Source organism: Gobio gobio, assembly GCF_949357685.1.
Source record: "Gobio gobio genome assembly, chromosome: 3".
Lineage (NCBI taxonomy): Eukaryota > Metazoa > Chordata > Actinopteri > Cypriniformes > Gobionidae > Gobio > Gobio gobio.
This window is the reverse complement of record NC_137099.1, coordinates 10176128-10290757: the sequence shown is the minus strand read 5'-3', so window position 1 is coordinate 10290757 and position 114630 is coordinate 10176128. Positions and strand designations below refer to the sequence as shown.

General features: G+C 38.0%; 2 protein-coding genes across 4 annotated transcripts in view; one reads left to right on the top strand and one right to left on the bottom strand.

Moving 5' to 3' along the window:
* Positions 1-27941, top strand: part of klf7a (Kruppel like factor 7a) — a gene marked incomplete at its 3' end in the record, with an annotated part of 49579 nt that extends 21638 nt beyond the window's left edge. Inside the window, exons 2-4 of the mRNA XM_079811284.1 lie at positions 15246-15855; positions 23229-23352; positions 27890-27941. Coding sequence (XP_079667410.1) covers positions 15246-15855; positions 23229-23352; positions 27890-27941 — 786 coding nt within the window. The remainder of the gene's footprint in view (positions 1-15245; positions 15856-23228; positions 23353-27889) is intronic.
* A 35789-nt stretch (positions 27942-63730) lies between these two features.
* Positions 63731-113485, bottom strand: hecw2b (HECT, C2 and WW domain containing E3 ubiquitin protein ligase 2b). Of its 3 annotated transcripts, XM_079813596.1 has the most exons (29): positions 113006-113485; positions 102809-102916; positions 98959-99053; positions 95519-95594; positions 94350-94519; positions 92499-92641; positions 92112-92212; positions 90352-91037; positions 89388-89718; positions 88453-88554; positions 88137-88287; positions 86511-86611; positions 86244-86368; positions 82998-83183; positions 81947-82081; positions 78336-78435; positions 78080-78176; positions 77915-77998; positions 76996-77105; positions 74405-74525; positions 74212-74325; positions 73585-73737; positions 73334-73432; positions 72089-72218; positions 71871-72017; positions 68866-68980; positions 68552-68637; positions 68357-68469; positions 63731-67014 (listed from the first exon to the last, which is right to left on the bottom strand). In XM_079813596.1, the coding sequence occupies exons 1-29, from the start codon at positions 113337-113339 to the stop codon at positions 66903-66905; spliced, it is 4425 nt and encodes a 1474-aa protein (XP_079669722.1). In that variant the 5' UTR covers positions 113340-113485; the 3' UTR covers positions 63731-66902. The 3 variants fall into 3 exon arrangements, with proteins under 3 accessions (XP_079669722.1, XP_079669723.1, XP_079669724.1); XM_079813597.1 differs by lacking the exons at positions 98959-99053; positions 102809-102916; positions 113006-113485 and adding an exon at positions 96252-96275; XM_079813598.1 differs by lacking the exons at positions 95519-95594; positions 98959-99053; positions 102809-102916; positions 113006-113485 and having other exon boundaries at positions 94223-94355.
* Positions 113486-114630: the final 1145 nt, after the last annotated feature.

The following is a 114630-nucleotide window of genomic DNA, read 5'->3' as shown; positions in this document are numbered from 1 at the left end:
CATCACTTCCCCAGGTAAATGGCGCACAACGTCTATTGGCTTGGACGGGATGGCCTTCGCTGCCCTCGTGCATCAATGAGCCTTGCGCGCCCAACACCCTGTCGCCGGTTTGTCCCTCCACGAACCACTGTTGGTAAAGTATCACCACAGCTGACCGGGAGCAACCCACAAGCCTTGACGTTTCAGAGATGCTCTGACTCAGTCGCCTTGCCATAACAATTTGGCCCTTGTCAAAGTCACTCAGATCTGTATTCCTGCCCATTTCTCCTGCATCCAACACTTTGATTAAGAGAACTGGTTGTTTGCTTCTAATCTACTCGGACCTTAATATGTGGCATTGTTAGGAGATGATAAACGATATTCACTTCACCTGTGACTGGTCATAATGTTTTGGCTCATCAGTGAGTATATATTCTACCTCAAACAGTAGCAACTCGAAGGTCATCGGTTCAATTCCCAGGGAATGCAAGGACTGATAGAAATATGTGCATATACCTTGAATAAAGTGTAAGTTGCTTTGGATAAAATGATTTGCCAAAATGCCTCCATATAAATTATGTAAAATGTAAAATATTATAAAACCCCAATAACCAGACTGATCTCATGAAATGGCGTATGTATGACACGGCAATTTGCTATGGCATTTTGGTGTGCTATCAAGATGCATAATCGCTTTTTAGCGTGTTTATCAACGCCGTTTCATTCTATCCCCATACACTGCCCCTACCCCTAAACCTACCCATCACACACACACACACACACACTGCCCCTGCCCCTAAACCTACCCATCACAAGAAACATTCTGCATTTTTACATTTTCAAAAAAACATAATTTAGTATGTTTATAAATCAATTTACATTCACGCGGAATCACACGGCGTAGACATACACGCGGAGATGATGGTTAGTTTTGGCGTACACATACACGCGGAATCACACGGCGTAGACATACACGCGGAGATGATGGTTAGTTTCGGCGTACACATACACGTGGAATCACACGGCGTAGACATACACGCGGAGATGGCGGTTAGTTTCGGCATACACATACACGCGGAATCACACGGCGTAGACATACACGCGGAGATGACGGTTAGTTTCGGCGTACACATGCACGCGGAATCACACGGCGTAGACATACACGCGGAGATGATGGTTAGTTTCGGCGTACACATACACGTGGAATCACACGGCGTAGACATACACGCGGAGATGACGGTTAGTTTCGGCGTACACATACACGCGGAATCACACGGCGTAGACATACACGCGGAGATGACGGTTAGTTTCGGCGTACACATACACGCGGAATCACACGGCGTAGACATACACGCGGAGATGACGGTTAGTTTCGGCGTACACATACACGCGGAATCACACGGCGTAGACATACACGCGGAGATGACGGTTAGTTTCGGCGTACACATACACGTGGAATCACACGGCGTAGACATACACGCGGAGATGCCGGTTAGTTTCGGCGTACACATACACGCGGAATCACACGGCGTAGACATACACGCGGAGATGACGGTTAGTTTCGGCGTACACATACACGCGGAATCACACGGCGTAGACATACACGCGGAGATGACGGTTAGTTTCGGCGTACACATACACGTGGAATCACACGGCGTAGACATACACGCGGAGATGCCGGTTAGTTTCGGCGTACACATACACGCGGAATCACACGGCGTAGACATACACGCGGAGATGCCGGTTAGTTTCGGCGTACACATACACGCGGAATCACACGGCGTAGACATACATGCGGAGATGACGGTTAGTTTCGGCGTACACATACACGTGGAATCACACGGCGTAGACATACACGCGGAGATGGCGGTTAGTTTCGGCGTACACATACACGCGGAATCACACGGCGTAGACATACACACGGAGATGCCGGTTAGTTTCGGCGTACACATACACTCGGAATCACACGGCGTAGACATACACGCGGAGATGGCGGTTAGTTTCGGCGTACACATACACGCGGAATCACACGGCGTAGACATACATGCGGAGATGACGGTTAGTTTCGGCGTACACATACACGTGGAATCACACGGCGTAGACATACACGCGGAGATGGCGGTTAGTTTCGCCGTACACATACACGCGGAATCACACGGCGTAGACATACACGCGGAGATGCCGGTTAGTTTCGGCGTACACATACATGCGGAATCACACGCCGTAGACATACACGTGGATAGCACAAAATGCGTACAGATAACACGCCATTTAGCTTTAGAAAGTGGCGTGTATGTTTACGCAAAGTCATGATGTCATGTTGCAATAACAATGAATTTGAGTTTGTTTCATGCATTAATCTGTTCATATTTAGTAATACGGTCATGTAAACGCTTTTAACCCACAATAAAGTCTTGAGCCTAAAGTCGTCTGGCTCTTGCATCTCGTCGGTTGTGTATGCCCGAGACTGTGTGAACGTGTGTGTGTCTGCAATCTTCCTGCAGATGAGATGTAGGTTATTTTTAGGCGCCGCCTGGCGAGACTGTAAATGGGAGGCAGGGCGAGTTTTGAGGGCCACTGTTGATGAGATCACACATGGCCCCATCATTCCCCCCGTCCTATCGATCGGCCGCGGCCTGAAGGGGGATTGTGTCTCAGGGTGCCGCCAGCTGGCCAGTCCCTTCCTGAATCAAAGCACTGGCAGGTGGTCATTTGTGGTCCCCTCTCCCCTTAGCCCAAGTCTTACATTACAGATCAATGACTGATCAGAGAACAGGCTGGATGAGTTTCACTTCTAAGCCCATCCGTCAGGGGGGTGTCATTGGCGTAAGTGGATAGCTGCAGTCGGTGTATATCTATCAGTGGCTGGTCTTTTAAAAAGCCTTTTGGAAGGGTTTCTTTGTTATGTCAGTTGCCAGTGGTACATCAGACAGTTGGTGTGGTCAGAATGGCAACAAATACTATTTGCATTACACATTTAGCATTTACAGTGAGGAATGATGTATCCATTTGGAATAATTAATGCTTTTGGAAAAAAAGAATGTTCACCAAGGCTGCATTTATTTGATGAAAAGTACAGGAATATTGTGAAATACAGTATTACAATTTAAAATAATTTTCTATTGTAATATATTTTAATATATAATGATAAAAGATCAATTTTCAGCATCATTTCTCCAGTCTGCAGTGTCACATGATCCTTCAGAAATCATTCTAATAAATTCAACCATGACACACTACCATTCAAAAGTTTTTGGGTAAGTGGTCAAAAAAAGAGGTTAAATTTTTTATTCAGCTAGGCTCATTAAATTGTTTAAAAGCGACAGTAAGGACATTTATAATGTTAAAAAAGATGCATTTTTCAAATAAAAAAGTTATATATATATATATAAATAAATTTAAAAAAAAAAAAAATATATATATATATATATATATATATAAAAAATATCAAGCAACAAAGAACAATTATTAATAATAGTGTTACAGTTTTTACTGTATTTTTGATCAAATAAAAGCATGATAAAATAAAAGGCTATTTTTGAATTAATAGTTTGAGTAAACGACTTGTATTTACTCATAAAAAGTCATGTGTCGCCACCTACTGGTTTAACCTTCATAAAGATATTCATTGAATAGAGTGGTGCAGGTATGATGTCAGAACCCGAAATAATAATTTGCTGCTGGTTCCTTAGAATTTTTTTATTGATTTTTTTCCCCCGATTTATGTGTAAAATAAAGCCTGTGGTAAATATAAATTGACTATACTTTGATGTTTTGTTCTACAACGTAAATTACAAACAGTTATGTTCATTTTTGAAAACGTAAATTTTTGAATAAGCAACTAGATGACAGCTTGGGATGTGAGTGTGTGCAACATGTGCCTGGATCAACATCTTTCCTTAACCTGGAACAACATTCCAATCAACCAATCAGATTTGAGCGATAAGTTTACAGTTTATGTCAAGTTTAGGCTTACAAGCAGGTCTAGGCACTTCTACATCAGTGTTATTAATTTCCTTCTAATTTTAGGGATAAGTTATAAGTAGGGTTAGGTTTAGGAGTAAGGATATAGTTAGGATTCAATTTTCGGACAGGAATGTTGTTCCAGGATCAACAAAATATGTTGACCCAGGAACACGTCTAAGGGGATCATATACCCGGCGCAATGCAAGTGTTTTGTGCTATTTTCAGCCAGACGCAGTTATCATTTTCACGTCCAGCTCCACTTAAATAGCAAATGCATTTGTGCCCATGAAAACGAGGTGTGTTCAGGCACATTGTTGGCACGTTGCTATTTTGAGGCAACTGAAAACGACTGCACCATTGACCAACTGAAATTTGGTCTAAAGTCAATGGGTCAGTATTTTTTGTGTTATTTAAAGCGATAGTTCACCCAAAACTGAAAATTAGCCCATAATTTACTCACCCTCAAGTTATCATAGGAGTATATGACATTCTTCTTTCAGACGAATAAAATCGGAGTTATATTACAAAAGTCCAGGCTAATCCAAGCATTAGAATTTGATTAATAGTTGCTCTGTTTTTGAAGTCCATAAAAAGTGCATCTGTCTGTCAAATAACTGCTTCACGCGACTCCGGGGTGTTAATAAAGGCCTTCTGAAGCGAATCGATGCGTTTGTGTAAGAAAAATATCCATACTCAAAACTTTACCAAGTAAACTTTCGGCCGACCGCCTTCCGTGGAAAAGTGTGGATATTTTTCTTACACAAACGCATCGATTCGCTTCAGAAGGCCTTTATTAACACCCCAGAGCCACGTGGAGCAGTTATATGATGGGCAGATGCACTTTTTATGGACTTAAAAAACAGAGCAACTATTAATCAAATTCTAATGCTTGGATTAGCCTGGACTTTTGTAATATAACTCATATACATATATAATGTCATATACACCTAGGATGACTTGAGGGTGAGTAAATTATGGGCTAATTTTCATTTTTGGGTGAATTATCCCTTTAAAGAGCGCTTTAGTCATATGCACCTATAGGCGCATCCACAACGCATCTACACTTTGCTTATTACACACACAGGGACACGCAGCAGCACACAAACATTTTTAAATATTAAAAATAAAAGGATTCTTCTCTGGAGAAGCGTTCAGTCTTTCCGCTTGCAAATTCCGCCATGTAAATAACGAACACGCCATGGTGCAAGCGCAACTGGCTTTTAAAGGGAATGGGAGATGAGACTCTGATTGGTTTATGTTATGCCCAAAAAACACCCATTACCGCGCCGGCCATTGTTCCTGTCGTTAAACTAGCAAAAGTGGATTTGGACATGCCCTAAGTGCGCTTTAGACCATTAGCTTGGATTGTTAAAAAAGGGCCCTAACTCTGCAAAATCAGGACATGCATAAAACCCCATAGGCATAAAATCCCATAGGAAAAACTCATGGGAACCAGCGGCGAATTGGACGTCCGGGATCTGAAGTCACACCTGTACCACTCTATAGGCACTTTGCATTCAATACTGTATCCCATTAGAAAGTGACTTGACCAATATCAAGTGCTTTTTTTTTTTTTTTATTAGACCGTCAAAAAATTGATGTGACAATGTCGCATTCTACAGTCGGAAACATCGCTCTTGGTGTGTTTAAGTGCACATGCTCTTGGATGGAGGCTGATATGGAAACATCACATATCCGGAGCAGCAAACGATTCTTCCCTTCTTGAAATTGGAAATGCAGTTACCAGCTGCAAGGAATCCATTATTCTCTGCAAGCACGCTTTCCCCTTTCAGACCTTTTGACAAAATGTAATAGGACAGCGTTCAACAACCTGACCTGACAAATAACCCCAGTTCCCCTGTTTTCAGAGAGCCGGGTTGCCTCTCCGCCGCCGACGGCCTTTAGCTTGGGACAGCTGATGCTAAATCATCTCCCAAAAATTAATAGAGCATTTCTCCGTCAACTTGCTTAACAGCTGTTTGCATTTGGTCTGGATATCGGTTGTGCTACTCTTCCACGGGTTCCCCATTCATTTTTATAAGCAGCTTGTTTTATTAGCTTTGGCTGCTTGAGGGAGGCAGTGCTTGGACGTTAATTGGCGCGCCGCATGACGGTATCCCCGCCGAGCGTCATGGTGCGAGGGGAAGATTGCATGAGGGTATCTCCGAGTCCTTCTCAAATCAGATTATCCTATATTAAACTTAATATAGTGCAAGCGATAGCCGGTCTTATATTGCGCTCACCCATTGCTCCGTTTATGCCAGATGTACGGTGGCGTTGTGATGCTTTCGGTGGCTAGAGGGTGTGCCGAGATGCAAGAGGAAGTGACATGTTGTCACAGGTGCACAGATGCAGAAAAGATAATTGCACAGCGGGTTCGACTATGAGAGACAGACGTGTCAACATTGCTGCCATAACACCCGATCGCGAGCCAGGTTCGTCACTTTACAGATGATAGATCGCCGCCAAACCCGCGGCGAGGAACAGGTCACAAATCGCCTCCGATGGACAGGCTTCCAAAAAAAGGCATCTATGTGACTGACAGTGAAGGGCCTTGTGTTTCTCGCTCTCATATTCTCAGCTGCGCTCGCTGCGGGGCACGTCACAGATGACTCACTTTATCAGTTCCAACCTCTCGACGTTTGACAGTCGCTCCTTCCACGACGCGGTGCTGCGAGATGCCGGCAGGAGGTCTTCGCTCGCTCGGTTTCTGCACCCAGTGACATTAGATACTGTTAGATACGCGCACACTTTATAAGGTGGAGTTGAGATGCAAATGGGTTTTGTTTATTTGAATTGCGTGTACTATTTGTGTACTCCATCCTAACCAGGCACAGCAGGTTTTCGTCGAAAGCTGCCGCTGCACAGCTTTACAAATCACAGCTGATCAAAAGATATTTGGAGCAGATTTCTTAGGAAGAAACATCATGGCTAGTTAGGAGGATACGGTTTTAGATGATTGTGTGTGTGTGTGTGTTTGTCATTAGTAGTGGTTGTCACGAGGGATGTTCATTTTGACTGCTTCAATACTCAAAATCAATCAGCCGAGGGTAGAATGATAGAGTTCTGTCTGCGCTATTTTTAAATTGCCTGTCAATGTACATAGGCATCAGAACAACATGTTTTACCATTGCATCACATCTTGCCATTTTTATAAGCATCTCATGCCTTGAATGTTGCATTTTTAAGACAGCATGTCAAGTGGAAATAGAACTCAGGCGTCTGAGACATGTTTATAACGGTCAAGTTTTTTTTTTTTTTTTCAAAGAATGTGTGGTGCAATTCTAACCAAATGGGCCACCATATTAAAAATGAAAAGTTTGTGACCTTTCAAAATGTGTTAATGATCAATCATTGCTCTGGGCTGCATTTCCCAAAAGCATCCTTGAGTTGATTGTAGAGAACAATGGCGGCAATGATCTTCACTATCAACTTGGGCACATAGTGCTTTTGGGAAAAGCAGCCCTGGTACAAATTACCATCTTTAGTTGTGAGAAAGCAAAACCTTACTCAAGGCTGTGATATTTTTTGTAATATTGTTTTTTTTAAAAACCATGGTCAAGAGATATTGACGCATATTTCATCTGTTTCACAAATGTTTTTAATGGAGATATATTGTACACATTGCATCACCATTTCCCAGCCTCTAACTTCATTTCTATTATTTATTTGTTTGTTTGTTTTGAATTATTAGTAAGGTTTTTTGTTTTGCTTTATTATTTCTATATATTCACAAAATGTTTGTTTGTTTGTTTGTTGGAATTGAATTATTAGGGCGTTTTTTTTTTTTTCAAGTATTGCATGACCATTTACCAGCTTCCAGATTTTTCTAAAATATATATATATTTTATTATTTTATATTATATTTGAGCTTCCAACATATTTTTTTTCTAATATTCACAATTGTTTTATTATTATTGTATTTTTTCCAATATTCCAAAAAATTGCATTTTTATTACTATATTATTATTATTACTACTATTTATGTATTTATTATTATATTTTATAATTATGTACTAATAATAATAATATATTAAAAATATCCATAATGTTAATATGTATAATACTAGTTAATATTATTGTTATTTTTAATTAATTATTATTATTATTATTATTATTATTATTATTATTATTATTATTATTATTATTATTATTATTATTATTATTATTATTATTATTATTAAATGAATAATATACTACTACTAGGCATGTGCCGGTATACAATTTTCATGTTGCGATTAATTGCTGAAGCTTTTATCACGGTATACGGTATTATCACAATATTTAAAAAAAAGTTGCAAAAAAAGTGTTGTCATACTATAACAGGTTTAAAAAATTTCTTATAACAAAAGAACCAAACATTTAAATACAATAAAGCAATACACAAAAATGTATAAAGTAAACAAATATTTAAAACAGATTAAAGTGCTTAAGAATTATAAAGAACAATAGGTAACACTTTACAATAATGTCTCGCCAGTTAATGCATTAACATTAACAAAGAGCGAATAGCTACATTTTTACAGAAGTTATTCTTCTTTGATAATGGTAGTTTAAAAAAGCAACTGTTAGTGTAAGCTCAGGTCCATTGAATAATACAGTTACAACTTTTTATTTTAATAATGTGTTATTAAATGCTGAAATGTACATTTAACTAAGATTAATACATGCTTTAGAAGTATTTTTCATTGTCAGTTTGTTAATGAATGAACTAATGTTAAATAATGGAGCCATATTGTAAAGTGTGTGATTGAACAACAGTCAGAACATATTCAAACAATATCTAGGGCATGTAATTTAAAACTCAAAAAAAAAAAATTTAAGTTTGAAAATGACTAAGTCTTTAAGTATTAGGTTATGTGATGATGAGCACCGGATTGTGGTTACTGGGGAAACGGCTGTATTTCTGCTGTTCCATCAGCGCCCTCTGCTGTCTGAAAGTGAATGTGCACTTCAGTGCGTCTTCACGCCTTCCGCCATGTGCTCGGTCTGTTTACATCAGTGCGCGTTCCTCTTTGACGCGTTGTTCATTTTAAACGGTTGATGGGTAAAGTATTCTTAAAATACATTCTAAAAATCTGAATAATTCGTAATAAATAATTATTCACGGTATTTTGAAGTGCCCATGATAACAATATTGTGCATGTTCATTATTGCGGTATATCGTATTACCGTTTACCGGCACATGTCTAACTACTACTAACATTTTATTAATAATTTTCATATGTATAATATTCATATGTATAATATTATTATTATTGTTATTATTAAAGGAATAATGTACTACTACTAATATTAATAATAATAATAATAATATTTGATGTAGTATTAGTACATTATTCTAATAATAATAATACTTTATTATTATTATTATTATTATATGAATAATATATTATGAATATTAATAAAATAGTGCATTAATTATATAATAATAATATGTATTATTATTATTATTATTATTATTATTATTATTATTATTATTATTATTATATGAATAATGTACTATTGTATTATTAATAATATTAATCATGAAATTAATATTTATATTTATTATTATTATTATTATTATTATTATTATTATTATTATTATTATTATTATTATTATTTCATTAATGATAATATTATTTATTATTGTTATTATTTCATTAATGTTTTATTATTATTATTATTGAATCATTTGTGATTAATAATAGTAATATAATTAGCGCAAAAAACCCTTCTTCAGGTAATGTAGTTTTAACTGTTGGCTGTTTAAAATGAGCAGGTTGTGTTTGTCTCAGGATGTGTAGATCTGCTTCGAATGAGTCTCATCCTGTTCAGACAAAACACAGTTTTTAGAAAGTTTATGTAATGGTGTTTCATCGAATTGGTTTTTACAGATGAAAACTGCGGCTGGCGCTCTATCTGTTCATACTAATTCATACATATCAGCTTCATGAATATCAAATAGCTTGGCTTTCTGACTGGAATGAAATGCCAGGAGGTCGACGACTGACCTTGACTTGGGACTTGAGGTTTGTTTTATGTCACAGTCTCTCACAGATCATGTGTGACCCACACGGGGACTGCAACACAAAATTCAAGCCATCTGTTATCCAACTGAGCAACGCTCTGCCTTTTTATTGCCTATTTTATGACAAAACTGGGCGTCGAGTTGCGATCAGTTTTGATTAAACATCCAAATTGTCGGAGATTCGCAAATCCACCGGGTAGCTTTTACGGCGTCGCTTTCGACCCGATTGGCATCCAGTCTGCCGCACCACTAAATCACACGGCCCAAAGCGACCCAGGCGGCACTGGACGCATTGAATTTGCTGCCATTTTAAGTAACAATATCCCCTGAATGTCACTTCCTCAGGGCCTGCGGGAGGAGGGGCGAGGAGAAGAGTGGCGAGACGGAGAAAAGCGAAAGAGCGATAAGGAAAAGCATGCTCTCCTCGATTCCCAAACGCCTCACCTTCAAAATGTTTCTCTTTTTCCCCGACACACACATGCACACGTCTGGCCTTTCTCAGGCGAACTCCCCTCGAAGCCAGCCTGCCCGTGTTCCTGTCATACGTGTGACGGTTCAACAGCGTGCAGGCATGACACGCCAGCCCTATAGCCCGTTAGAAAATCAATCCCTCCCGTGTCGCCGTGCGTCCAAAGGGCCCGTACGGCGCGCACCGCTGCCGGCGTGCTGAGTTGAGGCTTTTAAATGTCATTGGTTGAGCTTGGAAACATGCACAGAGATGCACGCACCCATCAGCGCTTTCACTGAATGGAGAGTACATCTTTACTGCTTCATTTAAGTGACTAATTACCCATCAGTTCAGGGCGCAGCGAAAGAGAAAACAACAGATTTTTAGAAATGCAAATATTTGCTTTGAAAGAGTCTAGCGAAATGGTTCCTTCTCCATATTGCTCTGAGACGGTTATGTGATGATCTGTGTCTTTCTAACTATAGCCGTTTCTGTCATGTTTAGATACGCCGGGTGACGTCCCGGGTGATGTCAGTTCAGCTATGCTCTGTTTACCTGACTTCTGAAACCTTCGAGTTCAGCGCAGACATTAAAATGCTTTTAACGCTGAGGAAAAAAAACCGGCAGACGCTCCTTTCATAAAATGACAAGCAAACAATATCGCCTAGCAACAGAGGCTGCGCTGAGCCACCGTCATGTTTGGAGCCGGAGATTCAAGCGAGACATTTATAGCTGGAGGCCAGTTTGTCTGAGATGATAGGTTACTGTTCTTTATCATTTTGTAAAAGGTTTGGGTCATGTTATGAGAAACATTTCAGAAAATAAAAGCTTGACACTGTTGCTCCTACTCAAACAACTGGGTAAAAAAATTATTTTTGGCCCAGAAATACTATATTCTTTGTAGCATTTAATTTTTTTCAATATAAAAATATGTGTTTTGTTTATTTATTTTTATTTGTTTACAAAATATTATTATTTATTTATTTATTTACAACGTATTATAATTATCATTATTATTTGTAACTTAGTATTGCATGACCATTTTCCAGCCTCCAAATTGGTTTCTAAAATAAAAAAATATTAATTTAATTATTTACAAAGTATTATTATTATTAGTAGTAGTAGTAGTAGTAGTGGTAGTATTAGTGTTGTTGTTGTTGTTGTAATTTCATTAGGCACTTTATTTCCACATTTAGAACATTTTCTTAATTTTTATTGAAAGTAAATGCACTTCTGGTGTGATTTGTGATGAGAAAAGAGATAAGAACAAACTCTGTAAAAGGCGGATTCGAACCCAGTCAATCGAGTCAAAATCAAGATCCATTATCCATACACTTCACTGAAGACGTTGAAATCCAAGCGCTTTTTTAAATCTTGTTTGTCCCGACCAGGCATTGTTGGGCGGAGCTAGTGCGAATAGCACTTGCCAACAAGGCACGCTATTTGAAAAGACACGCCGTTTTTTTTTTTTTTTTTTTTTTTGGGTTGGATTTAAATTTTTTGTATTCTTTGTATTATTTTTTTTTAGTTCACCCAAAAATGAAAAGTAGCTCACCCTCAAGTCATCCTAGGTGTATATGACTTTCTTCTTTCAGAAGAATAAAATCAGAGTTATATTAAAAATGTTCCAAGCTTTATAATGGCAGTCAATTGTTGCTTCGTTTTTTAAGTCCATAAAAGTGCATCTATCCATCATATAACTGCTCCACACGGCTCCGGGGGGTTAATAAAGGCCTTCTGAAGCGAAGTGATGCGTTTGTGTAAGAAAAATATCCATATTTAAAACTTTATAAAGTAAAATATCTAGCTTCCGCCAGATCCCATGTTGAGCAGTTATATGATGGATAGATGCACTTTTGTGGGCTTCAAAAACGACACAACCATTCACTGCCACTATAATGCTTGCTGATTTTATTCGTCTGAAAGAAGAATGTCATATACACCTAGGATGACTTGAGGGTGAGTAAATCATGGGCTAATTTTCTTTTTTTGGGTGAACTAACCCTTTAAGTATTGTATGACCATTTTCCAGCATCCAACTGTTTTTGCTAAGATACCTTTAAAACATATACATTGCTAAATATAATACCCATGCCCAAGGTTTCTTCGTCATTTACTATAGCGTTGTCTGAAATGGGCCAATTTCAACATTGTCAGTTGTGAACAAAGTGTTGCTATATATATATAATATATATATATATATATATATATATATATATATATATATATATATATATATATATATATATATATATATATATATATATATATATATATATATATATATATATATATATATATATATATATATATATATATATATATATATATATATATATATATATATAAATATAAATGACTGTATGCTAGTTGATGATGCACAGTCTGAGGTGGGCTTTACTCGATATGTAAATTGTCATATCATATTTGTGGTGTTTAATTTCAAAACAAAAGGGAAAAAAAATTGTCCATCATGTGGCCCCTTGAAGCATCTTAAGAGAGTAGTAGTGGTTTAAAAGTTGCCTTTGAATCATATTGTGTTGACGTTGCTTTTCTGCGCACAATTCTTTAGTCTGAAGTATAAAACCCATCCAAAATGAACGAATCCAAGTCTGATGGCTTTTTCTCTCGCTCTCTCTCTCCCCTTCTGTTTGAAGAGCCATTTTGCTCCACATAAAGCGCTCTAACAAGCAATTCAGGCCAGGTCTGTTTCTTCAGCTCCAGAGAGCTCCAGTCTAGCCTGTGTAATCAATCACAGTGTAACCATCTATTCCTGAAGACCTGCTGAAGCAAATGATATGCAGTAGCAGTCTCAGTGCCCAGTTAACGGTCCAGAAAGGGTCTAGTCTGAGTCTGAAAGAAAAAAAAACACATTACTTTACATGCAGCGCTAATGAGGTAGATTAACCTGGATGATTTTATCTTTCATTTACTTGCTTAAGTTGATTAATAGGTACAACAAAGCGAAGAAGAAAGAAGAATTGGACTTCTTTGTCAAGTAGCAATTGCATTGTTGATGTGTCTCAGTAAGATATAACGCTTTCAGTATTGAGCCATATTACTAGTGTCCTAAAGCATGTGAAATAAATGTTATGACTATGATAAAGAAGCCTAATTTGCATGCATTCTTATGTAATCTAACGTTTTTACAAATTATTCATGTAAAAAGTTCTTTTTTTTAGATTAGAAAACAATGGTTTTATTAGTGAAAAAATGCTTTTACTGAAAATTGTTTGCATTTTTGCCGACAATTTATGCCGTTTTAAAAAGGATTAATATAAGATTGATGCTACAAACGATTTACACTTACATTAAGGTTTTGCAAATAAATTGTCAATTTACAAAACAAAAAAAAAATGTATGGTTTTTACATACAATTATCATAATGATGTACAAATGTACATAAAGTTTTAAAGAAAATAAAGTCTCAGTTTACAACAAAAAAAAACGCTTGTCAAGAATGGGTTTACAAAGACTGAAGTTTTTATGAATAAATTCTGCAATTTATGTGTCAATTTACAAAGAAATTATGTAAGAATGGGTTTACATCAAAATTGTTGCTATTTTGTGTCAAGATCATAGACTGTAAAAAAATATGAATGTAGTGTCTGTGACGTCACCCATAGGATTCTGAAGAGCAGTTTTGAAGCGTAAAGTAGTGCATCTTGGATAACAAAAAATGGCAAATAGGCGGGACGTGGGTGGAGCTGAGGTGACGCGATGACTAACAGACAGCAGATAAATGGCTATCCACCTGTCACTCAAAGTAGCCACGCCCTTAGTTATGCAGCACTTTAAGGCTTTATATAATGTAAACGAACCAGCAGCCATATCACCCTGTAGCCCAAGACTGGTTTCCTATTGAAGCTAAGCAGGGCTGAGCCTGGTCAGTACCTGGATGGGAGACCAACTGGGAAAACTAGGTTGCTGCTGATAGAGGTGTTAGTGAGGCCAGCAGGGGGCGCTCATCCTGTGGTCTGTGTGGGTCCTAATGCGCCAGTATAGTGATGGGGACACTATACTGTAACGAGCACCGTTCTTCGGATCATAAAGAGATCATCTTCGATAAAGAGTAGGGGTGTAACCCCGGCATCCTGGCCAAATTTGCCCATTGGCCCCTATCCATCATGGTCTCCTAATCATCCTTATATATAATATATATACACATGATTGGCTTCATCACTCTGTCTCCTCTCCACCAATCAGCTGGTGTGTGGTGGGCGTTCTGGCGCAAAATGGCTGCCGTCGCATCATCCAGGTGGTGCTGCACATTGGTGGTGGTTGAGGAGATTCCCCCTTTCTATGTAAAGCACTTTGAGTGCCTAGAAAAGCGCTATATAAATGTAACAAATTATTAGTTATTGTAAAAATCACCCCCCTCACAGTTTTGACCAAAACCACAATTTGTACCAGGCTGTAAACATGTTTTTTTCTACTGTAAGGTTGGGCGTTTTAACATGGGGCTCCCTTCTGGAGCCTTAGCGGTCAGTCGATGAACTGCAGTTTAAGTCACTTCCATATTGGCTTCAAGAGAAACTGGGGGAAGTTGCAGATTGGTCAAGATACAGAATAAATTCTCTGAGAATGGCTTACACATGATTTACAACAAAAAGCTTCACACATATAGTTTGCTTGTTTTTTTATGAATAAGATCACAGTGTCCACATTTTATAATTTATTTTATTAGGAATAGTACAAACTATAAAATCTAAGTTAATATCTAAGCAGTGTCCACTCTTATGCTGATTTGATGTGTAGGTGTTTTTTCATTGTGTGTACAAGAAAGGAAAATCACTTGAAGTGTCCAGGTCAATAAAACGGCTAAATCTTTTTCCACAGACATGCTTGGAGTTGGAACGCTATTTGCAGACGGAACCCAAACGGCTGTCTGACCTTTTCGACGAAGAATTGGACGGCCTTCTCACCCCCTCCTTCATGAAGGAAGACGGCGATGAAGACCTGTTAGACCCCCTCCTTCCCAGTCTAAACAACCCCCTTAGTCCTCCTCCTCACCTCACCCCACGCAAAGAAACCGTCTCCTCCGCTTCCTCTACTGTGACCTCTCCAGACATCACCTTAGGGGTCAACGCAGCCCAACTGAATGCCGTCACCTCCCTAACACCTCCCTCATCCCCAGAACTGGGCCGTCACTTAGTCAAACCCACCCACACACTTAGTGCCTCGCCTGACGGGACTCTCACGCTCAAGCTAGTGGCCCGAAAGGTGGGCTTGAGCTCTGCCAAGCTCGTGGCGGCTCACCCGGTGCCGCTTTCTCCCCAGCATGGCAGCAGCGGCGGACAGAGCGACGGGGAACAGGGTGGCACCTTCACCATAGGCACTGGTGAGATGGCAGAGAACAAGAAGAGGGTCCATCGCTGCCAGTTCAACGGATGTCGGAAAGTCTACACCAAGAGTTCACATCTGAAGGCACATCAGAGGACACATACAGGTAAGCATGTATATTCAATTTATTTGCCATTTTCCAGTGACTCTTTTTGCAGTAGGTGGTGACAAGGCATTCACTCAACTGATTCATTCAAAAACACTGATTCATTCAGGAATGATACAAGTTACTGTATATATCAAGGGTCGGTATGCTATGGCACGTGTGCCAACATTGGCATGCGGAGGAATAATCACTGTCACGTGACGAGCTTAAAAGGTGTATGCATTTTATCTAAATAAAGCCACTCAAACTTGCATATGGATGTACATTTTGTATCATTCCTCATAGTCACACAGCCTGTTTTATTAAGTTAGGTGCTATATAGTCTCAGCCTCAGATGTCACGCCCACGGACAGTTGGCTTAACATCTGATGCATATGGCAGACTGTTCTGGAAACACTTCAGGAGCTTTGAAGTCGTCATCTGATTGGTTGAATTCTACAGGATGTCTGCGAGACGTGTGTGTTGCGTAATTTAACGGTCCGCCTGGAAACAAAAGCCATGACGCCGAACTCCCTTGTGGAAGAAGAACGCAATTGTGTTTACAACTGTGACAATGAGCGTTTACCAGGATCGACTAAACGCTGGAAGTTCGCAGCTCCATTGTTGCAGTAAACTTGAACGTTCTTGAATGAATAATTTATAGATGCACGGCGGTCTGTTATTGCAGGGACATCGACTTTACATTTTCACGCCTCTAAACATGACGCAGAACAAAACGAACTGGGATTGGTTGCGTTACATGTCGGTCAAACGTCCTCTTGGGCGGTCCTTGACCAATGAAAGCTAGAGTCCAGACCTTCTGCCATCAGTCTGAATGTCTAGCTACACAAGACTAGGTGCTATAAATACTATTAAAGTGTGAGATCCGACAATCCATTCACCCGACCCGAGATGCGCTCTTCTGTGATTATCCCTCCCGCTTGCCATAAGGTTGCTGACCGCTGGTATATATGAATCATTGAATCATTCATTCAACCGATTTGTTCAGAAACACTTGCTGCATCCCAATCGCATACTATCTGTCCTAAATAGTATCCGAAATTAGAATTAGTGTGTTCCAAATCGTAGTATGATGAAATGTTCCAGTTAGAATCCAAAGTGCAAATCCGTGCCCACAACCCATTGCACATTGGATGAGGATTTGATTAGAACTACAAATATGAATACTTAAAAAACTACAAACATGGCGTATGAGTCCAATGGCTAGTGGTGTGTTCAAGTCATGTCGTAAAGATCGTGTTTACGAGTTGAAAGCACATGAACGCCACCACGAAGTCGTGAATACCAGTGGGAAGTTTGGGATTTTCTTTAAGCCCCAATCTGTACGAGTTGGGGCGTGTCAGTGAGAAACATGGCGGAATCAATGGATGCAACGTCTGTATATGAATATAACGGTTATTTAGCAGTGACACAGGCTTTGTCATTTACAACAAAGTAAGCTAGCATTGTAATATAACAATTAGCCTAATATATAACGATACAGCTTACAGTGGCTTCATAGATTAATTAAAAACGTAAAAGATTAAAACTCAGCTGATGCGCATTCTTTGTTTTTCATTTTCTATAAGCAGAGTTAACAAACCTTACTGTATTTTCGTGAAATTCATTAAAAGAAGGTACACCGCCATCTTGCTCCGACCAAAGAGACTTGAACGCACATGATGTCGCAAACACGACTTCTCACCTCAGAAATATGAACATCCCAGGAGGACTTGAACTCACCATAAATAGAGAGGTTTAAATATAGGGGTTTGAGTGATTTAATAATCAGCATCGAACCTGACGAAAATATATTTATTCAATGTTAACCACATTATGTTTCATTTGCAATTGCAAACTTTTGTAATTAAATGTTTGGTCATTTAACTCTTAAATGCATTATGCAAATTGCAAACACACGAAGAGGGTCTCTGCATGAAAGACCCATGACTGGCAGATCAACAAGCTACTACATTTCTCTCCGAAATGAAATTGAATGTGGATGATTTTAACTGTGACAAGATCATTGACAGGGCAGTTTAAACGGTGACAGGATGCACATAACTAAGCGACAGAGCTGTCCATTAAATGACGAAGTTGTATGTCCCAAAGCTTGCCTACTCTTCTGCTACATACTCAAAAGTATGTACTTTTTCTTCACAAAAGAGTACATACTTTTAGGGCATAGTATAAGTAGGAACTGGGACGCAGCTACTGTATCATTGAATCATCATTGTTTGAATTGATTCATTCAGGGACAATTCAAGTGACTATTTATGAGTCATTGAATCATTCATTCTACCAATATTATATTCCTTTGGTATTTTCAACTACAAAGCCTCCTTAACATAATAATAATAATTATAATTTATATTATGTTGAATTATTTTGTATTCATAATTATAGTTGTGATAAGGACTTCATATCATAGCAACCACATAGCAACACGCTGGCATCATGGCAGTGTCATGGTATCATTTTTTTCATATAGTGGGTATCATTTGTTTCATATAGTGGTTAATTTAATTAAGTGTTAAGATTATTTGCTGTCGAAAGTAAACACTCAACTGCTTTTACAGCTGTGGCATGCTATATATTTCAAATTATTCAGTCAGTTCCACCACATTTATTATTAATTTTCATATTTTGCACAATCAATCTTATTTTACACAATAAGCGACAGGCTGATGTAATTAATGGAGCTTCGTCGTCGCCATGGCAGCGTGCCTGTCCGGCCCCCTCGGCTGCAAACATTTTCTCAAGGTTGCGACAGTACTTCCTCAGCAGATTCGAATGGTGCAGGAAACGGCCCATAATTCTCTGTCTCTTCGATCTCAATCCAAAAGCACTCAGACTGCTGTCCCAAAGCTGTCCGCGGAGTGAATAACTGCCTCATGATGGATGGACCGGGTGGAATGAGACGTACTCGCCTGTATATTTCCCTACGTCTGCTGCACGCCTGTTAACACACCAGGGCAAATCCCTAAGTCTTGAGACCAGAGCATGCCACATGTTAATGGCTCCCTTCTGATGTATTAGAAAGTATTTTAGATGTGCACATTAAGACATGAGGATTGACAGTAAAGAATGTGCAAGAATACCAGGATGCCTTGTCAAGGACCAAAAAGGACAAAAGTATTTCATGTGTACTTTCCAAGTTTCTGAATTCATACAGTAGCTCTAAACGTAGGGTAGGTAAGATTTGGTTAAAAAACTTTTTTTAAACTTTCTTTATATATCAATACATAATTAAAATGTAAGTACTCTGAAAAAGAAAGTATACAAATTGAGTGTCTGTAGACCTCTCACGACTATTTTAAAGACAGCTCATTATTTCCATTCACTCCACCTTCTCCCTTCTGGGCTCTTTCCAAAGCCACGCCCTCAAAACACATGAACGCGCTACGCCGACCGCGATCAGCTCAGCTGAAAGACGCATTATTTACCTGAGGCGAGCGGAGAAGAAGTGCATGTAGTGACATCATGTCAGAATCACATGTAATAAAAAATCTAACTTTATCATTATGCATATAAACAAATAAGATGTCTTTTAGTACTCACTATCAAGCTAGAATAACAATACTGGTAAAGTTTAAAATACACACACAACACCGTGTCTACGACACACACAGATACAAGATAAAAACATCAGTAAACATAGGTAGAGAATATAAAAACAAACCAAGGGCCGAAATAAACGTGCAGGTAAAGTTCCCGGTGAACATGGTAAAAGAGTTTAGACAGAGGGTAGTAGCTAAAGCTAACTTAGTTCTAAAAAATGAAGTTCCTGGATGCGGTGTACTAGCTTTTACACATGCATTTTGTTATCTAAAGTTACATTTTGCGAAATTCAACACGACAGCGATCAACTTGAGCTAAGCATATTGAGTATTTATCATCTCTACTAATGGCTCGCTAAGTGTATAACATTTTAACTTTATGCTAAGTGGGCAGATCCTGTAGCAAAAGCAGTGGTAGCCATGGTAGCGAGAGAGAGTGACAGTCGCCAAAGCCAATCACTTGTTTTGTCCCGGACGAAAATAATGAGCGGTGTTTATTGCAGATTAAAAAGTCTAGAGTCACTACATTTTTATACTCTCTTTTTCAGAGTACTTACATTTTAATTATGTATTGACATATAAAGAAAGTTTAAAAAAAGTGTTTTAGATCATTCTTACCTACCCTACCTTTAAGCAACTATTCCATTGTCCTTCACTGTAGCTCTTAAAGGGATAGTTCACACAAAAATGACAATTTGGTAATTTACTCACCATCAAGTTGTTCCAAACCTGTATGAATTTCTTGCTTCTGCTCAACACAAAAGAAAATATTCTGTAACCAAACAGTTGATGGACTACCCTGACAAGCCAGACCCACATCAAGGGTCTTTCAAATTCCCTCTGCACGCAATAGGATAGCGCTACAACCAACCAGAGCAACGAAGAAGGTGAAGCGGAGCTAGTTGATAGATTAAACTTTTGCCGTATCCGGTCGGCAAAACTCAAAAAATATATTTGCTGCTGCTAGGGTGGGTCTAGATTTCTAGGCTATTGATGGACCCCATCGACTTCCGTAGTATTTTTACCCCCCATATTATGGAAGTCAATGGGGTCCATCAACCGTTTGGTTACCCATCTTCAAAATATCTTCTTTTGTGTTCAGCAGAAGACAGAAATTCATACAGGTTTTGAACAAATTGAGGGTTACTAAATGATGACAGAATTGTCATTTTTGGGTGAACTATCCCTTTAATTACTCACCCTGATATCGTTTCAATCCCGTAAGACTTTCGTTCATCTTCAGAACACAAATGAAGATATTTTTGATGACATCTGAGAGCTTTCTGTACTCCATAGACAGCTATGCAACTGCCACACTGACACTGCAAAAAGTTCATAAAGAGATTGTAAAACGATTCCATATGAATTGAGCGGTTAAAATTATAATTTTTGTTCCGAAGACAGATGAAAGACTGAACAACGATTTACAGGTTTGGAACGACATGAGGGTGAGTAATTAATGACAGAATTTTCATTTTTGGGTCAACTATCCCTTTAAATCCAATTTGTTCATAGTTAAGCTTGACGTGTCACAGCAGGTTTCGTGTGAATAATCAAAAAAACGTCACTCGCTCTTGTGTGTCTCATAACCAAAAGCAACATGCTATAAATATGCTGGAACACAAATAATATTTGAGAGCTATGGCAGAGGGGGACATTTAATAAAATCTGCTGATGGATAATATAATATATTGGTGTGTAGATGCTTTTATTAAAAAACAAGATATAAAGATACTGATTTATCGTATTCTTTCCAAGCAATTTCTGTATTGCATTTGTCCGAAAAAAAAGAAAAAAAAAAGAAGCCAAATCTGATTTTTTTTTCTCCAGAAAAATCTATGTATAAACTGTCCTGTTGATTACTATACCAGAAGAATGCAAATTTGAATCCCTCTGTTAACTAAAATTGCATTATTCATTAGCTGTAATCTTTCTGAGCTCTTTCTGCGTTGCATTTGTCCAAAAAATACAAAGAAGTATATGAGCTGTGTTAAAATCAGATGCCAAAACAATTTGTCAACTCATTTGCAATTAGCGAAATCCTATTTCGGAGGCATTATTACTTGGACAAATTCTGTGATTGAGATTTGTGCAGAAACGAAGGCGGCGTGAATGGAAATGACATTGCCCTCTGGAGCATTTTATGAATGGCTTTTGGGAACAAGATAAGACCGGGCAGGGAGACACGGAGGGGTGAAGAGAGGAACGTGACTGCACTTGTTTCCACTTTGTCTCTGCGTTCCATTATAACTATAACAAAGTCGGAAAAAAGTTGGAAGAGCGTTGAAGGACAGAAAATGTCTGTGCTTGGTGCCACAGTGAGCTCCACAGATCATAATGAGTATTTCTGTCTCCAGTTTAACTTCGCAAATGTAATTAAGCAAGACTCCGGCACCTGTAAGGGTGCTCGGGGAGAGAAAAAGTGTGTGTGAGAGAGGAAAGGTTGTGCGATGGGGGTAGGGAGTTGCCAGGCAACTGGTGTGTCTCTGAACGGGACTCTATAATTGGGAACGATTCTCGGGTCTCTGCGTTGGTTTCAGCTTACACCGCTAGCCTCGTCCGTGCACTCCCATTCCCACGAGCATGCATGCACACGCTCACGCACACGCACCTATATCCTCTTGTACATGCATGTATCATGTAACATTCCGGTTGCCAGGCAACTGCTTCCTCCCCTGCCAGTATGAGCCGTAATTGGCTGGTGGCACAGAGGGACAGACGATGCCAGATCGAGCCGGCTCCACTGCTGCCTCCTACGTTACGCTCCTGACCGGTTGCTAAGCGACAAACTCGAGCATCCATGCCTCCCTGACTTCTAATTGGCTGGTGCTGCGGTCGTAGCGAGCACAGGTCTAAACCTGTCCTGCTTAATGTGGCTAGCTTGTGAATGTGTGTAGAAGGGAATGCAGTTTAGCGCTCAAATTCTGATCTAAATATAACTTGTTGTTGTTTTTACAGCTCAGAATGAAAGTGTGGCTGTCATGGAAGTTTTTTCTTGCTTAAAAACAAGTCGAAATGGCATTCACAGCCCATTTTACTTGTGGGTAGTGGGATCTATTTCAGAGTAGAACTTTATCCATCAAAAAATATGTTTATCCATGTGAAAATTGGACAGTCAATACCATAAGTTTAACCAATTCTCTCAAATTAGCAGGTAAAGTTATTCATTAGCATTCATAATGGCAGTTGCTTGCCCAAAAAAAAAATCAATTGACTGACTGGATTTTAAAATAAATAAATATGCTGTAAAAAAAAAAAAAAAAAAATTCGTCAAGCTATTGATATGAATTCAGTCTTGTTTCAGAAGATTTGTGGATATGGCAAACAGTGGAGACAGGGCCAGCTGGTTGACAGTAAATATGAGGTTCCTCCCCATTACCCATCATTACTACTCCAATTATCACCTCTCCCAGAGATCCAAATAAACTCTGCCTGCCCCCCATTTCATACATTACGTTCAGCAGCGCTAATGAACAAGCTTCAAGACCCCATACGAACCGCAGCGCTCCTGCAAGGCGGCTGCCATCCACAAGCGAAAAACATACAACATCAAAAATGGGAACACAGTCTCCCACATCTGTTAAACGCAGCAAAGATCCCATTGGAAACTCTTAGACTGCGAGTTCATTTGGCCCGACAGCTGTGCGCCCTAATGACGATCATGTATTTCATAAACTCCAATTGTGTCAACACTCTTCCGATAGGCTAATCAACTTAAAACAAATGAATTAGACGGCTGGCTGGACCGAGTCGTTGAATTCAAGGCCCCTTGAGGAAGAAAGTGTTTTTTTAATCAGGTGTGTGTGCGTCTGTCTGTTTGTGTGTCCGTACCAGGGGAGAAGCCGTACAAGTGCTCATGGGAAGGCTGCGAATGGCGGTTCGCGAGAAGCGACGAGTTGACGAGGCACTACCGCAAACACACCGGCGCCAAGCCGTTCAAGTGCAATCACTGCGACAGGTGAGACTCAAAACACCAGATAACATGTCACACTGTTGGTTGACATGTCAAGCGGTAATACACTTCATTTTATTTATTTCTATTTTTAACCTTTTACATTCTTGTATATTTATCATTATTATACTATACTGTACTATTATACTGTATATTAATGCAAATTTATTTTGAAATACACACATGACAATAAATACATCAATTATAAAATACAATTAATAAAAACAAATGAATCTCATTTAATTCTTTCTAAGCCTCATTAAGTTCTTGCACCTTGTTGGGATTTTGGGAATTCTTGGTCAGCATTTTTTGTAACCTGGTATATTTTTTTTAATGGCAAAATCTAACACAGGTGTCCTGGGTATAAAATTGTGATGAATAGCCTGAAATATTTTCATTTTCAAATATCTATCCAAGATGCTCCACCTGTCACCTGTGCTGGTAGATGCAGCTTTATGATAAAAAACATCTGCTATTCAGACAATGGTTTCTCTATATCCACCGGATCTCAGAAATAAGCTTTCAAATTGAACATGGTGAGTGACAAATAGAGGCGTCTGCCCCATTTTCCCCCAATTACATGTACTCACATTAGTCTTGGGGAAGCTACTTTAAAACTTGCATTGTAACTGCCAAGCTACAAGCTAAACACACTCTCCTAAAACGTTTTCTTTCTTTTATTCTTTCTTTATTATGTAGCATTGGGAAGTCCAATTCATCACCGGTTTGAATGTTCAAGTAAGCAAACTGGTTCAAACAAAGAGTCACAGATTCATCTTGTACACAGGATGTCATTTGGGTTTAACCATCTATCCATCATTCTATCTATCTGTTTGTCTGTTCGTCTGTCCATCTATCTGTTCATCTGTCTATCAATCCATCCATCCATAGTTCAATCCATTCATCCATAGTTCAATCCATCCATCCATAGTTCAATCCATCCTTCCATAGTTCAATCCTTCCATAGTTCAGTCCATCCACCCATCCATCCCTCCATCCATCCCATCCCATCCCATCCCATCCAATTCATCCACCCCCAAATTAGAGGTAATTAAAAGATTATTATTAATACAAATTATTAATTGATTATTGTAAGATCAGTATTTTTATGTGTGTGTGTGGGGCCTGGTAAACCCTACGTTATGGGGACAAAATGTCCCCTCAAAGATGGCAATATCCGAAATCCTTGTCCTTGTGGGGACATTTTTTTGAGGAAAACATGAGGAAAACATCTTATAAATCAGACATTTTTTTTACATTTTTGAAAATGTAAAAATGCTGAATGTTTCCTGTGATGGGTAGGTTTAGGGGTAGTGTAGGGGGATAAAATATACCGTTTATCCAGTATAAAAACCATTATGTCTATGGAAAGTCCCCATAAAACATGAAAACCCAACGTGTGTGTAAAATAAAACTGTAAAAAAAAATCCTAAGTCTTAAATGTAGTCATGAACAGCAATACTTCAATATTTTGCTACAAAAAATGCTGTGCTTGGTCTTTGTTTATATGAACCATTCAAACAAACCGATTCACTAGAATAAATCAGACTTCCCAATGCCACAGGAGAAAGAAAAAAGACTTCTGAATTAAAGCCGTCTCAGACAGCTTAACCAGTTGTGATTTTTGGGCCGTGCTAGCTTAGTTCTAGCAATAACAGTACTGGTTAAGACATTACTAAACTGAAAGATTCGGGATACTTCACAAAAAAAGCTGTAATTCATGCAAATGCATGCTGGTACACTATAAATGTTCCAACATACTTTACATGGAAGGAGTTTTAGTTCGTAAAACATCAAATATGCATTTCCATTTGGGTACAAAGCTAAGCACATAGATCTGTGCTTTCTTTCAGAACATTTTCAATTTGGGCGCAGTGCCTGCGAGACATTTGCCTCCTGGTATTGACCAAGAGCTTCCACCTCTGAAGTGAATCTTAACTCGTCTTCGCTTTGATGTATAAATAGGTTCTTCATGCTTGTTAGACTTGCGTATCTCACTTTGAGCTCAGCTCCGCCCTCTCTTGTCATCCTGGCTGCTTGTACACCTTGGGGAATCCATTCTGCCGTTGTCAAGGGAGCCCCGGATTACCATTATAAAGATGGAATTGACAGGAACAGTGGAGAGCAGCATGCGGAGGAGCTCCCTGTCTTGTCTGAACAGTAAATACAGTAGAGCGAGACGCTAGACCTGTAGCCGTGGCCCTCAGGCCCCTTCTTAATCCGTCCTGACCGTGTCCGGACCCCCTGTCAGGAAAGTAGGGTGGGGGTGTGTAAGAGGGTGGAGGTACACCAGCTGGTTTGGTGCCTCCTGGCAGTGGCTTGATCTGCCATCTGTCCGACCCTGCCAAAAACACACCCATTGATTTCCCAATTCGTGTTCCTCCCCTTGCCCGTTCCAGGACAGGTGAGACTTAGCATGAAAGCATATGTCTTAGGGATGGGTCAAGATGCTCCAACAATCAACTAGTTCAGGGGCTTTCAAACTGGGGTCCAGGGACCCCCAGGGGTCCTCCAGAAGGTTTTAAAGGGTCCACAGAAAATTTCAGAGAATAAAAAGTCAAAGCAAAAAACGGATAAAGTCTCCCGAACATTCTAACGGTTTCTTTTCTAAATGTTTCTCTCCTTTCTTGCTGTATACATACTTTCCAGAATTGTAGAATATGTTTGCTTTGTATCGTTCTAGTGAGTTTTAGTCACTATAGTCCCCTTTATCTGCTTATATACATTTATTGGGAAAGTTGCTTATACAAATCATTTTAATTGAAAATGTTCTTCTTCGGGTTTATACATCCAACATTAAGCCTAGCCGATTTAAGTTTGGAAACAATATGTTGTATTTATAATGTCACACTTACTACGCATCTAACAGTTTAAATGTTTTTTTCATACATAAAAATATATAGATGGATTTTAGGAAGGGGGTCCCTCATAAAAGGTTAATCATATTTGGGGGTCCTTGGCATCATAAAGTTTGAAAACCCCTGAACTAGTTCAATCTATCTAGATTTACTTTTGGACATGGAAATTGTCAAACAACACTAAAATCATTCTAACAATGTCTAGACACAACCCAGAACACCCTGGAACTGCCTAGACTGAAAAAAAAAACAATAAGAAAATGTACTTTAACAAGTTTAGTAAAATTAACAAAGAAAATAAGTAAAAGTATACTGTAAAAAAGTGATCAGTTGACTGGACTTGAAAAAGTGAGGAAACCTGTTGCCTTATTATTAAGTAAATAAACTTAATGCGTAATTAATTGAAAAAATTAAGCTATGTGAAATTGTCAAATTGAAATTGTTTTTTCCCTTTTTTTTCCAATACGCATGAAGTTTATTTACTTAATAATTTTAAGGCAATGGGTTTCCTCACTTTTTTTTAAGTTGTCAACTGATCACTTTTTACTATGTAACTTTAACTTGGCCAGTTAAAATTTGTTGAGTAATTTCTACTTCTTTCTACTTAGCAATACTCTCTTTTAAGTACATTTTACTCAATATAACACCAAAGTAAACCATTCTTTTAAAGTGTATGCTTTACTTAGAAGATCTAAGTAAATAAAACCGTAGACATTGTGTAGGCATATCTACATAATAGAAGTAATGTTGTGAAATACGCAATAACGGTAACATTCATCAGATCATTTTTGAGTTTGAATGTGTCATTTTGAGTTGAAAATTACCTCCAGATGTCACAAAACAACAAGTTAATAAACCTAACAACAAAAGCAACCATAACTATTCATGCCCCATGCCCTTTTTTTATTCTTGCCTGAACTAAGTTATTCAGGTAGAAATTGCATTTGTTTTTTCTGTAGTATTTGCTTCACCACAGAATAATTTTTATCAGTGATTTTGCCATAGCAAGCACCACTCACATTTTCTTCGAAAAATTTACATATCTAGTTATTATTATTATTTAAACATAAAATTGGACATTAGGCACACTTATTCATACAGTGTTATAAATAAATTACATATTATTCACAAGAATATTGGGAGGGATTAGGGTCAAATTCTCACTATTAACGACTTTTGCCTAAATAAACTCCTAAATACTGTGTATTAATAGCTAGTAAGTTTTTTTGTGTATGATTAAGGGATGTAGAATATGATCATGCAGGCATTAATGTGCTTTATAAGTACTAATAAAAAGCTAATATCTTAGTAATATGCATGCTAATAAGCAACTAATTAATAGTGTGAATTGGGTCCTACACTAAATTGTTACTGTTATTTTAAAACATTTATTATTGGGGCAACCACATTTTGAATATATTTCAACTGCAAAAATGTCTAAAAAGTAATAAAAGACTATTTAAAAAGTTAAAATTTCTTTAAAAGCTACACTAAGGGACAAAAAAGTTCTTGGTTTTCCCACCCATTTGTTTTATATGCGCCAGCAGATAACATTGAGACAGTGCCAATACAATCAAACCCACATTGTGTTTCGGGCCAAATGGAATATTGATAGAAGATCCAAGAAGATCAGATTTCCAGTCACACAGGTTTGCTAATAGGTTTTTTTTTTTCTTTCCCTTTAGGTGTTTCTCTCGATCCGATCACTTGGCACTGCACATGAAGAGGCACATCTGAGGAGGAGGAGGAGGAGGAGGAGGAGGAGGTGGCAAAATGGCGAGGTGGAGGAAGAGACTGAGAGAAGGTAGAGGGAGAGAAAGAGAGGGATTATGGGAAGGAGCCGGATAGCACTCAAGCCATTCGCTCATCCCACCAGAGGGAGGCCCCCCCCCGGGAGGGACCGATAGAGGGCCATAATCGATCGATTAGACCAGCTCTTGAGTTTTGGTCGGCGAGATGCGATTCACTTTTGAAAGCGACGTAAAGTCAGAGGTCTACAGATCTGAAGAGGTGGTACGACAGCTTATGTCACTCAAAGACAACGTGCTTCAGTAGGTATTTGCGTAATACTCAAAAAATCAATGACTCGATTTACAGTAGTTACTGCTATTATTGCGTTCCTTCATCTCCGAGATCCATTTAGTGTTTTAGTCAATGTTACTTAAAGTACGTCTTGCGCATATTGTCACGAACTGACAAAAGCTACCATTGCACCTGATTTGATTTACTGCACTGTGTGCGGGACGTGTCCTGAATGCATCTCCTCGAGAACCTTTGGAGGATATCATAGCGATAGGACGTCAATCCAAAGAGATGGATTTTTTTTTTTTTTTTTTTTTAATTCTGAGCAAGGATTATCTTTCTGCTTTGATCCCGCCGAGCTACAGCCAAGATCTAAAGTGGAACGTCCATCCGGAGAAATCTGGATTTCAAAGGTGAGAGGCGACCAAGTGGAATCGGCCATTGCTCAAATGGGGGCAGTGGAGGAAACTCTCTTACCTTCTTCGTAGACGGACAAAACTCTCTCTTTCACGTCCCTTCCTGCCAACCAACAGCTGCGCAGCGACACTTTGAGACTTTTTATAAAAGGAAAAAAAAAAAATTACGGAAGAGATCTTTTTGAATGATGACTATGTTATATAATTCAGAAGACTTCTTTTTTTGCTTTTCTCCTGTGGATGTGTACAAAATAGAAAAATAAATAAAAATGGACCAAAAAAACTGCCATATGCACAAGAGTAGTGGATTCTGCACTTGCACAGACCGCATCTGAGGTGGACTTCATTTCTATAGAAAACAAACTTTTAGTGGCGAAAAAAGAAGAGCAATGTTGTTGTTGCACACGTTTTGAGCATTCCTCAACATTATTTATGACCCATGAAACGTTACCCCATAAACTTGGGTTCCTTCGGGATTTCTAGGACTAGCATGAAATGAGAAAAGCACCATGGTTTATCTGCGGACTTCACAACAGAATAATGACTTCCATCATTCAAGGCAGAGATTTGCAATCACAAAGTTTAGGTTTTGTAAATGCATCACGGTATATGTCCTGAAAAACGGTCCAGACAGACATTTCCTATTATTTATTTTAGTTTGGATGGATAAAAGCATCATAAGAAAAAATGGATGTTGTGCGTTTCGCTGGTCCTGCAGGTGACATCTACATGTTTAAACTTTGTGATGGGTTTTTCTCCCTAACATTACAAATCTGTCTGCCTTGCGTTCCTGCTAAAAATGGCTGTACAGTGTGAAAAACGTATAGTTAAAGTGAGGTTTAAATTACAACGTACAATCAAGTGTGGGATGGAAAGTGTTCTTGAATGTAAGGTTGTTTGATTGTGGATGGCCCTGCACTTATGCAATCATTCAGACCCCTGAAAGGCCTGATTTGCTGAAGATAGATCCCACTGAGGCTTGTTGATGAAAGAATATAACTAGCATAAAATGAAAAAAAAATCTGTTTACTCACCCCTGTATCTTTTCAAACCTGTATGACTTTCTTTCTTCAATGGGTTGCAAACGATATTTTGAAGAATGTCCATAGTGCACTTTTTCCTACAGTAAAAAACAAGAATGGTGAGCTGTCAAAAAAAAAAAAAAAAAAACAATTGTCAATGTGACTATATTTCAAGACTTCAATGCCTAAAACAGACCAAAATGTAGCTCTTAATGGGCCACTAAAGTGTCTTGAAACGCGCAGCATTATTCAATGTGTTGACGTAATTTCCCCTGAAACAGGAAAACGGGGCGGGACATATCAAACAGCTCCTCCCTTTAAAAAAAAAAAAAAAAAGCCAATAGCATTTCGTTTGTATCACAGCTTGACTAAAGCCTTTCAGCTTGGTAAACTGCAGTTTCCTCCTAATCTCTAACCGTTTGTCCTCCTAATCTCTTCCATATCACTTTTAAATGCAGAATTCAAATGGGTCCGATACGTTTTGTGGTTTCCGCCAACTCGGATTGTATATTCCGCTCTGTGCTCTCCTGTCTATATTTTGCAAACTGTGTTCGCGCTGCTGTAGTTTGCGTGAAACTTACGAGAAACCAGACTTAATTCGACACAACAGCATATTTACACCGTCTGAATCATTCCCTATATAGTGCACCATGTGCAATTCACCATCTATAAAATAGTAAACGTGTGAACAAATGACCGATTTCAGCCGCAGCTTCAGCGTCTATTTCGGGGGCGGGATGCTTCAGATTCTAGAGAGCATTTGATTGGACCGAAAATCTGATGAGAAGCTGAAGTGTAGTGATGTCTTCAAAATCGTTGCTCTGTATTGGCAGAAGTGAGAGACTGTAGGTTTTTAATTCTTATATCTTCTAAATGCGAATTGTGTCATTGTTGTGGAGCACACTAGCTTATAGATAACAGTAAGACTAACATATTCATACTAAAAGCCACAAAAACTTCAGGGGGACTTTAAATTTTGCTCTTAAATCTCATGCTCACATCCACATATTCAAGCAAGACATGCAAAAACCACAGGCTTTGAGGAATCATTGACTTCAAAACGGTTGCAATGTCTTTTTATACATCTTCATGCATAAAGTTTGCATGAAATCTCTTAAAGCTATTTCAGATTTTACTTGGAATATACTGTAAGTTGTATGGTATGAAACCCCACACATCACATGCGGACAAAAAATAGGCTATATATCGTGCTCACGAATTAGGAATTTGTTTTCTCGTTTTAGTTAAATCATGGCCACATGTTAAGAATTCATTCCCTTCATTTTAGTAAATTGTGGCTTTGTTGAACAAATTCGTTCAATCGTTTTGATTTAACTAAAACAAGTGAACTAATTATGGTAGCACTTTACAATAAGGTTTAATTAGTTAACATTAGTAACTAATGTTAACTAATGAACCTTATTGTAAAGTGTTACCCAAACTATTCTATTGTGCGCACGATTTACTTAAACCAAGGGAGCGAATTAGTAAAACAAATAGTTTTCCCTGCATGCCATGTGTGGGGATTCGTTACGGACTACCTTTGGTCTTTTTTTGAGGGGGGGAGCAGCATAATTAACATTAATAATTCATATTTAACATTCTGCTAAAAGAAAGTCATACAGGTTTAGACCCAACATGAGGGTGAGTGAATGATGACTATTTTCATTTTTGTGTGAACTATCTTGTCTGGCTATCACCAGACCAAGCTCAATGTTTTAAGACTGAACATTGGTCTGGAGAGTCTGCTCTGTATTTTCTACTACACAAGAGGTGTGATCAACGGGCATAGTTCAAATGACTGTACGAAATTGGATAGTCCTTCAACCAATCAGACCACAAGAGGCGTGATCAATGGTCATAGTTCAAATGACTCTGTTCGCAATTGGATAGTCCTTCAATCAGACCAACGATCCATCGCTTCTCTATCATTGTGTTAAACCCACCAATAGCGCGCCAGGTGGATAAGCCGGTTTGTGATTGGTCCCTGCAAATTCGTAACAGAAGCAGGATAAAAATATGTACAGGTTTCCAGACTGAGCTGCTGGGCGAAATCAAAACGCCGGCAGATCGGGCTGGGTTTACCCAGTCTATGAACTATCCCTTTTTTCCCCCAAATCCTGTTATAGTGGTTTTGTGCGCGTTGTGGTGTAAACCACATTTGTATGATCAAACTCAGAGGCCCAGATCTGAAGATGTATAAAATGAGCGCAACAAACCTAGATTTTATTTATTTTTAACTTGTGCTGTATATAAACATCAAGATGCTCATATTGATGCTTTGGCTTGTTCGAAGATTTCTAAACCCTAAACAGAATCAATTTAATTTTAGACAGTTAAACATTTGCATAGTCATTTTTGTCTTACATAAGACCATATCTATAGACTAAAACAAAACACCATCTGGTTCATTTCACCCAAAAAATAGGTGATGGACAAGGATATTTATGTCTTGTTCAAGCCGTCTGGTCACCTGTCAGTTCCTTCTTCTCGCTCACTTGTCTAACACAGACCAACAGGGAGGCACGTGTGACAGAACGGCAGTGTGGGTAATGAGAAAGGAATTGGGCTCTCCCGGCAGCGGCCAGCGCTGGTCACCCCCTCAATGGGGCGGAACAGAGTAGGACCGCACTGGGGGTCACACGCCACACTTATGCTGACCGGGAGATCTTATCGCAACCGCCCGACACAGTCAATTTCACCATGTAGCTGGGTGTCAGCTTACCTCCTCCCTGGCCACATTAGCTCCATGAAAAATAACAAAGACACAAGGTCACTGGATTCCAGAGCAGAGCCGCTCGCATCCTATGTCCTCAAGAGACCGTCGCACAGGACGAGTTTCTTGCTAAAATTACTTTTCATAGAGGGTTTAAGACCGCAATCTGAAACGTTACCATATATCTTCTAAATTTGTAATTCAGAAAATTCATGATTATGGGCTATGCAGACTAGGAAGTAAAGCATTGTTTCCTCACATTTTTCAAATGGAGTTTGTGGCGAGAAGGATAAACGCATATGGGAAATAATATGTATGAGTGGATATCTCAAAAACCTGTCAAGAACATGCTTGGATCATATTTCACCTCAAAAACCAAAAGAAATAAGAAATTGTTAAACCAATCACTCCATTGAGATACACTGCATGAGTACATGAGCATAATTCTGAATTTTTTATGAACTCATAAGTTTTTAAAATAATACAAAATAATATATTATCACAGTCTAAAATAACGGTTCTATTTTAAAATGTCATTTATTTCTGTTAATTTTCAGCATTGTTACTCAAGTCTTCAGGGTCACATGACCTTCAGAACTAATTATAATAATTGTACATTTTTTCATTGTAAAAATATTACACAATATTACTATTTTAAAGTATTTTCATTCAAATAAATGCAGCCTTGGTGAGCATAAGACACTACTTTCTTCATTATTCCTAACTTTTTATATTTCCCTTAAATAATAGTAGTTATCCATCATGTTAATATTTTGTTCATGAGTAGTTGGATATAAAATGTGTTTAATTATCATGAAAAGTCACCATTTTAAATAATCAGTTGTTTTGGGTGCAATATGACCTGGGCATTTCTTTTCATGTTTCGTGAGGATTCACATGGACAGTTCACCCGAAAATGAAAATTCTGTCATTATTTACTCACCGCCAAACTTGTGAGTTTCTTTCTTCTGTTGAACACAAAAGAAGACGTTTGAAAGAATGTTGGTAACCAGACAGTTGATGATAGCCATTGACTTCCATAGTATTTTTTTTCCGGACCCACTTTATATAAGGTGCCCCTAACTACTACACTCTAAAAAATGCTGGGTTAAAAACAACCCAAGTTGGATTGAAAATGGACTAACCCAGCAATTGGGTTGTATTAACCCAGTGAATGGGTTGTTTTAACCCCGCAATTGGGTTGTTTTAACCCAGTGAATGGGTCGTTTTAACCCAGCGGTTGGGTTAAATGTTTGCCTAAAACAACCCAATTGCTGTGTTAGTCCATATTTTTTAACCCAGCATTTTTTAGAGTGTATGTACCAACATTGAAACTAATCATTAGTCACAATGCACTTATTGTGTACATACATGTTTGTACATTGTACTTAATTTTTTTTTTTTAAATACCTGCATGTAATTACGTCTGTAATTAATTTCTGTAGTTACATGTATAATTACACTGTTACAACTCTACCCTTAAACTTACCCATACCACCACACCTGTCCATAACTTTACCCGTATCCCACCTCAATATCAGCAAAAGTGTTTTGCAATACAATATGAACACAATAAGTACATTGTACTTCTTTTTTGATGCAAGTACATAGTAGTTAAGCCAACCTAATATAAAGTGGGACCTTTTTCCCTACTATGGAAGTCAATGGATTTGATTACCAACATTCTTCACAACATCATCTTATCGGTTCAATAGAAGAAAGAAAGTAATTCAGGTTTGGAACAACTTGAGGGTGAGTAAGTGATGACAAAATGTAAATTTTAGGGTGAACTGTCCCTTTAATACCTGCTGATGGATAGAAACAGTGTTCTGTCACAAGTCTTGTGCTAAACTTCTCATTGAGCTTGTCAAGTTATTGCATTCTGTGAATCAAGACATATGATGTTTACTAGTGGTTTTCCGTGTGGACTTCTGACCATTTGTTCACTTTAAGTGCACCTTTCCCCTAAAATCCTTATTTAACACCCTCCAGCAGGACCAATTAGGGATGTTACCTTGGCAAAAGCTAGCTAATGAGTTTGTCTTAATGGTCCCGAGAAGCCCCACAGAGAAGCTCGTTGTCTGCTTTTTGGGGGCTTGTTTTATGTGCACCGTCGTTTCTCAAGTGTGTATAAACCTTGTATGTTACAGCTTTTAAATCGCACAGACAACAACTTACCGACCTTTTTGCTGTGGGATAATGCAATTATTTGTAATTACCGATGCACACTTACAGGTACACTTTTACATTCTACAATGTAAAATCCTAAGGTTCTGGCACGAGCTGAGACACTACTAAACATGCAGGGAACACTAAATTAGGAGTTTGAATGCATTTCATATCTCGTGATACTATGACTAGTCTGTTTTAGAGGTCTGTACATTGTTTTTGGATTGTCTGTATGTTCATGTTAGCCGCTGGTCTCCATTCGCTCACTAGCCATCTAACGCATTGTTTTTTCGTACCCTTCTATTGCTCAAAACGCTGTGCTAAAAGCTTCCAAATGGATTGTATGAAGCTGATGGAGTGATTTTCCAATGTTTGTTGCACTCGTAGAGTAGTTTTCCGGTTAAAGGCTTTTTTCCACACTTCCTGCTGTAAATTAAATCCGTTCCGATCCCTCTGCTTTTTGCAGGCATTTCATGCTTTCCACTTTGCTCCTATATTTATGCCGTTTTTTAATTTTTTTGTTTTATTTGCTGTAAAAAGTGTTTGCATATATTATTTGTATTATATGATGTTAGTATGACAATGTTCTTTATTAAGGAAAAAGGAAAAGAGTTTATTTTTGTTACTGGTTTGTTTCATAATTCTTTTTTAAATTGGTATTGTAATATATCTATGCAAGAACTGTTAAGTGAAGCATTTTTATTTAAGAATGTCTTTATGTGTAATAAATGGTAGAATCTTATTAATATTGTAGTCTCCTTTTTGTTTTTAACCCTTTCTAAATTCCACTAAGAATCAAATAAAATCCTGCTGGCTGCAGTCCTATTTTCAGGTCCAGAATTGTACTACAAATTAGGATTTGTTCCAAATTATATCTACATTTTAGGCCTTAGTGTTGTATTCCTAACTTGGAAGTCCACATGGAGATGCACCTGAGGAGATTAATGTACACAATTAATGATAAATATTCAAGTTTAAACAATACAATGGCATCAATGACTCAGTTACTGCATTGCGCGATTCACTTGTTTAGCATACATTGGTCGAGACGTGCACTTAAAACAATAAATGACCTTGATGATAAATGTTGTGATGGTATTTCCATCAAGAGGTGCATCAATTATTGGTCCATATCTTGTATTGACAATGCAAGAGTCCAGCACTCTGTAAAGTCTCCTCCAGCACATCCCAAAGACTTTCAATGAATTTAAGCTCTGGACTCTGGAGAGGTGCCAATTCATGTGTGAAAATGATTCTTCATGCTCCCTCTCAACCATTCTTTCACAGTCTGAGCCGGATGAATCTTGACATTGTCATCCTGGAATATGACCATGATGTGTCTTCCTACATGGTTGTTTAAGAGATGAAAAGCTACACACTCCATCAGTTAGGGTTAGAAGAACTGTTGCCAAACATATAACATGCTAGAAACACAAGAATCACTGCAATAATGATCCAATCATTGACTCTTAAGCATTTGCCTGTTTAAATCCAAACAGCAACTTTTTTTTGGCTGGGCATATGGTTTTTTGGATTCTGTTTCAACTCAATCCACATCCACAATTCACAGTACAATGGTTGAATTCCTTGAAATCATTTGCAAAACAATTCCCCAGATTGTTGTGCATCAGCAGAGAGAAAGAAAAGCAAAAATCTTCAGAGTTACTTGCGCAGTCTCTTACACTTACTAAACTAATGGCTTCCTTGTAGCTATTTGATTCTTAATTACAACCCGAAGATGCTCATGAATATATGTATGCATCTTTCTCTCGGTCTCTCCATCTATGCCTCACTATCTCTCTCCATCTGTCTCCATCCTTTTCTGCTACTGTCTCTCTCTCTTCCCTCGCTCTGTGTGTTGCAAATTTGGAGCGTTGATAACCAAGTTGATGATTTCTCTCCCATTTATTAAGCCTTTGCCCATGACAAACAGATAAAAGGGTAATTCAATAACTAATGGATAATTAGGGTGCAATTACGTACAAGAAAATGGCCTCGCACAGTGTATTAATTCTGCAAATGTATTCGGTATGGGTTATTCCCAAAAGGTTCCTCATCTATAACTAATGTACATAATTGAAACGGGCACCCTCATCTTACGATTCATTCACTTGTATCTGTCTGACTTATTGCCTATCATTTTACAATTATACTGACATGATGGCTCGTGTCTAGAGTGCTTTGGGGACTGGGAATCCATTTGCAATGGAGAAAAATCTCTGAATATGACGTTCCTTTCACTTAAAGGGTGAATCACACATAGATCAGGTCAAATTTCACCCCAAAATCAAGAGAAAGGGAATGAGAATAATACTTTTTTTTTTTTGTTAGGACCATTACAGCATTAGATTCTCATTACCATAGAGCAAAACAATCTCAATCTCATTACTATAATAAATAAACTGGACATAAAAAATTTAAAGTCGGCATGAAACAAAGGTTGCGATAGTCTTTTCTTCACTACTGAGGTTTATATCCGAGTGAAACGGCTTCTCGAACAAGGAAAAAAAAATCGTTTTTTGTCTATCGGGAATTGATTGGATGGCTGTGGTTTGCTACTGGTCAATCTCATGTGAGTGACAGGTTGCCCCGCCTTCATGCCAGCAAACACGTCATCAGAGAAAAGAGATGTCACTGCATGTTTCATACAATATATATGATAAATTATGGTAATGAGAATTTTACACTTACTAAACTAGTGGCTTCCTTGTAGCTATTTGATTCTTAATTGCAACCTGAAGATGCTCATGAATATATGTATGTCTCTTTTTCTCTGTCTCTCCATTTATGCCTCACTATCTCTCTCCATCTGTCTCCATCTTTTTCTGCTACTGTTATGTAGTCTTTCTCCATCTCTCTCTCTCACTCTCTGCATTTTCCCTCACTCTCTGTGTTGCACATTTGGAGAGTTGATAACCAAGTGCATGATTTCTCTATGCATGCATGTCGCTGCATGTTGTATACAATTAATATATAGAATAAATCATGGTAATTTGATGGAGAAATGCGCTTTATTTTCATGAAATCATGCCACAAAATGTAACAAGATTGCATATAAAATGCACTGCCCAGCCAAAAAAAAAATAAGTTGCTGTTTGGATTTAAACAGGCAAATGTTTAAGAGTTTATGATTGGTTCATTATTGCAGTGATTCTTGTGTTTCTAGCATGTTATATGTTTGGCAACAGTTCTTTTAACCCCAATTGATGGAGTGTGTAGCTTTTCATCTCTTAAACAACCATGTAAGAAGACACATCATGGCCATATTCCAGGATGTCAAGATTCATCCGGCTTAGACTGTGAAAGAATGGTTGTGAGGGAGCATGAAGAATCATTTTCACACATGAATTGGCACCTCTGAGTTCAGTCCTTAAATTCATTGAAAGTTTTTGGGATGTGCTGGAGGAGACTTTACAGAGTGCTGGACTCTTGCATTGTCAATACAAGATCTGGACCAAAATGTATGCACCTCTTTATGGAAACAACATTTCCATCAAGAGTTGCATCATTTTTTTTTTGAGCTGGGTAGTGTATTTGTTTATGTATAACTAGGTGAATAATAATCTTCTATTCTTGTTTTCAAATAGCAGCATTAGTTTGATGTAAAAGATTTACTCAGCATTGCCTTGGCTTAGTCAGCTCTTGGCCCCAGAACCAGGAACACAGTGCATGTATATGAATGGAAGCGCTCACATTCTGCTTTTGGCTTGGATTCTGCCTATTTGCTTTAAACAAAGACAGTCCCCGGAGAAATATTTCCTGGAAGCAGGGAGAGAGGGGGTTGGAGGATGTGTGAGGGGAGAAAATGACAGAGGAGAGAGCAGCTCTGGGGCTTTACTGGGGGATGCGCTGATCAAAGACACTGACTGGAGAGATAACATGAGACAACCCAGTTTGGAGTTTGCCTTAATTGTAATCTTAAGATGTTTGCTTTGGGACTTTTTATTTAATTCGTGTCTTGTAATGTACACTCAAAAATATTTGGTGTAGAAACAATTTTAACTAGGAAATTGCTCGTAGATTTCACAATTAATTATAAAGAAACATTGAATAAAATGTGAAATTTTGAAGTAGAAACACCTGATTTTTTTTGTTTTTTTTGTTTTTTGTAAAACATAAACCAATCATCTTTATTTACAACAACAACAAACAAACAAACAAACAAGAAGTCTTGTATGCTTTGATAAGAACATATAATTTAAAATTAAGACATGTTTCATAAATAATAGGTGAATGTCACACGCCATAACATTTACAGTCATATTTCACAACTAAATATATTTCTGCACTGTGAAATAATTGTTTAAAACAATTGTATAAATTGTATTATAATTTTAAATAAATTCCAAACTTAAAGGTCCCATGGCATGGCATTTTTCTATTATTTTATAATGTTTCCTGAGGTGTACTTATATTGTTAGTATGACTTTTACATCATAAAATGTCATAATTTAGAAATAAAAGGCATTCTTTCTATACTGCTGTTTGCCCTGTGGCTGAATGCCCTGCTTCAAGAGGCGTGTCTGCTGTGAGACTTCAGTAAAAACGCCCACTGTTGTGATTGGCTGACATCTTTGCATTTTAAATGAGCGGAGGGGGCGTGGTTTAACGAGGTCTACGAGGCAGGAGCAGGCACGAGCTGCTGCCAGAGAGACGGATGGACCTGAGTTCCCTTCACATCAGTTCTCAGCATGTCTGAACTGTTGTAGTTACAGCATATACTTCAGGTTATTAGTCTATTTCTAGTCGGAGGGACTGTCACTCATGTCAGAAAGTTAGTAACTTTAGTAAATTATGGATCAGCGCTGACTGGAGACGCGAAACGTTTAGAACGATTCAGTACGATTTGGTGAACTGATTCGGTTCACAAAAAAGAACCGGTTCAAAAGAAAGATCGTTCGCGAACCGGACATCACTAACGTACCAGAGACTGAGCTCAGCGATTGCTAACAAAGTTATTTATAGTACCTACTGAGTTATGAGAGCGCTGTCAGTCAGCTTAAGTTTATTGTGTTTGTATCTGAGAGTTCTGAATAAACACGAGTCCCAGTCACGCCGAGTCCGTCTTCATCATTATTACCAACTTTGTAACACATGCAAAGTACCATTACAGCTGTCGAGATGAACGAGTTAAAAGTAAGTGTTGATAATAGCATTATTTTTAAAATAAAATAAAAGCGTCAGTGACGCGCGTTGAGTACACAGCGCAAACAAAGACACAACAGCAGTAATCGAATGTAATCCAGTTTATTGTGGGGCTAGGCTGGCTAGCCCTGATATGCTCACGCTTACCCCCCTTCTGCTTAATCTCATGCCGCGTTTGGTGCCTCCGCTGTGGGCCAGATGCAGTACTGGGGGTCGGGGATGTTGAAGGCCACCGGCCAGTGCAGCCCGAGCTTCGGCGTGTGTGAAGTTTATCTCTAAAGATCTGACTCTGCCGATGTTGAGCAGAAACTCATGACTGTATGCACATTTTAGAACCGATAGACGCGACGAGAACGTACAAAAACACTGACTCACAAGATAGAAAACACCGTTCTGTCTGGAGAGAGAGAGAGCTGCGTGTGCACGAATAATAAATAATTAGCTACACATCAGAAATCACTGATCACAGATCAGAAGGAACTGAAAAAAGACTTCTGTTTTCATTTGTACATCCAAACACTGAGAAACTGCCAGCGTTCACAAGCAATGATCTCTATTCTCTCGAGCGTTTGCATGGGCTTGCCAGATGCTCTGGGCAGAGGAAAGGGAGGTAACCGTTCCTGCTTGGACGTCAAAACAGGAGACTTCAGGATTGGCTCGTCTGGCCTGTCATTTTCTCAAAGGCAGAGAAAGACAGCCAGAACTCGGTTTTACACCGATCAACATTTCTATCCACTTGGGGACAATATTCAGGCTAGGGGAACTCATATTAATGTTGAAAAACCTCATAAAATGAAAATTTAATGCCATGGGACCTTTAAGCTTAAGATGAGATGTGTAAAAAAATGTGTTATAAAAAGTGTTTAAAGGACAAAAACATGGCAAATGTCTTGTATTAAGACATCTGAACAATATATTGAGGTGTAGTAACCATAGCAGAATAACTGACGGTCTGCATAATGCATAATGGCGGCATTACTACCTCGGGTGTGCATTATTTTTTGAAAATTCAATGAAAAATTATTATTTAAATATAGTTTGTAGACCATTATAAAATATAAATATTACAACATGAATAAAGTAAATATATATTGTTTGATGTCTGGATGTATTTTAGTAATGAGAACTAAGAGAACTAAGAATTGTCATGACAATGAATGGTCTATTGGTTTTAATTTAAAAAAGCTTAATTTTCCATTACCGGTTGAAATATAACCTTGACAGGTTTTCTTCAGATTCACCCAACTTGTAGGCACTTTAATGCAAGTGTGAATGTTCATTCTTATCAACTGATGGGCCAATTACACTACACCGGTTTCAACTAAAAATGGAAAAAAAATTATTCATTTTGGCCATTCATTTACACGACAGACCTGAAAACGCAAACTTTTGAAAACGGGATTTAAAGTGCACTGTTTTTGTCTCCTTGTTAACTACAAAATCACATATTTGTGAAAACGGTGACGTCATGTGCATGTATATTACATGTTCAGTCTATAGGCACATGGTGTTTGTTTACGAAGTGACATTGCCATATACTGGCCTGGCAGCAGAATACAGCGTTTTTAGTCGTTTTCGTGGATCCGTGTGAACAAGGATTGTTTTAACAATGTTGTCATCTGTACGCGAAAAATGCGAAGGAAATCTTTTTCCGTTTTTAGTACATCGTTGACCTGTAAACATATCCTTAGTCTAAAACTAAGACATAAGTATGCAAGCATCTTTTGACTGAATAGAAAGCTATATTTACAGTGTGGAAATTCCACGTTAATTATTTCTTACTGAATGCTTACAATATGATGCCAGCAGCTGGAGGTTCACTGGCCTGGCCGAGAGGGGGTGGGGTTTCATAACCACTGCTTTGATCATCATACATACATAAAATCATACCCCACACTGACTGCATAGGCTAAACACACTGCCCTTCAACCCCAAGGTCTTTTGATCCCTCTCTGTGATTCAGTCCGGTCCTGCACATACATATAAAGCACCAATACCTCCCACCGTCTTCATGAACTGCCCTAGACTGTCACAACCCCTTGATCCTGCTTTAAAATTCATCACGATCAAATGTCGGCACCCACACACGCACAGAGAAATACACACATTGCCCTATATCTGCACTGACCTGTTCTCCGATTTCACATCTCATCATATCACACATATACAGGGGTGGCGCAATGCTTTTCTAGCACAGAGGAAATCTGACCTCACATCCCTGAATGCACTGCATGTTCAGGGCACCAACCTATGACAAAAAAAAGATCAATAATTCAAATAAACTTAATTTAAAGAAACTTTGATGTGTGCACTGATGTTTCCTTAATGCAACAAAAAACACAGCATGAGCCATGATGTCCGATCCGCGAACAAATGACGTCACGAGATTCACAAAACGCGCACGTGAGTTGGCCATTATATGCTTGTTTGCGCCATGTCATTATTACCATGGTCTCGAGATGACAACTCGTGACTTTCTATTCGGAGCGGTTCATGTCCCCTGGGAATTATGCATTTCTAGAGGCTTGTTCGACTTAATGCAGCGCTGCGCAGACTGATCAGTGGCTGACTTGAAGCAGTGCATGCCGGTTAGAAATTTTGTCCAACTTGAGACAGCGCCGACTGTGACATTTGCATCAAAGTACCGCAAGAGTGATTCAAGAGCAGCCGGCTGGTGTATTTTGCGTAGCTTCTCCAGAGCGGCTGCATGAGCTCTGATGACAACACAGTTGCTCACGATTGGCCGGATTCACCGCATTACAGCAGTCGTGTGTTTTGTGTCTATACTGACACCTTCAGTTCGACTAATGCTCACAAACATTTTTTTTTTTTATATGATAAATGTCTCCGAAACGTCTGTGTATTTGACAAATATTGCATTTATTTCACTTCAGCAGTGATCAAGTATGCAAACACAGTCACCGTTTGCAGCTCCTCCCCGACTGTACGCAGCAACCCTCGCCGATCAGCTGATGCCAAACACACCTGAAGACACCACTTTGTTGAAATTCTGAAGCATCAACTTGGAACTATTTTATTCAAAATACAACTAGAAATTCTAGTATGTAGGCATATATAAGCCTGTTAATAATATTTATACAGGTATGCCTATGTCTGAAATTAAAGGGGTAGTTCACTCAAAAATGAAAACACAAATCGGAACACAAATGAAGATCTTTTTAATGACATCTGAGAGATTTTAACCACCACTTGAAAACTTCATAAAGAGATCGTAAAACTGATCCATATGAATTGAGCAGTTTACTCAGATTGAATTTAGACTTTTGTTCACGTATAAACATTGATTAGTTAACATTTAACAAAAGCTCAACTGAACCTGCTTGACGCACGAGAACAAACCTCTTGAGGAAGCTCAAACGTGCTGCGTAACACAGGAATGAACCTCATTGGTTCTTGCGGAAGCTCAAACGTGCTGCGTAACACAAGAATGAACCTCATTGGTTCTTGCGGAAGCTCAAATGTCCTACATAACACAAGAATGAACCTCATTGGTTCTTGCGGAAGCTCAAACGTGCTGTGTAACACAAGAATGAACCTCATTGGTTCTTGCGGAAGCTCAAATGTCCTACATAACATGACAATGAACCTCATTGGTTCTTGCGGAAGCTCAAACGTCCTGCGTAACACAATAATGAACCCCATTGGTTCTTGCGGAAGCTCAAACGTGCTGCGTAACACGAGAATGAACCCCATTGGTTCTTGTGGAAGCTCAAACGTGCTGCGTAACACAAGAATGAACCTCATTGGTTCTTGCGGAAGCTCAAATGTCCTGCGTATCACAAGAATGAACCTCATTGGTTCTTGCGGAAGCTCAAATGTGCTGTGTAACACAAGAATGAACCTCATTGGTTCTTGTGGAAGCTCAAACGTCCTGCGTAACACAAGAATGAACCTCATTGGTTCTTGCGGAAGCTCAAACGTCCTGCGTAACACAAGAATGAACCTCATTGGTTCTTGCGGAAGCTCAAACGTACTGCGTAAAACGAGAATGAATCTCATTGGTTCTTGCGGAAGCTCAAATGTCCTACATAACATGAGAATGAACCTCATTGGTTCTTGTGGAAGCTCAAACGTGCTGCGTAACACAAGAATGAACCTCATTGGTTCTTGTGGAAGCTCAAACGTGCTGCGTAACACAAGAATGAACCTCATTGGTTCTTGCGGAAGCTCAAACGTGCTGCGTAACACGAGAATGAACCTCATTGGTTCTTGCGGAAGCTCAAATGTGCTGCGTAACACGAGAATGAACCTCATTGGTTCTTGCGGAAGCTCAAACGTGCTGCGTAACACGAGAATGAACCTCATTGGTTCTTGCGGAAGCTCAAACGTGCTGCGTAACACGAGAATGAACCTCATTTGTTCTTGCGGAAGCTCAAACGTGCTGCGTAACACGAGAATGAACCTCATTGGTTCTTGCGGAAGCTCAAACGTGCTGCGTAACACGAGAATGAACCTCATTGGTTCTTGCGGAAGCTCAAACGTGCTGCGTAACACGAGAATGAACCTCATTGGTTCTTGCGGAAGCTCAAACGTGCTGCGTAACACGAGAATGAACCTCATTGGTTCTTGCGGAAGCTCAAACGTGCTGCGTAACATGAGAATGAACCTCATTGGTTCTTGCGGAAGCTCAAACGTCCTGCGTAACACAAGAATGAACCTCATTGGTTCTTGCGGAAGCTCAAATGTGCTGTGTAACACAAGAATGAACCTCATTGGTTCTTGTGGAAGCTCAAACGTCCTGCGTAACACAAGAATGAACCTCATTGGTTCTTGCGGAAGCTCAAACGTGCTGCGTAAAACGAGAATGAATCTCATTGGTTCTTGCGGAAGCTCAAACGTGCTGCGTAAAACGAGAATGAACCTCGTTGGTTCTTGCACGCCAAGCGAATATGCTCTGATGTGTGAGTTGGTGAATGTTTATGTGAATAAAAGCCTAAATTCAATCTTTTCATCATATAAGGAGATCGTGTCTGGACTCAATTTGAACTAAACTGCTCAATTCATATGGATTGATCTCTTTATGAACTTTTTGAAGTGGTAGTTGCGTAGCTGTCAATGGAGGGACAGAAATCTCTCAGATTTGATCAAAAAGTTCTTCCATTTGTGCTCTGAAGATGAACGAAAGTCTTACGGCTCTGGAACAACATGAGGGTGAGTAATTAATGACAGGATTTAAATTTTTGGGTGAACTATCCCTTTAAATACTACTAATAACATGTCCCTTCATTTCAGCACATGCTCAGCAGTGACAGTTTTACCTAAAGAGCTTTGCAACAAACTAAAAAAGCTTCTAAATACTTCATTTTAGCAACCAATTGTTTCTTGTCTGGTGCAAACCTTAAAATGAATCGAAAGAGCTAAATTTGTCACACATTGTCCTCATCACAATGTATTTTTAACATTTGCTATAGGTTTTGTCATCTAGATTGGGTTTATTGTCATCTTTTATAATCTATAGTGTGTAAATAGTCTCCAAAATGTATTTTCTGTTCCTTTTCGGTTGCTATTTTACTAAAATGTAGGTCTAACCTCAAAAAGGATTTGGGGTAGGCAAATTTGTCATACAGCCCTCATCTCTTTCATCATTTCATATTTTGAAAGCTGCGTGAATAGGAGCGAGGTGATGTCGGATGAAAGAGCGCCATCAATCAAACAGTAAAGTGAAGTCTCTCGCTCTCTCATGTAAAAACCCGACATGTTTGACCTTCACTTTCGCTGGCTGTGTTTGCCGCACGCTGACAGCATATAATCAGTGGAGCGTTTGTGTCCTGGCAGTCGTATGAGTACAGTCAATGTTTAATTTATACCAACAGCCTGAATAACGTTGGCACTAGTATAGCTTTGCGCCACAGCTCTCAGCTCTTACTCCCTCTCTTTTTTTGTCAGATGGCTGTTTTCTAATGGGGTCTGACAGTCTGTATCAAGTCTGTTTAAACCTTAATTCACCCAGGCACCAAGACAAAGGGTTGAATTCTTCTCCAGCCTAATTGAATTAGTCCTTTAACTGAGAAGCTCAGTGTGATTGGAATGAAATGTAGGCCTATTCTTCAAATACATCACATTTTTCAGGTGTCAACTACTAGCGTACGTATGTAGAGTTTGACTATTTGGTTTCCCATTCATTCTTTGAAGCAATAAATGGCAAGAATTCATGATTATGAGGCAACAAACTCTGAGAAACTTCCCTACGCTGTGAGATTTAGCTCTTGCCGCTTGGTAATACCAAAACAAGCTCCTTTGGAAACGCTTGGATGTCGTCAGTTGGGAGCTAAGGGTGCGTTTTTAAAGCGGGAGAAGAATCTAGAAGCTTCAGAGCTCTTAATGCAGCGGGACAGCCCTTACAAACCCTATTGGCAGAGAAACAGCAGAATCATTGAGAGCTGTCAGGTATCTGGCAGGCGGCTGGCAGCGGTTACGGGACATTATTGTCACATTTGGCAGTGTTTACAAGCCTGCCAAGTTAGAAATAGAGTTCAGCGTCTCCGCTTATCTTGCTCCTCACTACAGCTTTATTATAAACAAGCCTGGCGTGGTTGAGAGGGTTTACTACGGTACTCCGCTTTAGACTCGAATTTACCACCCTCAACAAATTCATACCTCATTCATTCGATTCACTCACACAAGAGCATAATTCAATCGTGTTGTTGCATTACTGTAACATGATTACTGAAGGAGCCCTTTGACTATAACTGAAGCGTTATATTAGTGTTTTTTTGCATGGTGACCAATTTAACTGTGGTATATTTGTAGTCAGACCACAGATAGAATAGACAGAAATGACTCCACATTACCATGGTTAGCTACATAGAAAAATGTTACTTGTTTTGAAAACCATTATTAATATTTTTTACCCATGCTGGCTAAGTGAATTGCAATGAGCAAATCTGTTCTCTCTGTTAAAAAGCTGTATGTTTTCAAAATGATGTATGTTTTGTTTGAACCAAAAATGACTGAGCTACACCTGTTTGAAGTCAATAGAGTCAGCAAAGTCAATTTTGAGAAAAATCGGATTACTGTGCGTTCACACCGCCGCCGGCAAGAACGTCAAACTTCGCTCTGGCCGCCCTGCCAGCGATGCTGTAGAAAGATTTGTGGACGCGCTGCCGCTCTGATGTAGATCGAATGCTTGGTCTTTTTTTTACTTTATTTAAAGGGGCTGCAAAGCAAACAATCATGTTGTTGACCACAGGTAGGGTATACCTGCGTTTCCACTGCAGGAACTTTCCCCAGGAACTAGGGACTTTGGGGACTTTGATTTCAACTCTCCTCGACGGCCAAATTGTCCAAGGCACGCCGCGCCGCTCTCGCCGAAGCTCGCCGCTGGCTCCCATTGAAATGTAATGACTTCCGGCCATTTTGACGCTCCCGCCGGCGGCGGTGTGAACGCACAGTTAAAGTTTTCTGAGGGTTCCAAAACAATATCACCTAGCAACCCAACCCAATCTCACGGCAATTTGTACGTATTTTGTATGGTGGCTAAATCGTACGTATTTGACGAGTTGCCCTTTCGTACAAATGACCTAACCTCAAACCCCGCCCCTAAACCTACCCGTCACTGCGGTTTAGACAAATTTGTGAGGTCGTACGAATTAGCCACCTCGTACAAATACGTACGAATTGGTCATGAGATAGCGTTGAGCAACCATACCTTAAAATCCCTAACACCAATTTTGCACACACCAAGTCAAAACCAAATATCTATAGGGTATGAACAATCAACTTTTTTTTCCCATGATACCACAATTGTTTGATTAACATTAATGACACAGGCAGCCTATATAAAAGGGGTCATAAAAAAAACTGGCTTTTTAAAAAAAAATTATACTGTTGTCTGAGGTCAACTTATTGCGTTTGCGTGGTTTTTACATTCAAAAACATCATAATGAATAAGTAATAGGCTGTTTTCTGACCTGGTTTTGAGGCTTTTTGAAGACACCCTCAGTTTTGATGGGCGTGCCGCACTGAAGACTTGGAAGTAAACACCCACGGCTAGGATTGGATAAGATTTGCATATTTAATGAGCTTCTGCTCCCCCTGTCAGTGACAGCGTGTGGCAAACGTCAACCGGAATGAATCGCCCAGCCCACAGCCAGGGCTCACAAAATGTCTTTATCAAACAAACACAATGATTCATCTCTCATCCCACACGCGATTGATTGTAATATTATTTATTAACGTTACTTGGCACACCCGATCGATGTATATAACCGCGAACCGTACACACACACACACGCACGCGCACCCTTCAAATATCGAGTCAAGAGAGTGAACAACGCACATCAAGAGAGTACTGAACCAAGAACACCTCAAATAAAGTATTCTCCAGCCTGTGACAGCGTGCTAAGGTATGTTCTGTTAGACACGTACACACAATCAATAGATATCAAACGATCTGTAACAATGCAATCACATATAAAAGAACATTTTTACTCACATTAGTGTGTTCCTTCATTCGTTCATGTAATCTCATCCTGTCTGCAAATTCAGTCTCTTGTTTACAAACGAATCCGTGGTTAAATTAAGATGCGTGCAATTTATTCTCCACGTGAGCTGGATATTCATTAAAAATAAAGTTCATCCATGCATTCATAATATTGGAATCTGAATGCTTAAAAATCTGAATCCGAAAAGCTTATGTGGTATGTTTACTGCTTAGAAATTCAATGTTGTTTAGCTCTATGCTGTTCTTAGCTGTCATTTTAGTGGCATGAGTCGGTGAGCGGGGCTACAGAATCAGGCGTTGTTCTTCTTCTTTTGAGGCGGTGTTTCACCACACTCTCACGTCATAGCCGGCCACATTCTGAAATCAATCGTTTGCTGGGCCTGGTGTCAATAAAAGCTTTTCTTTGACTAACAAGGAAGTTTTCAGCTTTGAAACTTACAGGATATTCTTATATTACCATGACCTTTTATATATCAAAAGCTCAAGGGAAAGTTGATTTCTCAATTCATGACCCCTTTAAGACCTACAGTACGGATCTAATATAATGTTACACATTAGATGTTTTCCCCCAACAGTTAACCAATAAGTACTGTAATTCTGTGTATATATCGGGATCGCGAGGTGTCTTTGTGCGCACAAGTCGGATCTGTCGGTCAGCGCGAGTAAGATCGTTTTTGATGGATAAAGAAAATGTACTCCTCTCTGAAAACGTACAAACAAAAATCCTTTTAGATGTTTAATTGCTTTTTGGAGCACTGATTGGAGCAACTCATTTTCATAATAATAATAAATCTTTATTTTCTATAGCGCCTTTAAATGTACATCTCAAAGCGCTTTACAGAAACAGACAAAACATAGCACACAAAAATAGAAATAAACAAAAAAGAAAAATGATTAAAAAAGAAGAATGTTAAATCAAAAACAATTAAAAACTATATAAAATTGATACAAACGTTCAATAAAAAGCTACCCTAAAAAAATGAGTTTTAAGGCAAGATTTAAAAATGTAAAGGGATTTTGCTTGCCTTATCTCAATCGGTAAAGAATTCCATAATTTTGGAGCTGATGAGGAAAAAGCCCTATCACCCATTAGTCTTAGATGAGTTTTTGGAACAACTAAAAGACCAGTTTCAGATGAACGAAGATTACGCGTCGGAGTATAGGGGATTAAAATCTCAGACAAATATTGCAGTGCCAACCCATGTAAAGCCTTGTAAGTAAGCATCAAGATTTTAAAATCAACCCTAAACTTGACCACTCCAAAACAGGAGTGATGTGATCTCTCATCCTAGTTCTAGTAAGGATTCTAGCAGCTGAATTTTGAACTAGCTGCAATTTGTTTAGGGTAGCTTTTGACACCCCAGCCAACAAGGCATTACAATAATCAATACGGCTAAAAACAAACGTGTCAGCCTCTCAGCAACAGAAAAAGAGAGCATAGGACGTAATCTGGATATATTTCTAAGATGAAAAAAAAATGCTTTAACTGTATTTTTTACATGTGACTCGAATGTTAGATTTGCATCAAAGATCACCCCCAAATTCTTCAATTTTGATTGGGACTCAAAAAGTTGAGTTTATTTTTGTGAAAACATTAAAATCAACCAAAATTGACCGAAATCAACTTTTTTCACTTGTTTTGCCTGTAGCTCGAAATGATCCCGTGCACATTCCAACTCCTTTTGCCATCGCAGGTCACATTTAGACATTTAGAAATAACTTGCAACAAGTACTGTGGTGGCACCATGGTAGAATGATGGTATCATATGGTTCTTTGATATGCACCATGAATTTTGACCATATTCAAGTTGCCACATGGTATTTTAAATGGTACTCCAAAGTACTTCAAAAGAATATCATTGTACTATGGTAAGGCCAAAAAAAATGAAGTTTGGTATTTTAGATATTTTCACTTTAAATCTACAACATTTACACACAGTTCCATTGTAAAACATTTTTGTATTTTGTATCAGTGGTATAGAATTAATCAAAGTTGTGATAAAATAATAAATAAAAAGAAAAAAATTCAAAAAATGTTGTTCCTAACTAAAAGGCTGCCTGCTATACAAAACATAAAATGGCAAATAAAAATGAAACAAGATAAAAAAATTTTTTTTAAAAATTATGAAATAAAATAATCATAATGTCAGACCAGATGTCAGATTTTCATTTATCGTGCATGAGACAAGGGTTATTTTATTAGTCAAATAAAATAAACATTAACTGAAAAAAATAATAATACAGGAGCTTGTTTTGGAATAAAATTATTCTTTTCACTTGTTTACACGTCACCGTTGAAAACGGAAAACTTTTGAATGAGTTTTGGCCATTTGTTTACACGACAACAGCGTTTTGGGGACCTGAAAACGCAACATTTTTGATAATTGGTTTTTAAAACACAAGTTTTTGAAATTGATAACACTATTGTCTTTGTAAACTACGAAAACGCAAATGTGTAAATAAAAACTGGCGCGCATGTATTACGTGTTCATGAGAAATCGAGTCCCCCCCAGGAATCGGGTCTCCTTTAGGGCCCGGAGAGATCCCATTGGTTCCACTGACGTTTTATGGGTAGAACCAGTAGTTCATTCATGAATCCATAAGATCTTACCTTCATGCTGTAGAAATACAAACCAGAAGACTGAACACGAAGGGCTACATTAGGGCTTTATGGACCTTTATGGATCTGTTTCCACCTCAGAGTGAAACATATAACAGGGAATTGTGAGATGAAGTTTAAAGTAAGAAATGACATGATACTGTGAGACATTCACAATTGTGAATTTGTTTAGTTGATGTATTGAGCATGAGTCGTGAAAACCGGAAAAATACATTTTGACAGTGTGCTCGACTCGATCTCAGTTGGTTGCTAAAGCTTTCAGCTCTTTCTCTAAACTCTCAATAGTCTTTGAAGAAGACACCAGAAAGTCAAAGAGGGTCAGTGGCGAGCTAAATAGACATCTCATTAGACACACTAATGCATTCTTTTGTGTTGTCCTGCAAATCAAAAAGCCCCAAAATATTTCCAATTATTGGAAATGTGTCAAGCTGACCTGCTGTAATTAACACTTAATCATCATGGCTGGATTCAGAAAAAAGCTCCTCATTAGTCATCACCTGTCTCCAGAGATCCAGACCCGCCGCTTCTGCTCATGAGAGACACACTTCACACAGAGCTATTTATTCAAATCAGCCTCCATTTGACTAAACCAAATATGCATTACTAGCTATCACCCAACGGTGCTTTTATCATGGTGTCGCAATTTTAAATTCCATGTACTTCTCTGTACCTGCAAAGAATTTTGTTGTGGTTCATCGTTATTGGCACTGGCTAAGACGAATAAAACACACTAAAAGCCAATCACAAATCTCTAGCAACCACCCAGAGCCCCATATAAAAACTAGAGATTGACCGGATATTGATTTTTTTATAACAGATACCGATTATTTGCATGTTTATGTGCCCGATAACTGATACATAGAACCAATATTTATTTATTGTGTTATACAATTATAGTAACAGCACTGAACTGAACAAACTGTTAGGCCTAACACACTTCTACATCAATAAATAGTCTGAAAGATGGTAATTTTTTTCAAATACAGTGCAAGTCTTTTTAACATTAATGCTGGTGCATCTTTTTATTTATAACAACAGCACATTAACAACAGGCATTACTTGACTAAAGAGCGAAGAGAATGGAACGCGCTATAATACGCAAACATTGTCATAAAAAAAAACAGCGAATACATAATCGCTATTACAGAGTCCATCTCATCTGGCACGTCATCATAATTATTAATAATGTTTTAGTTGGTCTAGATTATGAAATACCTGCTGATGAGAGCGATGTTTTCATCTATGCGTTTGTGAACTTCTCTCGCAGAGATAGGCCTAATTCATTTCCACAGAGCTGTAATTATTTAGATGTTTAGCCTATAAATGTTAAATAGTATTCCTTAATATAATTTAAGGAGTTTTAAACGGGTGGGTCTTGATAAAAGTTACATACGGGAACTATGCTGGAGCATCAACCCGGTGACTGAACGGCCATCGCGACTTAACGAGATGAGCACGGAGAGAAAGAAATAAATTAATTCAGCGCTTTTATTTCCAACATGCTCTCATTCATGGCTGTTTTATTTAATTCATGTAAAGTTACGTCTTTATTGGGACATAACTACGAGACTCCTTGAGTTAATCTATTTTTAGCTCCAATTTAAACTACATAACATAGCCTCTCATTTGTGCATCACTGGCTGTTATGTTAAATAAAGTTTATTAATTAATGCAAGTTATCTCCCCTCAGACGCAGTGCTTTAATGGCGGGCAATTGACAATTCTCAAAACGTCCACAAGATGGCGTCATTCATCGGCGAATCCGATATTACAAAACCGATACCCAATAATGGGAAAATACTTAAAGGGATAGTTCACCCAAATATGGAAAATATCGGGAAACCGACATATGTGTCGATCTCTAATAAAAACACAATATGACGAACACCCTAGCAACCACATAGCAACATGCAAAAAAAATTAATAAAATGTAGCAACCCCATAGCAACAGACTAAAAACCCCTCAGAACACCCTAGATTGTTGCAACATGTTTTGCTTGGGCAAAATTATTCACAATAAAATTATTACAATAAATAATAATTATTAATAATAATATAGTTTGTTCATACAATTGGACATGCAACATTTTAACTGTATTTTTTCTCATACTATAGTACAGACCATAAAATGCACATTTACATACATACACACGAAATATAAAAGCATTCATTTGTCTGTTGTCCCACTAGAGGAAGTGCTGTTTTTTCCCTGTCTTCTGCTCCTCTCTTTCTCTCGGGCCATGCATAATGCAAGACAGTCTTTCCATTCCACTTCCTCCTGCCATGCCTGTAAAAATAGACCCATGGAGGTCCACACCGTTCCCGCTTCATTATTTTATCATGCATACTCCTGTCCTCCACACTGCAACCGATCGCATCAGAGCTATACGTCAACTTCACGACAGATGTGTTTTGTAAATGTGTGATGATAAGGTGTCTGGTGAGCCGTGGCTGCTAAATTGTCACGTGGAGAAATTGATGTCCGTCTGTTTCCAGGGTTCGCATTTAGTGGGTATTTTCCAGAGAAACATTTATCCATGTCAAGATAAATCTCATGATTGAATAGATAGCATGCAACATCTATTTGGGAAGGAGTGACAAGGAATATTCAAGATTCAAGGCATTTATTGTCCCCGCTATGAAAAGTGATATTGGCAGGGGAAACGATTCAAGATCTTTTCTTGGTTCTTGAGCACCACATTAAAGCGATAATTCAATGTGTTTCCAAACCTGTATGAGTTTCTTTCTTCTGTTGAACACAAAAGAATATATTTTGAAGAATGTTGGTAAGACGGTAGCCATTGACTTCCATAGTAGGAAAAAGAAATACTTGAAGTCAATGGCTACCGTCAAATGTCTGGTTACCAACATTCATCAAAATATCTTCTTTTGTGTTCGACACAACAGAAGGGATGGTTTGCAGCCGAGTGTGAAGCGGCTGGGATAAGAATCAGCGCCTCCAAGACCGAGGCCATGGTTCTCAGTCGGAAAAGGGTGGCTTGCCCACTTCAGGTTGGTGGAGAGTTCCTGCCTCAAGTGGAGGAGTTCAAGTATCTTGGGGTCTTGTTCACGAGTGAGGGAAGGATGGAACGGGAGATAGACAGACGGATCAGTGCAGCTTCTGCAGTAATGCGGTCGATGTACCGATCTGTCGTGGTGAAGAAGGAGCTGAGCTGTAAGGCGATGCTCTTGAATTTACCGGTCGATCTACGTTCCTACTCTCACCTATGGTCATGAGCTGTGGGTCATGACCGAAAGGACAAGATCCCGGATACAGGCGGCCGAAATGAGCTTTCTCCAGGGTGGCTGGGCGCTCCCTTAGAGATAGGGTGAGAAGCTCTATCTCGGATGCCTCCTGGATGCCTTCCCAGGGAGGTGTTCCGGGCACGTCCCACCGGGAGGAGACCCCGGGGAAGACCTAGGACACGCTGGAGGGATTATGTCTCCCGGCTGGCCTGGGAGCGCCTCGGGGTTCCCCCCAAAGAGCTGGAGGAAGTGGCTAGGGAGAGGGAAGTCTGGACATCTCTGCTTAGACTTTTGCTCCCGCGACCCGGCCCCGGATAAGCGGAAGATGATGGATGGATGGATGGATGGATGGATGTACAGGTCTAGCATAAGGGTGAGTAAATGATGATAACATTTTCATTTTTGGGTGAACTCTCCCTTTAAACAAACATATTCTCAAGTTCAGAATGTTATTAAAACCCTAAAATAAACCATAACTAACCCTAATCCTAAAATCTGACTGAATGCTGTTCATAGACCAACAAAGTTGTTGATACAAGATCATGTTCTACTTGGCAAAAGCACAGTCACTGTACTATTGCGTTTATATACTCCAAGAAACACAAAAAGTGGCATTACCATGTCAAAAAAAAACATGGTATTCCCTTACACACAAAGTACCATGGTACAGTGATGGTGTCAGATGTTAATACTGTGCTACTTTGAACTATGGCATGGCACTAAAATAAATTTTTAAACCATATAGGCTACATGTCCAAAATACCATGGCACTTCTTGGTACTTTTTTGTAATGTAGTTATACCTGGTTACCACATTTAACATTTGTACTACAAGTATCAAATACCATAGTATATGATACTCACATCAACACAATTTAAGCCAGCAGCCATATCACCCTGTAGCCCAAGACTGGTTTCCCACTGAAGCTAAGCAGGGCTGAGCCTGGTCAGTACCTGGATGGGAGACCAACTGGGAAAACTGGGTTGCTGCTGGTAGAGGTGTTAGTGAGGCCAGCAGGGGGTGCTCACCCTGAGGTCTGTGTGGGTCCTAACGCCCCAGTATAGTGATGGGGACACTATAATGTAACGAGCACCGTCCTTCAGATGAGACATAAACCGTGGTCCTGACTCTCTGTGGTCATTAAAAACCCAGGATGTCCTTCGATAAAGAGTAGGGGTGTAACCCCGGCATTCTGGCCCATTGGCCTCTGTCCATCATGGCCTTCTAATCATCCCCATATATATATATACACACACAGATACAGGTTGGCTTCATCACTCTGTCTCCTCTCCACCAATCAGCTGGTGTGTGGTGGGCGTTCTGGCGCAAAATGGCTGCCGTCGCATCATCCAGGTGGTGCTGCGGCGATTCCCCCCTTCCATGTGAAGCGCTTTGAGTGCCTAGAAAAGCGCTATATAAATGTAACACATTATTATAAAAAAGGCCCTCTATTGTGTAAACAAAAAATAAAACTGCATGCGTCTTGTGGAAGGACGTTCCCGGAGCAACTTTTCTCTGTTCGTTAATGACGTGACCAGCGTTGGGGGTAACACATTACAAGTAACTTGAGTTACGTAATCAGACTACTTTTTCAAGTAACTAGTAAAGTAACATTGCTTTTAAAATTCACAACAAAATATCTGAGTTACTTTTTCACATATATTTGATTGACAGCTTTCCTGTCCCCGTGTTGAGAAAAATCGAGATTAATTGCAGAGGCGTTGTCTGTAAACACGCTATTGAAGTTCTAGACTAAATGTGAGCATTTATTCATCTCACTTGCACAATAAAGATTCAGTATTACTCAAAATGAATAAAATCAGGCAAATGCAAAATCAGAATAATATGCAAACCTCCAATAATTAAATATCGGTAACACTTTACAATAAGGTCTCATTTGTTAACATTAGTTAATGTATTAACTAACATGAACTAACCATGAGCAGTACATTTGTTACAGTATTTATAAATCTTTGTTGGCGTAAGTTAATGAAAATCCAGCTGTTCGTTGTTTGTTCATGTTAGGTCACAGTGCATTAACTAATGTTAACAAATACACCATTTGATTTTAATAATGTTGAAACATTAACTAAGATTAATAAATGCTTTAGAAGTGCAGTTCATTATTTGTAAATGTAACTAAAGTAGTTAAATAATGTAAACTAATGAAACGCTTGTAAAGTGTTACCTAAATATAAAATAAAACTAATATTTTTATGCATGTACATGCGTGAATTACCATTTTTACCTCAGCCTGAGGCTTATTATTTCAATTTTGGTGTGAAGAGGTCTTTACATTTGCAAAAAAATATAGAATTTTTCAAAAAATCAAGCCCAGCCCAGGTGAGAAAAAGTACCACAAAAGTAACGTAACACTTTACAAAGTAACTCAATTAGTTACTTTTTAAGGGAGTAACGCGATATTGTAATGCATTACTTTTCAAAGTAACTTTCCCCAACACTGGACGTGACACGCACGTTAGAATGCAATATGTATGCAATTTACCGCAAAATCCGTCCTGACCGCTATGAATATAAATCATTATTATAGGTTTACACAAAAGGTAAACACAAAAGTTTGGAAGATGTTCTTTCCACTTATAGTTTTAGGTCTACAGTCCTCGTCCAGAGTATTACCATGATACATTGTCACTTACTACCACAGTTTTTTTAACAAGTATACCACCATGTGGGCAATTCTTTGGAGCAAATTCTCATAGGACATACAATTTTAGTGCCATAGTATTTACATTATAGTTCAAATATAGCTTAGTATGACACTGCCATAGTTCTCATTTGCAAAGCATCCGACCATAAACATAGTAATACCATGGTACCTTCTGGACATCTAGTTTGACTTTAACCACCATATGCATTAAAAAGACACGTCTCTGACAACATTTTGATCTGTAGTTGAACAATTTAGGGCTTTCAATGGCTGATTTTTTTAATATTACTTCAATATCTTGATTTCCAATGTCTTGATTCCTCATTTCCTCAACCCTGGGGAAGATAGCCTACCATATGCGCATTCTCGTGAGCAACATGATTCGCAGGGAATCTTCCAAAGGCACTGAGCTTTTTTTACTCCCTCAAGGTCAATAGCTCAATATGTCCGTGAGTCTGTGCATGTGCATCTGTACCGGCGCATTTGTGAGATATTGAAGTGCACGGAATGACAAGTCAAAAAATGGTCTATTATTGTGAATCTGTGCTCACACATATGATGCATCAATACCAATGATTGCATTTACCATAGTATTTTGTCCAAAGAAGAAAAAAAAGAGTAACCTTCCTGATTTATTATTATATATCGGATGAGTTTATCACATCCCATGGGATGCTACACACCAGCTGTTACAGCAGGGTCACCCCCACTCACTTTACACACACGCACACACATTGTGTTTTCATGTTTATGGGGACTTTTATACTGTACTGTACATTCTAATCCCTTACACTAACCCTACCCATCAGAGATAACTTTCTGCATTTTTACATTTAGTATGATTTATAAGCTGTTTTCCTCATTGGGAGAAGAAAAAAGGTCCCCACAAGGACAAGGATTTCGGATATTGCCATCTTCGTGGGGGCATTTTGTCCCCTTAGTGTAGGGTTTGGCAGGCCACTAACACACACACATTGCATGGTCCATGTCACACTAAAAGCACAAGGGTTTATGGGTAGTGTCAGCAAAGCACTACTGAACAGATAAAACAGCTGAAATGGGTTTCTAAGGGACCCTGAAAATACTGCCTCATTGAACAGAGGCGGTGGGCCCGGAGTTCACACAACCGGCAATCAAGGCCTGTGTGATTGTACGGCGGCAGCGTTTCTAGCACCCCGCATCAAAACGCTCTTTAATGCAGCAAAGACGCGCATTTCTCCCAGTTGTGGATGTGTGCGCTTTACGGTGGAAGGTGCTAATTAGCATCTATTTTCATTCTTCTAACTGACTGCCATATTGACACGCTGACTGAAATCTGGCATTACTTGTGCGGTGTATTATAACGCGGTTCTGAGCTCTCTCAGTAAGAGTCAGAGGTTAATAAACATTTCAGATTGGATGGACAGTTGACCGTCTCTAATGATGTTTTGGTAGGAGACCCTCTGAAAGTTAACCCTAAGTGTGGTCTGCCATCTGCTGTTCACAAATGGACATGCATGCATCATGTTGAGAGATATGTTATGTAGGCTATTTTAAAACAATAAGGTTCATGCTGCGGTTTGATTTCATATGAATATTTTAGCATGGCTGCTTTATGTGTTAAATCCCAGTTGCCTTTCTGCAAGAAAAGCTCTATAAAAGGAAACAAGTTACAACTATTTATCATAAATCAAAATGCAGATGCAAGTACAATATTTGGTGCATTTAATATTTAGATGGTCTGTTGTTGATTCAATAATAAGATTGTATAGGCTCATTCTCACAGAAAACATGACAGTATTCACAATTGTGTGTGTGTGTATCTGTCTGTGTGTGTATATATGTGTGTGTGTGTATGTGTATCTGTATGTGCGTGTGTGTGTATGTGTGTGTGTGTGTGTGTGTGCACGTGTGTGTGTATGCATGTATGTGTGTGTGCGTGTGCATGTGTGTGTGTATGTATGTATGTATGTTAGTGTGTGTGTGCGTGTATGTGTGTGTATGTATGTACACTCACCTAAAGGATTATTAGGAACACCATACTAATACTGTGTTTGACCCCTTTTGCCTTCAGAACTGCCTTAATTCTATGTGGCATTGATTCAACAAGGTGCTGAAAGCATTCTTTAGAAATGTTGGCTCATATTGATAGGATAGCATCTTGCAGTTGATGGAGATTTGTGGGATGCACATCCAGGGCACGAAGCTCCCGTTCCACCATATCCCAAAGATGCTCTATTGGGTTGAGATCTGGTGACTGTGAGGGCCATTTTAGTCCAGTGAACTCATTGTCATGTTCAAGAAACCAATTTGAAATGATTCAAGCTTTGTGACATGGTGCATTATCCTGCTGGAAGTAGACATCAGAGGACGGGTACATGGTGGTCATAAAGGGATGGACATGGTCAGAAACAATGCTCAGGTAGGCCGTGGCATTTTTTCCAGTCTTCAACTGTCCAATTTTGGTGAGCTTGTGCAAATTGTAGCCTCTTTTTCCTATTTGTAGTGGAGATGAGTGGTACCCGGTGGGGTCTTCTGCTGTTGTAGCCCATCCGCCTCAAGGTTGTGCGTGTTGTGGCTTCACAAATGCTTTGCTGCATACCTCGGTTGTAACGAGTGGTTATTTCAGTCAAAGTTGTTCTTCTATCAGCTTGAATCAGTCGGCCCATTCTCCTCTGACCTCTAGCATCAACAAGGCATTTTCGCCCACAGGACTGCCGCATACTGGATGTTTTTCCCTTTTCACACCATTCTTTGTAAACCCTAGAAATGGTTGTGCGTGAAAATCCCAGTAACTGAGCAGATTGTGAAATACTCAGACCGGCCCGTCTAGCACCAACAACCATGCCACGCTCAAAATTACTTAAATCACCTTTCTTTCCCATTCTGACATTCAGTTTGGAGTTCAGGACATTGTCTTGACCAGGGCCACACCCCTAAATGCATTGAAGCAACTGCCATGTGATTGGTTGATTAGACAATTGCATTAATGAGAAATTGAACAGGTGTTGCTAATAATTCTTTAGGTGAGTGTATATGTGTGTGTGTGTGTGTGTATCTGTGTGTGTGTGTGTGTGTGCATGTGCGTGTGTTTGTATCTGTGTGTGTGTGTGTGTGTATCTGTGTGTGTGTGTGTGTGTGTGTGTGTGTGTGTGTGTGTGTGTGTGTGTGTGTGTGTGTGTGTGTGTGCGTGCGTGCGTGTGTATGTATGTGTGTGCGTGCGTGTGTATCTATGTGTGTGTGTGTGTGTGACATTTTGTTCCACACTGTAGTTTCCCTTACAAACACATGTCCACTTAGCTGGCAAAATTTGCATTTAAATGGGTTAAAAGAGAAAATTTCCCCAAAAAGTAAATAAATAAAATGCATGGAAATAAAAATAAAAGGCATAACATTTTTGACATGATTATTGCATTCTACTGAAAATGTGCAACCAAAAACTCAAAATGCAAAGAACAAAACTGAAATGGCCCACTGAAATATGAAATGAAGACTCTTGAGTCATTTTGCGTGAGACAAACAGCTTTATACAATCATCTTTGCTGAAACAAAAAGAGAAAACCCATGTGGAGCTCTGAAAGCTGTTATCCAATCAACAGTCACACATTTCAGAGCACGTGAACAGTGCAAAATTGAAGTTGTACAGAAAGTCAAAAGCAGCAGCAGCTTTCTTGTAATGAACACCAGCAGAAAGCCGGAGTCTGATCTCAGTCTGAAGCCTCTGGTCTTTAGAAAGGCAGGGTACATTAAGGGAATGTTCACACTTGGCAGAATTGATTTGATTAAAACATACGCTGGTGCGAGTGCTCTGTTAATGCGGTTCATTTGAATACGTGTGAACGCTGCCATCCGAATCTTGGTGCGCAAGTGGACTGAGAGACACATTTTCAGGGGCTTTCAGTCCACTTCCAAACGAACTTTGCTGCAGTTCGACTGAAATAGGAACGCAACACTGACCAAAGACATGCGACCCTAAACAAGACAGAATGCTCAAGGAGACCCGTTTTTTCTCGTCATATGATCATAGTTCAGTACAGGCATTTGAACAGTGCCTTCTTGCAGCAGATCTTTGTGTGCTACAGAGGAATTCCTGGCACCGTTTTGCCTCCAAGTTCTTCATGAGTTCTCATCTGTTAAAAATTCCACTATGACACGGAAACGACGAGCACATTTAGCCCATCACACAACATTTTTTGGGATGTTCGCACGATAAAGGGTACGTCATGAAAGCTGTTTAATCATGTTGAGACTTTATCCTTATGCCTTTTGTTTTGAACCTTTAAGTTCAGCGTTTAAATGACAGCGTGAACGCTAAGCGAACCAGGACTAAATGTATAATTTAGTTTTTTGGTTGTGACCAAAACAAACCAAGAGAATCAAACTACAAGTGTGAACACACCCTTAAAGGAACAGTTCGCCGTAAAATGGAAATTCTGACAATTTACTCACCCACAAGTCTTAAAGGGTTAGTTCACACAAAAATGAAAATTATCCCATAATTTACTCCCCCACAAGCCATGCTAGGTGTACATGACTTTCTTCTTTCAAGAATATCTTGCCTCTTCCAAGATTGATATGGTACCTTAGATTTTGCAGCCAAAAAAGGGCATCCATCCATCATAAAAGTAATCCATACGGCTCCAGTGGGTCAAAGAGGGACCTACTGTAAGTGTGAGGTCGTCTACTCTCACCTAAGCTTGCGTTACTCCGATATCCTACGTCAAGGGTGTCCAAAGTCGGTCCTGAAGGGCCACTGTCCTGCAGAGTTTAGCTCCAACTTACCTCAACACACCTGTCTGGAAGTTTCTAGTATGCCCTAGGGTGACCAAATTTTGATTACCGAAAACCAGGACACTCTGCCTGGCAAGGAGATACTCAAATCATACTCGAAGTTTACTCAAAGATTCCTTATTAACTTCAATACATTTAAAGTATGCCCCCTCTGTATGGATAGAAAAATTGTTTTATTAGGGCCAGGACAGGACTTGAAAACAGGACATTTGGTCACCCTACCTAATAAGACCTTGATAAGCTGGTACAGGTGTGTTTAATTGGGGTTGAAAGCTAAACTCTGCAGGACAGTGGCCCTCCAGGATCAGGATTGGACACCCCTGTCCTACGTCATGAGTCGGGTCAGAGGTCACTCTTCTGCCGGAAATAGACTCGCGTACGGCAGTTACCGGAATCCAGTGATAATAGTTAATAAAGTTATAAATATGGATATTTTTCTTACAAAAACGCATTGCGTTGCTTCAGAAGGCATTTATTAACCCCCTGGAGTCGTATAGATTACTTTTATGGTGGATGGATGCACTTTATTTGTACCATTTACTCCCATTATAAAGCTGGGAAGAGCCAGAATATTTTTAAATATAATTCCAATTGAGTTTGGCTGAAAGAAGAAAGTCATGTACTCCTAGGACGGCTTGAGGGTGAGTAATTGATGGGATAATTTTCATTTTTAATCCCTTTAATCCACATGATGTTCTTTCTTCCAAGAAACGCTGGACTTTTATGGTGCTTTTATTCATTCCCAGGCTTCAATAAAGTTATAGTTGACCCTGAAATGAAAATAAAGCCATCTTTTACTCACTCTGCTGTTGTTCCAATGCCCTATGTCCTTCAATCTTTTTCGGACCTCAAAAGCAGAAATTTTAAAAAGTAGTCCTGCACGCGCTCCTTTATATAATGGCAGTGAATAGCGACCAGGCTAAAACATTACAAAAATTATACAAAAGTATCACAAAATGATACAGTGAGACGCGCGCCATTTATGGAAAGTTTTCAGGAGACATACTATAAGACAAAGAAAACGTATTATTCAGTCAAAATACTGAGCTCGGCCGTTACTCTGCGCGTGTTCCTGTGAGTGTGTGCAAGCCGTCAGCACTGACTCAGCAGCCCCTCACGCAATGTTGTCATGACAACCGGTACACAACAATCACTTCAGGAGGTTTACCTTATTATTGTATTATTTCTTATCATATACCTTATAGAAAAGACAAGAGTCGCGTTTGTTTCTATTGAGCCTGATTTCTCAAAATGGTGCGTGTTTGCTTATCCTGGGTACCATGACAACAGTGTGAGTTATAGTAAGCATGAGTGGCTGCTGACGGCTCGCACGCACTCACAGGAACGCGCACAGAGTAACGGCCGAGCTCAGTATTTTGACTGAATAATACGGTTTCTTTCTCTTAAAGTATGTCTCCTGAACACTTTCCATATATGGTGCACATCTCACTGTATCATTGCGTGATACTTTTTTAAAAATCCTTTTCGTAAAGTTTTAGCCTGGTCGCTATTCACTGCCATTATATGGAGGAGCGCGTGCAGGACTATTTTTTAAAATTTCTGCTTTTGAAGGACATAGGGCATTGGAACAACAGCTGAGTGAGTAAAACATGGCTTTATTTTCATTTCAGGATCAACTATCCAGGGCTCCAGACTAACTTTTTTCACTAGGAGCACAGTGGCCCCCACAACTGAAAATTTTAGGGGCACAACCAGAAAATTTAGGGGCGCACACTGTAAATCAACATGCTAACCAAATCTACTAATTTCCACTGTATTACTAATAAATACTTTGATAATACAGGGCTCCAGGCTAACATTTGAGAGCAGTGGTACCAGCTGGAGGAAAATGTATTATAAGGTTAATTTAATCATAAAATTACTAATTTTTTGTTAATAAGTGCAGTTACTAATAAACATGTTTGTTTATTGGAAATTTAACAGTGAAGCGCTGAGCGTGAATTGTTATGCAGAAAAAAAGAACTTTTATTAACAACAGTAATGTGCAAAAACCTCATTTTTATAAGGAAAATTGTAATATTCCACTCTTATTATGTGTACTATTGTTCTTCTATAGTATCATACTGAACTAAAAGGAACCCTATTTACTTGTTTTCTGTGTAATCCAGTCACAATTTGAAGAAAAGTTTTAGTTTTTCATGACTTTGTGACTTCCTACTTTTGCCCATATATTAAGGAGTGGAAATGTCTAATAAGTCAAATATGTGCTCCTATGCCACCTGGTTATAGTTTTGTTTTTGTTTTTTTGCCATTAAAGCTACACTATGTAACTTTTCCGTCCACTAGAGGTCGCCTGTTCAAAACAAAGGCGTAGTTTGATGACGCCACGTTTGAGCGCAGAATCTTGGGACATGTGGTCTTCACCTCACAGCCGGTGGAAAAGAGTCAGGATAGGACTCGGGCAGAAATCATGTTCATGGATGCGATTATTAACATTACTGTAGTATGAAGCAGAGCAGGACCGAGTGTTGTGGAGCTGAGCAAGGCCGCAGGAGCGATTGAAGAGCGGGACTGTTATTATGGCATAGTCGCCGGCGGGACTTTTATTATGACACGGTCGCCGGCGCCACTTCCTCTTTTCCAGTCATGAGGATGAGGTAACGCAACTCTGTTTATCCTATTAGATATATCTGAGTGTGTTGAAAAGGAAGGTATGACGTTCGCTCAGTGGCTGCTATGACACTTGTTCACACTGCAGTGAGAGAAAAGCGTTTCTGCTAAATAAAACCGTAAACCAAGGGTAATGCAGATATGGCGCCATTGACAGGCGACTTCCTCACACGTCCCGGTTCCTTGGTTAAAATAGCAATTTCTCCCGATTTACAAATAGTTGGAAACACTTGGGATGTTGTAAGTACTCAACAGAACAAAATATATAACACTGGCCTAGTGGTTTTTGGATATTTTACCGAAAAAATCTTACATAGTTCACCTTTAAGTGGCCAGCACCTTAAAACTTTTAATTTTACAAATTATCACACATTAAAAATAATATTAAAATTGGATAATATTTTGAGCTTTGAAGTGCTGGAAAAAGTGTGAAACACTTGAAAGAAGCTTGAATTTCACTCTCAAAAGGTTGTACGAACCCTGAGATGAATAATGTAAAAAAAAGAAAAAAACATTTGACTATTTCTTCCACAATACCATGGGGTGTTACTACATTAAATCCATGGTGAATGTTTATGATTTGTGGACTGAAACCCCTGAATGTTTCAAAATGTTTCTCCTGGTCTCCACGTCAGCTCTGTTTGATCTGATATCTGTGGTTTATAACAGAGAATTCTGCACCAAACACGCAGGTCTCGCAGTAGCGATGTTATTCATTCTGTGGTGAATTCCAACGCTTTCTCACTGGATCTCCCAGCGCTGTATAGTAACGGTGTCACGTGATCGAGATTGGCCCGTGTGTGAGCTTGTGCTGTCTAATATTGCTCCGCGCTAATAAACGGTCCGCGCAACACAGCTCAAACAAGTAGCGCGGTTCCGTTCCGCTTTCTTTTCGTTTGCCGTCCGATGTTTCTCATATGTAACAGAAATGGCAGCTCTTATCAGTTGGGCACCTCCAACCAAATTCATGCGCACCAGCAGGAAAAAAGGTCGCAAAATGCCACCATTTAGTCGCAGTCTGGAGCCCTGCTATCCCTTTAATGTTCGCTGTATGGAGAATAGCAGCTGGACAATCTGCCATAAGTCATAAAGGTTTGGAAAGACATGAGGGTGAATAAAAGACAGAAATGACTGAACTACTCCATTAAATCGCCTGATAAACCATACATATTAGACACACTGCATTAACATCAGCAAAGCATTTTCATCTTCAAACAACAAAAAGCATAATTGTGGACATATTGTATAGCTCTTTTATATTTAGGTTTTAAACAGCCAGTGTAAAACAGCATTGTGAAAAAACTACTCTATCTAAAAAGTCAAATTAGGAGGAAAATTTGGGTGATTAAAAAGATATGCCTTATAATATTTTTTCTCTTTTTTTAATCAAATAAAACATGGACAAAAGAGGGGTCTGGACAGTCTACGGCAGCCCTAAACCTTTGGTACATTCAGCACAAATATCAGCACGGCACCGCAAAAGCCTTAATACAAAAAAAACAAAAAACAAAGATCTATCTGGTTTGTATTAATGACCTAGCCAGCCAAAATAGCATCGACAAAGAGGATATGCTTGTATTTTTCTTCTGTTGCTATTGCAAATTTTTGATGGACCTCATAAAGCCCCATGGCAGTTTCAACTACACCAGTTTTCACTGGAAGCGATATTCATTTCTTACACAAAACTCAGGTTACAAAACATTCAGAACTAGAGTACAATCCAGCGTTCCTCAGCCACGGCAGTGTTTCATAAAAGGCTGGGTTGAGTTAACGCAAACGGAAAGGTCTGGAATGTATTGATATGGTTTTTGTGGGCTTGACAATCCTTCGAATCATACTAAAAACACTGTCGGACTCGAGAGAAGCGAGTAGAAAAATGAAAATGAAAGGGGGGAAAAAACATTCAAGAAAGCTGCGTTCACAACAGCAAACATTCATGTCACACTAAAGCTATATGAGGATACGGAAATAATAATAAAGTCATAAAATTAGAATTTTTTCTATCATAATGCAAATTGGGGCAGTTTTAATTTCATGTCGACTTATTCATACGACAACAGAAAGGCCAGGGTTGGACTAGAAGGTCATAAAATCATCTATTGTCCGTTTTTTATCATTTGCAGGTAGCGGTCACATTCATGATGATGTAGTGCGTCTGATAGTGCACTTTAGTGTAACATGCCCTTTGAAAACGTCGCGTGTGAGAGTATATGCACAAACAAATTCATTCAAAAGTGTCTGACAGAATACGCTTTCCAAAACAAACATATGAGATGGACTCGTGTATAAATATGATAAAAAGAAGCGAGAGAACACATGCGGCGCTGTCATGTGTCGTGTGTGTGATAGTGCTTGAGGCGATCTGAGACGTCTGAAAAAGCTCACAACACAATATTTGTTCATTCACGCTGCATTTTGATGCTCCGTAAAAAAGTCTTTTTACAGATAAAAAGAGTGAGAATATCAAAGTCCTTTGGGTTCGTTTCGTTCCTCATTTGAATCAGTTAGGAAGTAACTCAGCTTAGCATTTTGGCTGGTCACGTCCTCCTGCTCGATGCATCCAGAGCCAATCAACGTGGCGTCACAGACGGGGAAGAAAAAAAAAACACGTTTGCGTCTGAGAAACATTCGGAGAACATGTGATTTGATTGTTTTCTGTTCTGCTCAATCCAGAGGAAGCATGTTTAAGTGATACGGTGTACAAAATATACGTCTAAGTGCTTCTGGTGTCTGTCTGTTTGACTTCCTTTGCTCTTCTGGACGTGTTGAGGAAATACATTTGATCAGCTCAAAGTGCAAAGGTCAACATTCACTCCAAACCAAAAGTGCTGGTCTCCTCCACTGCCGTCAGCATCTTCTCGTACAGCATGGAGAAGGAGGGATACGGGGGGAGATCCAGACGATTGAAACACGTGTGAGCCCTACAAGAACAAATAAAGACAATTCATTTTCTGACCGTATACATTTCCCTCCACACAATTTTTTAGTGACTGTATTATGAATTGCCAGATTGTGCCATCTTGTGGATCACATAAGCAATGACATCTGTGGCAAAAAAAAACAACTAAACTAAACGATTTATATGGAACAAATATGCATCTATTAAACATGAACATTGCCTTTTCTGGGTAGATTGTTATGAATTGTAAACTAAAACCATTCTAACCTCAATTTTCGCTTTGAATTGGCAATTTATGTAAGATGGATTTAACAAATGATTAACATCGAAATTAAGTTTCATGAATGAAGCTTAATAAATGGTAAATTTGTGTTTCTTATATAACATTGGACACACCAGGCTTTTATTTATTATATAAACACAAACTTATATACACACTTATATACACACACATTGATCAAAGGTGACAGTAAAAAGTTGTGCCAACTGTTTTCAACATTGATAATAATAAGAAAATGTGTATTGATCATCAAATCATCATATTAGAATGATTTCTGAAGGATCATGTGACACTGAAGATTGGAGTAATGACGCTGAAAATTCAGCTTTGATCACAGGAATAAATTACATTTTAATATATATTCAAATAGAAAACAGTTCTTTTAAATTGTAATAATATTTTACAATATTATGGTTTTTTTATTCAATAAATTCTGTCTTGGTGAGTATAAGAGTATACTTCTTTCAAAATATTTAAAAAATCTTACTGACCCCAAACCATGTTTGGTTATATTGTTATTATACGTATATTTATACATATATTTATATATTGCACATGTGTGTTTTCAATTTATTTATTTCTATTTTCCCCCTTTTTTATGTTTTTTTTATTTTTTTTTGTTTAAATGTATAATTAATTTTTGATTAATACATTTTTTCTTTTGTATTTATTTATTTAACATGTTCCCTTTTTTTTTTAATAAATGTATATATTTCTATAGATGTATTTATTTATTTTATTAACTAAATTGAGTTTTGTGTTGTAACTTGTTATACTTTGTACTAAGAGGCTAGTCAAAGCCACTCCCACACTATATATTAATATAATGACCACTCGAATTATACCTTAGTAAAATGCATTTATTCATTTAATTTAATTATTATTTAATACATTCAATAAATTATTATTATTTAAAATCTAGTGGGCATGATACATAATGAAATGCATTACAATGATTACTGAAGTTAAATATAAATTAATTTAGTCAAGTTTAAGGAGTTTATAGACAGCCTTTAAACTGACAGATATGGACTAGATATGATTTGCATATATAGGATCTTGATTTGAGAGGCAGAAACATCACCTGGGCAGAGATGTGATTTTCCCCCATTTCTCTACACAGAAGCGGCGCGGTCCGTTGCTGCCCCTGAGGGAGGCAAAGCCTTCGTACGGGATACTGGACGTCCCGGTCACAAACTGAGACAACAGAGACAATTCAGCCACGGGTCCGAGAACACAGTCTTATAAATAGATCTCACACTTCTCTTCAAACACTCACCTGGAGCAATCTGAGTCTCTGCTCATTGTTGAACCGCTCCACTGCCGCCCAGAACCAGCGAATCACGATGTGGTTGTCATGGTAACCTGGAGGGAAAACCAATAAACCTGTTTATTGTGAAAATGTGACCTGTATGGATAACAAACAATGTAAAAGCCCGCAGTCTATCATGCGGATAATATTTCAGCCATAAATCAGAAACTTCACATCTTGATACCATGGGTCTCACTATGTTTTACACACAGATTTGGACACTATCATTAATATAATAATCATTTATTACTGCTGTTGTGAACCTGTCAGTCTGTTGTTACCTCCTCTGTACTCAGTGTTGTTCCTCCAGTCTCCCAGATCAATCTCTGCCGTTCCGGCGATCACCAGCTCCAGCTCACGCGCATCAAACACCGACACCAGCCGCGCATCGACAACCTGCAGCAGCCACATCAGTCAATTCACAGCCATTCAGATCAGAACACATCTGCTGCTAGCTCAGTGCCAATTCTATGAAACATGACGTGAAGTTCTGTGACTAAAGGCCCGTTCACACCAAGGACGATAACTAAAGATATAGTTCGTAAATAAAAAATCGTTCTATAACTATAATGATAACAGCACAGTGAAACATTGGACACTAATATAGTTATTGTTATAGCTATCATTGTTGTGATCAAGCTTTAAAACTATGGCGAGTAAATGGGTCATTGTACAGTTGCACCTGATTTATATATATTAGAAATGAAGCTCATCAATCATACATTAAACCTACTGAGCTATATTAATTAATTCATCTTCTTTCTCATTTCATTCAAGGTCACACTAAATAATTTATGACTTTAAAAATACATTTTTATTCCTCATTGGCAGACTTGTTCTTTTGGCAGTGATGCTAATTTAATGTTAACTGATGAATTGTAGGATTAAGAGAGAAAAGAGTCTTTAAAAATTACTTTTTCATGTTCCACAGAAAGAAAGAAAAACAACATTAGGGGTGAGTAAATAATATAAAAATATATTTATATTTCTCTACCTGCTCTTTTTAGATGATTTTCATAACGGAAGGAGGTATTATAATAAAGAAATTTGAATGAAAATCTAACATAATTTGATTAACAAAACGGACATTTTAAAGTTGACCTCATAAAAATCATGAGGTTTTTAATATTAATGACATAATATGTGGATATGGTGTGGATACGAAGGTCATGACTATAACCTTTATCATCAAGATTTCTTAAAAAGATTTTATGTAGTCATGACTACTTATATTAAAATAACTTTTTACATAATATTAATTAACATTTTTATTTTATTTAACATTATTTAATAATATTAACTAACAATATTTAATACATTTAACTCTTAACATATTGCCGAATGTAATGTTATTAAATAATATTAACTAAAATGATTTAATACTTAACATATTGCCACATTTAATATACAACCCCAAATCAGAAAAAGTTGAGACAGTATGGAAAACACACACAAAAAAAAGAAGTGATTTCTAAATTTACTTTGACTTGTATTTCATTGCAGACAATATGAACACAAAATATTTCATGTTTTGTCTGGTCAACTTCATGTCATTTGTAAATATGCATCCTTTCCTGTCATTCAGACCTGCAACACATTTCAAAAAAAGTTGGGACAGTAAAGCATTTACCACTTTGTAATGTTGCCATTCCTTTTCACAACACTTAAAAGACGTTTAGGGACTGAAGACACCAAGTGATGAAGTGTTTCAGGTGTAATTTTGTCCCATTCTTCCTGCAAACAAGTCTTAAGGTGGGCAACAGTACGGGGTCTTCGTTGTCGCATTTTGCGCTTCAAAATGCGCCACACATTCTCTATTGGAGACAGGTCGGGACTGCAGGCAGGCCAGTCAAGTACCCGTACCCTCTTCCTCCGCAGCCAGGACTTTGTAATGTGTGCAGAATGTGGTTTTGCATTGTCTTGTTGAAATATGCATGGACGTCCCTGGAAAAGATGTCTTCTTGAAGGCAGCATATTATGCTCCAAAATCTCTATGTACTTTTCAGCATTAATGGTGCCTTCACAAAAGTGCAAGTTACCTTTGCCAAGGGCACTGACACAACCCCATACCATGACAGACCCTGGCTTTGGGACTTGTTGCTGGTAACAGTCTGGATGATCCTTTTCTTCTTTAGTCCGGAGCACACGGCGTCCATTCCTCCCCAAAAATACCTCAAATACTGATTCATCTGACCACAGTACACATTTCCACTGTGTGATGGTCCATCCCAGATGCCTCTGAGCCCAGAGAAGTCGACGGCGCTTCTGGACACTGTTAACATAGGGCTTCCTTTTGGCACAGTACAGTTTTAACTTGCATTTATGTGCATTATGTAACTACGTATTGTGGTACTTCACAAAGGTTTGCCAAAGTAGTCCTGAGCCCATGTGGTGATATCGCTTCTAGATGAATGACGATTCTTGATGCAGTGCCGCCTGAGGGATCGGAGATCACGGTTGTTCAGCTTAGGCTTGCGCCCTTGTCCTTTACACACTGAAATTCCTCCAGATTCCTTGAATCTTTTAATTATGTTATGCACTGTTGAATGTGAAATATCCAAATCTCTTCCTATCTTTCTTTGAGGAACATTGTTTTTAAACATTTCAATAATTTTCTCAAGTATTTGTTGGCAAACTGGCGATCCTCTGCGGCTCACTGATTCATAACGCTTCGAAGCTTCATGAGGCCTTGTTTTGAAATCGTCATCACTATGTAAGTCGTTATTTAGGGTTTTTTTGCGCACAAAAACTATTGTCGCCGATTCATAAAGTTATTTTAGAACCACTGTAGTGAGATGGACTTTGTAACGACGTCTTTAGTACCTTTTAAGGGTCTTGAGAGTGTAACGTGCCATTGAGCCAATGGAGGCCTTTCAGAGCCATCAGATTTCAACTAAAATATCTTCATTTCTGTTCCGAAGATGAACGGATGTCTTACGGGTGTCGAACGACATGAGGGTAAGTAATTAATGACAGAATTTTCATTTTTGGGTGAACTAACCCTTTAATCAAACAACAAAAGACCCCAAAAAAATAATAATTCGCTCACTACTCTTGACTAAATTAACTTTTGTAACTTTCCTAAGGATTTCATAAAGACTTCTTGCTATATTTAGCAACGCATTTGCAACCAAAATTGTACAATGACCCATATCCATCAAACAGAAATTCAATAAAAAAGCATTCTGGATAATCTCAGGGCAACTCTACATGGCATGTTTATGTCATGTTCTTAAATAACCATCAGTGAGGGAAAGCATCCGGAGTGTTGATTCGATTTCAGTACCTCATAAAATCCTCGCACGAGACTCTCCGTCTGTTGGACGACACCCCGCTCTATACGCCACTTCACCATGCGCTCGATGTACTCTTTCTTATTCTTCTCCGACACAGGGATATTGGCACCACCAGGCTTCAGCTCACGCTCTGTGATCTAACACACACATGCTTCTGTGAGACAACTGATTGCGCACACAAAACAACGGTTTATAGTCACACGCTGACCTGTCCGAACACCTCCTCGTTGACGGTGAAGGTCAGGTCCAGCATGTCCTCTATGTCATTGTCCTTCATCCACTGAAGACTCTGATGAAACTCCTCATCAAGATACTCCAGATCACTCAGATCACACGGGCTGCATACAGGTATCAACAAACATATATGAACATGAAATAATGGTTGTGAGTCTATTTCAAGCACCCGTACATTTATTAAAGATATTTCAAATGTATGATTGTATTGTTTAAATGTTAATAATTAAATATATTCAATATTCTTAATGAATATTATTACTATAATTATATATAACAACATTAATTTCTAATATTAATTTAAATATTAATTAATAATATTAATACATATTTTAATCTAAGTAGTTTTATGGCAACACTTACTGTATACTAGGGATCGACCGATATAGATTTTTTAGTGCCGATGCCGATACCGATTTTTTTTTCATCAGCCTTCGCCAATGAACGATACGGGCTGCCAATTTTCTTGAGCCGATATTTGGAGCCGATACTGCTTTTGCTCCCTCAATTTACATCATAAAAATGACACTATGATCATGATGATAACAATTTTACAAGTCTAAATTAAAAAAAAGGTACATTTATTGAACTAAAAAAAACAATATTTAACAAATAGTAAAAACAGGTGAGGGAGAACAAGAAAAAAAAAGAGTTCAGTGGTGAAAATAAATATTTAAGCATAAATAAAATAATTACACTATTGCACACAGTAGCAACAAGCAAGCAGCATAATAAAGTGCACACTGACTGTACTATACTTCATTTTAAAAGTAACCAACTATTTACAACCTAGTCATTTAATGCTTAGGTGCACTTAATTTAATCTCTTGTAGAGCAACACCAGCGGTAATTCAGGGAAAAATCTCCCAATGCTCTACGTGAAACTTCAGCCTTTTACCATCGTGTCAATTCTCAATTGATTTTGATGAATATGTGCGAGGGAGGCCGGCGCATCGGCCGGCCGATATATCGGTCTAACACTATATTTTTTTTTTATATATATATTTTTGAAGGGCCAATGTTTTAATGTCAGTGCTGTTAATATTTTTTATTTTTTTTAATCTACAAATACTAATGGGACCACATTCAAATAACATGTTATTTATAACAAAAAAAAGTTTTTAAAACATTTTTAACCAGATTTGGGGAGATTTTTTACTATTTTCTATTTGCTAAAATATTTACCAAAAATGTATGAGAAATGTATTTTGCCACTCACATCCGAAGTAGGCCTTTGTAGAAGGGTCGTGTGAAGAAGGCATCCAGCAGGTATTGATGGATAAGAGCGAGACCCAGTATACGACCACTAAACCGAAACCTGACAACAGAACATGTTTAAAAAACATTGGGATACATTTCTGCTAATTTGGTTCATCAAACGACATCTTGTAGGCACAGATCGAGTCAAGTACATTTTAAGTCTTATTTTTAATACTGGACGTGCATTGAAAATGTAAAGTGTGCACTCACCACTCATGATGGTTGTCGACAAAGGCAGACATGGGGCTGATCTGGACAGTGTAGGTGTCATTGGCCGAATACTCAAACAGGCCGTAGTATGGGTTAAAAAGCTCCCGTGACACCAGAAAGAAAAACTCTCGTGATGGGCCACTGTAGTCCAGTCTGAACAGGAGCAAAATTTAAAAAATGTGGTCCCCATGAGGAAAACAGCTTATAAATCATACTAAGTGATGCTTATGGAAAATGTAAAAATGCAGAATGTTTTCTGTGGCGTGTAGGTTTAGGGTTAGTGGATAGAATATATATATATATATATATATATATATATATATATATATATATATATATATATATATATATATATATATATATATATATATATATATATATATGTAGAATTTGTACAGTATAAAATTATATATGTAGAATTTGTACAGTATAAAATTCATTAATGTCTATGGAAAATCATAAAACATGAAAACACAGTGAAGATAATAATAATTATACAACAACAGGCTTCCACTTTTGATTCAATAAATCATACTGTGGTATGTTGGATTATTATTAGATTTTTTATATATATTGTCATATAGAGTAAAGTCTGGTTATCTTTAAAAAAAATGTGGGTACACTGACCCCTCTTCTCCAACAAAGCTGACGTAGAGTTTACTTCTCTGTAGATCTTTACGAGAGTAGCACATGATCTGATTGAAGGCGTCCTCCAGTAGATGATCTCTGCGGATTATCAACCTAAAACAAGCACAACAAGTTAGCATGAGAGTGAAAATGTGTTATAAAACAAGACCTCACTTACACTACAGATGCTTACTTGACTTTGCCTGGACCCTGTCCGTAGCCTTTAGTCTCCAGTTTGCGATAGAAATTCCGAAGTTTGGCTTCAAAGTCCCGTTTGTACGGCGCAGGGGCCCGAGCGTTGGCTCGTTGTGTACCTGAGAGGAAGAGATCATGGTGATCATGGAGTTTGGTGACTCTGACAAGATCCAAAATCAGCTTGTTGTCAAGCATAGATAAATGTGTAGATTATGTGGAAATCTATGACAGGCTTTATTTGTCCAATCTGAGGGCTCTTTACAAATAAAATGTCTTTTATATATCAAACATTTATCCTAGAGTCAGAAAATGTTAACGTAAAATAAATAAAACATAACTGATATGTCCATTATATCTCCTGAGATAAAAAAAGAGCAATGAAAATGTCCACTGTCAATAAATAAATAAATGAATGAAAAAATTAATGGTAGTAGTAGTACATATGGGATAGGGTGAAAATTACTCTGTTCTCCTAGACAATTTAAATTAAAGAAAAAATAAATTAAACATAACTGAGATCTCCATTTCTCCTAGTTTGTATATACAGACAGACAGACAGACAGACAGACAGACAGATAGATAGATAGATAGATAGATAGATAGATAGATAGATAGATAGATAGATAGATAGATAGATAGATAGATAGATAGATAGATAGATAGATAGATAGATAGATAGATAGATAGATAGATAGATAGATAGATAGATAGATAGATAGATAGATAGATAGATAGTAATGAGGTAAAATGGTTAAATAATGATGTGATTTGAAACAGGTGATGTCAACAGGTGATTGTAATTATGATTTGGTACAAAAGCAGCATCCAAGAAAGGTCTAATCTTTTAGGGGCAAAGATGGGCCGAGGATCGCCAGTTTGCCAACAAATACGTGAGAAAATTATTGAAATGTTTAAAAACAATGTTCCTCAAAGAAAGATAGGAAGAGATTTGGATATTTCACATTCAACAGTGCATAACATAATTAAAAGATTCAAGGAATCTGGAGGAATTTCAGTGCGTAAAGGACAAGGGGCGCAAGCCTAAGCTGAACAACCTTGATCTCCGATCCCTCAGGCGGCACTGCATCAAGAATTGTCATCCATCTAGAAGCGATATCACCACTTGGGCTCAGGACTACTTTGGCAAACCTTTGTCAAGTACCACAATACGTAGTTACATCCACAAATGCCAGTTAAAACTGTACTGTGCCAAAAGGAAGCCCTATGTTAACAGTGTCCAGAAGCGCCGTCGACTTCTCTGGGCTCGGAGGCATCTGGGATGGACCATCACACAGTGGAAACGTGTACTGTGGTCAGATGAATCAGTATTTCAGGTATTTTTTGGGAGGAATGGACGCCGTGTGCTCCGGACCAAAGAAGAAAAGGATCATCCAGACTGTTACCAGCAACAAGTCCAAAAGCCAGGGTCTGTCATGGTATGGGGTTGTGTCAGTGCCCTTGGCAAAGGTAACTTGCACTTCTGTGAAGGCACCATTAATGCTGAAAAGTACATAGAGATTTTGGAGCATAATATGCTGCCTTCAAGAAGACATCTTTTCCAGGGACGTCCATGCATATTTCAACAAGACAATGCAAAACCACATTCTGCACACATTACAAAGTCCTGGCTGCGGAGGAAGAGGGTACGGGTACTTGACTGGCCTGCCTGCAGTCCCGACCTGTCTCCAATAGAGAATGTGTGGCGCATTTTGAAGCGCAAAATGCGACAACGAAGCCCCCGTACTGTTGCCCACCTTAAGACTTGTTTGCAGGAAGAATGGGACAAAATTACACCTCAAACACTTCATCACTTGGTGTCTTCAGTCCCTAAACGTCTTTTAAGTGTTGTGAAAAGGAATGGCAACATTATAAAGTGGTAAATGCTTTACTGTCCCAACTTTTTTTTAAATGATTTGCAGGTCTGAATGACAGGAAAGGATGCATATTTACAAATGACATGAAGTTGACCAGACAAAACATGAAATATTTTTTGTTCATATTGTCTGCAATGAAATACAAGTCAAACTAAATTTAGAAATCACTTCTTTTTTCTTTTTTTTTGCGTTTTCCATACTGTCCCAACTTTTTCTGATTTATGGATTGATTTATGGATAGATCGATTTTAAAGGTTAAAAGGAATCAAGATGATTTCCCATATCGAGCAAAAAAAAACACTGTTGAATTTGCAGAACTCCCTCTATCCAGCGGACGGTGTAATACCCGAGAGTCATCGGTGACTAAAGTCAGATCATAGTGAGTTTCAACATGATTCCCTTTGGCACCATGATGTCCGCCACACTCCAAACAGACTTGTGAAAATCAGAGTGTCAGTATGACGGTTAAAAGTTGCCTGCAGGGATTAGCCAAAAACCCTGAACTCCAAACACACAACAAATCCCAAATAGCGGATTTGATGGATTTGGCAGCCAACTCAAAAAATACCCAGGAAATCTGGTTGACTGAAGTCAAAGCAATGCTGTGAAGGATAGGTAGGACCCGAGACACAATCTCTTACATTTGCAATTATCACATGTAAGATATGAAATATATAATTTAAAAATACATATTTTAATAGTGTTAAAATATTACCTGGGGAGTTCTGAGGGGAGGAGACCGGGGACCCTCGTGGTGATTGACAGTAGCTGGGGTGCAGTAAGGCATGAGGTGGCACATACGACATCACTTCCTCTTCAAACAAGCTGCAGCGAGAAAAAGAGACAAAGATTGTTTGTGTTTGGAGGCAAACTCAAGATTTCTAAGATGCATTTACATGAGAAACCGTTTTGCATAAGATATTAATTATTTATTTGATGATTTTGTTGTTCTGATATATGAAATAATAGTCTGTAAAAAATTGTTTATTGAACATTTAGAGCGAATCTAAAAAACTCTGCACGGTTTGTTTGTTTTTTTTGCGTATGATATCTGATACATCAGGCTTTTATGGCTCATTTAGTATGATATAGTGAGAATATGCTAATCTTTGAGGAGGAAAAACACCCAGTTTAATTCACCTCAGGCAAAAACATATGAAGACACAAATATATGAAATTTGGTGCTGTTGCTGATATTTAAATAGCCAAAAAGTAAGATAAAATTCTGATAGCTTGTAATGTAAACGGGACCTTAATAACACTACGGTACAGTAAGACTATTTACATAAAATGCATATAAAATCAGTTGCCTCTAATATGACTTAGTAAGATGATATTAAAATTCTCAGTTTTATGATTGAATCTCAAAACTCATAATGCAATGCAATACAACGATGATTGAGAGATGAACAAATAAACATTCCTCAAAAGCCTCACATTTGATCTATTAATCAGATGACAAAAGACATGTAGTAGGTTGTGTAGAACAGGTTTTGATCATGTTGATCATTTAAAGGCCTTAGAAATATGATACAGTAGGCTTTGCAATGCTAAACCTTAGAAAATGTATTATTTCATATTTTCTTACATCCTTTTTTTGCAGGGTAAATTCACAGAAATCACTGGTAGAGTACCTGAGCAAAATCACCAAGTCTGCATCACTGGAGAGGCGAGCTAAACCCGAAACTCCTTCATTACGAATAAACTGCACCTTCTCCCTGTGGATTAGAAATGTCAACATATTCATAATCAATAGCTCAGGACTGAGGTTGGTTTTGTAATATTTCTTTGAGTCTCACCTGAGTGAGTGATTCCGAATGAGCTCAGGCTGCCTCTCCTGAAGGATCTCAAATACGTTCGGCTGCCGCAAAAATGCCACTATTTTATCATTATAGGCTATAAAGAGAGGAACAAAGCAATTGGTCAAATGAAGATGCTTCAAAAGATGTAACACCACATTTTGATAAAACAATGCTTTATGAAGGATTTAACAAGATGAACAAATCTAGTTCTGTCTAAAAACTTCCTGATGAAGCTTGGCTTAAACCGACTCACCAACAGGAACTACATCTTGACACTGGTTGCGATTGGCTGCAAAGTTGTTGGAGGGGCGTGGCAGTACAGCCGGTCCGGCATGCCGAGGGTCATCGCCCACCTGCAGCACAAACAAAATAGGAGTGACCACTATGTCCTCACATCCATAGGACGTCACACAAGAAAACACTAGTTTACTGCATAAATACTGTATGTGAATATTGCAGGGTTAAATGCCTTTCCATCTTTCCATTTTTCCATTTATATATATATATATATATTAGGGATGCCACAATTCTCAATATAATATTGAACCGTTCGGTACGGCATTCACGGTTCAATACGCGCTTGTGAATTGCGTTTTTTTCGGTTTCACATTTAATTAATTATTTTTCTACAAATGCTATCATTTGCCTCCAACAACGCGACATACATTCACATCCCACGTTAGTGGTAGAGTTATACTCACGGAACACTAGAGTTATTCACAATCACCAAAGTTCATTATTTGCATGCGTTTTAAAGCCTTGCCGGCTCATTCGCGTGCGTGGTTTTAACATGCCTTTTCAGAGCGCGCGCACTAAACGCCTGTCAAACACGTGATGACTGGACTAAGTATTCGTCTTACTGCGCTAATGTCAAATACACACAAGGTTAACATAAACACAGTCGGTTATGTCTAAAGTGAAAGTAAAATCGCATGCGTGTCTGTATATTAGATGCACGCAGGTCTTAAATTGACAACAGCGCAGTAGTGAACACGCGGTCCTTAAAGGGACAGTTCACCTTTACTCAATCTAATATTGTTTCAAACCTGTATTCATTTCTCAATGACAGAATTTTCATCTTTGAGTGAAATAGCTCTGAGCTGCCAGTATAAATCTTTATATATATTTATTTTATATTATCCAATACACTAGGAATGTGTACAAGGGTTTTTTTAAGTAAAGTTTTAAGTTTAAGTAAGGTTTTTCAATTCTTTTAAGTAAAATAAAGAGTATTGCAATACAAAAATAGTCTTTTTTCTCCTTAACCTCTTGCTGTTCCTGTCGCCTAAGAATAGAATAACAAAAAATGTATGTGACATGCCATCAGAACCGGACCGAACCGAAAAGCGTGGTTAAAAACAGAGGTATGTATTGAACCGTGGACTAACTGTATTGTTGCATCCCTAATATTTTATATATATATATATATATATATATATATATATATATATATACACACCGAACAAAATTATAAACGCAACACTTTTTTTGCCCCCATTTTTCATGAGCTGAACTCAAAGATCTAAGACTTTTTCTATGTACACATAAGGCCTATTTCTCGACCTGACTGCAGTTAGTTGTCATAACCAAGATGGCAAATGGCACTTTAGAGAGGTGTTCTCTTCACGGATGAATCCCAGTTTTCACTGTACAGGGCAGATGGCAGACAGCGTGTATGGCGTCGTGTGGATGAGCAGTTTGCTGATGTCAACATTGTGGATCGAATGACCCATGGTGGCGGTGGGGTTATGGTATGGGCAGGCGTATGTTACAGACAACGAACACAGGTGCATTTTATTGATGGCATTTTGAATGCACAGAGATACCGTGATGAGATCCTGAGGCCCATTGTTGTGCCACTCATCCAAAACCATCACCTCATGTTGCAGCTTGATAATGCACGGCCCCATGTTGCAAGGATCTGGACACAATTCCTGGAAGCTGAAAACATCCCAGTTCTTGCATGGCCAGCATTCTCACCGGACATGTCACCCATTGAGCATGTTTGGGATGCTCTGGATCGGCGTATATGACAGTGTGTTCCAGTTCCTGCCAATATCCAGCAACTTCGCACAGCCATTGAAGAGGAGTGGACCAACATTCCACAGGCCAAAATCAACACCCTGATCTAACTCTATGCGAAGGAGATGTGTTGCACTGCATGAGGCAAATGGTGGTCACACCAGATACTGCCTGGTTTTCGGACCCTCACCCGATACAGTAAAACTGCACAGTTTAGAGTGGCCTTTTATTGTGACCAGCCTAAGGGCGGCACACCTGTGCAATAATCATGCTGTCTAATCAGCATCTTGATATACCACACCTTTGAGGTGGATGGATTATCTCAGCAAAGGAGAAGTGCTCACTAACACAGATTTGTGAACAATATTTGAGAGAAATAGGCCTTTTGTGTCCATAGAAAAAGTCTTAGATCTTTGAGATCAGCTCATGAAAAATGGGGGCAAAAACAAAAGTGTTGCGTTTATAATTTTGTTCAGTGTTTATATATATATATATTACAATATATTACTATGCTTCAGTTGCTTTTGCATAATTCACCGGATATTTGCTCCCTGGCGAGTGTCCTTTAATGATGAAAGCTTCATTAAGGGCCCTGTGACTGAAGATCTGACAGCTCTTTTGCTAAAGCTGAGTGGATTGTAAAACTTTCCCTGGCCTTTATTCCCTGGGTGTTTATATAAGCAGGGGGACTTTTTAATTAAGTGGGCTCATTTGCATTTTTATGTTACGAAGACACAGAGGATTTAAAGATTAGTGGAATAATATTTAGACAATATGTTTACATGCATCCACATATGGCCAACTGACAAACGCACTCACACAAGGGATTGTGGGCGGACTGATGTGAAAATGACACTGGTGCATGCTGGGACACAGCGGAGGCCGATGCTGTGAAATTAATCAGCATATCTAAAGAGGCCTGAGAGGGCGATCTGTACTCCACACGGCCCCGACGTGACAGAAGATCAGATTCCCTAATGAGAAACCTGCTGAGAATATTTTATAATGTAAAACTAAAGATATTTTCATTAGAATATCTGATTACTGTCCCATGCATGCTTAAGTATTTATTTAACCAATAATAAAATGCTGTGTTATCATGCGTACGCTCACTTCGTTTATTTGATCAAACATACAGTAAAAACAGTAATATTGTGAAATGTTTTTAAAATTTCAAATAAGTATAATATATTTTACAATTTATTCCTGTGATGAATACATTTTCAGCATCATTACTCCAGTCTTCAGTGTCACATGATCCTTCAGAAATCACTCTAATATGCTGATTTGCTGCTCAAGAAACATTTCTTCTTATTATCAATGTTTAAAAAGTTGTGCTGCTTAATATTTTTGAGGCAACTGAGATATATTTTATTTTTCAGGATTTGTTGATTAATAAAACGTTCAAAAAGAACAACATTTATTTGAAATAGAAATCAATCCACTGTCACTTTTGATCAAATTAATGTGTCCTAGCTGAAAAAAAGTTTTAATTTCTTTAAAAAAATGAATAAATCTTACCCTAAACTTTTAAACAGTAGTGTAAATTTAGTGTCAATAATGAATTCCTTTGAAATCTATTTATTGTAAATCAATTGAATGTATTAATTTCTTAAAAAACAAATAATCTTACTGACCCCAAATCTTTGAACTGTAGTTTATATAAACTACATTTTAGCAAAATGCTGTGAATGGTTGCCCAAGTCAAAAGTCCCAAAGTTTAATTTAAAAGGTTAATTTAATAAATAAATGTAGAGATTTTTAAAACCCCTTTACAAGGCTGCTTGGAGCTTGAATTCTACTGTGATTGGAGGAGCCTCTTGTGGGCGTGTGAAGGCTCACCTCTCCTGCGCTGTGGCTGCGCTGGCGGCTGAGGTGTTGGCGGTGGGCGAGGAGGCTGTTGGGACGAGCGCTCTGCAGTGGCAGTCGTGGGTCTATGAAGGTGGTGGCCCTGCAGTTATGGTCCACGAAGAAAGGCTAAGGGGAAAACATAATCATGTCAATCTTTGCCAGCAAGTAAGCCGAAGGGTTTAAAAGCACAAATGTGAAGCTCATATTCATGTTGAAGCACTTTGATGAATGTGCCAGTAAAAACACTAACACAATAAATATTTACAGTAAACATTCCCTTTTAAACATTCACTTGCAGTACCACCTGCTTTCCTGCTAAGCTTCCATTATAAGCATATTACTGTTAAGCTCTTCCTGATTCATCAAGATTTATGGTGTACATGATATTAGTAATTATGCTGAAAATATTTCAAAATATCTCTAAGGAGCCAAATTAAATAACCAAATTGTGTATTCAATTACAGAATATTAATGTTTTTTTTAAATAGAGAACTGTTGTTTATTTTCCATAGTTTTTAATTAAGGGACTAAATATAAAAAGAGTCAAACATAGAAGAGAAAGGTGGACAGTGAATAATAAATAAAATAATTAATAAATTTTTATATATACATATATATATATATATATAGACCTATAAATATATATGATGTTATAAAATATTTCTGTTGTTCTTTTTAACTTTCTATTCATCAAAAAATCTGGGTGTTTCTTGAGAATAAAATCAGCATATTAGAGTGATATCTGAAGGATCATGTAATACTGAAAACTGGACTAATGATGCTGAAAATTCAGCTTTGCATCACAGGAATAAATTACATTTTAAATTTTGAAATAATATTTCACAATATCACTGTTTCTACTGTATTTTTCATCAAATAAATGCAGCCTTGGAGAGCATTTGCTATCAGAATCATTAAAAAAACTTAACAATTCCACACTTTTTTGGCCATATTTTATTTTATTTAGAAATGAAAGTTAAAAGCAGGGGGTATAAAAGAGAGGGATATCCAGAATGTGAACACAGAAGAGATGGTTCCAGACCTTTCCCGTGTGGTCGTGTTTCATTTCCCAGCCTCGCGGAAGATCCAGCTGTTTGTTAGCGAACATGTTGAGGAAGGCAACCAGGTCTCGATTGTGCTGGTAGCGCTCAAAGTGGTGCGCGTCCCGTCGCACTTTGCTGATCATGTGTTTTAGACATGTGTTACTTGTAAACATGCGGTAGGCACTCTGAGAAAGGAAAGGCAAACAGTCAAGAGTGTTTCATACGGTGTTTAAGTAATGCTTAAAAGTGTAACAAAATAGATTTTACAACAACAAAGCATTCTACTTTTGAAAGTAGCGTTTCCCCAAAATTAATGACAGAACCAGATGACTGCTTAGTGATACACACTTTCACAAATTCCCTTCAAGGGACAGGAAACTGTCTTGTGGGTAGGCTTGCTGCGGTAGTTAGTGTTACATGGTGTTAGGGATGAAACGATTACCGGTTTCACGATAAACCACGATAAAATTTAGTGACGGTTAGTAATATCGTATAAAATTGGATTATCATTAAAACCGCGTGTGATTATCACGATTGTGAAAACTCGCGGTAAATCCTGTCCAGTCAGTGTCAGTCTGGCTCAACGCTCCGCTGTTTGAATGAGAAGAAATGGCAGAAGGCAGTGACAGCGCCGGGGGATTTTTCAGACTCTAAAGGGACCAAATCTGAGGTGTGGTCATATTTTGGCTTTAACAAAAGTCCTGAGGGAAACTTAATTGAAGATGGTCACCTGTCTGCAGAACATGCCAGAAGAAATCGCTGTAATAGGGGGAACACTTCAAAACTACGAACGCAAGGCAAGTGGACTTTGACCTCAATACCAAAACTACGTAACGTTATGGGAAATAATAACGTGAAGCGAACGAACAAATTCAGCCAAGACTAGGGTGACATTTAAGGGATAATAATCAGGGCTTGACATTAACAATGGTGTAACAGTGTAACGTCATTTCGGCTGCACACTATTGCCACTCTGGCTGTTGAACTTATTATAGTCTTCTCAAAAGCCATCTGTTATAATCGCGTTGCGCATTATAACCACTTACACGTGTTTCTATTGAGTTTATGAATGCAATGTCTCATGATCAGAGGCGTTCAGATTAGCCGGAGTTTTGTTCAGAGCACGCGCCGCTCTCACTCGCTGAAATCTGAACTTAAAGCTCAGAGATAAACGTGCGATGTACGCAAGAGATTCACTCATCATACAGAGGTTGACTGTTTTTGTTCTATTTCAGCAGCGAAAATGGGTTTTTTTAAAAACACAGCAGAACCACAGCGCATCTGATTTGACTGGTATAAAGTTGGCGAATTTAGGGACCGTCTCTAAAGTTACATACAACATTGGTAACGTTATACGTGTTTCAAACTTCACTAGCATTTGAAGAGAATGACAGTCATAAAACTGACTGTAAAGTGTTCATTTAGGTGTCAGGTATGATGCACACATTTTGATATTTAATAAAATAAACTGTCAAATCATATGGAAATATGGATATGCATTATTTCACTAGGATACTGTTTGGGCTCTTACACAAAATATAGATTTAAATGCATCATTGCTGAACACTAATGAGATTATTGCGAGAGAATATATTTACAGAGATAATATTAGAGATTATATTTACGACAAATTATTATTATTTATGCGTTGCTATTGACGACGGCCATTATAAGGAAGGAAATCCCACAGAATAGAATCTCTATCTTAAAAAAGTGCATAGAGCTGCTTTAGTTATTTGTTGTTTGTTGATTTTCAAATAAAACTTGTTGAAATGTTTTCAGTGTGTGCATCTGTTCTTTTTGAACAATTTCATCTCATTTGAACAAAACCGTGATAATATTGATAACCGTGATAATTTGGGTCACTATAATCGTGATGTTAAATTTCCATACCGTTTCATCCCAACATGGTGTTCAGCCTTACATCGATTAAATTACTTGGCTACCGCGACACAGTCCTCACTGTCGTTTTGCTTTTTTTCTCTATATCTCTATAAAAAACATTTAGTTGAGTTGAACAATGGACGCTACAATTATAAACTGAAAGCATCCACTCCACTCAAAACAGCACAAGCTGCAGGGTTGCATCCGAAATCGCTCCCTATACCCTTAAATAGGGCACTATTTGAGGGGACAGCCATTTATAATGGTGTCCAAAACCATAGTGAACGTTATCGAGTGCACTCGTTCAATCCCACAATGCACCGCAATAACAAGTGTTCAACCGATGTACACTCAACGGCTAGAGAATACCCATAATGCACTGTGAGCGTCGTGCCCAGAAGATGCCGCATGCAGATGAATCATCCATCCATCCATCCTTTCCAAACCGCTGGTCCAGTGTGGGTACAACGTAATATTAGGCTAGAAATCTTGACGCACCCTAGTGGCAGCAAATGTAATTTGCAGCCAGGGTCGTCTAGCAACTCTCAGTTGACTTACGAGCTGGAAAAACCAAACTCTGGTCAGGCCAATCACATCGTGTATAGAGTCGGTGAGCGGGCTTAACATAATTACGGTAGAGTTGCGGCGGTTCCACGTGCTACTTGAAAACAAAGAAGCTGGCGAACAGTGGCCTTTCAAATCGGCTTTGGCCGCGACTCTGGAAGACTTGGAGGTAAGCTTTTCTATGTGAAATATAATTGTATATTTGTATATAATTTCATTGTTGTATATAATTGTATTATATGTTGTATATAATTTCCAAGAAAAAGTTCAAGATAAATGTTTCCATCACTATTGGAGCTTCCAGTTTGCGAAGTTTCAAATGATTATTAAACAGCAAGCACAAAAGCTCCAGGTATTCCAGCGCACTCAGTGCCCGAATTCACTCACTTGTTTTCATTCAATCCTTCAAGTGGACTATATTAGTGGACTAATGTAGGAAATAGTGAATGAGGGTATAGGGAGCGATTTCAAACACAGCTCAGTCAGATTGCACTTATCAAATGACGAGTGTAAGGAGAAATGACTGACAAGACGGTGGCGGAGGATTTGGTGCGTAACAGATCCTGAGCGTCATTGACAAATATCCTATCTTGTAAAATGTGCAGTCAGTACCGTCACTCCCTATACACAGAGTATGCGTGATCGTGAAAGTAAAAGCAAGCGGACATTAAAAAGCGATTATATCAGTAATACTGTTGTTGTCGCAAGTTTTTATACCGGTGTAAAAATGTCCTAACCGTGACATCCATACCTGTGGGTAAAAAAAGTGTGAATAATAAATGTGTTTGGAGACTAACAGGGTTGGAATGCAGTACGGTGAAGAAATCTGGGCTGGTGAGAAACTTGGCGCTGGGGGACTGAAGCAGCAGAGACAACCGGGAGCGAGAGCTAGTGGGCCCAACCACACCGTCCCGATGGTACTCTGAAACAGAGGACAACTTATAGTGTGATATGTCTCATGGGTTAAAACAAAAGATCTTTTTTTCTTCCTCCATTCTAATTTTCCTTGTACCTAAATAACCAGACTCATATACAAGCAGTGCATTTCTATTTTGAGAGAGTACCAGGTATGGTGTGTTGCAACAGGTCAGTGTCGTCTGTAGGCATCTCTGCAGCCTGTTCGTTTGTCCTCTCATTGGTTATTGTCCTCCGAATACTCTGATACCTGACCAAAACACAGATATACTTACATTTTTGGCATATTTTTTATGAAATAATTTTGTACAAGGATAATTGTACTTTATCCTTCATATAAATATTATTGTTAAATTAGTTGGTGCCAACTTAGCTGCCTCTACATAAATAAATAAACATTTAGAATAATAATAATATAAGTATATTTAATATATATATATATATATATATATGTATATATATATATATGTATATATATATATGTATATATATATAGGTAATCAGAAATTTTATTTGAAATAACTAAAATGTTATTTTTAATATATAAATTAATAACAATAAATTGAAAACAGCACAACTGTTTTCAACATTGTTGATTAAAAATGTGTTTCTTAAGCACAAAAATCAACACATTAGATTATTAATTTCATTCAAATCAAATAAACATCAAATAAATAAAATAAAATTTAATTAATATTTTATTTTATTTGCTAATATTATTTGCTTGCTTGATTTGCACGCACTTTAACTTTGTGCCATACTTGTGAATAAGTAAAATGTATATGCCACAAATACTTATTGCAAGGCATGATATTTTACATTATTTTAGTAATGAAGGAAATATAATATATAAAATATAATATGTGATGCCACAGAGTTCTCATGGCAAAAAAATATTTTCTATCCGCATTAGCGGATAATGAAGAGGCTTGCGAAACACTGACATCTCTCTCTTTTCAAAAAGATTACATAAACAGAGAATATTTGTTTTCGTTTTGATTTACAATATTTAAAACCTGACATTTCAACATTTCTTTAGACATGTCTCATGTTTGTGTGATAAGTATTCACTAAGTTACAGTTCATGTTCTGAAGACTATCTGAATGAACGTCATTGAAAGAGAGGCTGCAGATCGCGCATCATGTTTGTTTTCTTTATTTTGCAAAAAGTACAACATTTTGTTTTTATTGTGACTGTGAACAAATAAAAGTATACACTTAACAGATTATAATGATGTATAACACTTGCCTGAATGATAAAAATCGACAGTTATTTGAGTCTCTTTGGAACTGATAAGAAAAAAAGTGAGTCGATGTCGCCGGCGCGACGGCCAACTCGAGGGGGTTAAAAAGCATCCTAAATACACTTGACTTGACCATCCTTTTTAGACATTTTGTGCTTTTAAACTTTTAATTTTAGATGCTGCACACATTTCTGGCACAAATGCTTTTGCAATTGAAATGCATGCTAATAATGCAATAAATGAAATCAAGCTACGGGAGAGAAAGCACGAGAGAGAGCATGATAATAGCAGAACCGATTAGGTTGTTGTGGTTATTGGCTGCTGGGTGACATTTTAAAAGAGCTGTTTTTCCATATGAGTGAGGATTAACAAATGGCATTTCGGACTCGGATAAATCCCAAGATATTAGAATTTAAGGTCACTGTGTGCTCAAAACTCTTCTTCTATCAGAACTCACACTAATCACAGCTGATTTCATGCCATCTTGATAGATATCTGCCCGTGTGAATATTGTGTGCATGTGCGACTGACCTTCGGTTAAGCTGCTCCATCTGTTGAATGGAGTTGGATCTCTGTAGGATCTGAGGGGCAGCTGGAGCAGTCGGCCGCTGCCAGGTGGTGGTTCTGTTCACATGATCCACATAGAAGATCCTGCCGTGGCTGTCAATACGGGCTTCCCAGTCTACAACATACACCATTATAATGACCATTGGCACTTGTAATGTTTGTCAAGGGCTTTTTTCATGGACTGAGAAGAGCTTTTTGTTATGCCCATTACAATATTTAATTTAATTTAGGACAGTGGTTGGGTGAATCTCACACAAAAAGACAAAAAATATTCTCTCACTTGGCGGAAGAGGCTCGTCCACTCTCTGATAGCGGCTGATATCATGACGCACCGAGGGAAGAGAACGCACTGGCAGATGGCCGTTCACTTGAGCACTGGCTCCTTCAAAAAGGCAAAATTAGTTTAATGTTAATTCATCTATGTAAACATCAATATACTATACACAAATTATTCATTTTCAAGTTACTCAAGTAGATTTACTCTGTAAAGCCAAACAGGAATTTAAATAATGACATTTTATTTAATATAATTATTTATATTTTATTTATATTTAAATGTAAATAATTTGCAATATTTTTAATTTGTATTATATGTTTCATATTTATTATTATTATTGATGTTGTGGTTATTCTATTTTCTATTTAATATTATCAATATTATTATTAAGATTATTATTAATGTATTTATATATTATTATATTTTAATAATAACAACAAATATATTTGTTATTATTAAAATAGAATTTTATATATTGTATATACATTTACTTTCATATATTATTAAATAATATATTTACTATACATATATATATATATATATATATATATATATATATATATATTATTATCAACAATAAATAAATCATATATAGTATGTTATATTGTTTTAAAATAAATATTATTTATAATATCTTTATTATTAAATTTTTAAACATTTATATAATATTATACTTTAAAACTACCATAATTAATTACTATATACTATATAGTGATATACTATTTAATATAAAAATTATTATTCCTGCTCTTAACAGTTAATATTTACCATTTAAATGCATTAAATAATAATATTATTATAATATTAAATATGATTTTTTATTTATTTATTAATGTGCAGAAACATTTTTAACTGAAGGAAGTTTGATCACAGCTCTCTCATAAAAGTTTCCTAACGCTGATTTACTTCATAAATGACATGCATTATCACAGAGTTACCTGTCTCTTCATCTGTTAGGGTGGCAGCCTGTGCTGCGTCAGCCTGTGCTGCCTCAGCTGGCCTCCTCGCTTCATTGGTTAATTCCATCCCTTCAGCCTGTGATTCGTTCCCTGATGCTTGCAGACTCTGCCTCCTCTGCCAGATTCCAGCATCATCTTCCTCCTCATTGGCTGCCTCACTGGAGTTCCCCTGCTCTGGCTGCTTAGCTGCTGTGGCTCCGCCCCCTTCACTAGCTACATTACTTCCAGATGCTGAGGGCTCTGTGACTGTAGCAGCCTCTGTTGATCCTTCATCCCTAGTGACTGCCTTGGATGCAACTCCTTCCTCTTCCTGTGAGAAATGCATTAGGTAAAATGATACAAAGTAAGGACTACATAATACAAATTTGTGCAAATTATGTATATTCTACCTATTATATAACTCATTACTATCATTATTATGCATGAATTATGAGTTTATCATAAAATATTATTTATAATAGTTTTATTGCATTGTATTAAATATATATATATATATATATATATATATATATATATATATATATATATATATATATATATATATATATATATATATATATATATATATATGTGTGTGTGTGTGTGTGTGTGTGTGTGTGTACACATGATTAATTATAGTAATTATATATTTACAAACTTTGTTAGATGTGATTAATCGATTTGACAGCACTAATATATATATATATATATATATATATATATTTTTATTTTTTTTTTATTTTTTTTTTTTATGTATATTATCATAAAATAAAAACATTTATAATATGAGATTCTTCATAGAAGTTTAATATTTACAATAAATGCATTAAAGTTTAAATTAAATGTAACTATACAACTATAAAACCATACTGATAACTACTTAAAACCTGCATGGAAACTGAGGTAATACAACATATTTCCATAACAGGTCAAAATGAACAAAAAAACGCCAAACCCTACAGACCTGTATTTTGAAAACTGGCTGGTGAGAGTTTCCGGTGCTTTGTGTTGAGTCTCCAGAGGCAGCAGCCCCTTCTTGGCCGCCCTCAGCACCTCCATTTTGGCTCTTTGTGATGCCACTGCTTGACCCTGATGCTGTGGCTTCAGTGTCTGTGGCGCTGCTCGCAGCTTCCGACTCAAGCCTCTGCCTGGCTTTTACGGGACCCTCCCCTTTGTCCTGTTCAGAGGAGGTGCGTCCATCTGGCCGTGGAGCGCCATTGGTCAATGCCGTATCCCGGGAGGCGTGTCCCTCCTCGTCTTCATCAGAGTCTATATGTAACATAGCATTGAGCCGTGTGTCAGTGGGGAAACTTGAGCGTAGTTTAGGTGAGGCGGCCCCAAGCGGTCTGTCTCCGGGGCCCTTAGGGGCCTCAATGGCATCCAGGTAGTCGTTAAGCGAGGCCTGGCGATGACTATGGGCCGGCGTTCCTTCAGCCAAATCTGGGGCTACTTCTCTCAAGAGCCGATCCTCATCAGGGTCCATCATGCACTCGTCCGTCCTAAAGGCGTCACCGTGCAGGGACCCTTCAGAGCCAGTGGGCGAGGGGCCCCTGGCCATGCGCGAGGAAGAGTGCAAAACGTCCTCGTCGTCAGATGGGCTCCCAGGATCTCCGTTCATAGATGAGGCTCCTAGCAGAGACCCCATTGCATCTACAAAATCATATGACATTGCATATTAAAACAATAAGCCACAATTTACAGTGATTTTGAATGGCACAAAGGGGACCCACTTAAATTAAATGTTTCTTGAGCAGCAAATCAGCATATTAGAATTTTTTCTGAAGGATCATGTGATTTAAAGTGATAGTTCATCCAAAAAAGAAAATTATCTCATAATTTACTCACCCTCAAGCCATCATGTCCATCCTAGGTGTATATGACGTTCAAAAATGCCAAATCCAAAAATGTCTTGGCTAATCCAAGCATTATAATGGCAGCCCAAAATTTGAAGCCCAAAAAAGTGTATCCATCCATTATAAAAGTAATCCATACGGCTACAGGGGGGTTAATAAAGGCCTTCTGAATCCAATCAATGCGATTTTGTAAGAAAAATATCCATATTTAACACGTTATACAATAAAATATCTAGCTTCCGAATTTATGAAAAAAGCGTAACTGTTGTGACGATGACGTTGGACGTAGCGTAAGCATTTTGAACTGCGAGAGGCGTTACACTTTCTTCGTAAGTTGAATACGGAAGGCGGTCCGCCGGAAGCTAGATATTTTAATTTATAAAGTTTTAAATATGGATAATGCATTTACAAAAATGCATCGATTTGATTCAGAAGGACTTTATTAACCCCCCGGAGCCGTGTGGAGTACTTTTGTAATGGATGGTTGCACTTTTTTGGGCTGTCATTTACTGCCATTATAAAGCTTGGAAGAGCCAGGACATTTTTTAATATAACTCTGTGATATTGATATTGTGATATATGAGTGTATTCGTTTCAAAGAAGAATGCCATATACACCTAGGATGACTTGAGGGTGAGTAAATCATTGGCTAATTTTTATTTTTGGGTGAGCTATCCCTTTAAGACTTGAGTAATGATGTTGAACATTTTTAAAATATATTCAAATAGAAAACAAGTTATTTTAAATTGTAATTTTACATTTTACAATATTACTATTTTTACTCTTTTTTTGAGCAAATAAATGCAGCCTTGTTGAGCATAAGAGACATTTCAAAATCGTAGTTTGAATTAATAAACACTGTAACTGTCACCTTCATGTCCGTTGGAGGTGATCTCCACCCTGAAGTGAAGCTGTCCGCTCACATGTTCTGTCGGTAGACGGCGGCAAAGCGTGTAGCTCACATGTAGATCACTTTTTTTTCCAAAAACAACCATACAGAAACCAATTATTGTTATTTCAATAAAATCTGTTTGTAATACAGTTTATAAAAACACATATAATCTTGTGATGCAGCAACAATTTTATTTGTATTCTTTTATTTTTACAAGTAGTTGAACTATTGAATTATTACGCAACTGAATTATTACACAACTTATGTTTACATAAACGGCAAAGTACCAGCAGGATATGAATCAGTTGTTAATGGAAGTTCATATATAATAGATCCTCTCAGGAATATGTAATAGTGAATACTGACCCCGCTGTATGTCTCTCCAGCATTCTCTGCACTGGCATCGTCAGCTGACCTAAAAAGCGTTTGATGATCGGGCGACTTTTTGCAAATTTGTCCTTGACCTCAATTTCCAAAACGTCCGTCATCAGTGCAACAAACGTGTACTTCTGCAGGGGAGAACAGAAGTATTAAAATTCAGATTTACAGTTATGTTTCTGTGCTGAGGAAGTGAAATAATATTCATTCTTCTATTCAATCTCATACATGGTAACAAAACTTGGTTACACTTTAGTTTAGGGTTCAATTCTGACTATGAACTAGTTGCTTTTAGCATGCATATTACTAGGATATTGGCTGTGTATTAGTACTTATAAAAAATTAAGGCCTTATTCTGCATGACCATATTCTATATCCCTTAATCCTACCCAATACCTGAACTTAACAACTACCTTACTATTAGTATGCAGTAATTAGGAGTGTATTGAGGCAAAAATAGTAGTTAATAAGTTAGTTAATAGAGAATTGGACCCATATCTAAAGTGTGATGCAAAACTTAACTCTTATTTACTTAACCCTTGTGCATCAATTAAAAAAAGTTACACATAGCAGGTCCATAGAAGACAAAAATAAATGTCCATGTCAAAAACTGTCATAAAATGTTTTTATATCGGCAGCACAGACTTAAGTTTGGTCTCATTTTAAAGAAGACCCATGGAAGATTATTGTTAAAAAGTTTAACCCCAAAAAAAGTTATAGAGGTTAAGTTTATGAAAATTATTATTATTTTAGTATTATTTTATATAAAATATATTTTTTATGAAACGTGTTGAACTCTAAAACTGCTAGAAAATCAAAGCAAGTTGTGTTCCAAATTGGAGGTTGACATCTCAAAAAATGTGTGTTAAGTAAGATTTTGTTTGGGCGTAGTGGCAACTTTTTCCCCATTAGATGCCAGCCAAACTCCACTGGTACACACAGCGGTTGGATTTGTGATTTGAATTTTCTCTCACAAATATTACAAGCACACACACCATTTTTTTAATACATGCATACAAACCACACTCGGACAACCATACTAACACACCCACACATTTACAGCTGCATAATTTATCCAATTGGCTTTATAATATGCATAAACAGAAAACAGGAATAAAGTGAGTATTTGCTTTACAGGCCAAACCTGAAAAAAATATCACCATCTGGTAATTTTTTTTTTTACAAATTTAAATTGAAGCCTTGCCAGTTAAATGAAAGCCTATTAACAAAGATTGCATCATTTTATAGTTAAATGGCCCTGGGCTTAAATTTTGCCGTTTTAATGTGGACATTTTTGTCCAAACGGTGCTGAGTGGAACTATTTTTTGTACCTAGTGCAAAATTGATTTTTTTTTAAAGGAAATGGGGGTGAAATAGTAAAATTCCAATAAAAAGAAAGACCTGTGCCAACATTTATGTAGTTAGCATTAACACAGGAAAAATGATAAAAAAAAAAAAACGACAAAAAAAAGTCCATAAGGATGCACAAGGGTTAAAACTTTTGGATATGTACATAAGTACTGTAGTATCATTATATTCTTTGAAATACTGTACATTGGAGTACCATGTAAATGCAGTGATATGGTTATCATTTAGTACAATTCACTAGGTTTTTTTGTAATGAAGAAAAATATTTACGTTTTAAGAAATATGACCAACTTCTAGTACAGTCATTTCGGGAAAAATCAGACTGGTCACACCTACTTGGTTACCTTACATCCCATTAACTCCTCAGCTACTCACAGCGGATGTTACCCTGCAGCATCCAGAGGTTATGTGCTGAAGAAGTGAACACAAACAGCACACCTCATTAACTGCCCCAGTCTGAAAATGAATTACCTCTCCGTGCCACACAGGGTTAGTGGTGTTGGATATGATGGAGGTTCGTCTCTCTTGGCCGTGGTGGGTGAACGTAGGGAAGCCGTGCCTCTTGCCTGGTTGGATACTCATCTTCAGATAGGGGTCCGGATTAAAAAACATGCCCTTCTTCAGACCGTTAGCCCTGATATCTGCAATATATACACACACAATGTGAGCTAGCAGCATAAAAAAGTCTGTCTGTCTGACTGTCTGTCCGTCCATCCATCCATCCATCCATCCATCCATCCATCCATCCATCCATCCATCCATCCATCCATCCATCCATCCATCCATCCATCCATCCATCCATCCATCTATCTATCTATCTATCTATCTATCTATCTATCTATCTATCTATCTATCTATCTATCTATCTATCTATCTATCTATCTATCTATCTATCCATCTATCTATCTATCTATCTATTTATCTATCTGCACTAGCAGCTCATTACCACAAGAGGGCAGATATATAGCAGAGTTTTAATTGAGAAGACAACACATCAACTGATGTCAGATTTTATCACTGGGTTAGGATGAGACATTTGAAATCATTGTAAATTAGTCTGCAATATCAAATTCATTAAAGGGATAGTTCACCTTAAAATAAAAATTCTGTCATAATTTACTCACCCTCGTGTCGTTCCAAACCTGTATGACTTTCTTTCTTCTTTGGAACTTAAAAGAAGATATGTTGGTAATCAAAAAGTTTCGGTTCCCATTGACTTCCACTGTATGGACAAAAAATACAATGGGAATCAATGGGAACCAAAACTGTTTGGTTATTAACATTCTTCAAAACATCTTCTTTAATATTCCACAAAAAATAAAGAAAGTCATACACGTTTAGAACAACAGGAGGATGAGTAAATCATGACAGAAACTTAATTTTTATAATATTATAGCTTATTTTGTGCTCAAATTGTATATATTTGGTATTATTAGTATAAAAAAAGTAATTATTTACTGAGCATTGGTGTTTTTCATAATATATCCCTTGTTGCGATTTTATAAACCAATTGAAGTTTTACTATATGGTTAAGGAAGGTTTGGGCGGTAAAATCAGTGTATGGCCTCTCATACAGCTTCTAACATTATATAGAAATCAGTTTCATAAAGACATATGTGGCAAATATCAACTATTCTTACCTGATAGAGTAAAGCTGACCAATTTCCTGCAGTGTTCTGTGACAGACTGTCCATCCACCTGCCCCTCTGTCCCGACCTGCAGAGGACACCGAAACACACAATTACTCATTATGATATAGAGGCATGCTGCATAATTAATATCCCTAGACAAACATAACAAGCACTTTTGAATGCTTGAGCTGAAGCAATGGACAGAGAACAAAATGCATTGATAAAAAAACAAACATATTCACTAATAAACTGAATGAGCTCTGTTAATATACCAATAACCAATATACACAAACATCAAATTAAATATGAATTTCTTTTCATATATATATATAAACATAAGTTCAAATAGTTGTTTAAACAGCAATAGCGACGCTGTGCGAGTGAATCATTTCTTGAAAGAGATCACATTATTGATTAATTATTCAATATACTCAACATGTTCAACATATTTATTAAATATTTATGCCATATATTTATTCAATTTAATATATTTTACAGCAGCATTTAGGTCAAACTATGGTGGTTATAGTGACGTTAGCAGAAGAGATGTTCAGGCAGGAGATTTTATTCAGGATCACGGTCATGAATAATTCAATCACATTATAATGTTCCTGCTCATTAACGTGGCAGTGTGATTTATGATTATAGACACTTGTTCAGTGGCAGAGCCCCAAAATGACGACGGGATTGAGATATTATAATACACATTTCCATATGTCAAACCAATGCACATTTAACTCACATTTTGGTCAATTTTTTGGTGTGTATTCGCTCAAAACATGTCCTGCATCAATCTAAACCATATAAAATAGTAAGAAGAAACAGTAATTATATCAAAACATCAATTTTGGAAAAAGTTCAAAGGTCAGATCCAATCCAGAAAATATCCCATAAGCTTTAATTATGTTCTCTTTGCCTGAGGGATCACAGATATGCGGTTTAGCACAGCTCACAGATCACAGTCACATGATCAGATGTATTAATTCATTTCCATAGCACTAAGATAAGCTGAAGCAGTTGTTCATACACCAATAGCGATAACTCTATGTTAACTCTAGTGGTTTCAAGTTCAAGCTCATGTCGCAGAGGGTGGAATGTGCCCTTTGCACTAGTTCTGTGGCGTGTGTCGGCATCCAGGCGCTAAGCATATCAAAGAGCGCTCTCTACTTCCTGTGCATTCTCTGCATGCCTGTGAACATGATACGTCTCTGTGGAGTTCAGTCAAACTCCAGCGCCTGATAATGGAGCCTGCAGATACACAGGCAGAGAAAGACCAAGAAACACATGCAGGCAGAGACGATGTGAAGCCGGGAAGCACGCGATGATTATCTGCTGTATTTGTGCATCAGAGGTGATGGGATGAGCTCTGCTCGATTTTACCAATAACCAATATACACAAACATCAAATGTATTTTATATTCATGCAATTAATTCATTGCTTGAGAACCAAAATAGCCTCAAATTGGGCTAGTAAAATGACCATTCAAAAGATTTGGGTTTGTAAGATTTTTTTTTTACATAATTAATATTAAATTGATCAAAAGTGACAGTAAAGAAATGTGTGACCCTGGACCACAAAACCTGTCATAAGTCACATGGGTATATTTCTGGCAATAGCCAGGGCTGCACAATATATCGAAATATCGCAAATGTACATATCGCAATATGCATATCGCAAGGGTGCGCAATATCTGAATGATTTTAATAGGCTACTTCAACATTGTGAAAAGTGCACGTTTTAGGTTGACGCATTAGCAGAGAATAGACTGGGCACACGACTGTTACTTATGTGACTTGCTTTACGTTAAAAAGAGTTATTAAACGCAATAACTTGCGGAAAACAACTCCTTGCAGTCTCGTGCTGTCTACTGTCTGACAAACACACACACACCAAAATGTGCGCACAAGCCGTTCTTTTTTTCGTGTCTTGCTACAAACCCGAACTGTCAAATACACACACAGTCAAAATGACTGTCTTGATGAGTTTTCATGTAAACACAGTCGGTTATGCTTTAAGTGAAAGACATCCGTAGGGGAAAGAAATAGATTTTACACACTTAAAGCAATATCGTATCGCATATCGAATATTGCATTATTTAACAAGGATATCGCATATCGCATTTTTCTTCAATATCGCACAGCCCTACTACATAGGGGTCAAAATTATAGATTTTTCTTTTATGCCAAAAATTATTAGGATATTAAGTAAAGATCATGTTCCATGAAGATGTTTTGTAAATTTCCTACTGTAAATATATCACAAATGTATTATTAGTAGTAAAATACTTTGCTAAGGAATTCATTTGGACAACTTTAAAGACAATTTTCTCAATATTTAGATTTTTTTGCATCCTCAGATTCCAGATTTTCAAATAGTTGTATCTTGACCAAATATTGTCCCATCCTAACAAACCGTACATCAATGGAAAGCTCATGCTCTCAGATGCCAGATGATATACAAATCTCAATTTCCAAAAATTTGACACATTTATAATATTACAATTTCTGTTTCAAATAAATTCTGTTCTTTTGAATGTTCTATTCATCTAAGAATTCTGAAAACAGGCATCACGTTTTGCACACAAATATTAAGCAACACAACTGTTTTCAGCATTGATAATAATAATAAATGTTTGCATAATAGACTTTCAAAACATTACATTATCTGTTTTAAGATCCTTTTGAAAGGCTGTTTAATTGAAATAATCAACATAAATGTAAAATATAAATGCTTTACAAGTGCTGTTTAAATATTGCATTTAAAATGATTTATCAATGTATTATTTGTTGTTACACATAACTATATTTTTTAACATGGAAAAACGTCAAAGCGTTAAACGTATTTATTTGTCAATACGAAAAGTGATTAATTTACATTGTTATTTTTCATATTAATCAATTGATATTTCTAAGGTTGCTTGCACACTAGCAGTTTTGGTGCTGGTTCGTTTGGATGATGTGAACGCTGTCTTCCGAACTCGGGTGTGCACCTGCGATCCGTACCTGAGTCTTTTTCCTGGCGAGCGTGACTGACGTACAGCAAGCCGAGAGCTGTAGAAAGCAATCGAACCAAGTGTGAAAGCACCCTAAGAGAAACACCATACTCTACAACTCCAAACTAATTTAACTATTTTTGTCCCTTTTTGTTCTTTGTAGTGGTGACAGGCCAATAATGGAAATCAATTGAACCTGTGCTTTGTAAATAAGCACCACAACAAGTGTGTTGGAGTATATGCATTAACCTCTAGGCTATGGCTCTGACATATAATACAACTATGAAAAAGGTTCAAATGTTTTTTCTGAAGTTCACGTGACACTTTCAAAATACGTTACGAGCGAAAACACTCTTTTCAACCATTTACAAAGGTCAACAGGAGCATGTTTGCAGCCCCATCTGATGCCAACAACTCAATGTTTTAAACACACGCTCAACAGAGTCAGACACTTACTGTAACTCCAGGGTTCTTGACGGTGATGCAGGAGGTTGTGGCCCTCAACGCTCCACTCACTCCATGGTAATATTTGAAACAGATTTTGGTCTCAGCTGAGAAATATAAACACAAGATCATGTTTCCAAGACTTCAACCATTTAAAATACAAACAGCACATACAGTATCTCCATTATTATTCTCTCATAATAACATATTTTATCATTGTTTCAGCCTCAGGCAGGACGCTCACAGACCATCTGATCCATAATGCACACAAAAAATGGAAAGAGCTTTCTCAGAAGGGCAAGCTGTAATCTGATTGGCTGGTTTATGCAATTCCCAGGAATAAGTATGCAGAGGATTTATATTGTTTCAAAAAATAACTCTAGCCAAGGTTTATGAGATTCATGTCATATTATCTTTAAAAGATATCCAAGAGTTTTGTAAGAGACATTCAGTAGTAAGTGAACAAGATATCTGTAGCCTATATTTAGCTTGTCTCTCAAATTTACATTTGATTTCAGCTTTACTTGCTCCTAAACATTAGCCTGGATGCCAGCCGAACTTAGCCCCGCCCACAACATTTTTACTCGGGCAGTTCGGTCTGGAATTGATCGGTAGAGAAGTAATTATGCCCGAACAGAAACTGTTCGGACCAATGAAATTGTCAGGGCGGGCTTTAGACGATGATGGACAGATGATAAACAGTAACGTAATCATCCACGTCATCAAAGAGCGCTTGGGTTGAATTTGTTCTAATCCTAAAACGAGAACTTGTTCGTATATGCATTCACCTTTACTATTTCTCTCAGAAATGATGATCGTGTTGGTAAGTACTCTGTGTATCCTTAAATTATTTTTTTACAACACCGGCAAAGATCGTTTACACTAATCTTGTTCTTCTAACGTTTTAGGCTACTTATTCCAGCGTGCGTGCAGACAGGGTTGCCAAGTTTTTACAACAAAACCCGCCCAATTGCTAACGTTCCTCAAAACTAGCCAAAAACAAGCCCAATAGCTTTCCAGGGGGGGGTTCTCCGGGAAAAAAAGGCATTTGGGGGGTAAAATATGTGTTATTTTGGCAGGGCTGGCAGCTAAAATTCGCATTCCTGAGTCTGTATATCAAATAATTGGGGTCGCTTCAACCCGCGGACATGGCAACACAGTGCAGTTGAGTTCTGTTGACATTTGACAACTAACGTTATGCGTCGCTCCGTTGCTCTGATTGGTTATAGGTCTATCCAAATGAGGTCTTTCCTGGTGCGGTTGAAACACGCCCCATAATCACAGCCCAACGGAGGGGTCTCAGACTCATATTCTGACTAGAATTGAGTATGACGACGTCAGGCTACCTAAACATCATATTCAACACAAAATTCAACACAATAAATATAGAAATTGTAAGACTGGAGAAAACTGTAAGAGATGGCAACTCTCTGAGAAATCAAAGGAAATTAACATCTGAACTCTCTCTTGAGAAACTACCATCCCCATCCAAGATGAAATCCCACTGAGTTGATCACCCAAATATTGCCTCAATTTACATTTCATTCCTCTCACACTCATCTCTCCTCTCCATATGTTGAAATTTACCCAAAATCTACAGTACATGGGTTCATGTGAACAAGTACTATACAGTTTTATACATGTTTGGTATCCTTTGAAATGTCTCAGTGCGACTGGTACAAAGGTCTCATTCCCACAAAAGTAAAACAAAAGGTAATAAAGGTTTTAAGAGTTTAGAGATATTTTGCTTATTGTAGTGGGTGTGTCCTCTGCCAATTGGTCTTTACCTTCTGTCGTCAATAAGGTGTGAATTACAGGTCTACAGGGCTCGATTAATGCAAATTCCCATTGTGAACTCATGTTTACATTTGAAAGAGGTTTCTGTCTTGGTCTGGTATTTAAGGGATGTTGCAGAAGGGTCAGCCCTTACTCAGGTCAGCCCGTAACGCTAGACACGTCTTCTAGACCAGGGGTTTTCAAACTTTTTGTGTGTGTGGACCACTATTTGTAATCAAAAAATTTTGCGGACCACCTCATAACACACATAATAAAATATGTCTACACACAGTCCTACCTGAAGTCCGCACCTCTAAATAGGCTTACTAGCACTAAAACTATAACTAGTCATCACATCAGTACAACAGGCTTGTTAAAAGAAAGTTTACTGCACACAACGGCTGCTACATATTTAATTTATTTATTCTGGCTCATAGATGCATCCGACTCACTGTCAATCTCTTAATTTTTTGTAACTTCTGCCTCTGTCTCTTTTCTCTTCAAAGAACCTGTTGCTATCCACCGATTCATAACAGCACTGAACTTGAACGTCACGGCAGAGCGCCACTAGCCTATTTTAGTAATCGCACAATAACTTGACAATTAAATACAAATGTTATATCAATATAGGCCTACATATTCTTTTTACTTTTTATTTTTTTATGGGAATTTCCTGGTAAAATTAAGGTAAAAAAATATTATTTTATTTTATTTTGCCTTTCCACGGACCACCTGCAGTACCCTTACGGACCACTAGTGGTCCACGGACCACAGTTTGGGAATGACTGTTCTAGACATTATCTTTGAATCGATTACGTAATTGGCATGATACATTTACCTGACTAATAATAAATTGTTACATTTATTCGGACTTACTCTGAAATTATTGATTTTAGTGCATTATGATGTATCCTTTGTTACCGCAAATCTTCGACCAGGGTTAAGTACATACTAGATCTCGGATTGTATGAAGCATGGGGCACATCTGGCGAGATTCTAGATTTCTGACTAACTGCTCGACTTTAATTAAGTTGTTATGCAGTCGCATTATAGGGGGCCAGATAAAATACTATTGAGACAATACGCCATTATTTTATGGTACTGGCCATAACCTCTGGTTAAGTTGTTATAGGCGATTGTAGGGGGCTACATGGGTACTTTTTAACAATAGAAGGCATGGGCGGCATTGTTAAATCGCTTTAGCCATAACCTCTGGTTTAAGATCGGACTGGCGAGTTTGTGATCGTGGACCCGCATAAGGGCCGGTGCGAGGACCCTGTGGAACTCTTAGAACCGAATGAATGGTTTCAGAGTAAAGAGTTAAATAAAATGATCAAATGTGTAGTTAAATTGTTATACAAATGACCTAATAACCAATCTGCATTTTAACTTAAATTCGAGGTCATGATAATATGGAGTCAGATAAAGGTAAATTGGAATTAAATGACTTTTCCCCGCTGAAAAGACTAAACACACAAGAAACTTTGACCCGCTAATCAAAAGCCGTCATTGGGACGATTGGGTGGGCCTTACAAAATATACACTGCACAGCTGTACAGGACAGGTTTGTTTGACCAACATGTAAAGCGCTCAAACATTGTTTTGTTTTTACATACTGAATAGGAGCAGATTTATCACAGACATAAATGAAAAATTTGTATTTCAGTTAGTTCGCTACTAAAACTAGGTTTCACCACTACTGTTCAAAAGTTCTTAAAATCTATATTTTTTGTGTCTTTGAAAGAAGTCTCTTATGCTCAACAAGGCTGCATTTATTTGATCAAAAATACAGTAAAAGACAGTAATATTGTGAAATATGTTTCCATTTGAATATATTTTAAAATGTAATTTATTTTTCAGCACAAGTACTCTAGTCCAGTGTCACATGATCCTTCAGAAATCCTTCTAATGTGTTGATTTGCTGCTCAAGAATATTATAGATGATATTATAATATTATATACTGAACACAAACTTTTGAACGGTAGTATACCAAACATCTGATGCCAGTAAACTTAATTAATTAAATCTTCCACAATTTTTCCCTGAAAAAGAAAGAGAATATCATTTTTCAACACTCTCACTTACGCTCCATGAAGTAAGGTCCGGCCTCAAGCCTCCAGACGATCTGGCCCCTCTGAGTGCCGTTCACCCCGCGGTTCTTCGAATCCCAAACGTTAGCGGGACACGTCTCATCTGTGTGAGCACAAAAACGTGTAAATATTTGCCTTACTTGTACAGAAATAAATGACTAAGATGAAGGGCCTCCACCAGGAGTCAATAGCTCTCACTATAAACACATGGCTGTGAAACAACATGGGGTTGGCTGATCGATTGTGCCATGAAGCCGCCACACCTCAGGCACATTCTCTCAAGAGCTTAAAGTCTTTTCTAAGGGACTTGAGAACAAACAAATGGTAAAGTGTCTGTCCTGAAGGAGGTAAGGAACCACGTTCTTAGTTGGTGTTTCCTGTTCTTTAACTCCTCGATTCAACATGCCCCTGATCAAACAAACCTCCTACCAGCTCCCATCTGTTCGCCTCTCTCATAGATCTTACTCTATACAGAGAACAGTAATATAGCTTAATACCCTATCATGGAGGCATAATACAGTAAATACAGCATACTATTATATTATATCCACAGGGTAATCAGGGTAATCAAGGTAAAACGTGTGTGTGTGTGTGTGTGTGTGTGTGTGTGTGTGTGTGTGTGTGTGTGTGTGTGTGTGTGTGTGTGTGTGTGTGTGTGTGTTAATAACACACTATACTGCCAAAAGTATTTGGAAACCCCTCCAAATCATTGAATTCAGGTGTTCCAATCACTTCCATGGCCACAGGTGTATAAAATCAAGCACCTGGGCATGCAGACGCTTCTACAAACATTTGTGAAAGAATGGGTCGCTTTCAGGAGCTCAGTGAATTCAAGCGTGGTGTCGTGATAGGTTGCCACCTGTGCAATAAGACCATTCGTGAAATTTCCTCACTACTAAATATTCCACGGTCAACTGTTAGTGGTATTATAACAAAGTGGAAGCATTTGGGAACAACAGCAACTCAGCCACGAAATGTTAGGCCACGTAAAATCACAGAGCGGGGTCAGCGCAAGCTGAGGTTCACAGTGTGTAGATGTCGCCAACTTTCTTCAGAGTTAATAGCTACAGCCCTCCAAACTTCATGTGACCTTCAGATTAGCTGAAGAAAAGTTCGTAGAGCTTCAAGGAATGGGTTTCCATGGCCGAGCAGCTCATCCAAGCCTTACATCACCAAGTGCAATGCAAAGCGTCAGATACAGTGGTGTAAAGCACGCCGCCACTGGACTCTAGAGCAGTGTTTCCCAACCTTTTTTCAGTCATGGCCCTTTGAAAATTTTCTCCATTTTGTGGCACCCCCTCGCATACTTTACGCTAGGGGTGTAACGGTACAGATTGCTCACGGTTCGGTTTGTATCACGGTTTTAGGTTCACCGTTTCTGTACGGATCAGTATTTGCGATGTTCAGGGAAAAAAGGACTACTGTCAAATAAAAATAAAGAAAATAATAAGAACAAATAATTTAAATACAAGCAGCAGCACAAGTAAATACTATTGAGCAAAGGCCTACTAAAAAAATAAACTATGCTGTTCAGGTTTTTCAGGTACGTCTAACATTAGTTTTCAGGTACAGAAATTTATCAAATTTTGCATATTTGTGTGTATAAATTAAAGATTATTCCTATTAAACTTACAAAAGCTATTCAATCAAGAGCAGTGAGTGATGTCCTTGTCTTTTGTTGTTTGGCATTAAACAGACAGCAGTAAAGGCTACTGCCCCTTTAAGACCTAATGCACGGATATGCGCCGTCTTTCTCGACTGTATAAGTTTACTTAAGGCATATACAGACTATGTCTGCTAGAATACTCATCAAGATGGACATGTTGACATAATTTTTGTGTGAGTTTGTCCGTTCAAGAGCAAAACTTGAAAGAGAACTCAATATTTGCACGCTGTGAGACGTGTGCTTTCGGATGAGTGCACAGAGACAAATTTTCTCACAGCGTGCGCGTCTTCTCATTCGCGTCTTCTGGCACAACTACCCGGGTGATGACGGCGAAAATGACTGGTCATATTCGAATTAACGGCAGCACTCGCCAAATATATATATTTGAAGGACTTTTAAACGGCACCCCTTCTGTCGTCAGACGGCACCCGTTGGGAAACACTGATCTAGAGCAGTGGAGACATGTTCTCTGGAGTGATGAATCACGCTTCTCTGTCTGGCAATCTGATGGACGAGTCTGGGTTTGGCGGTTGCCAGGAGAACGGTACTTGCCTGACTGCATTGTGTCAAGTGTAAAGTTTGGTGGAGGGGGATTATGGTGTGGGGTTGTTTTTCAGGGGTTGGGCTTGGCCCCTTAGTTCCAGTGAAAGGAACTCTTAATGCTTCCGCATACCAAGACATTTTGGACAATTTCATGCTCCCAACTTTGTGGCAACAGTTTGGGGATGGATATACATCTAAATATATATAAATGTCTATATAATTATATAAAAAATAATATAAAATGTATTTAAAAATGTAAAATCTTCATAAACAATTTATTTTATTTTTAAGCAGCACTAGGTACTTGCACTTGCTCTCGGGGTCCCCCTATAGTTGGGAAACAGTATTGTCCTCTACTACTGTCGTAAACTCTGTAATTCTACATCAGTGGATGCATCGCACATGCATTTGTTGACATGACAACCATGATAGCCCTGAACACTGCAGGAGTTCACATGCAGGTGTTCTGCTTGTGTCGCGTGTGAAATATCTTCATCCCAGGTACAGTGGCATATGTTTCAGCATGTCATATGAATATCATTTCATGGGTTTTATTTTTTTCAAACGCCAAATGATCGCGATGCTCACGTTTACAAGCCAGCGTCATTATAGTAGCCTAGTCTATTGGTTCCCGTTTTACGGAATCTATATGATACTTCAATTCAATATTTGAGTGGTATGTAATAACCATATATCGTCAATATTATAATATCAAGCTACCATAGATGAATCTGCACATTTGAAAAATCGATTTGCATTATAGCTTGAGGCAAGACAAATAAACAAATATCACAGTCATGTTAGGTATCCTAAAATATGATTTTGTACGTCTTATGTATTTACTTGCAAGAATGTAGCCCCTCCTCCTTCAGCTCACGCCAACGAGCAAACGCTGGCCCAATGTTGATCCTCGTCCTGCCTTTAATCCGATCACTTTCTCGTTTCCTCGTTTTGCTTTCCTCCGACAAAACCTTTGCTTTCTTATTTTTCTGTGCTGCTTCGGCCATGACTATAACATCCGGCAAACAAACGATAGTTGGGCTCGCACATCCGAATTTAAGGAAGTGGGGGTGGTGGTGGAAGTGATGTATATGCCGTAAAGCAGTCGCATTTTGTAGTTCTTTTTGTTCTCGGGTTACTACCCAAAACCCGAAGTTTAAAAGTACGATTAAAAACGATACAGACCCCGTCAGGCTATGGCAGACGTGTCATTCAACCTATTGTAAGTCAATGTATCATCACAAGAGTCTTGAAAATATATTATAAAGGTTGAAAAGTTACCTAGTGCTGCTTTAATACAGAAAATTATTAAAAAATATACATTTTAATCATATGTGGGACAATGTAGAATGATGAATCATTCATTACAAGTGGCAAAGTAAAAAGAGGGCACAAATGAAGTGATTGGCAGTGATTCAGAGCAGACAGGCAGCATTGTGGGTGAATTGAGTCCATGAGCACATTAGCTTCAATTTCCAGCCTGAGTTTGTCTAATCAATACAGCCACATTAACCAGAGACCCAATGACCCACTGCTGATTATCCTTTCCGCCCTCCGATTCAGGACAAACCGTCTCTGAACAAAAGAGTGAATAACATCTAATGACAAAACTCCCAATTAAGCAATCAGCCTGATTTAGGTGGAATTAGGCCATCAAGACAGACAAAATGTGACACAAATCTGTCCAGTTGCCCAAAACAATTAATGAATCTGATTAAGCAAACCTGATTCTGAGCATTTGAAACTGGATTAAAATCAGATGTTTGGAAAAGATTTGATTTCAAATAATTAACTCGGGATGCAGTATACATTTATCATCAGATACAAGATAAACTACTACACTTTCCGGATAAGATTTTAGCACTTGCTAAAAGACAGTAAATCCTAAAGATTGGATTTGACAACCAAATCAGAAATGGGTGCAGTGTGACCTTATATAAAGATACAAATTCAGTTTGATATAAAATCTTCACATAAAAAAAAGTCCCAAAAATGATTATTTTCTCTATTATAGGAGTAAGATTTTAGCTCGATGTGAAAACAATCCATCTATGCATTCAGAAAAACTAACAAGCAGCACCAAATGATTCAGAATCCATTTGCACACATGTCCATAGTAGTGTCAGACTACGAGGTCACATCCAATAGGAAAGAGATAATTAACTCCATTGAATCTCTTGAGCTACCTTTGAGCAATAAAATTGAAAACATCTGTAATTGAGTGTATATCAGAGAATGCAACTGCTAATATGCATTTTCAAACAATCATAAAATGAATTCACGAGCAAGAATCGGACATTCAGAGGCGAGTTTCTTCTGAAGAAAGGTTTACAGCCCGTGTTTGTCTCTAGGTGTGATAGCAGCCTGTGATCAGTAATTTTGAGACACTCTTCATTCTGTCAGACCCTCGTGAATAGACCAGCTTTGTCTTCTGTGATCTACAGCAGCTCATCTGAAACTATATCACAGCGCTGACACTGGGCCTCTGTTACTGAACGTCTACAAGAAGCCACAATTCACCCCACCGTGTCACATGACTCACGTAAAAATCAATCATCTCCGACTCCAGTGCAGCGGTGCCTTGGATCATCCTGTTTCCCGGAAAAACCAGCTAAATGCTTTACTGTAAAATCAGGACATATTCTGAGCACATGATCAACAATAAGACCAGTAAATAAGCTTAATGCAATGTTTAATGTGTTAAATGTAATGCAGTTAACACTCTTAACTAATTTGACAGTAACAGAAACAGCACATGTTTATCTGTAAGTGTTAAAAAGACACACTTTAGATTTTCATCAGAAAATGTATTTATGGGTGGATCCTGAAACCTTTTCCAGGTAACTTCCCCCACCAAAAAAGACATTTTTTAAATATAAAATAATATTTCTCATGAAGAAAATACAATGTTATAACACCATTATGATTCTTTTTCACTATTTCTTGATATGTTCATGATAATTAAGCAAATTGTTCCCTCAAATGATCATTAACGTAACGTGCCTAGATATTTTACGATGGACGTTTTTTTGTAATGCACGTTTTTCTCAATTACGATCCACAAAATGAACAAACATTTCTTTCAATTATGTAAACGAGCATAAAAAGGCAGTAGAACAAATATTATCATGGTATTAATTTTTTTTATAATGTATAAAGAGATTTACACATTTAGACATTTACTTTACCTTTTTATATTTTTGTCTGAGTAAAAGTGGAGAAAATATGCTTAATTTGTTATGAAAATATTGTCATATAATGCAAAAAAAAGAAGGCCTAAAAATCGACTTCAATTTCTTTATGGAAAATATCATTTTTGTATCAACATTTACTTTACCTCTTTTCATTTTTGTCTAATTAAGTGAAATAAATTATGCTTAACTTGTTATGAAAATATTGTCATACTAGTAAAATCTAAAACTAAACTAAAAACAGGTTTCAATTTCTTCATGGAGAATATAATTTATCATTTCTTTCTTTTGATTTCGGGCTAAGATATGACTAAGTGTGTTGTTGGTATAGATTTTGTTGTGATGTATTACATATTTTTGACAAAATTGACTGAATGCATTAAAATGTAATGCAGTACATTAGAAGGAATCATTTATAAAGACCATGAGATTAATATTTTAATTATTGCTTTAATATAAATAAAATTTGTAAAATCCAGCTTTTGGCCATTGTTTGGTCATTACATTAGAATGAGTTATATATACAAATCATGAGATTAATATTTGAATTATTGCTTTAAAATAAATAAATAAAAGTAGCCAAATCCAACTTTTGGCCATTGTTTGGTCATCCCATTATAATTAGTCATTTATAAAAATCATGAAATTAATATTTTAACTATTGCTTTAATATAAATAAAATTTGTCAAATCCAACTTTTGGCCATTGTTTGGTCATTACATTAGAATGAGTCATATATACAAATCATGAGATTAATATTTTAATTATTGCTTTAAAATAAATAAATAAAAAGTAGCCAAATCCAACTTTTGGTCATAAAAAAACTGGTCATAGGCAGTTGTTCTGTTTGCGTGTAGCACAGGTCATAAATCAGGCCTTGGTCACTCCCATGGGGAAAATAAGACTATAAATGAAACTCCAGAGGATCTGTGCGGATCGATGGTGGGCACAATCCCTGAGCAGAGGCCTTTCTCTGGGACAGGCCACAGAGGAATTCCCCCGTCCTGATCGATGGCCCCATGAAGCTGTAGTAGAGTGAGGGATCGGCTTTCACTGACCATGACTGTCATACAGACCCTGAACCCTGCGCTCATAACAGATTACAGCAGAATCTTCTTTACTTACACGTGTACTGTATACAACATACATCTATCTTATAAGCAAACAAAAAGCAAGGTTTTTATGTCAACTACACCATCAAATCTTATATTAAACAATACTATTCCTAAATAATACACGAGTAATGATTGCATGCTTTTTTTGGGGTGCTTGAGGGGCTTTATGATATCAATATTCAATCCCTATATAACTCAGGCCCCTCCAAGGTACTTTTCACCTGTTTATCATTTGCAAAGCAAAAGACAAATCACAGGAAAGTAACAGCACACCAAGCTGCACAATTCAACGTATCATTACTGTAACTTGCACCACTAAATTCCCACTTCCAAGAAGCCAAATCTATAGAGATTGTATTTCTGAAGCAGTCTTGATTCATTTGATTCTCTCTTGTGCAAGAAAGAAAACTTCACTAGTTTACATTACAAACGTAACAGAAATGCAAGTGGAGTTGGTTTCCAGAAGACAGATCCCAACATTTCAAAATTTACAACACTTTCTGATCATTTTGTCACTGGTGTTGTTTAAGAATAAGATGGCAAATGGATCTCACACAATATAATTTGAATTCATTAAAGATTTTTAAATAGCAATTACCCTAAATGATAGTAGAATAATGTCTCTAAACATAACAAATGTGTGTATAGTTCACTGCAAGTCAGTGAATGGTTAATTGAACTGCAGTTACTCTGCTGGTCTGTATCTACGGATACTGGTGGGTTGAGCTTTTTCATGGTTGGTTGGCATCTCATGGGAGACGTTTCGCAAATCCTCCCACCTCTCCTCTACAAATCAAAACTACGGCAGTTATGGGCTCTCAAAAGCATCTGCAACAATGCTGAATAATTATATTCAACCATCAGTGCAAGTGCGGAGGAGAAGACGAGATAAAATGTAGCTAATGACATGGTGCAATTAAGCCGGTGTATACCAGAGTCAGCAGTTTGTCTGTTTCCATTTGCTCATTCACTTGCTGTCTTCTCTGGCTTAATAAACACAAGTTACAGGCTGGGCGGAATGACAGTATTTGCAGAGGTAGAAATGTCTGGTTTCTGCTGCATTACTTACTAACGTGAAACAAAGCTTTGTTGATTATAATGGGAGTAGGGTTGTCATAACTAACTGGTTAACCGTTTAGTTCAGTTTTCAGTCATGTGACTGGCGCGGAGCCCTGGAGGGCAAAACAGCCATAGAACTGCAGCACAAGCCTGTCAAATATCATCTTAAAAACAAACATATGTGAACAAGATGCAAGTTTTGGGCACTTGTGATCCATATACAGCACCTGCTGCAGTATTGCAGTATTTCAATCAATAAAAACAGCGGGACGTGAAAAACACTTATACGTTGAGTTGCACCAATAAGGATTAATCAACGCTAATCAAAGGTTAGTTGATCTGGATTTTATTTTAAATCAAGTCGAGAATTTTATAAACAGCTTGACTATGTAGAAAGACCGTTTGAATTAAAGGGCTGATCGGGATGAACCGACGCCAGGCTAAAGACTTCTTATTAGTGCAACCCACCCTTAAAGTGCCTTAATTTAGTAAAACAGTGATATTAAAAGATTAAATTCAGTTTACACCTTTTGATGATGCATACTATATACAGGCGAGTAGATGAGCAAAGAATATGAACGCAACGCGTTTTCTTTATAATGTGTTTCAATGGGGAAAACACTTAACGAGAAAACTCGTGTTGCATTAATATTCTGTGTTCAGTTGCTTGCCTGTACAAAGTATGCAACATCAATAAGGTGCATATTGAATTTGGCCTTTTAATATCACTGTCTTACTGCATTAAAACTTCCTACAAACCTGGTAAAAATGACTGGCGGGCAATGGAGGAAACCCTTGTTTGGTCCTCCGGGTGGGCGTTCCTATAATGGTGTGACGTCACGTGAAAACTATGAATTATTACTTCATTTATTTAACAGGGATGTTCAATTTATATTATTAGGCATTATGAATCAAAGTCACGTGATTTCAGCAGTTTGGCGGTTTGACACATGATCTGAATCATGATTCGACTCACTGATTCATAACACTTCGAAGCTTCTTGATGCAGTGTTTTGAAATCGGTCATCACTATATAAGTCGTTATTTAGTTGTTTTTTTCGCACAAAAACTATTCTCGTCGCTTTATAAAGTTATTGTAGAACCACTGTAGTGAGATGGACTTTGTAAAGACGTCTTTAGTACCTTTTATGGGTCTTGAGAGTGTAAAGTGCATTGTGCCAATGGAGGCCTTTCTGAGCCATCGGATTCCAACTAAAATATCTTCATTTGTGTTCCGAAGATGAACGGAGGTCTGACGGAGGTCTTCGAACGACATGAGGGTAAGTAATTAATGACATAATTTTCATTTTTGGGTTAACTAACCCTTTAATATGTAGATATGATGTTTATGCTTACTAACAAACTTAAATGTTGGTTTGCTTACATTAAATAAATAAAATCCAAATAAAGCAAAAAAGTTAATCAAATTATATGAAATAACATTCACATGTGAAATATTTAATTTACTTGATTATCAATGAATATGCATTAATGCATGCTTATGTAAAATGCTTATGTAAAAATACATATAAATATACATAAATTAGGGTTAGGAAAAATAAATATATAAGAGTTAGGAAATATTGCAATATACTGTACCATTACTATAATAACATTACTCATATAACGCAACAAGAGGTTGGTCATATCGCCCAGCTCAATGGAGCGGTAACAGAGAGAATCATCTTTTTCCATCATTCATCCATCTTTTCAGACCAGAAATGGTTTTCTCTAGCTCAGCTATTTCCAAACCCTATTCATATATCTGTCAAAACATGATTTAAACACATGAACCCCTGTAACCCTGATGGAGAAGCAAAACTAGAAGCAAATATCCTAAATGATGAAAGAAAAAACTTTGGATGAATCTGCAAACCATCAATAAAACTCCATGACAATAATCAAAGATCATCTAGAGAACATTCAAAGCAAACGTTGGGGGTTACACTTTGCAAATTATGTAATGTGACTAAATAAAATCCTTAAATCAAAATTAGCACAATGTCCTGCCTTGGTTTTAGTAAGAAAAGTAAAACATTTCATGCTGACTTTAAAATGTACACTATATATAGTCATGTTGGCCTACACAGTGTGCATGACATCTGGTCTACACAAATGAGCGGTGCAAGGAGTCAAAATAAGGTCTATTTTGACAAAAAACTGTCTAAACTGCAAATCACAATGTCTACAGGCTACAGTCTCTGCATGAAAAATTAGGCCTGCTATTTTGAGAAGACAAACCCTTCCTCTCCACATCATTTTTAAAGCTGCAATGCTGCAATTTCTGCACTTCCAGTGGCACCAAATGGAATTATGATCTGCTTGTTTGAGCGTAACAACATTAATGCTGTTAGTTTTGACCAGAACTATCTGTTTATCCAAAATGATAGAATGGGGGAGTGTTTATTATTCTCTGCAATTCTTTTAGCAACAAAGAAATTACACATTGTAGCATTATAAAAAGTTTTTTCACTAGTACTAAAGAGAAAAAGCCTGCAATGCGGTGATAAAAAAATTATGCAAAAGTAACACTAAGTAAATATATACGTTGACCTTCCTAAAAAGTAATGCATTTAATTACTTTCAATAGAGTTTCCCCACAGCACATAACATCTTACCAATGTGGTACAGCCCAATCCAGTCAGTGGCATCCACCTCCTCCTTGATGTCCCAAGAGATGACCAGGTTTTGACCTCGCCCAAGTGTAAACTGGTATGTAGAGGCGGTTAAGGAGGAACGGCTATCCGACGTCACCAGGTCGGTGTCACTGTTGGCCCGCTGGAGGCCCATCGGTTCAGGTGCTCCTCCTCTAGAGCTCCCCGCATTGCCAGAGCCACCATGCGACGAAAGGCTGCGGAGGTTTTCCGGGCTCAGCGTGTAGCGCATGTGCGGGGTGCGCCTCCGCACCACTAGGAGATGTTCACGGGCGGTGGTGGTAGTGCTGGTTGCCATGGTGACTTGGGTGGAGGGGTGGGAAGTGTGGTGTGGGGAAGAGGTTGGGTGAGGAGGAGGGGGAGGGTGGGGTGGGGGGTGGGGGTGGGGACGGGAACGGGGAGGGAGGACTGCCGTGGCCAGCGAGGGGCGAATGGTGGAGGTCGGGATGAGATGGAGGTAAGAAATAGGAGCCAAATGGCCAAAAAGGGGGGGAAAGGGTTGGGATTGGGTTTGGGCTCAACAAGTTTTCTCTTTCCTTAAGTTTTCTAGAAGTGGTGGTGGCATCTAATATGAAGTATATCAATTTGACTTCAGAAATTCATAACAATCTTGGGTTTAAGACCTCAAGGTATTTTAAGCACATCTAATCCAAAAGATTGAGAGTTCGCAGGACCTCCAAAACTGAACTCAAAGAGCATCTAATGCCAGTCAGATCGTTCAAAAGTCCATATTTCAAGGAATGGTGAAGACCATGCAGAGATCGTTCCTGGCTGACAAATGGCCTTAAAAAAAAGCTGAGGTTTGGGTTTAGGCCCAAATGGGCCGACAAACCCACTCACAGCCCTAGCTGATGATGTTTTCTCCTTCAAGTAAGTTCTCTGGGGTTTGGCATCTAAAAAGACGATTACATAACCCGCTTCTAAAATAACCAACAGGCTTGAGGTTGTGCCGTAAGCATCCAAACCAGAAAAAGAAAGGCTGCCGGATACCAGTTAGGGCGCTCAAAGGTTCATATTTAGAGTCTCATAGGGATTAAAGCATTGACAAAAAAAAATGAACTGAATTTTACATATTTCTCAGGAACATAGCAGTTTCCGTCCAAATCATCTGCTATGGGCATTACTACTTCCTTTCGTTCAATGCAGGGTGGATTTTTCCTGTCCATTTGTAGTAGCCAATAGGGGAATAAGAACTGGATTTGTGATGTAAGGAATCTGATCTCCGCTTTGCCTTGAGGTCCAGGAGAGGGTTTGAGACAGGATGCGATTCCACGATGGGGTTTGGTTAGTGGGGCATATACCAGCGGCCGAAAATGAAGGACGAATGATCCCTAGAAGAAAAGGGGAAAAGGAACAAGGGTAAATAGGTAGAAAAACAGATTGTCTTTATAAATGTATCACAATGAAGTTGAGGACAATGATTCATCAGTTTAACACAAGCTAAAAATACATTTGTCACCAAATTGTAACAACTCAGTTGCCAAACCCACTCCTTTTTCATCCACCCAACATATAGACCACTTTTCACAATCTAATCAATTTCTGATGGACAAAAGACCTAGCCTAAGTACATTTGTATTCATAATGAA

Bases quoted from the DNA above. Each gene is read 5' to 3' on its own strand.
- hecw2b (XM_079813596.1), bottom strand. From the start codon at position 113,339: ATGGCAACCAGCACTACCACCACCGCCCGTGAACATCTCCTAGTGGTG. The intron at 94,520-95,518 runs GTAAGAATAGTT...TATATATTGCAG, and splicing joins GGTCAGCTTTACTCTATCAG to ATATCAGGGCTAACGGTCTG. The intron at 91,038-92,111 runs GTGACAGTTACA...ATGATTTTGTAG, and splicing joins CACCTCCAACGGACATGAAG to ATGCAATGGGGTCTCTGCTA.